The 144,179-nt window shown below is 43.2% G+C and overlaps 4 protein-coding genes across 6 annotated transcripts; 2 read left to right on the top strand and 2 right to left on the bottom strand.

The window, feature by feature from the left end:
- Positions 1-50,133: 50,133 nt before the first annotated feature.
- Positions 50,134-54,536, bottom strand: LOC311136920 (cytochrome P450 2F2-like). Its single transcript, XM_084171236.1, has 9 exons — positions 54,322-54,536; positions 53,335-53,497; positions 52,992-53,144; positions 52,680-52,840; positions 51,565-51,738; positions 51,287-51,425; positions 50,931-51,118; positions 50,491-50,632; positions 50,134-50,403 (listed from the first exon to the last, which is right to left on the bottom strand). The coding sequence occupies exons 1-9, from the start codon at positions 54,484-54,486 to the stop codon at positions 50,219-50,221; spliced, it is 1,470 nt and encodes a 489-aa protein (XP_084027362.1). The 5' UTR covers positions 54,487-54,536; the 3' UTR covers positions 50,134-50,218.
- A 1,053-nt stretch (positions 54,537-55,589) lies between these two features.
- On the top strand, positions 55,590-76,936 carry e2f4 (E2F transcription factor 4). Its single transcript, XM_084171238.1, has 10 exons — positions 55,590-56,047; positions 58,931-59,040; positions 59,241-59,402; positions 63,791-63,834; positions 63,955-64,019; positions 74,224-74,515; positions 74,624-74,794; positions 74,967-75,014; positions 75,253-75,297; positions 75,420-76,936. Exons 1-10 carry the CDS (start codon positions 55,892-55,894, stop codon positions 75,533-75,535), a joined length of 1,209 nt encoding a protein of 402 aa, XP_084027364.1. The 5' UTR covers positions 55,590-55,891; the 3' UTR covers positions 75,536-76,936.
- A 1,339-nt stretch (positions 76,937-78,275) lies between these two features.
- On the top strand, positions 78,276-119,494 carry LOC311136840 (engulfment and cell motility protein 3-like). Of its 2 annotated transcripts, none has more exons than XM_084171130.1 (21): positions 78,276-78,479; positions 82,687-82,790; positions 96,839-96,879; positions 97,022-97,094; positions 97,842-97,892; positions 98,063-98,232; positions 99,026-99,125; positions 101,111-101,262; positions 101,506-101,584; positions 101,924-101,974; positions 102,161-102,283; positions 102,483-102,605; positions 102,924-103,028; positions 103,305-103,413; positions 105,617-105,753; positions 117,151-117,314; positions 117,825-117,937; positions 118,142-118,243; positions 118,428-118,507; positions 118,639-118,719; positions 118,926-119,494. In XM_084171130.1, exons 2-21 carry the CDS (start codon positions 82,713-82,715, stop codon positions 119,136-119,138), a joined length of 2,145 nt encoding a protein of 714 aa, XP_084027256.1. In that variant the 5' UTR covers positions 78,276-78,479; positions 82,687-82,712; the 3' UTR covers positions 119,139-119,494. The 2 variants fall into 2 exon arrangements, with proteins under 2 accessions (XP_084027256.1, XP_084027255.1); XM_084171129.1 differs by having other exon boundaries at positions 82,679-82,790.
- Positions 119,495-121,336: 1,842 nt separating this feature from the next.
- LOC311137170 (uncharacterized protein) lies at positions 121,337-126,979 on the bottom strand. 2 transcript variants are annotated; one of them, XM_084171522.1, is made up of 9 exons: positions 126,474-126,947; positions 126,122-126,223; positions 125,717-126,031; positions 124,955-125,626; positions 124,590-124,808; positions 123,683-123,895; positions 122,918-123,135; positions 122,647-122,830; positions 121,337-122,493 (listed from the first exon to the last, which is right to left on the bottom strand). In XM_084171522.1, exons 1-8 carry the CDS (start codon positions 126,513-126,515, stop codon positions 122,662-122,664), a joined length of 1,950 nt encoding a protein of 649 aa, XP_084027648.1. In that variant the 5' UTR covers positions 126,516-126,947; the 3' UTR covers positions 121,337-122,493; positions 122,647-122,661. The 2 variants fall into 2 exon arrangements, with proteins under 2 accessions (XP_084027648.1, XP_084027647.1); XM_084171521.1 differs by having other exon boundaries at positions 121,337-122,830; positions 126,474-126,979.
- Between the last annotated feature and the right edge of the window lie 17,200 nt (positions 126,980-144,179).

Genomic DNA, 144,179 nt, shown 5'->3' with positions numbered 1-144,179 from the left:
CTACCTAAACTCCCATTTAAAAAAAACACACACACACTTTGTCTAGTTCATCCAGGTAGCTGTCAATGAAGTCCATTGGTTTACCAGGAACTCAGGTCTTCTTACGCTCAGTGACCATGTCAATGGCAATCTGTTTACTGGATTCTACATTTTTAAAGGCCTTCTGGAAGGGCAAGGGAAGATGTCGCAGCATGGGCAGTGCATCATAAAGCTGTGGAGATATTCAAAACACATAACCAATGATCTCCCACCCATATCTGCTTTCAAAATAAAGGGATAGTTAACCCAAATTACATATTGGCTTCCTTACCCTTTAAGAAGTCCATGTACAAGTTAAGACAGGAATCCATACTTTGGTTTTGTTTACCTGGCCACTGTCTCCAAATGCTCAGTTTGGATTGGATTTGTACCACAAATGCAAAAGAAAAATACTTTAGGAGACAATGGCCAGATAAACAAAAACCAAAGCATGGATTACTGTCTTACAGTCACGAGAATTCTATCTCTAATACTCAAACTTTGATTAATCCCCAGAGGGTGTAAGACTCTAGTTAAGAATGAATTAAACAAATTGTCCAGTCTGCAAGGGAGAGCGCTCTGGCGCCAAAAACACACACAGCCTTTTTATATGCGTCCACACAAAGGACTTTGCTCCGCCCACCTTTAGGCGGCCTGTAAATTTCCACAGTATAGAATATTTAAATAGGACAGTTTCTAAGTCTCCTTTCTCCTGGAATGTCTGTCTCAGCAGTTTCCAACCCCCTTCTCTGTTAGCGGGTTTATTACTACCTTATAACTCTAACACAGTTTACACAGTCATACAGTATCGGGGTGGAACAATTTTAGTCATTACCATAAACATACAAATTCATCTATCAATCCACCCTTTGACTAAATGTTTACACTCAGGATAAATGTATTTACAAGCATGCTCTGGCAATAACCCTTTTTTATCTGGAGTTATCCTGATCGTCATTAATACTATCGTTAGACATTGTACCCAATTTCTTCCTGCGCTCCTGTGTGTTTTCCTTAACCCCTGTCAGAACGCTGAGTGTGGATGTGGTGAAGGGAATCAAGCGCAGGCACAAAAGTGTTCGTCAACAGTCTTTAGTGGTGAAAACAACTCCAGACAGGAGAAATAGCCAACCCAACCGGGAGGCAAGAGCGACTAAACGCACAAAACAACAGTGCGTAAAACAAGAAACACCCGGCGCCCTCGTGTCCCGAGGGCGCCGGGTGTACGGTGGCGAGGTAGAGCTCCACTTGCAGCAGGAACCCTTGACACCCGGCAGCGGAGCCGTCGTACGCCCTCGGGAGCGAGAGCCGAATCCCACTGGTTTCCTGAAGTTGGACAGGAGGACTGACCGATGGGGATGGTCCGGTAGGTGGGGCCGTGGGTACCCCGCTGGTCTCCCATCGGTGGAGAGTGTTCATCACCCCCTCCAGGGCATGACAGACCTGGTTAATCCGGTCCTCTTGCCCACGAAGACGATCCTCCATGCTCGCTGTTGGCGCGGTTGCTCCTGCTGATTCCATGGGTGATGTGTGATTCTGTCAGAACGCTGAGTGTGGATGTGGTGAAGGGAATCAAGCGCAGGCACAAAAGTGTTCGTCAACAGTCTTTAGTGGTGAAAACAACTCCAGACAGGAGAAATAGCCAACCCAACCGGGAGGCAAGAGCGACTAAACGCACACAACAACAGTGCGTAAAACAAGAAAAGGCGCACGCAGTGCGGACTCTCAAAAACAACAGTATGAGAGAAAAAACCCATCAACATGAAACAGCTGACAAAAACAATCACACATAACACCTGACCCAAATTACGAAACTAAATAGGGAACACAATCAAACACTAACAAGGGACAGGTGTTACAAACAGACAAAACCAAACAAACATGAAACATCGAACGGTGGCAGCTAGTATTCCGGGGACGACGACCGCCGAAGCCTGCCCGAACAAGGAGGAGGAGCAGCCTCGGCCGAAACCGTGACAGTACCCCCCCCCCCCCCTGACGCGCGGCTCCAGCCGTGCGCCGACCCCGGCCTCGGGGACGACCAGGACGACGCGGAGCAGGGCGCGTAGGATGACCCCGATGGAACTCGGTCAGCAGGGACTGGTCTAATATGTCCCTCCTCGGCACCCAGCACCGCTCCTCCGGGCCGTACCCCTCCCACTCCACGAGATATTGAAGACCCCCCATCCGGCGTCTCGAATCAAGGATGGACCTCACAGTGTACGCCGGAGCCCCCTCGATGTCCAACGGGGGCGGAGGAGTCTCCTCTATCTCATACTCCTGGAGTGGACCAGCTACCACCGGCCTGAGGAGAGACACATGGAACGAGGGGTTAATATTCCTATAATCAATAGGCAGTTCTAACCTGTAACACACCTCGTTCAACCTCCTCAGGACTTTGAATGGCCCCACAAACCGCCGACCCAGCTTCCGGCAGGGCAGGCGGAGGGGCAGGTTTCTGGTCGAGAGCCAGACTCGATCTCCAGGTGCGTACACAGGCCCCTCACTGCGGTGGAGATCGGCGCTCGTTTTCTGTTGACGGATGGCCCGCTGCAGATGTACGTGGGCAGCGTTCCATGTCTCCTCCGAGCGCCGCACCCACTCATCCACCGCAGGGGCCTCGATCTGGCTCTCGTGCCAAGGTGCCAGAACCGGCTGGTACCCTAACACACACTGGAAAGGGGTTAGTTGGGTGGAGGAGTGGCGGAGAGAGTTCTGGGCCATCTCGGCCCAAGGAACGTATCTCGCCCACTCCTCCGGCCGGCCCTGGCAATAAGACCTCAGAAACCTACCCACATCCTGGTTAACACGTTCAACCTGCCCATTACTCTCCGGATGGTAACCCGAGGTAAGGCTTACCGAAACCCCCAACCGTTCCATAAACGCTCTCCACACTCTGGAGGTGAACTGGGGGCCTCGATCAGGCACTACACCCTCGGGTACCCCGTAATGCCGGAAGACATGGGTAAACAGAGCCTCAGCGGTCTGTAGGGCAGTGGGTAGACCCGGCATGGGAAGGAGACGACAGGCCTTCGAGAACCGATCCACAACGACCAGGATGGTAGTATTCCCCTGTGAGGGGGGAAGGTCGGTAACAAAATCCACCGAGAGGTGGGACCAGGGTCGTTGTGGAACGGGCAGGGGTTGTAGCTTACCCATGGGCAAATGTCTGGGCGCCTTACACTGGGCACACACCGAACAGGAGGAGACATAAATCCTCACATCCCTGGCTAACGTTGGCCACCAGTACTTAGTGCTAAGGCAGTGAACTGTCCGGCCGATACCTGGATGTCCAGAGGAGGGGGACGTATGAGCCCAATAAATGAGGCGATCGCGTACCTCGAGCGGAACGTACGTCCGACCCACTGGACACTGTGGAGGACTTGGGTCGGTGCGTAACGCCCGCTCGATCTCGGCATCAACCTCCCACACCACCGGTGCAACCAGACACGACTCTGGTAGTATGGGAGTGGGCTCAACGGACCTCTCCTCCGCGTCATACCGCCGAGACAGAGCATCTGCCTTCCCGTTCTGGGACCCAGGGATGTAAGTAATTTTAAACACAAACCGGGCTAGAAACATAGTCCAGCGGGCCTGGCGAGGATTCAGTCTCCTAGCTGCCCGGATGTATTCCAGGTTACGGTGGTCAGTTAGAATGAGGAAAGGGTGTTGAGCCCCCTCAAGCCAATGCCGCCACACCTTTAGGGCCTGTACCACGGCTAACAGCTCCCTGTCTCCTACGTCATAATTCCGCTCCGCCGGACTGAGCTTTTTAGAATAAAAGGCACAGGGACGGAGTTTAGGTGGTGTGCCAGACCGTTGAGAGAGAACGGCCCCTATACCGGCCTCTGACACGTCTACCTCTACCTGGAAAGGTAAAGAGGGATCCGGATGTGCCAACACCGGCACCGAGGTAAACAGGTCCTTCAGTTTCCCAAAAGCCCTGTCCGCCTCAGCTGACCACCGCAAGCGCACTGGACCCCCCTTCAACAGAGACGTTATGGGAGCTGCCACCTGTCCAAAACCCCGGATAAACCTCCGGTAATAATTTGCAAAACCCAAGAACTGTTGCACCTCCTTCACAGTGGTTGGGGTCTGCCAATTACGCACAGCTGACACCCGGTCCACCTCCATCTTCACCCCTGACGCAGACAACTGATAACCCAGAAAGGAGACCGACTTCTGAAAGAACAGACATTTCTCTGCTTTGACATATAGGTCATGCTCCAACAGTCTCCTCAATACTCGGCGCACCAGGGCTACATGCTCTGCTCGGGTAGGACTGTACACCAGAATATCCTCTATGTACACGACTACTCCCTGTCCCTGCATGTCCCTCCCTGCATGTCCCGGAAAATCTCATCGACGAAGGATTGGAAGACTGAGGGAGCATTCATTAACCCATATGGCATGACGAGATACTCGTAATGTCCGGAGGTCGTGCTAAACGCTGTCTTCCATTCATCGCCCTCTCTAATGCGCACTAAGTTATATGCGCTCCTGAGATCCAATTTTGTGAAGAACTGAGCACCGTGTAATGACTCCGTCATAGTCGCAATCAGAGGAAGTGGATAGCTGTACTTCACCGTAATCTGATTGAGACCGCGGTAATCAATACACGGGCGCAGACCTCCATCCTTTTTCTTCACAAAAAAGAAACTCGAGGAAGCGGGTGAAGTGGAGGACCGTATGTATCCCTGTCTCAGAGACTCAGTGATGTAAGTTTCCATTGCCTTCCTCTCCTCTTGAGACAAGGGATACACATGGCTCCGCGGGAGTGCTGCTCCTGACTGGAGATCTATCGCACAATCCCCCAGTCTATGAGGTGGCAGCTGCGCCGCCCTAGTTTTACTAAACACCAGTTTCAAATCCTCATACTCGGGGGGGAATATGCAGTGCTGGCATTAGATTCTGACTTTCCACCGAGGTCGCCCCTATGGAAACACCCAGACACCGCCCCTCACACTGGGCAGACCACCCTTTAAGAGCTTTCTCTCGCCACGAAATAGTAGGGTCATGGGTCATCAACCAGGGAAGCCCCAGCATCACCGGATACGCAGGAGAGTCAATCAGATAGAGCTGAATTGTTTCCTCATGACCCCCCTGCGCCATCATCTTAAGGGGTGCCGTGACCTCCCTAATCAACCCAGATCCTAACGGACGGCTATCTAGGGCATGAACAGGGAAAGGCTTATCAACGGGAAGGAGAGGAATCCCTAACTCTACACAGAACTGGCGATCTACAAAATTCCCAGCTGCGCCTGAATCTACTAGCGCCTTATGCTGGGAACGAGGTGCAACCTGTGGAAAACAAACAGGCAAGGTTAGGTGAACGACAGAAAGCTCTGGGTAAGTAGGGCGCCTACTCACCTGGGGGGACCCCCCAATGCGTGGCCTGCCTTCTCCTCCACCGGGGGACCCTCCCCAACACCTAGCCGCGGTGTGCCCTCCACGGCCACAGTTAGTGCAGGGAACGGCCCCCCTCGGGTTCCTATTCCTCCGTTCTCTAGCGCCAGCACCCCCGAGCTCCATAGGGCTCGGCTCGGAGGTGCTGGAGGGTGAAATGGGCGAACCCCACCCGGGACCACGGGTGGCGAGCAGGGTGTCCAGCCGAATGGCCATGTCGACAAGTTGGTCAAACGACAACGAGGTGTCCCTGCACGCCAACTCTCTCTGGACGTCCTCCCGGAGGCTGCAACGGAAGTGGTCTATGAGGGCCCGCTCATTCCACCCTGCATCTGCCGCTAGAGTCCGGAATTCCAGAGCAAAGTCCTGGGCGCTCCTCATCCCCTGTCGGAGGTAGAACAGACGCTCCCCCGCCGCCTTCCCTTCTGGTGGATGGTCAAACACGGCACGGAAGCGGCGGGAGAACTCCGCATAGGTAGTGGTAGCGGCGTCCATTCTCCTCCATTCGGCGTTGGCCCACTCCAACGCCTTGCCGGTGAGACAGGAGATGAGGGCGGAGACGCTCTCGTGTCCCGAGGGCGCCGGGTGTACGGTGGCGAGGTAGAGCTCCACTTGCAGCAGGAACCCTTGACACCCGGCAGCGGAGCCGTCGTACGCCCTCGGGAGCGAGAGCCGAATCCCACTGGTTTCCTGAAGTTGGACAGGAGGACTGACCGATGGGGATGGTCCGGTAGGTGGGGCCGTGGGTACCCCGCTGGTCTCCCATCGGTGGAGAGTGTTCATCACCCCCTCCAGGGCATGACAGACCTGGTTAATCCGGTCCTCTTGCCCACGAAGACGATCCTCCATGCTCGCTGTTGGCGCGGTTGCTCCTGCTGATTCCATGGGTGATGTGTGATTCTGTCAGAACGCTGAGTGTGGATGTGGTGAAGGGAATCAAGCGCAGGCACAAAAGTGTTCGTCAACAGTCTTTAGTGGTGAAAACAACTCCAGACAGGAGAAATAGCCAACCCAACCGGGAGGCAAGAGCGACTAAACGCACACAACAACAGTGCGTAAAACAAGAAAAGGCGCACGCAGTGCGGACTCTCAAAAACAACAGTATGAGAGAAAAAACCCATCAACATGAAACAGCTGACAAAAACAATCACACATAACACCTGACCCAAATTACGAAACTAAATAGGGAACACAATCAAACACTAACAAGGGACAGGTGTTACAAACAGACAAAACCAAACAAACATGAAACATCGAACGGTGGCAGCTAGTATTCCGGGGACGACGACCGCCGAAGCCTGCCCGAACAAGGAGGAGGAGCAGCCTCGGCCGAAACCGTGACAGTACCCCCCCCCCCCCCCTGACGCGCGGCTCCAGCCGTGCGCCGACCCCGGCCTCGGGGACGACCAGGACGACGCGGAGCAGGGCGCGTAGGATGACCCCGATGGAACTCGGTCAGCAGGGTCTAATATGTCCCTCCTCGGTGGAGCGGACTGCTCTGGCACTGGAATGGGCCGTACCGGGCTGGAGACACGCACCACTGGATTGGTGCGAGGAGCAGGCACGGGCCGTACCGGGCTGGCGACACGCACCACTGGTTTAGTGCGAGGAGCAGGCACGGGCCGTACCGGGCTGGGGACACGCACCACTGGTTTGGTGCGAGGAACAGGTACGGGGCACACCGGGCTGGTGACACGCACCAATGGTTTGGTGCGAGGAGCAAGTACGGGCCGTACAGGACTGGAGACACGCACCACTGGTTTGGTGCGAGGAGCAGGTACGGGCCGTACAGGACTGGAGACAGGCACCACTGGTTTGGTGCGAGGAGCAGGTACGGGGCATACCGGGCTGGCGAGGTGGGATCTTCTGTCACGTACTTTGTATAAATGGTCGGACCAAGGTGCAGCGTGGTATGCGTACATGTTTAATTTAATAAATAAACACTTGACAAAATAACAAAAGCAACTGAACGTGAAGTTCTAAAGGCTAACAGCAACAAGCCGAAACAGAAACAGAAACAAGATCCCACAATATAGGTAGGCAAAATGGCTGCCTAAGTATGATCCCCAATCAGAGACAACGATCGACAGCTGCCTCTGATTGGGAACCACAACCGGCCAACATAGAAATAGATACACTAGAATGTATCCAAATCCCACCCTGACCTAACCAAACAGAGAATACAGGTGATCTCTAAGGTCAGGGCGTGACACTTAGGTAATATTGGTAAATTATCCTTAGTAATACAATCAATCAATCCCTTATCTTGTAAAAACACTCATGTTTAGTTTAAACTCTGTTCAACCCCGGCTCTCCCGGGCTTGACCTGAAGACTGATGGTTGGACATGACAGGTCCATACTTAAATCTTTCAAACATACACACACACAGTGAAATTACCCAATTCAGTTATTTGCCTAGCAACAAAGAATTCTAACTCTATGTTCGTGATTAATCCAGTTTTATCTCATAGTCCACTAAAGAAAATCTACCTCATCAAAAGCTAAGACTGTTTGGGAAGTGAGCAACTTTTCTTTTACCTCTATGAATTGCTCCTCCGCCTCGGAGTTCCAAATGATGTTATCATGGCCTGCCATTGCCTTCCCATAGATAAGATCACTTTATTTACCAGTATGCAGTGCATAATGGGGTACCCAAGCTCTACAATAGTTTGTCGTATCGGGTGAATGCTGGCAATTATTGCTGTCAACAAAGAGTCCGCTTAGGCTGCACCATGATTAGAGGCTTTTATTAATATCACAAGGTTACAGCATAAGTTACAGACCCGCGGTGTCTGGAGGAGCACCGTCCCAAAATAATCTGAATGCTCCTGACTTGTCCTTTGTCTAACCCATACTTATAAACAATGTCAGTAAATGGGTTGCTCCCTTTTTCGTCCAATCACTGGTCTCCCCTGGGGCGTCACCCTCCAACTGCTACATTCAAACCAAGATAAACAGTTCTTCTTTGTCCCTCAAGACTAGTCATAATCTTCATACACGACATATCCCCCCTTCGAGACTTAACAGTCTCGAAAACAAACAGAATAGGATTATGACAAGTGACAATTTATCTTATTGAGTATCTTTAACATTAAATCAAAAACATTCTTCTCTAGAGTGTAAATACCTTTCTATGAAATATGAATAACTGTTTATGAAGTGTGAATACATTACTATGAAATATGAACAAATCTTTATGGAGTGTAAGAGCGAAAAACTGTCCGGCAACCTTCGTTCCAAATCCATCCATCAATCAAGACAGTAAAATTCTCTCACGGTCCCTCTGCCCCAGGCAACCACCTCGGTACTCCAGATAAACTCATAAACAATGTAAATGCATTTGAAACTATGATGCAATTAAATACACATGTAAGCCCCTGCAAACAAAATCCTATCCAAAAAATATCCACTCTAAGGCTGGTCAACCCATTGGACCCTATAGTGGACCTCTCCCTGCCTAGACTCCCTGTCCCTAAGCATTCACGAAATAAACAAAAACATCACAAGATCCTCACATGTATTCAATAACATCAAATATCATTCTACAAAAAGTAATACCTAAGAATATGACACAAATTATGTATTTACACATGCAAATATGTCTGTATTTCATTGCAGACACTGGAATGTAGTCCACTACACTTCATCTCCTCCGTAGTCTCCTCTTCTAATGCATTGTTGATGATGGAATCGGCCACACCCTCCTTGTTTCATCTCCTCCAGTCATATTGTCCTTTCATATTGTCCCTTCATATTGTCCTTGTTTGAGTATTTCAATCTCCACATGTCCCCCAAATGCTTCTGGAAGAAAAGGAAAGACCAAACAGTATCTTTTGCAAAACAACACTTTCAAATTGAACATCAATATCAACTAAGAATATAGAAATGATATATAAATGATGTATGAATCACATTAACCCACTTCCCCCCTTTGATTCATAAAATCATACTAAAATCACACTAATATTGAAAAAAAATTGAAAAATGATCAAAACATCAAAAATGATATTTATCCATTTAGTTCCACTTGTCCATCTTCATCCAGATCAGGAACAGTCAACACCGGCATCTGAGTGTTGTCTCCAGGCATCACTCTCCAACCTATCTCAATCTCATAGCTTTCTCAAAGGCAGTGGCGGCTCCTGAAAAAATTCTCAGGAGGGGCAATTTTTCTGATGATTTAGGTGACCTACACACATTTTAAAAAAGATATGTCCAGCAACAACATGAAGACAGGGGCAGCATATAAGTCAATACCAGAAGCATTTATTGACTGATCTGGGGAGATGGATTCCAGTTTCTGTGACAGATTATAAATAATCTCTGATGCCTTTGTTATATTAGCTTTTGGTTGAATGTACTGTCGTAGTAAATATATAATGTTATAGCTTGGTCTGACTAAAATCTTGTGCATGACCCATTTTGTGTTGGGCCTTTGTATTCAATACAATGAACAAGAGTCCTATCTTGTCAGCCTTGTCAGCAGGTGGCTAAGGATAACACCCACGCCATAGGTCTCTCAGTTCTTCCAACTCACGAGTTCTTGCCCTGAGGACACACACACACACACCCACACACACACACACACACACACACACACACACATCATCACTGATAAACACACACACACACACACACACACACACATCATCACTGATAACAAACACACACACACACACACACACACACACACTGATAACAAACACACACACACACACACAAATCCTCTTCTCTTAGGCTGAACATCTGAAGACAGAGAACCCGACTCAGAGCCAATGCAACAGTGACACTAGCCTGGAGGTGACATCGCCCAACTCATCAGGACCAATCAGAAGATCAGAACTACTAGATTCAACCTACTTCATTTTATTGTATAAAATGTCAGCACACAATGTTTAGGGGCTCTTCTGATAAACTCCCTACGAGTTTGACGAACGGGTCCGTGCACGCGATTCCAGATATCTTTACCTCTGAATAAACTGCCTTATATTATACAATTATCCACCTTGTCCAAAAGTCTCTACTTTTTCTCCGTTCTCCAGTAAACTTGTTTTATCAACAATAGTAAGGTTCAATGACACAGAAAGCAGTTCAATGTCGGGGTACAGAGTCGCTCTCTTACCAGGATCGCGGTCCGCTCTGACCAGGGTGAAGGTGGCCGGCTCCACCTCTCTGTCCGGGACTCTGTCATCCAGCCAAGTCTCCCAGCTGTATTGGGATTCCGCTGCCAGCAGCGTTTTCATTATTTAGTCCGTTCGTAGCGGGTATGTACACGATCAACAAGATCAGTCCAAAACCGAAGATCAGTCCAAAGCAGAATGTTTGCAGAATGTTTGTAAACTAAGTCTACAAATTAAAAACATAAAATAACGCCACACTGCAGGTCGCAACATAGACTCTGCTAGCCGCCATTGTCTTAGTTACGTTCAACGTTACGTCACGTATGACGAAAGCGCGTAAGTGCATGCACACAGACACCCATAGAGAATGTATTGAAAGCTTTGAAATGTGAAAAAAATAGATTTTACATGACAGGCTATGAGAGACTTCTGGGCGATTTTCAACCTGACTGAAATCGCCCAAAAAACGGGCGGGGCCATTTGAAGCACGACTTTAGCCTGATTTGACATTTAGTGGCTGGCAGATCAGACGTGAACACTGATAACTGCTGTTGCCGTGATATAATTGATTAGAAAAAAAATCCCTTCCTTTTCCCGTTTGGCAGTGCGTCGCCCATATCGCCCTATTGAACAAGCCGTCCCTGCTCAAAGGTCAGTAACAAATTACAAACCTCACACACAGTGCTATCAAAGCTGCAACTAAAATCTGAACCATCACTGCCCCTACTGGGCCTACCTGATCTTGCAACCAAGTCTTCGCTGACTTCCGCTCCTTCAGATCTACCAAATGCATCCCTTATATTCTTCAATGCATATATAACCCTAGTGATACTATCTGAACTATCTGGACTCAAAGTATAACTAACATTATCAATAGGATCTTCCCAAATGTTACACCATACCATGGAAAAAGTCCCCCCTTCTCCCTTAGATTGATTCATCCTTCAATGATAGACTTAAAGACTATAACATGTCTCTTTTCACCCTTTTAACCCTAGATTTATCTGTGTCCGGTGCTACCCCTCTTATAATGGTAGAAACCTCATATGGAAGCTTCAACGTTGACATGTAACAACATCCTGTCTATCCATAGGGTAAGAATATACAGTGAGGGCAAAAAGTATTTGATCCCCTGCTGATTTTGTACGTTTGCCCACTGACAAAGATATGATCAGTCTATAATTTTAATGGTAGGTTTATTTTAACAGTGAGAGACAGAATAACAACAAAAAAATCCTGAAAAACGCATGTCAAAAATGTTATAAATTGATTTGCATTTTAATGAGGGAAATAAGTATTTGACCCCTCTGCAAAACATGACTTAGTACTTGGTGGCAAAACCCTTGTTGGCAATCACAGAGGTCAGACGTTTCTTGTAGTTGGCCACCAGGTTTGCACACATCTCAGAAGGGATTTTGTCCCACTCCTCTTTGCAGATCTTCTCCAAGTCATTAAGGTTTTGAGGCTGACGTTTGGCAACTCAAACCTTCAGCTCCCTCCACAGATTTTCTATGGGATTAAGGTCTGGAGACTGGCTAGGCCACTCCAGGACCTTAATGTGCTTCTTCTTGAGCAACTCCTTGGTTGCATTCGCCGTGTGTTTTGGGTCATTGTCATGCTGGAATACCCATCCACGGCCCATTTTCAATGCCCTGGCTGAGGGAAGGAGGTTCTCACCCAATATTTGATTGGACATGGCCCCGTCCATCGTCCCTTTAATGCGGTGAAGTTGTCCTGTCCCCTTAGCAGAAAAACACCCCCAAAGCATAATGTTTCCACCTTCATGTTTGACGGTGGGGATGGTGGTCTTGGGGTCATTGGCAGCATTCCTCCTCTTCCAAACACGGCGAGTTGAGTTGATGCCAAAGAGCTCGATTTTGGTCTCATCTGACCGCAACACTTTCACCCAGTTCTCCTCTGAATCATTCAGATGTTCATTGGCAAACTTCAGACGGGCCTGTATATGTGCTTTCTTGAGCAGGGGGACCTTGCGGGCGCTGCAGGATTTCAGTCCTTCACGGCGTAATGTGTTACCAATTGTTTTCTTGGTGACTATGGTCCCAGCTGCCTTGAGATCATTGACAAGATCCTCCCGTGTAGTTCTGGGCTGATTCCTCACCGTTCTCATGATCATTGCAACTCCACGAGGTGAGATCTTGCATGGAGCCCCAGGCCGAGGGAGATTGACAGTTCTTTTGTGTTTCTTCCATTTGCGAATAATCGCACCAACTGTTGTCACCTTCTCACCAAGCTACTTGGTGATGGTCTTGTAGCCCATTCCAGCCGTGTGTAGGTCTACAATCTTGTCCCTGACATCCTTGGAGAGCTCTTTGGTCTTGGCCATGGTGGAGAATTTGGAATCTGATTGATTGATTGCTTCTGTGGACAGGTGTCTTTTATACAGGTAACAAGCTGAGATTAGGAGCACTCCCTTTAAGAGTGTGCTCCTAATGTCAGCTCGTTACCTGTATAAAAGACACCTGGGAGCCAGAAATCTTTCTGATTGAGAGGGGGTCAAATACTTATTTCCCTAATTAAAATGGAAATCAATTTATAACATTTTTTACATGCGTTTTTCAGGATTTTTTTGTTGTTATTCTGTCTCTCACTGTTCAAATAAACCTACTAGGGGTGTAACGATCCATCTACTACATCGATGTATCGATTTATATTCATATGATCCAACTACATCGATCTGTGCTCGGCGAGTTGGCGTTTTGGACAACATATATCGATCTAACATCGTTTTAAAATGTAATAAATCGATTGTATCGATACTAGGAAATAACCCATTGGATTTAAGCACGTCAGACTTTATATGCAGGGGTGCACATAACTGGTACGCAGATACGCAAGCGCGACAAAAATCAGGAATGCGTAATGCCACTTGTGTTACTACGCGCCTTTGCGTACTTGACCGATCTTCTCATCTAACCTTACACATGACATGTTGCTTGTCAACTACTGTCAGGGATGTCCAAAAAGCAACAGACATTAAGAAGCTTCTTTGGCGTTTCGCCACCTACAAAGAAACGCCAACTGGAGCCAGAGCCGAAGAAAATACTTTTTTCGGAAAAGTGGCTTGAAGCTAACGATGAGCGCACTGAAATGTGGTGCAAGATTTGCCGCTCAAATCCACATCTAGCAGACAAAACAGGTGCATTTTATAAAGGCTCAAAGAATTTCAACCATCCTTTATTTGACAAACATGAAAAGAGCAAGGAGCACACGAATGTGGCGCAAGCCATTGCTAAAAGCTAGCCGAGAATAAATGTCCAGTCGCCCACGTTCCAGATGGCGAACAGCGGCAAGCTCTGTTTAATATTTTTCTCTTTCCATAAAGCTAAACACGCACGTCCCATGTCTTCCTATTCTGAGGATGTTCATTTACTGAATGCTTTTTGATGGATCTGAGGACATCACAAAAACTGAGCAGGAAATAGTTTACATTGTGTCTGTGTCCAGCAACGGAGAGTTTACTTCGGACTTTATTGGACTGATTGAATTGGGTGCTGACCGAACCGCACAGGCCATAACAGACGGACTTGTGAGACTTTTGGTAAGTTTCATAATACCAGATGGTCTGCATGGAGTCATGAAACACTGTTAAAAATATCAAGACTATTGCCAGCCATTAAAATGCAACTGGTTACCAGGTATTTATTTCAGTCACACTGGTTGAATTTTTGGCTAAAAGGTTACTGAATCGATTTCAAGTCACTGAATCGTTTCGGATCGTATCGTTCAAAATGAACCAATATCGTCCTTGAATCGTATCGACAACCACGAATCGTGATACAAATCGAATCGTTGTTAAAACGAATCGTTACACCCCTAAAACCTACCATTAAAATTATAGACTGATCATTTCTTTGTCAGTGGGAAAACGTACAAAATCAGCAGGGGATCAAATACTTTTTTCCCTCACTGTATATTTCATCACCACAAACCCTCCAAATATCTCTAAAATTCCCCATAGTCACATTGTCAGGCAAAAGCTAATCTTTTAACCATCAAAGTCCTGCTTTTCTTACTAACTGTTACATAAAAAGTTACATTATATTTGTCATCTCTAATCTTATGTTCATGCTTATCCAAAGTCATCATATAACATCTAGGGGTGTAACGATTCGTTTTAACAACGATTCGATTTGTATCACGATTCGTGGTTGTCGATACGATTCAAGGACGATATTGGTTCATTTAGAACGATACGATCCGAAACGATTCAGTGACTTGAAATCGATTCAGTAACCTTTTAGCCAAAAATTCAACCAGTGTGACTGAAATAAATACCTGGTAACCAGTTGCATTTTAATGGCTGGCAATAGTCTTGATATTTTTAACAGTGTTTAATGCCTCCATGCAGACCATCTGGTATTATGAAACTTACCTAGTTCCACAAAGGAGATCCCATTTTCTTCACATAGCTTTATTCAGTGCAGCAGTTTTTTTTGCTCTAGCATCGCTCACACCATCAGCGGGGAGTTACGAGCCAAGTTGCAGTCTGCTGAATTTTGGGGGCTGCTTTTTGATGGATCTGATGTTTAGCTTTATGGAAAGAGAAAAATATTAAACAGAGCTTGCCGCTGTTCTTCATTCAGCTTGTCTCGCCATCTGGCAAGTGGGCGACTGGACATTTATTCTCGGCTATCTTTTAGCAATGTCTTGCGCCACATTCGTGTGCTCCTTGCTCTTTTCATGTTTGTCAAATAAAGGATGGTTGAAATTCTTTGAGCCTTTATAAAATGCACCTGTTTTGTCTGCTAGATGTGGATTTGAGCGGCAAATCTTGCACCACATTTCAGTGCGCTCATCGTTAGCTTCAAGCCACTGCACATCTTGGAGCCACTTTTCCGAAAAAAGTATTTTCTTCGGCTCTGGCTCCAGTTGGCGTTTCTTTGTAGGTGGCGAAACGCCAAAGAAGCTGCTTAATGTCTGTTGCTTTTTGGACATCCCTGACAGTAGTTGACAAGCAACATGTCATTTGTAAGGTTAGATGAGAAGATCGGTCAAGTACGCAAAGGCGCGTAGTAACACAAGTGGCATTACGCATTCCTGATTTTTGTCGCGCTTGCGTATCTGCGTACCAGTTATGTGCACCCCTGCATATAAAGTCTGACGTGCTTAAATCCAATGGGTTATTTCCTAGTATCGATACAATCGATTTATTACATTTTAAAACGATGTTAGATCGATATATGTTGTCCAAAAGGCCAACTCGCCGAGCACAGATCGATGTAGTTGGATCATATGAATATAAATCGATACATCGATGTAGTAGATGGATCGTTACACCCCTAATAACATCACAATCTGATATTCCCATAAACATACCCCTTACCTCATATGTTTTATTAGAACCAAACAACTTTTAGCCCTCACCTCCAATGTTCAGGGTTTGCTGTTACCTGAGTTTCCTTCCCATCTAACAAATGCACACAAGTTAATTCACTCAACCCAATACCACCTAACCCTAGGCTTAAACAAATGTTTTGACAACGACATTATTTTATCGGTTACTGATTGTTGCTGATACCACAGTCATGACAAAGCATAAAATTGACACATACTTGATAGAGGTCGAGCGACCGTCTCTAACATGTTTGTCTGGAATTCTCAACAGACATGGACCCTCAAGATTCCTCACTGATCTTACAGAATGAGCTGCTGGAACCTGCCCATCTATCTCTAATTTTCACAACAGAAGAATCAAACCACTCCATTTAGTTTCTCTCTTCCCTAACGAGCGGTACTGATCAGATACCTCTCCTTGTCTGTCATTAAAATCAAAGACCTCATCCTGTACCTCCATGATGAATCTATATTCTCTCTACTACTATCTGTTCTCCTATTTTAACCCTATTCGTACTATCATTGACAGCACTCTCCATCCGTAACATAAACCCCTGAGTCCTTCTTGCTACCCCCTTTAATTTCAGAAAAGTTGTTGTCGGTGTCATACTTCCTAATATTTGCTATTGCCATCATATCATTAATCCCTTTCCAAAGTTACCATTAAAGTAGTTGATTTAGTTGATGTATTAACCTTAATTATTTCTAGTGGGAAAGTTACCAATATCCTATGTGTATTATTCACTGTTGGAGTGACTACTGTAACATATTCTTCCTGAACTCCTTTGATGACTGTGGAAACTTCAACAGACTTCAAATCTTCCATTATAAGCGTCACTTTACGAATTACATAGCCCTTTAACCAATAATTCTTAACCGGAACAAATTTTAATGCTTGCACCAGATAAGCACACATATATTCTCCCTGATCTTTCCATGTAACATTACGCAAAATGAATGAACAGTCACTCATAACCCTCTTCCACTTCATATCGTTGTACAAACTATACCTCCTTTGACTAGGTGCAGCAGGTTCTACATCTGGTCCTGATAACAATACTTCTTCTCCATAATTATCTCTCCATGTGGGAGGAACGTCCCCATCCTAACCCTAATAAGTATTTTTCCCCCTAAAATTGGTGCTGGAGCTATTGGTTCCCTTATAATCAAATGCGATATATTTATGGCTTTAATAACTATCAATGTTGAAAGAGTTAAATTGCTTCTCACTGTTGTTATAATAGACTGAAGTGTTGATGTCATTGTTGTTACTTCTAGTTTCCCCAAAGCTTTGAACTCTTTACTTGTACTTCCATCTATCACCACTAGTGTCACTTTTTCCAACTCTCAGTCCTACTTCTAATCCCTGACTTTCAACCTTTTGATTATAAAAAATACACCTATAATTACCTTGATCTCCCTGCTGGGAACTGTAACTATAGATACTCAATCACCCTCAATCTTCTCTTATCATTCAGCAACGCATACTTTCTCAATGCATCTGCTCCTAACAGATCTAAACTCCTACCATATCTTCCCACTAAACTCTAAAATGTCCTTCACCACTGTTCTCTCTCTCTTACTACTAACTTTGAAACTTAGCTTACTGTCTTAGAGTTCCTTCAACCTAGTTCTCCTAACTTATTTTAATCTAATCTTTTCTCCTAACCTTTAAAAACGTTTTACCACTGATTTATTCACAAAATCCCTTCACCACCAATTTTTAGGATATGTGATTGGGAAAGTCCCCACCTGCTTCTGACTTCTTTACACACAGACTTGGCAAACGACTAAACACCTTTTAGCCTAGCCTGAAATCTCTTGGTGTAAGAATGTAACCCAGAATAACAGTCACCCCTTTTAACTTTATTTTCCAGACAGATTGTCTAATAGGCAGTCTAATAGATTATCATCCTTCCTATGATATTATCTTTTTAAGCCAATATGATTCCCAAAAACCCTACTTTTTTTTAACATCTTCTACCAGACAGCCGTTTAATGTACATCCTATTGTACAGTTCAATTTACACAATGCATCTCTTCCCAACACTGCAATAGGTATATGTCCTAATATTAGTAGGTCTATTTTAATTTCTCCTTGATTTTTATAGCAGAGCTCAATTGGTTCCTTAAGAGTAATTAGCTGTTTTACTACCTCAAATCCCTATCCTAATTAGTTAATTTTACATAGTGAGATGTTTAACCTCTTTAGGCTGAACACAGATAAGTTTTTCCACTATTCACTATCACTTCTCATAGTCCTGTTTTTACTTCAATTGTTAGATATTTTCTCTTCTTCTCTAATCGGTGCTATCAGCTGACACCTCCCTTTCGGATCTTCTAGGCACTCTAGAATCCTTAGGATTCACCTGGAGCACGGGTGATCTTCACTTGCTCCTTTATCTTCCTTAAAAATGTTCTCTGTTGTTTCCTCCTGGCCCATTGCACTCACAGGTAAAGTGACCAATCTGTCCATAATTATAACAGTCTTCTGAAAGTTGCTGGAAGTGTAGCTGAAATCTTCCTCCTCCTTCTAAGCCTTCTCGTCCTCTTCCTCTCCAATTCTGTGTCTGTCCAGAAACTGGCTGTGGATATGGAACACCTGGTACCCCCCTTGGTGGCTGGTACAATTGCATTTGATCTTGTTCAGTTGAAGCTGTAACAGTGATTGTTGATTTGGTTCACTCTGATTCTTCCTAACCAAAGCTTCTCTTCTCCACCAGTTGTATGATTGAGTTTTCTGAGAGTTTCTTGATCCTGTTCTTTCTTGCTGTTGACATATCAGGATTCTTCAAAAGCTTATATTCTAAGTTCTGTCCTCAAAATATCATCTTCCATCATCTTCTTCTATTTCTTCTGTGCCAGTCCTTGTAGGATAAACTCCTTTTGAATACACAGCACCTTTAGTCTCCTCTTTATCGCTGTCTTCATCTGAACTCGAATCTCTTGTATCCTTCTTCCTTCAACTTCCATCAGAGATCAAATCTCTAGTATCCTTCTTCTTTCCTCTCTTGCCAACTTCCTTCTGATCACAGAGTCATATCCACCCATGACCTCTTCTCAATCACTCTCATCTTCATCATCCTCGTCTTCTTTAACCTCACTCTTCTCTTCCAGACATCTCATTTTCTTCCTTCTGGAGTTTTGGATTCATCTTTATCGTCGTTTCTGCTTGTCCTCTATCTATTATTCGTTCATCTCCATCTCTGATGCAATAATCACCCTCCTGGATGATCACTGGAAGCTGAGGATAAACATCCCTAAGCTCTACTTCCCTTAGCCTTATCTCTATAGCTTTGTTTATCTTATCGCTGGAATCTTTTATCAGTTTTTGTTTGAGAATGAAGGGCAACTTTTGTTTCACTTGCCGGATAACCTCGCAATACTTTAGTTAAAGGATTACCATTTTGCACTATATCAACCGGTGTAATCACTTTCATAGCCTTGCTGTCCTTTCTCCCCATTGTAACTACTCTTTTATATTCCTTTATTATGAATTATCTTATTTTAGACTATATAGCCTATGGCTTCCCCCCTTTAATTATTAATATAACTAAACAACTCCAAAAAAAAAAAAAATCAAATCAACTAAAATATGAATATTAAAAATTTCAATTAAATGTTTTATTCAAAAACCATTTCTAATTAAAATAAAAATTCAATTAAAAAATCAATTAAAAATTATGAATAATTTAAAACCAATTTTTTATTTCTATATCCTAACTTACCCATTTATCAATTAGTGGCTATTTTACCACAATCCATCAGGAAAGTAAATGTAAGTTAGTCAACTTCAAAGCAATCCCAAAAACAAAGCCTTCTAACCTTACAACACTACAATTCCCATAAACTCCATTGTTTAATATGCACCCAAGTATCTTAATTCCAGAATACTGTCAGTACCTGATTTCCAACCGAACTGTAATCCAGCCCAGTGATGCACAGAGACTCCAAAATGCAAATGTTATTCAAATCAGTATTTGCCAAGCCTATGTGAAATTGTCATAACATCACATATCCTGTTAGGGGAAGATTTTGTGAACTAGCCTGATATCTGATCCTCTGTCGCGTCACATGATGTCACGTCAGCACTTCCTGTATCTCCTCTCTCTCTCCTCTCGCTTATCGTTCCTCTCATATGACAGAAGAACAAAGACACAGAATAACATTTTAGTAGTTAATGCAATTACTGAGTATTTCCAACCATTCAATATTCGTTCGTTCTACATTTGCTCTAAGAATTAACTCAGGAATAATTATCGATCGCTCAAAGACATTTTATTTAATTTTAATCGTCTTCTAATTCAATTTATTATAATCCGTCAATATATCTCTCTCATTTATCAATTCAATAGGTCACAAAACAAGTTTCATCTTTAACCAACCGCCGCTTTACAACTAGAAGACTCGTGTCCAAATATCTCTTTGTCTGTGTGTTTCTCTGTCTTCCTGCAGCCCCCAACAGAAATATGACCCATTAGCAAAAACGTGTTGTAGTTTAGTACCGTCACACGCATGCGCATTACATTCAGAAATACAATTTCACCGTGGACGGTCGATTTTCTACTCTCTCCCCAAACCTAAACAGTTAACAGTCCTGCTGTACCTCCGTTTTCCCCTCATAGTCAAACAACATTTAACAGCGCTCACAAAACATATAACCTGAATTACACCCACACAGACAAGTTTAAGAGGCTTATCCCATCGCAATGGCCCTCTAAGGATATCCGTTAGCATGTAGCACGCAACACAATTAGCATTTTAGCATTTAGCATTTAGCCTTAGCCTTTGCGTACAATGTAGCCTGAAACACAACCCAGCATTAGCATTAGCATTAGCATTTAGCCAACCTGTGGCTTGCACCACGCAACAGACATCCTGCACTGCCCTTTTTATTTTGACATAGTTTCCTACCGTTTTGTGCTACCGTGGATTAATGACCATTTCACCGAGAAATTAGACCCAATCAAACCCCCCGTCGGACGAAAGTCGAGCCATAATCACAATCAGATAAATCCCATCAAACCGAGTTTTCTTTAAAACCCACCGACTGCACATTCTATCGTGCCAGCGGATTTGTCGGCCCATCATTTTCTAAATGGCCCCCCCGGGGTCTTAAGCGGTACAGTGCCCTAATGAATGCGCATATCTGCCTTAATTGTACACCTGCCAATACTTAATCTGACTTATTCCTACCGTTTTGTGCTCTAAAATTCCAATTACCTGCCGTTTACCAATGGAATAACATTTTAGAATATCATTACAGACTCCTAGTCGACCGCAATAACGCCACATGAGGCACATTTCGGTCGTATGGTACACCCCTCCAGTGTACACACGCAGTATCAAAACTAACAACTTAGCTGTGAGGAACACTCACCCTTGTCTGGTCATGACTTCAGACCGAAGTTAGCTTGGCGGCTACGAATGAGCAAAAGAGAGATGCAGACCAGCCCCACGTTGGGCGCCATTTGTCATATCGGGTGAATGCTGGCAATTATTGCTGTCAACAAAGAGTCCACTTAGGCTGCACCATGATTAGAGGCTTTTATTAATATCACAAGGTTACAGCACAAGTTACAGACCCGCGGTGTCTGGAGGAGCACCGTCCCAAAATAATCTGAATGCTCCTGACTTGTCCTTTGTCTAACCCATACTTATAAACAATGTCAGTAAATGGGTTGCTCCCTTTTTCGTCCAATCACCGGTCTCCCCTGGGGCGTCACCCTCCAACTGCTACATTCAAACCAAGATAAACAGTTCTTCTTTGTCCCTCAAGACTAGTCATAATCTTCATACACGACAAGTTAATAATTCCCAAAAAGCTCATCATTTGTTTCTTGTTTAATGGTTTTGGCGCTTCAAGTATAGCAGTTTTCCTGGATGAGTTTAACGTTCGCCCCTCCTAAATCACCTCGCTCTGCCAGAGTTTAAGTTTTCTTTTGCTAACTTTGTCTCCCTGTTCTGCCATAAAGGTCAACAATTGGATTGTATCTTTCTTACATCTCTCTTGAGTGGGATTAGCCAATAGAATATAATCTACCTACATTAACATTTGGCTTCCTTCCTGAGGTTCAAACTTTCCCAAATTCCTGGTTATAGCCTGGTTCTCCCTCCCCGCTCACTACCATGTTATCCCGTACCACATATGCCTTCATACCCCTCTCAGTCGGTGTTTCAGCTACATTCAACTGAGTCATAGCATCTCTTCCTAGTAGATTAACTGGTCATAAACTTGATATCAGTACAGGTATGCATACTTCTCCTCCTGAATTTTCATGTTGTAAAGTCACAGGAGCTGATAACCGCTCTATAAATTGATGGCCTGAGGCAGAGCGTACTAGGAATTTTCCCCTCCTTTTCTGAACACATGAGTCACAACGTGATTCATGCTTTCAAAAACAAAACACCAACATTGTTTATTAAACCACAATAAAAATGAAATTAAAATGACAACATTTGATAATATCTCAACTTACTTCTATCCCGTAAAGTAATCCAAGATTAGTACAATTGACTAGCAACAGGTATCCCTCATTCAGGGAAAGCTCTCTCTCTCTTTTGTTATTTTATTGTTCGAATCATGTATATTATTACCAAATTATAAACTTCTTCACACTTTTCACAGTATTATAAATTACCCTCAACTCTGTAAAATAAACTATCTTAATGTCCTCCTCTCATGCCTTTAGAATGACCAGTGTGGATGATCAATTCACACTAGAAAGTCAAAACAGAGTTCAGAGGTCATTGAAATCCTTCAAAGAATTGCTCCATTCTATAGTATACTAAACATTACCATCATTCAAAACATTTCATAAATGTTACTTATCCCAAGTGTACATTAAGTCCTCATTACATTTATTCTCATAAGAAATCATGTATACCCAAAACTCAGTCAAAAAAGAAAAATACGTCATAGAATTCACTGTGTGTGCTCCTTTAAGACTTATCACCTTTGACCTGTTGAAAACCCCCTAAAATCAAAATAACAACCCTTTATAAACATCATACTAGGTGTGTTGTGTTTTATTTGAAAAACCCAATTGAAAACAACAAACAAAATAGCCAGGCCTTACGTAATGTGGTAGCTCCCTTTTACGACCTAATACTGCCTAACTTCACTAAACTGCTCCCCCTAGCCCTGGGCAACATTCCAATGAGATAAGCAAATCCCCTTTCTCCTGGAAGAGAAATTATGCATTTTGTTAACATTCAATTACAAAGATAGTAAGTACACACAAAACATGATACAGATATACACAGTCCTATCTCATCAATAATCGTTTGTTCCAATCTAATTCCTCATAACTACTCCATAAAAAGATTATATAAAATCTCTCAAAAGATGAAAACCACTCAAATTTCACTTAGTATATAATGAGTATGTTTAATTGATTACCCTTAAGATCATATCCTCTTTAAATCTCACAATGATTATTGAACCCCTAAATCTGCTCCATGTGATCCCATATCAAATGATCCATTATCATTTACTTGATCAACAACATAGGAAAATCTGTTTCCCCTTCTATTGTTCCTGTCACCCCTGTAAATGTCACATTTCAGTCATTAGCCAATACAATCACGTACTCCGCTTAAGTAAGACGTGATATTTTATCCCATGCATCTATTCAAAAATAGTTTGATACGTTGTCTCCTACTCTTCCCTTAACATAATGCTATAGTAGACTTCCATCAATCATGGAAAAAAACTCCCACTCAGAAGACACTAGATAATACCACGTTTCATTAAGTTCACTACACCTTCTAATATAAACCTATAACCCCTTTCTAGTATTTTAATCATCACAACCAGTTACATAGATGTTTTAAAATATAAACCTATTGTTTAATAACTTCATACTTACAAAAAATGTTTATTTCTTCATCAGCCTAATAGTAACAACTATCTCCTATTGTTCAACGTACCATAAACAGATTATCGTTTTTAGAATTAATGAACTGTCTGCATAACTCACTGTTGTTTAAACAAACTATATAATGTACTAATAATAATTACCAATTATCAAATAATGTTCCATATTCAACTATCTAGACATGTTCTTCATATCATCCCAATGCGTCCTACATTTGTCAATATAGCCCACTTATCACTACTTCCTTTCACCCTCTTACGAAATCGTGTCATTAGTAAATTGTCTCCACAAATCAATACTACCTAATAATATATTTTAATTCACCTAAATAGAAAGAATGATTTTAATACCAATCTTATTAAACAATCCAATTCAACATGTCTCATTACCCAATTAACTTAATTACTTTGTAAACCCTCTACAATATCTATTATTCTCTATCGCTAACTTTCCATATAACAGTACTTTAACGGATGACAAATTATTGTAAAGTTATAGTCAAAACTAACAAAACATCTATTCACCGATATGCAACTTTAATTACTATGTTATACTATTCGCTATGTGCTGGTAAGACAATTCCTTTCACGTAATATTATCAATTCCTCTAGTAATCTAGGTCAATAGCATCAATATTTGCTTTCTGTCCCTACCTGGGCTCAAACCAGGGACCTTCTACCCATATCGACAACATTTACCATCGAAACACCATTACCCGTCGCTCCACAAAATCCGCTATCCTTGCAAAGCAAGTTTAACAACTACTTCCATGTCGCATAGCAAGTTACGTCATCACTCTAAACGTCACTAGTTCGCACCACTAACTAGCTAGCCCTTTCACCCCAAACATCCAACCCCCTATGACTTCCTTTTCCACAGCAACCATTGATCCTCGTACACCTAACGTAACCCATAATATCCCTTACAGCGCTCTCACGTTTCAGCAAGCCCCAATGGTTAACACCCGCAGACAAAAAACATGGACATTCTTCAATTTTTTACTAGTAGACAAAATAAAACACACTCTCAAACAGCGTTCTGCATTTACCTCTATCATAGGGTTTAAAAACTAACGTAACAACATTAACCATCCTAAATTGCTGTAGTAACGTCATGTTTGGTTCAGTTTATCACCAATCCTCCATTATTAGAATACATCAGATCTAAGTAAATATCCTTTCTAAGTAGGCTAGAAGTAACACCAAACACTTGCTGTATTTTACCATCATATATTGAATTCATATCCATATTCAATTCGATAGTCCACATTACAACTCTTTTCTCAGTAGTCTTTAAACTATCAACTCATTCAGCAACACAAAAATAATTATTTTACTCCCCCCACTATTCTTGACAAAAATTCCCTTACTATATTACCTCTGCTCCGAAATGATAGATAGAAATAATGCTTAATCTATTTCTATCATATGATCTATGTACTGTCCCCCCCCCCCGTACATCTACGTGTTTGGGCGTGTAAGCCAGCACTTATATATTCTTCCACTTTTACCTAACCTCTAGTAATCAATTACCCACACATAACATTCATCATATTTTAGTATATTCATATCAACTAAATCATTTGTATTTCTAATTATTCTTTATTGCCACAAGTTAGTTGACCATAATCTAGTTCCAATCGGAACAACAACGTTACCACCTAGACTCTTCCCCTGAGTCATAAAATCCTCCCAGAATCCTATAGACTGGTCACTATTCCCTGAACTAACATCTCACACTATTCTATGACAAGCAGTGTTTTTACAAACCCCAAGATATCATTATATCAACTGCTTATTCTCAAAACTTCAGATTAACTCTTACCATATTCACACGACTTTCATATCACATTCATACAATGCTATTTCCCAACACACAATCAATATTCGCACAACCTACAGGAATATTTTATTCTATAATAGTGCCCAAATTTGGAATGTTAACCCTATCAACCTTTGACATTTTACTATGGTCAATTTGACCATAATCCTACATTACTTCTACATTTCCCAAATATAATGTCCCCCTGAAAGCTTGACCAAAATTCAATGTGTTGACGTCATATGATCACCCCTGTACACGTTACCTTTTTCTCCAACAAGATTTCTCATATTCAGGGAGTATTTTGTACAATTATTTTATGCCTATTAACAAATTACTAGGTCTTAATGTCTTATACATTTTATCGTATATTCTTTCCTTGAAATAATTAATTATTGCGATTTTTGATGGATCGTTAAGTCTCACACGTATACAACCTTATGATTATTAGTTAACACTACCGGAGTTTGTAAGGCTCCAGTTTCATGAAACGGATAGAGTTACAGCAAATCTACAGTTGTTTATGACTCTTGACTTGTTTAATGTATCTATCTCACATGATGATAATTATCTCCCTTCCTGTTTATATTGTAAAGACTGTATCTTGTACAATCTCAATATTAACTAGTTTATATTACCTTGAGTCAATTGCGGACCCACTTCCTTCCTCTCTTTTGATTTTCACCCTACCCCCCGTTTTATATTTATCCAGAATACTGGCACATGGTTTTCTCTAGATAAACGTCTAAAAACGATGTACCTGATGAATCCCTTTCGGATTATCGATGGATTACTACCCTCACTACAGCAGATTCAAACTGTTAATTTTTTTCTACTGCCGTTTTAAGATATCAATCCCCCCAAAAGCCATGAAAAAAAATCACTGACCTTATTCTTGCAGCTGGGACTCAATTTTGGTTAGATATCGTCACAGTTTCTGTTGTTTATCAGTTTCCTACCGGCCTGTAATGAACACTGAATGTCAGAGGCCAGGTCTTAGTCTATACGGATGCTATCATCCGCCCGTGCATGGTTTTCGGTGTCCCCGTAACGACAGAAAACGGATATTGATATCCGGCTCGAAGGACCAATTGTGACGAGAATTCTATCTCTAATACTCAAACTTTGAATAATCCCCAGAGGGTGTAAGACTCTAGTTAAGAATGAATTAAACAAATTGTCCAGTCTGCAAGGGATCAGCCATTTTTATTCAATGAGAGCGCTCTGGCGCCAAAAACACACACAGCCTTTTTATATGCGTCCACACAAAGGACTTTGCTCCGCCCACCTTTAGGCGGCCTGTAAATTTCCACAGTATAGAATATTTAAATAGGACAGTTTCTAAGTCTCCTTTCTCCTGGAATGTCTGTCTCAGCAGTTTCCAACCCCCTTCTCTGTTAGCGGGTTTATTACTACCTTAACACAGTTTACACAGTCATACAGTATCGGGGTGGAACAATTTTAGTCATTACCATAAACATACAAATTCATCTATCACTTACCTTGTCCATAGACTAATTACAGGGTAAGGAAACCATTATGTAATTTTGTAATTTGGGTGAAGTATCCCTTTAAGTCAAGGTCTGACTAACATTAAGTGATAAACCTATTAAAATGGTATAATACCAATGCCCAGGGTCCATTAGTGATCTTCGCATTCTCAGTGAAGATACGAATGAAGACTTAAGAAACTTGTCGTCATATTCATAGCGGGACCCAAATAGTACAAGATAAAGGATATTGAATGAAGATTTATGGAAGATAGTCTGAGTGTCCATGGTTTTCCCTGTACAAAATAAAAATATATAGTAGTAGTTATTATCTATTTATGATAAAATCAGTTAAATGACAAGTATGATACAAGTATGACAGCACTGTGTCTCACTTTTTATTGATCTCTCTAAGGCTTTTGATACAGTTGATCATGCTATACTAAGGCAGAGATTGTTGAGTGTAGGTCTTTCGGAGCATGCATTTGCATGGTTTGCTAACTATCTGTCTGATAGAACTCAGTGCACTCAATTTGATGGGCTTATGTCTGTTAAATTGTCTGTCCTGAATGGTGTGCCCCAGGGCTCTGTACTTGGTCCTCTCTTATTCACTATTTATATTAATGATTTAGACAAAAATGTCCAAAATGCACAACTTCATTTTTATGCTGATGATACTGTTATTTACTGTTGTGCCTCATCTCTTACAAAAGCTTTCCAGAACTTGCAAACTGCTTTTTATACTGTTCAACATACCTTGTGTCAATTGAAGCTTATCCTCAATACTGACAAAACTAAACTAATGGTGTTTTCTAATGCAAGAAATAGACCTCTGAACCTTTCACCTGTTACTACCTGTCAGGGCAAGGAGATTGAGGTTGTAACCTCATATAAATATCTTGGAATTCTAATTGATGACGGCCTCTCTTTTAAATTGCATATTCAACAACTTACAAAAAAATTGAAGCTGAAATTGGGATTTTATTTTAGGAATAAGGCCTGTTTTTCTTTTGAAGCCAGAAGGAGGCTAGTATCAGCTACATTTATGCCTTTACTAGACTATGGGGATATTTTATATATGAATGCTTCCGCTCAGTGTTTGAGATCAATTGACACTCTTTATCATGGTACTTTGAGATTTATTTTAAACTGTAAAACCCTTACGCACCACTGTACTTTGTATACCAGGGTTGGCTGGCCTTCTCTAGTCACTCGTAGGCTCAGTCACTGGTATACTTTTATTTACAAAGCCATTTTGGGTTTACTACCTTTTTATTTGGGCATTTTTATTGTTCAGAAATGTGGTGGGTACTCTCTTCGTTCACTGGACTTTATCCTGCTAACTGTTCCAAATGTCCGAACTGAATTTGGTAAAAGGTATTTTATGTACTCTGCGCCATCGTCTTGGAACACCTTACAAAATAATTTTAAACTGGAAGAACTTGTCCCGATTGGTGTTTTTAAATCTCTGATGAAGGATTTTGAGGCTGATTCCCTGACCTGTCAATGTTTTTAATTTGCTGTTTTTGATATTGTTATACTCCTGTGAATTCATGAATGGGTTTTACTAGATTACTTGTAGTTTTTCATGTTGTCTGTCTGTAATTTTTTGTAATGACTTGGTGCTGCCTATCTTGGCCAGGACGCTCTTGAAAAAGAGATTTTAAATCTCAATGAGCCCTTCCTGGTTAAATAAAGGTTAAATAAATAAATAAATAAAAATACGTTTCTTTACCACAAAGACAGATTAATGTCAATTTTAAATGTTATACTTTCATACCAACACTTTTCTCCAAGGGTGCAATGATGTATGATGTCTCCTCCAGAATCCTCTCCTCCATAGACTGTGTCGTATCGAGTAAATGCTGGCAATTATTGCTGATAAACAAAGGAGTCCGCTCATACTGAACCTTTGATCATAAGTTTATTCATATCACAAGATGTCAGCATAAGTGACGGATGTCATGACACCCGGAGAGCGACTTCCCAGATTGCAATGGTCGCTCTAACCTCTTCTTTGTTTTTCCCCAGTATATATATCTCCCCGAGATATGGGTGTCTCCCTCTACTGTCCAATCCCCTGTCTACAACACACAGACTTCTCTGTCCTATCCGGGGTGTCACATTAAAACCGGCTCTCTTTCTGCTAAACAAACATCCTTTCAGTTCCACATGAAAAACATTAACAAAGACATAATCCTAATACACTACATTTCCCCCCTTCGAGACGAACTAAAAGTCTCGAAAACAAACAGAATAGGATTATGACAAGTAACAATTTATCTTATTGAGTATCTTTAACATTAAACCAAAAAACATTATTCTCTAGAGTGTATATACCTTTCTATGAAATATGAATAACTGTTTATGAAGTGTGAATACATTACTATGAAATATGAACAAATCTTTATGGAGTGTGAGAGCGAAAAACTGTCTGGCAGCCATCTTTCCAGATATCCATCCATCAATCAAGACAGTAAAATTCTCTCACGGTCCCTCTGCCCCAGGCAACCACCTAGGTACTCCCGATGAACTCATAAATCCTTATTAATGCATTTGAAACTATGATGCAATTAAATACACATGTACGCCCCTGCAAACAAAATACTATCCAAAATGTCCACTCCAAGGCTGGTCAACCCATCGGACCCTATAGTGGACTTCTATCCCTGCCTAGACTCCCTGTCCCTAAGCATTCACGAAATAAACAAAAACATCTAAGATCCCCACATGTATCCAATAACATCAAATATCATTCTACAAAACTTAATACCTAAGAATATGACACAAATTATGTATTACACATGCAAATATGTCTATATTTCATTGCAGACACTGGAATGTAGTCCACTACACTTCATCTCCTCCATAGTCTCCTCTTCCAATGCATTGTTGATAATGGAATGGGAACCTTTCCACCCCTTCCTTGTTCCATCTCCTCCAGTTATTGTCCTTTCATATTGTCCCTTCATATTGTCCTTGTTTGAGTATTTCAATCTTTACATTTTCCCCCAAATGCTTCTGGAAGAAAAGAAAAGACCAAACAGTATCTTTTGCAAAACAACATTTTCAAATTAAAACATCAATATCAACTAAGAATATAAAAATTATATATAAATGATGTATGAATCAATATAAATGATAGAATAATGAAATAGGATAATGTGATTCATTCATACACTTCCCCCCTTTGATTCATAACATCATACTAAAATCACCCTAATATTGAATTAATATTGAATTAAAAAAAAAAAAAAGATCAAATATTCAAAAAGGATATTTATCATCAATACTCCATCCAGTCCCACTTGTCCCTCTTCATCCAGATCAGGAACAGTCAACAACGGCATCTGAGCGTTGTCTCCAGGCATCACTACTCCAACCTATCTCAATATCATAGCTTTCTCAAAGGTCAGTAACAAATTACAAACATCACACACAGTGCTATAAAAACTGCTATTAAATCGTAAACCATCACTGCTCCTACTGGGCCTAACTGATCTTGCAACCAAGACTTCGCTGACCATCCAGCTCCTTCAGATCTACCAAACGCATCCCTTATATATTTCAACGCATAGTGATACTATCTGAACTATCTGGAATCAAAGTATAGCTAATATTATCAATATGATCTGCCAAAAATGTTACACCATACCATGGAAAAAGTCCCCCCTTCTCTCTTAGCCTTATCCTCCAATGATAGGCGTCAAGACTATGAAATGTCGCCATGTCCCTTTTCACCCTACTTCCAAACCTAGATTCAGATTTATCTGTGTCCGGTGCTACCCCTCTTATAATGGTAGAAACTCATATGGAAGCTTCAACGTTGACATGTAACAACATCCTGTCCATCCATAGGGTAAGAATATATACGCTTTATCACCACAAACCCTCCAAATATCTCTAAAATTGCCAATAGTCACATTGTCAGGCAAAAGCTAATCTTTCACCATCAAAGTCTTGCTATTCTTACTACCTGGAACATAAAAAGTAACATTATATTTCTCATTACTACCCTTAAGGTCATGCATACCCAAAGTTATCATATAATCATCACAATCTGATATTCCCATAAACATACCCCTTACATCATATGTTTTATTAGAACAAAAACAACTTTTAGCCCTCACTGGTTTCACCTCCAATGCTTCAGGCTTCGCTGTTACCTGATTTTCCTTCCCATCTAACAAATTACCATAGGGTAATTAATTTAACCAAGAACACCTAAACCTAGGCTTAAACAAATGTTTTGACAACGACATTATTTTATCTGTTCTGGAATTCTCAACAGACATGGACCCTCAAGATTCCTCACTGATCTTACAGAATGAGCTAGCTGCTGGAACCAAAGATTCCTACCTGCCCATCCATCTTGAATTTTCACAACAGAAGAATCAAACCATATGCATTTAGTTTCTCTCTTCCCTAACGAGCGGTACTGATCAGATACCTCTCCTTGTCTGTCATTAAAATCAAAGACCTCATCCTGTACCTCCATGATAGTATCCTTCACTATTTCAGATGAATCTATATTCTTCTCTACCACTATCTGCTTTCCTATTTTAACCCTAATAACAGTCTTTTCTTCTAAAATTGCTGCTGGAGCTATTGGTTCCCTTATAATCAAATGCGATATATTTATGGCTTTAATAACTATCAATGTTGAAAGAGTTAAATTGCTTCTCACTGTTGTTTTAATATACTGAAGTGTTAATGTCATTGTTGTTACTTCATCTATTTTCCCTAAGACTTTTAACTCCTTACTTGTATTTCCCTCTATCACCACTAATGTCACTTTTTTAGCTCTCAGTCCTACCTCTAATCCCTGACTTTCAACCTTTTGATTATAAAAAAATACACCCACAATTACCTTGATCTTCCTGCTGGGAACTGTAAGTATAGATACTCAATCACCCTCAATCTTCTCTTATCATTCAGCAACGCATACTTTCTCAATGCATCTGCTCCTAACAGATCTAAACTCCTACCATATCTATCTTCCCACTAAACTCTAAAATGTCCTTCACCACTGTTCTCTCTCTCTTACTACTAACTTTGAAACTTAGCTTACTGTCTTAGAGTTCCTTCAACCCTAGTTCTCCTAACTTTTTTAATCTAATCTTTTCTCCTAACCTTTAAAAACCTTTTCCACTGATTTATTCACAAAATCCCTTTACCACCAAATTTTTAGAATATGTGATTGGGAAGTCCCCACCTGCTTCTGACTCCTTTACACACAGACTTGGCAAACGACTAAACATCTTTTAGCCTAGCCTGAAATCTCTTGGTGTAGGAATGTAACCCAGAATAACAGTCACCCCTTTTAACTTTATTTTTCAGACAGATTGTCTAATAGGCAGTCTAATAGATTATCATCCTTCCTATGATATTATCTTTTCAAGCAAATATGATTCCCAAAAACCCTATTCTTTTTAAAATCTTCTACCAGACAGCCGTCTAGTGTACATCTTATTGTACAGTTCAATTTACACCATGCATCTCTTCCCAACAATGCAATAGGTATATGTTCTAATATTAGTATGTCTATTTTAATTTCTCTTTGATTCTTTATAGAAGAGCTCAATTGGTTCCTTAAGAGTAATTAGCTGTTTTACTACCTCAAATCCCTATCCTAATTAGTTAATTTTACATAGTGAGATGTTTAACCTCTTTAGGCTCAACACAGATAAAAGCTTTTCCACTATTCACTATCACTTCTCATAGTCCTCTGTTTTTACTTCAATTGTTAGATATTTTCTCTTCTTCTCTAATCGATGCTATCAGCTGACACCCCCCTTCGTATCTTCTAGGCTCTAGAATCCTTAGGGTTCACCTGTCCTCCAGATGATCTTGACTGGCCCCTGTATCTTCCTCTGAAATTCCCTCTGATGTTTCCTCCTGACTTATTGCACTCACAGGTAAAGTAACCAACCTGTCCACAATTATAACACTCTTCTGAAAGTTGCTGGAAGTGTAGCTGGAATCTTCCTCCTCCTTCTAAGCCTTCTCGTCCTCTTCCTCTCCAATTCTGCGTCTGTCCAGAACCTGTCTGTGGATATGACACAACTGGTACCCCCATTGGTGGCTGGTACCATTGCGGTTGGAACTGGTCCTGTTGAAGCTGTGGCAGTGATTGTTGACATATCAGTATTCTTCAAAAGGTTATATTCTAAGTTCTGTCCTCGAAATATCAACTTCCATCATCTTCTTACTAGTGGCCTTTTTCCTTGGCCTCAATGTATTCTTCTCCTCCAATTCTTGGGATTCTTTTCTCAGCAGTTTTTCTTCTCTTCTGTATCTTCAGCTGTGTTACTTCTTCTAAACTATTTGCTTTATCCAGGCATGATACGCATTGGTCTATATCTCTATTTCTTCTTTGCTAGTCATTGTAGGATAAAATCCTCTTGAACATAAAGCACCTTTAATCTCCAAATCTTCATCGCTTTCATCAGAACTCGAATCTCTTGTATCCTTCTTCCTTCAACTTCCATCAGAGATCAAATCTCTAGTATCCTTCTTCTTTCCTCTCTTGCCAACTTCCTTCTGATCACAGAGTCATATCCACCCATGATCTCTTCTCAATCACTCTGATCTTCATCTTCATCATCTTCTTCAAGTTCCATCTTCCTTAACCTCACTCTTCTCTTCCAGACATCTCATTTTCTTCCTTCTGGAGTTTTGGATTCATCTTTATCGTCGTTTCTGCTTGTCCTCTCTCTATTATTAGTTCATCTTCATCTCTGATGCAATAATCACCCTGCTGGAGGATCACTGGAAGCTGAGGATAAACATCCCTAAGCTCTACTTCCTTCTCATAAGGTGGGGGTCTTTTTGCTGAATCCGTATGTGAGAAAGGTGTACTAACTTCTGCCATTAGTTTTTCTGTCGCCTTCTCTTCCTTTAGCCTTTTCTCTATAGCTTTGTTTATCTTATCGCTGGAATCTTTTATCAGTTTTTTGTTCGAGAATGAAGGGCAACTTTTGTTTCATTTGCCGGATAACCTCGCAATACCCTTAACTAAAGGATTACTATTTTGTACTATATCAACAGGTGTAATCACCTTCATAGCCTTGCTGTCCTTTCTCCCCATTGTAACTACTCTTTTATATTCCTTTATTGTGAATTATTTTATTTTAGACTATATAGCCTATGGCTTCCCCGCTTTAATTATTAATATAAACCAAACAACCATGAATATTAAAAAAATTCAATTAAAATTTTATTCAAAAAATATATTTAATTAAAAATTAAAAATCAATTAAAAAATCAATTAAAAATTATGAATAATTAAAACCAATTTTTTATTTCTATATCCTATTTTACCAATTTATCAATTAGTGGCTATCTTACCACAACCCATCCGGACAGTAAATACAAGTAGTCAACTACACTACCCATAAACCTTTTTGTTTGTCTCAGCCTCCCCGCAACACAGTGTAACAGAGGAGTTACCTATTTACCCACAATCACCCTTGTTGTAGTTTTAGTAAACAACGTGTTGTAGTCTAGTGCCGGAAACCAAACGTGTCATAATCTCGTGCCATAAACTCCCCCGTTTTGTAGTGTAGTGTCGTAAAATTAAACGTGTTGTAGTTTAGCAAAATCACACGCATGCGCGATACATTCAAAAATACTTTTTCCCCGTGGAAGGGAGATTCTTAGCTCTCTCCCCAACCCAAATAGACAGTTAACAGTCCTGCTGTACCTCCGTTTTCCCCTCATAGTCAAACAACATTTAACAGAGCTCACAATTGCATAGAACTCTGAATTCTACACACACAAACATAATTTAAGAGGCTTTATTCCATCGCAATGGCCCCCTTAGGTCACACGTTAGCATGTAGCACGCAACACAATTAGCATTAGCATTAGCCTTTATGTACAATGTGGCATGAAACACAACCAGCATTTAGCATTAGCATTAGCATTAGCCTTTAGCTAACCTGTGGCTTGCAACACGTAACAGGTACCCTGCACTGCCCTTTTCTTTGTCTTATTCTCTACCGTTTGTGATGCCGTGAGTTCAATGACCATCCACTGAGAGATTACCCCAAGCAGACACCCCGTCGGATGAAAGATGAGCAATAATCACAATCAGATAAATTCCATCAACCCGAGTTTTTTTTTTTAAACACACCTAATACACATCTAACGCGCAAGAGGATTTTCGGCCCATCCTGGATGGCCCACCCCGGGGTCTTACACGGTGCAGTGCCCTAATGTATACGTATATCTGCCTTGTACCGAGACAGAAGAGTCATTTTCCTGTGCGTTTTTGCTGCCAACTTTACTTTATTTTCCTTTTTTCCATCGCAACTTTTTTCCCTCATTCAACTTTTTCACTCCGGACGCTTTATCTGGACATGGTTCGTCAACATCTTCAACAGCCGAAGCTAAGTAGTAACATTAACATGATGTCTTCTAATTGCAGTCGCTGTACTCATAATATACAGGAGAACGATCGCCTTACGGCGAGAATAGCTGTGCTACAAGCCCAGCTTCAGACGCAATCGTTAGGCAAGGGTAATTTCAGTGTAGGAAAGGAAGAAACAGCGTCTGTGCCACCAGTAAGTACAGATAGTAACGTTAGTATAAATCCCCCCGCACAGTCCCCGCAGCCGGACAACTTTCTCATGGCTTCTGGAGGGAAATACTGTTGGAATGCTCAACCGGTGTCGCTCATTCAGCCGACAGAAACTTTCAACCGGTTTTCCCCATTATGTAGCGAGTCGGAGTCTGAGTCTGAGTCTTCTCTTGTCTCTACTCCTCCCGTTACGGGGTCTGAGACGCCGAAGGCTCCCACCATTAGCTCTGACAAATTGAAAACCCTAGTCATTGGCGACTCCATTACCCGCAGTATTAGACTTAAAACGAATCACCCAGCGATCATACACTGTTTACCAGGGGGCAGGGCTACCGACGTTAAGGCTAATCTAAAGATGGTGCTGGCTAAAGCTAAAACTGGCGAGTGTAGAGAGTATAGAGATATTGTTATCCACGTCGGCACCAACGATGTTAGGATGAAACAGTCAGAGGTCACCAAGTGCAACATAGCTTCAGCGTGTAAATCAGCTAGAAAGATGTGTCGGCATCGAGTAATTGTCTCTGGCCCCCTCCCAGTTAGGGGGAGTGACGAGCTCTACAGCAGAGTCTCAGCACTCAATCGCTGGTTGAAAACTGTTTTCTGCCCCTCCCAAAAGATAGAATTTGTAGATAATTGGCCCTCTTTCTGGGACTCACCCACAAACAGGACCAAGCCTGACCTGCTGAGGAGTGACGGACTCCATCCTAGCTGGAGGGGTGCTCTCATCTTATCTACCAACATAGATAGGGCTCTAACTCCTCTAGCCCCACAGTGAAATAGGGTGCAGGCCAGGCAGCAGGCTGTTAGCCAACCTGCCAGCTTAGTGGAGTCTGCCAATAGCACAGTCAGTGTAGTCAGCTCAGCCATACCCATTGAGACTGTGTCTGTGCCTCGACCTAGGTTGGGCAAAACTAAACATGGCGGTGTTCGCCTTAGCAATCTTATTAGGATAAAGACCTCCTCCATTCCTGCCATTATTGAAAGAGATCGTGATACCTCACATCTCAAAATAGGGTTACTTAATGTTAGATCCCTCACTTCAAAGGCAGTCATAGTCAATGAACTAATCACTGATCATAATCTTGATGTGATTGGCCTGACTGAAACATGGCTTAAGCCTGATGAATTTGCTGTGTTAAATGAGGCCTCACCTCCTGGTTACACTAGTGACCATATTCCCCGTGCATCCCGCAAAGGCGGAGGTGTTGCTAACATTTACGATAGCAAATTTCAATTTCCAAAAAAAAAAATGGCGTTTTCGTCTTTTGAGCTTCTAGTCATGAAATCTATGCAGCCTACTCAATCACTTTTTATAGCTACTGTTTACAGGCCTCCTGGGCCATATACAGCGTTCCTCTCTGAGTTTCCTGAATTCCTATCAGACCTTGTAGTCATAGCAGATCATATTCTAATTTTTGGTGATTTTAATATTCACATGGAGAAGTCCACAGACCCACTCCAAAAGTCTTTCGGAGCCATCATCGACTCAGTGGGTTTTGTCCAACATGTCTCTGGACCTACTCACTGCCACAGTCATACTCTGGACCTAGTTTTGTCCCATGGAATAAATGTTGTAGATCTTAATGTTTTTCCACAAAATCCTGGACTATCGGACCACCATTTTATTACGTTTGCAATCGCAACAAATAATCTGCTCAGACCCCAACCAAGGAGCATCAAAAGTCGTGCTATAAATTCTCAGACAACACAAAAATTCCTTGATGCCCTTCCAGACTCCTTCTGCCTACCCAAGGACGTCAGAGGACAAAAATCAGTTAACCACTTAACTGAGGAACTCAATTTAACCTTGCGCAATACCCTAGATGCAGTTGCACCCCTAAAAACGAAAAACATTTGTCATAAGAAACTAGCTCCCTGGTATACAGAAAATACCCGAGCTTTGAAGCAAGCTTCCAGGAAATTGGAACGGAAATGGCGCCACACCAAACTGGAAGTCTTCCGACTAGCTTGGAAAGACAGTACCGTGCAGTACCGAAGAGCCCTCACTGCTGCTCGATCATCCTACTTTTCCAACTTAATCGAGGAAAATAAGAACAATCCAAAATTTCTTTTTGATACTGTTGCAAAGCTAACTAAAAAGCAGCATTCCCCAAGAGAGGATGGCTTTCACTTCAGCAGTAATAAATTCATGAACTTCTTTGAGGAAAAGATCATGACCATTAGAAAGCAAATTACGGACTCCTCTTTGAATCTGCGTATTCCTCCAGGGCTTAGCTGTCCTGGATCTGCACAGCTCTGCGAGGGCCTGGGATCGGGAGAGACACTTAAGTGTTTTAGTACTATATCTCTTGACACAATGATGAAAATAATCATGGCCTCTAAACCTTCAAGCTGCATACTGGATCCTATTCCTACTAAACTGCTGAAGGAGCTGCTTCCTGTGCTTGGCCCTCCTATGTTGAACATAATAAACAGCTCTCTATCCACCGGATGTGTACCAAACTCACTAAAAGTGGCAGTGATAAAGCCTCTCTTGAAAAAGCCAAACCTTGACCCGGAAAATATAAAAAACTATCGGCCTATATCGAATCTTCCATTCCTCTCAAAAATTTTAGAAAAAGCTGTTGCGCAGCAACTCACTGCCTTTCTGAAGACAAACAATGTATACGAAATGCTTCAGTCTGGTTTTAGACCCCATCATAGCACTGAGACTGCACTTGTGAAGGTGGTAAATGACCTTTTAATGGCGTCAGACCGAGGCTCTGCATCTGTCCTCGTGCTACTAGACCTTAGTGCTGCCTTTGACACCATCGATCACCACATTCTTTTGGAGAGACTGGAAACCCAAATTGGTCTACACGGACAAGTTCTGGCCTGGTTTAGATCTTACCTGTCGGAAAGATATCAGTTTGTCTCTGTGAATGGTCTGTCCTCCGACAAATCAACTGTACATTTCGGTGTTCCTCAAGGTTCCGTTTTAGGACCACTATTGTTTTCACTATATATTTTACCTCTTGGGGATGTTATTCGAAAACATAATGTTAACTTTCACTGCTATGCGGATGACACACAGCTGTACATTTCAATGAAACATGGTGAAGCCCCAAAATTGCCCTCGCTAGAAGCCTGTGTTTCAGACATAAGGAAGTGGATGGCTGAAAACGTTCTACTTTTAAACTCGGACAAAACAGAGATGCTTGTTCTAGGTCCCAAGAAACAAAGAGATCTTCTGTTAAATCTGACAATTCATCTTGATGGTTGTAAAGTCGTCTCAAATAAAACTGTGAAGGACCTCGGCGTTACTCTTGACCCTGATCTCTCTTTTGACGAACATATCAAGACTGTTTCAAGGACAGCTTTTTTCCATCTACGTAACATTGCAAAAATCAGAAATTTTCTGTCCAAAAATGATGCAGAAAAATTAATCCATGCATTTGTTACTTCTAGGTTAGACTACTGCAATGCTCTACTTTCCGGCTACCCGGATAAAGCACTAAATAAACTTCAGTTAGTGCTAAATACGGCTGCTAGAATCCTGACTAGAACCAAGAAATTTGATCATATTACTCCAGTGCTAGCTTCCCTACACTGGCTTCCTGTTAAGGCAAGGGCTGATTTCAAGGTTTTACTGTTAACCTATAAAGCGTTACATGGGCTTGCTCCTACCTATCTTTCCGAGTTGGTCCTGCCGTACATACCAATACGTACGCTACGGTCACAAGACGCAGGCCTCCTAATTGTCCCTAGAATTTCTAAGCAAACAGCGGGAGGCAGGGCTTTCTCCTATAGATCTCCATTTTTATGGAACAGTCTGCCTACCCATGTGAGAGACGCAGACTCGGTCTCAACCTTTAAGTCTTTACTGAAGACTTATCTCTTCAGTAGGTCATATGATTGAGTGTAGTCTGGCCCAGGAGTGTGAAGGTGAACGGAAAGGCTCTGGAGCAACGAACAGCCCTTGCTGTCTCTGCCAGGCCGGTTCCCCTCTCTCCACTGGGGTTCTCTGCCTCTAACCCTGTTACAGGGGCTGAGTCACTGGCTTGCTGGTGCTCTTTCATGCCGTCCCTAGGAGGGGTGCGTCACTTGAGTGGGTTGAGTTACTGACGTGATCTTCCTGTCTGGGTTGGCGCCCCCCCTTGGTTTGTGCTGTGGTGGAGACCTCTGTGGGCTATACTCGGCCTTGTCTCAGGATTGTAAGTTGGTGGTTGAGGATATCCCTCTAGTGGTGCGGGGGCTGTGCTTTGGCAGAGTGGGTGGGGTTATATCCTTCCTGTTTGGCCCTGTCCGGGGGTTTCTTCGGATGGGGCCACAGTGTCTCCGGACCGCTCCTGTCTCAGCCTCCAGTATTTATGCTGCAGTAGTTTATGTGTCAGGGGGCTGGGGTTAGTTGGTTATACCTGGAGTACTTGTCCTGTCTTATCCAGTGTCCTGTGTGAATTTAAGTATGCTCTCTCTAATTCTCTCGTTCTCTCTTTCTCTCTGAGAACCTGAGCCCTAGGACCATACGTCAGGACTACCGGGCATGCTGACACCTTGCTGTCCCCAGTCCGCCTGGCCTTGCTGCTATTCCAGTTTCAACTGTTCTGCCTGCGGTTACGAAACCCCTACCTGTCCCAGACCTGCTGTTTTCAACTCTTAATGATCGGCTATGAAAAGCCAACTGAGAGACCTGAGCCCTAGGACCATACGTCGGGACTACCGGCCGTGGTGACTCCTTGCTGTCCCCAGTCCGCCTGGCCTTGCTGCTATTCCAGTTTCAACTGTTCTGCCTGCGGTTATGGAACCCCTACCTGTCCCAGACCTGCTGTTTTCAACTCTTAATGATCGGCTATGAAAAGCCAACTGAGATTTATTCCTGATTATTATTTGACCATGCTTGTCACTTATGAACATTTTTGAACATCTTGGCATGGTTCTGTTATAATCTCCACCCGGCACAGCCAGAAGAGGACTGGCCACCCCTCATAGCCTGGTTCCTCTCTAGGTTTCTTCCTAGGTTTTGGTCTTTCTAGGGAGTTTTTCCTAGCCACCGTGCTTCTACACCTGCATTACTAGCTGTTTGGGGTTTTAGGCTGGGTTTCTGTACAGCACTTCGAGATATTAGCTGATGTACGAAGGGCTATATAAAATAAAATTGATTGATTGATAAAATTGATTGTACATCTGCCTTGTATTATATCTGCCAATATCTGCCTTAATCCCTACCATCGATTGCTCTAAAATTCCAAGCCTACTCTCCCCCCTTTTGCACTGTCTACCAGTGCAACAATTTATAATGATTAGCCAGACCCCCAGTTCTCAGCAATAACGCCACACGAGGCACATTTCGGTCCTAATGGTACATTTCTCCAGTGCACAATCACATAGCATCCAAACTAACAAACTTCCAAAGCGGTGAGGAAAAACTCAATTTCTTTTTCCTTGTGTAGTGGTTGAGCATAAGGTTTTGGGGTCTTCTTGCAAAGTCCAAAGCCTTGGTAACCAGGGCCTCCTTCATAGCTTCAAGCCCATTGAGAATCACAGCTGGCCTTCCACCAATATAAAGACTGAAAACCTTCCCATAGCGCTCTGCCAACTAGTTGGGAAAGAGCACATGAGGACACATTTACAACACAGTAACACTGTGATTACAAGTGATACAAGATAACATCACCCTTTGATGAAGGAATGACAATGTTTGAAACAAATAATGTAACTGATAGTTACACTGACACTGCTGATTCTTTCATGAGTTGTTATGCTATTTGAGTTATAATAACTGCACCTTCTCCAGGTATTTCAAATGATTCCTCAAGCTCAGATGCAGCAGATTCCCAAATATCTGAATGGGTTTTGGACCAGGAGGAAAGTTTGTGGTTCGATTAATCTTCAGGATGAAAAAGAGGAAACAGATGCCTATCCACAGTAGAACAAACGAGCCCAACATGATCGGCTGTCCTGTTCCACGCTGCACACTGCTCTTTATACATGCGCAGGAGGTTCACACATGGGTGTACAAAGTTTACACTCACACTGGCCATTGTGTACTTAAGTCATTGCCATTGTGGGAGGTACACATGTGGGATCTTAATTTGATCACCCGGTTGCAGGAGAACTTTACTGCAATACAGGAAATGTAAAACTTGTAGTGTATTTGAGGTTTAAAATGGCTTCTGAAGTTTGTAATTTCCACTTTGAAATTTCAGACATGATTTTCCCTTGTGAAAAATGTACAAATCCCTACAAACATGTCTATTAATTATAATCCATATAATAATTCACATTTCCTGTTGCTGCAGGATTATTTTCCTGCTGTAGCAAACTGGCTTAAATTAAGATCCAACATCTGTAGGCCTATGCTTCTCAGTATGATCCACTTTTGTGAACAACAACAAGAAATCAAAAAGGCCACTGAATTGAAGTTGTGAAAACATACATTATTATCATCCTTGCTATTCTTCATCTATTGATTTCATACCCTTGACTTTCAGTGTGTATGACTGCCATGTACACTCTTACACGTAGAAAAAATGGGTTCTTTGCAGATGGATAGGGTTCTACCAATAACTATTTTTATCTGAAAAAACCTTTTTGGGGAGAAAAGGTTCTGTGATGATTCTTTGGAAGGCAAGAGGGATTCTTTGGAAGGCAATATTCTACATAGAACCCTTCTGAATCTAAATACCGGTAGTGTTTTTATTGTAATTGTTTTCACTTTCTTTTAAATAGGGCCTGAGCATTAGTGTTCACCTCACTGTTTAAACTTTAACATCAGGAGTTTGAGTAATCTGATAAGTTTAAAATGATAGGTCAGAGAATGTCTTAAACTGTACCTGGGAATATTTGTGCATGTATCTGGTATACCCTTAATCATTTTACATATACAGTACTGACATAGTTTATATCTTTGTCATGATTTCTGTCTTTACATTTAGTATTTTCTGTGATTTTATTGAGCAGAGAGTAAGAGAATAGAGTATGAGTGAATCAGCAGTGTATGGTATGGTACACTGCAAATTGGGCAGTTGTACCTAGTGATATTTTTTTCAGTGTAACATTTCTAGTGTTGATTCAGCAGTTAAATAAATGTAACACTCGGTGTTGTAAAAGAACCCCATGGGTATTAATAACCAGAGTTGTGTGTGATTGTGTCATTTTTCCTCTGTGTAACAAAGAGGGCTGGTGGATGGAGCTCTAGGAGGACGGGCTCATGGTACCAAACACATCAAACACATGGAAACAACGTGTTTGATTCCGTTCCATTGACTCCATTCCAACCATTACAATGAGCCCATCCTCCTATAGCTCCTCCCACCAGCCTCCTCTGCTGTGTAGAGTAAAACACTCAAAACCATGCCCATCATTATCATATTTCCCAGCATGCTCTATTGCAGGTTGATTTTCAGAATAGTTTTTTTCAATTTCTGTTTTTGCATGTACATTGATTAGTTGATTAATCTTATGCTACACAAAGATAAATAACATACATTTTCTAAACTAATCCAACCTGTTAGCAGTTGGATTTATTGCACCTGTTACTAAGATGGTTGTTCCAGATTATTTAGGTAGTCTCATTAACCAATCTTCCCTACCCTGACAGTCATTGAATGCAGGTTGCAAGTGATTAAAAGTTCAAATTGTTGGATATCCTCACTCTGGCTGGAATTTAAAAGGAATTACAGATCACTTTGCTAGCCATCCTAATGTGACTTTCAGTCCTTATATGGCCTGTAAACCAGGAGTTTTAGACCACTGTGTTAGGGTATAACTAGGCTCTCAAAGAAAGGCCTTATATTTTACATTTTACATTTTAGTCATTTAGCAGACGCTCTTATCCAGAGCGACTTACAGGAGCAATTAGGGTTAAGTGCCTTGCTCAAGGGCACATTAACGTCATTTAGCAGACGCTCTTAGCCAGAGCGACTCACAAATTGGTGCGTTCACCCTATAGCCAGTGGGATAACCACTTTACAATTGGGGGGGGTAGAAGGATTCCTTTATCCTATCCCAGGTATTCCTTAAAGAGGTGGGGTTTCAAATGTCTCCGGAAGGTGGTGAGTGACTCCGCTGTCCTGGCGTCGTGAGGGAGCTTGTTCCACCATTGGGGTGCCAGAGCAGCGAACAGTTTTGACTGGGCTGAGCGGGAACTATGCTTCCGCAGAGGAAGGGGAGCCAGCAGGCCAGAGGTGGATGAGCGCAATGCCCTCGTTTGGGTGTAGGGACTGATCAGAGCCTGAAGGTACAGAGGTGCCGTTCCCCTCACTGCTCCATAGGCAAGCACCATGGTCTTGTAGCGGATGCGAGCTTCAACTGGAAGCCAGTGGAGTGTGCGGAGGAGGGGGGTGACGTGAGAGAACTTGGGAAGGTTGAACACCAGACGGGCTGCGGCATTCTGGATGAGTTGTAGGGGTTTAATGGCACAGGCAGGGAGGCCAGCCAACAGTGAGTTGCAGTAGTCCAGACGGGAGATGACAAGTGCCTGGATTAGGACCTGTGCCGCTTCCTGTGTAAGGCAGGGTCGTACTCTCCGAATGTTGTAGAGCATGAACCTGCAGGAGCGGGTCACCGCCTTGATGTTGGCGGAGAACGACAGGGTGTTGTCCAGGGTCACGCCTAGGCTCTTCGCACTCTGGGAGGAGGACACAGCGGAGTTGTCAACCGTGATGGCGAGATCATGGAACGGGCAGTCCTTCCCCGGGAGGAAGAGCAGCTCCGTCTTGCCAGGGTTCAGCTTGAGGTGGTGATCCGTCATCCATACTGATATGTCTGCCAGACATGCAGAGATGCGATTCGCCACCTGGTTATCAGAAGGGGGAAAGGAGAAGATTAGTTGTGTATCGTCAGCGTAGCAATGATAGGAGAGACCATGTGAGGATATGACAGAGCCAAGTGACTTGGTGTATAGGGAGAAAAGGAGAGGGCCTAGAACTGAGCCTTGGGGGACACCAGTGGTGAGAGCACGTGGTGCGGAGACAGCTTCTCGCCACGCCACTTGGTAGGAGCGACCGGTCAGGTAGGACGCAATCCAGGAGTGAGCCGCGCCGGAGATGCCCAGCTCGGAGAGGGTGGAGAGGAGGATCTGATGGTTCACAGTATCAAAGGCAGCAGACAGGTCTAGAAGGACAAGAGCAGAGGAGAGAGAGTTAGCTTTAGCAGTGCGGAGAGTCTCCGTGACACAGAGAAGAGCAGTCTCAGTTGAATGACCAGTCCTGAAACCTGATTGGTTTGGATCAAGAAGGTCATTCTGAGAGAGATAGCAAGAGAGTTGGCTAAAGACGGCACGCTCAATAGTTTTGGAAAGAAAAGAAAGAAGGGATACTGGTCTGTAGTTGTTGACATCAGTGGGGTCGAGTGTTGGTTTTTTGAGAAGGGGAGCAACTCTCGCTCTCTTGAAGACGGAAGGGACATGGCCAGCGGTCAAGGATGAGTTGATCAGCGAGGTGAGGTAGGGGAGAAGGTCACCGGAGATGGTCTGGAGAAGGGAGGAGGGGATGGGGTCAAGCGGGCAGGTTGTTGGGCGGCCTGCAGTCACAAGTCGCAGGATTTTATCTGGAGAGAGAGGGGAGAAAGAAGTCAAAGCATAGGGTAGGGCAGTGTGAGCAGGACCAGCAGTGTCATTAGACTTAACAAACGAGGATCGGATGTCGTCAACCTTCTTTTCAAAGTGGTTGACGAAGTCATCCACAGAGAGAGAGGAGGGGGGGGGGTGGGGGGGGGGATTCAGGAGGGAGGAAAATGTGGCAAAGAGCTTCCTAGGGTTAGAGGCAGATGCTTGGAATTTAGATTGGTAGAAGGTGGCCTTAGCAGCAGAAACAGATGAAGAAAATGTAGAGAGGAGGGAGTGAAAAGATGCCAGGTCGGCAGGGAGTTTAGTTTTCTTCCATTTCCGCTCCGCTGCCCGGAGCTCTGTTCTGTGAGCTCGCAGTGAGTCATCAAGCCACGGAGCTGGAGGGGAGGACCGAGCCGGCCGGGAGGATAGGGGACACAGAGAGTCAAAGGATGCAGAAAGGGAGGAGAGGAGGGTTGAGGAGGCAGAATCAGGAGATTGGAGGGAGAAGGATTGAGCAGAGGGAAGAGATGATAGGATGGAAGAGGAGAGAGTAGTGGGAGAGAGAGAGCGAAGGTTGCGGCGGCGCATTACCATCTGTGTAGGGGCAGAGTGAGTAGTGTGGGAGGAGAGCGAGAGAGAAAAGGAAACAAAGTAGTGGTCGGAGACATGGAGGGGAGTTGCAGTGAGATTAGTAGAGGAGCAGCATCTAGTGAAGATGAGGTCAAGCGTATTACCTGCCTTGTGAGTAGGGGGGGACGGTGAGAGGGTGAGGTCAAAAGAGGAGAGGAGTGGAAAGAAGGAGGCAGAGAGAAATGAGTCAAATGTGGACATAGGGAGGTTGAAATCCCCCAAAACTGTGAGGGGTGAGCCATCCTCAGGAAAGGAACTTATCAAGGCGTCAAGCTCATTGATGAACTCTCCAAGGGAACCTGGAGGGCGATAGATGACAAGGATATTAAGCTTAAATGGGCTAGTGACTGTGACAGCATGGAATTCAAATGAGGAGATAGACAGATGGGTTAGGGGAAAAATTGAGAATGTCCACTTGGGAGAGATGAGGATTCCTGTACCACCACCTCTCTGACCAGATGCTCTCGGGGTATGCGAGAACACATGGTCAGACGAGGAGAGAGCAGTAGGAGTAGCAGTGTTTTCAGTGGTGATCCATGTTTTCCGTCAGCGCCAGGAAGTCGAGGGACTGGAGGTTGGCATAGGCTGGGATGAAGTCAGCTTTGTTGGCAGCAGAACGGCAGTTCCAGAGGCTGCCTGCGACCTGGAACTCCAGGTGAGGGGTGCGTGCAGGGACCACCAGGTTAGAGAGGCAGCAGCCGCGCGGTGTGGTGCGTTTGTGTAGCCTGTGCAGAGAGGAGAGAACAGGGATAGGCAGAGGCATAGTTGACAGGCTGTAGCAAATGGCTACAAAAATGCAGAGGAGATCGGAATGAAATGAGCTAAGCATCTGGGAGAGGAGAGAGCAGGGCCTCCCTCACCAAAAACTTCTACCTCAGAAACTAAAATTGTTTCACTGAACCACCCGAACAAAAACTCTCCCAACTTCCACCTTTAGAAATCAGAATTGTTGTGAACCACAGCGGTTCAATGTTTAAAGGAATAGACTCAACCCACTTTATTCAGCTAGCTAACTATGACACCATAGCTAACTAGCATGCTAGCATCCAATAACACACAGTTTAACACACAGTTTAGCACCAACACTTGGTCACAACAAACCACCAATAGTGTGTTAACTAGCTAACTAGCATGCTAGCATCCAGTAACACACAGTTTAGCACCAACACTTGGTCACAACAAACCACCAATAGTGTGATAACACACTAAACAGATCATTCGTGTCTGTGTCAAGTTCCTTTCATGACGCAGCAATGATTAAACGTTGGCTAGCTAGGACAAGTATATTGTATTTAGCTACTATAGTACAGTTAGCTGGACGTGTTGGGTAGCTAGCAATGGCCACTGTGTTGACTTTGTTTGAAGAACGGCTAGCTAGCTAGCTTCGTGCTACACCCGGCACACAATGGCTACTGTGTTGACTCTGACTGTTCGAAAAAACGGCTAGTTAGCTCGCTTCGTGCTACAGCCGGCGCGGCCGAAGACACTGCCAAGACACACCAATAGTATGATAACACACTAAACAGATCATATACAGTGAGGGAAAAAAGTATTTGATCCCCTGCTGATTTTGTACGTTTGCCCACTGACAAAGACATGATCAGTCTATAATTTTAATGGTAGGTTTATTTGAACAGTGAGAGACAGAATAACAACAACAAAATCCAGAAAACGCATGTCAGAAATGTTATAAATTGATTTGCAATTTAATGAGGGAAATAAGTATTTGACCCATCTGCAAAACATTACTTAGTACTTGGTGGCAAAACCCTTGTTGGCAATCACAGAGGTCAGATGTTTCTTGTAGTTGGCTACCAGGATTGCACACATCTCAGGAGGGATTTTGTCCCACTCCTCTTTGCAGATCTTCTCCAAGTCATTAAGGTTTCGAGCCTGACGTTTGGCATCTCAAACCTTCAGCTCTCTCCACAGATTTTCTATGAGATTAAGGTCTGGAGACTGGCTAGACCACTCCAGGACCTTAATGTGCTTCTTCTTGAGCCACTCCTTTGTTGCCTTGACCATGTGTTTTGGGTCATTGTCATGCTGAAATACCATTCCACGACCCATTTTCAATGCCCTGGCTGAGGGAAGGAGGTTCTCACCCAAGATTTTACGGTACATGGCGCCGTCCATCGTCCCTTTGATGCGGTGAAGTTGTCCTGTCCCCTTAGCAGAAAAACACCCCCAAAGCATAATGTTTCCACCTCCATGTTTGACGGTGGGGATGGTGTTCTTGGGGTCATAGGCAGCATTCCTTCTCCTCCAAACACGGCGAGTTGAGTTGATGCCATAGAGCTCGATTTTGGTCTCATCTGACCACAACACTTTCACCCAGTTCTCCTCTGAATCATTCAGATGTTCATTGGCAAACTTCAGACGGGCCTGTATATGTGCTTTCTTGAGCAGGGGGACCTTGCGGGCGCTTCAGGATTTCAGTCCTTCACGGCGTAGTGTGTTACCAATTGTTTTCTTGGTGACTGTGGTCCCAGCTGCCTTGAGATCATTGACAAGATCCTCCTGTGTAGTTCTGGGCTGATTCCTCACCGTTCTCATGATCATTGCAACTCCACGAGGTGAGATCTTGCATGGAGACCCAGGCCGAGGGAGATTGACAGTTCTTTTGTGTTTCTTCCATTTGCGAATAATCGCACCAACTGTTGTCACCTTCTCACCAAGCTGCTTGGCGATGGACTTTGTAGCCCATTCCAGCCTTGTGTAGGTCTACAATCTTGTCCCTGACATCCTTGGAGAGCTCTTTGGTCTTGGCCATGGTGGAGAGTTTGGAATCTGATTGATTGCTTCTGTGGACAGGTGTCTTTTATACAGGTAACAAGCTGAGATTAGGAGCACTCCCTTTAAGAGTGTGCTCCTAATCTCAGCTCGTTACCTGTATAAAAGACACCTGGGAGCCAGAAATCTTTCTGATTGAGAGGGGGTCAAATACTTATTTCCCTCATTAAAATGCAAATCAATTTATGACATTTTTGACATGCGTTTTTCTGGATTTTTTTGTTGTTATTCTGTCTCTCACTTTTCAAATAAACCTACCATTAAAATTATAGACTGATCATGTCTTTGTCAGTGGGCAAACGTACAAAATCAGCAGGGGATCAAATACTTTTTTCCCTCACTGTATGTAATGTATTGTCATAAAGAGTTTAATTATAAAGGCTAATCGATGATGAGCTGATTATTTGAATCAGCTGTCTAGTGTTCGGGCAAAAAACAAAACTTTCACCCCTGGGAGGCCCCAGGACTGAGTTTGGGAAATCCTGCTATGGAGATCAAACTGAAGAACCCTATATGGTTCTACTTAGCACCTTTATTTCTAAGAGTGTAGGTATTAATACAACCTCATGGTAACACGTTACTTCAAAACCAACAGGTGTTTGCGCTTCATAAGCATATGACCCCTTTATAATGTGGTCCTGGCCTTTGGAACAGCCTTCCGGAGGATCTGAGGACCTCAGAAACTGTAGACCTTTTTAGCCATACTGTCTATTTTATCTCATTCTATATATCTTATTTTCATTTATTTGAATGCATTAGTCTCATGTCCACTGTTATTGTTTTATTGCTTTATTATTTTGTATTTTATTAGGGATCCCTGCCAAGGCAGCAGCTACTCTTCCTGGGGTCCAAACATCTCATTTGTCTCATTTAGAAAATGTAGGACTATTGCATTTTCACACCTTTTATTTTATTCTTTAAGCACTTTGAAATGCATCTCCTGTAAGAAATGTGCTCTATAAATAGTTTCATTTGAGTTTTATCATCTCAAATTGATCCTAATTAAATAGCAGCCATTTTGATCCCTTTTTGAATTAAAGCCGTAACTTGGTCCTTGTCACGCAACCCCATTTACACATTTTCAACTGTATTCAGGTTTTAACACCTATCGTCACGCACAGAAGAACAATGTCTGGATATTGAAATCATGTCATGTTTTAACTTACTTTCAACATTGTAATTATGTCAATATTTACAGGTCTGATAAAAAAATATATCAGGCTAATTAGCAGCTATGTGTAACAGCAAGTTGTCCTATCATAAACTGACCATGAACTGTGTGAAAGGTGCTGTATAGATAAAGTACATTGCAGTACAATATCTCACATTACATTTTTTATTTAGAATTCATCAAGCCACAGATTCCCACAATAAGTTTTGAAAGTACTATCCAGTAAAACTGGTACTGAATGCCTATAACATCAGATATCCCTGTAGGGTTCACTAGTGAGTTTTCCCCATCAAGGGTGTGTGTAATGAGTCCTATATTACATATTCACATAAGCAAATTGTGACAAATTAAAAACAAAAATGTGTTAAGCACAAATACATATAGATAGTTGAATATTATATTATATTACAATATTACACCAATCCTATTTGATCTCTGTCTAGAATATCTTCCCCCTAACTAGTTCCCTCTCAGTCTTACACCCAGTCTGTAGGGTTTGGGGGACAGGGTTACACCAAACACAGGGGTGTAGTCAGGTTCCCCTGCATCCTCAGGCCAGACAAACTTGAAGCGTCGCAGCAGAGTTACCATGATCAGGAAGAGCTCCATGCGAGCGAGTCCTTCTCCAAGACACATTCTGGGCCCTGCAACAACAACAAACTGTATGAGCCCTTTATGTATTATGATGTCAACAACAGAAGTGATGCACTTTGAGTTGCTCTATCCCTCACCTGCAGAGAACGGCATAAAGGCCTCAGGCTTCTTAAACTCGCCCTGCTCGTTCAGGAAGTTTAAGGGGTTGAACTCATGGGGGTACTTCCACTGACCCTCTTCAGACAGCACAGAGGTAAGGTTTGGAATGATCAAAGTGCCCTGCAAGTAAGAAACAGACAGACAGACAGACAGACAGAGAGAGAGAGAGAGAGAGAGAGAGAGAGAGAGAGAGAGAGAGAGAGAGAGAGAGAGAGAGAGAGAGAGAGAGAGAGAGAGAGAGAGAGAGAGAGAGAGAGAGAGAGAGAGAGAGAGAGAGAGAGAGAGAGAGAGAGAGAGAGAGAGAGAGAGAGAGAGAGAGAATATGAGACATATCAAAGTGGAGAAGAAATAAGGAACATTATGTTAGAGATTTTGAAATGAGAAGACAAGACATTTTAGATGTATTGCTGCTTCTCACCTTTGGGATACTGTAGCCCATCACCTCAGTGTCTCTGGTGGTGCTATGAAACACACTGAGGGGGACAGTACTGGCGATGCGCTGACTCTCGTGGGTCACTGCCTGAGTGTAAGGCATCCTGTGTCTGTCCTCAAAAGATGCGTGTTCTTTCCCCTCCAGAACTGTGTCAATTTCCTGCTGACACCTCTCTGAGAAGACCAAAGGGAAGGGATGTTGGCAAAAAAGGGCTGAATTCAAAAGGGCTTATCAACATTGCCTGACACCTTTTTTCTTGAGGAATAATCTACAACTGCTACAACTGTAGTAGTAGAAAGATGCTTTTTCAATGTCAGCATTAGAAAATAAAGCAAACAGACCCTGAATCTCTGGGTGGGTCATGAGGTATAGAAAAGCAGTGAGCAGTGTGTTGGAGGTGGTGTCTGTTCCAGCAAAGTGCAAGTCCAGGATGTACATTATGAGTTGGTCCTCTGAAAAAGAAGATCCATCATCTCCTCTCTAGTGGGGAGAGTACAGCAGTGTCAGACTAAAACTGTGATGATTTTGAAGGCACTGTACTAACTAGTCATAATGATAGATGATGTGGTCTAACCCTCTCATCTAAACACTTAAACTCCCATAAACAAAATGAACACACTTTTTCTAGTTCATCCAGGTAGCAGTCAATGAAGTCCCTTGGCTCCCCAGGAATCCTGGTTTCCTTATGCTGAGTGACTAGTCCAAGAGACATCTGTTTGCAACAAATTGCATTTTGAAAGGCCTTCTGGAATGGCAAGGGAAGGTGTCGGAGCATGGGCACTGTGTCATAAAGCTGTGGAGAAAGACCAAGTAATGAGTCAGAACTACTATTGAACCAACCATTCGTTATGCTTCCATGAACTTGTCCAATGATTTTTTTGTCGAGATTTGGAAAGTTTGCATAACAAAAAATAGATGTGACAATTGCCTGCTAGGGTGTGTTTCCATTTAACTATCTTGTGTTGATGAAAACAGCTGGACGTAATGACGTCACACCAACAACAACAAAAACAAATATATACAGTGTCTAATAAAAATGTAGTGGTTGAAGTTTCCATTACCCATTTAGGCAAATTGCGCATTAATAAATTGCCAACAGCCTGTAAGTCCTCCCACCTTTCTATTTCATGTCTCAGTTAGCCCACGAAAGCCAGCATGGATAATAATTATCATGTGCCAACGTATCGCCATGGTCCGTGCCATGGTGAAACTTGCACTCCTGTAGATCTGAAATAATTGGATGGTGAATCTTGCCAGCTAACCAGAAAAGCAAGGCGAAGCAATTCAGGCATTCTTGAAAGTCAGGACAATTCTTGTCCTGCAAATAAACATTATTTGTATATTTGAAAAAAATGATTTTGCAAGACGTAGGCATTTAGAATTAAATGTGAAGTGGAGCTTTAGTTTTATTATAAAAACACCATTTCCATCATAATTTGTCGCAATATATAAAGTTAGACAAAATAAAAATCCACCTGTCGAATGGTAAAAATGTTGTGGATCTTTAGAAAATGTCTCATATCTGCCATTTCCATTACACGTCACAATGATTTTTTGTGCCACATTGCTTTTTTAGAATAAATCTGGGTCAATGGAAACCTGCCTAATGATCTACCATCCATATCTGCTTTCAAACCAAAAGGTGTGATTTACAGGAAGCAATGTAATTAACATTGTTCTATGCTGTTTTATGTAAGTATACAGTTACCAAAAAGCTGTAATTATGTATAATACCATAGCCCAGGGTCCATTGGCGATCTTTGCGTTCTCAGTGTAGAGCTTCACGAAGGTCTTAAGAAACTCATCGTTATAGTCATAACGTGACCCAAAGAGGACAAGGCAGATGATATTGGATGCAGCATTGTGGAAGAGAACCTGAGGGTTCATGGATTTTCCTGTGGAAAAATAACAATATTACTTTGATAAGAGATTTCTTTGTTCTCTTTAACGTTGAGCAAGAGGGTCATCTGTATAAGGACATCTGTTAAATGGCTATGTTACGTTCCTACAAAACAAAACACAATTTTCTATGTTCCACTTTCGTACCAACGCTTTTCGCCAAGGGTGCAATGATGTGTGATATCTCCCCCAGAATCCTCTCCTCCATGGACTGCTTCCCCAGACCAAAGTTTTTCAGGGTCATTAGGGCGAAGCGACGATGCTCTTTCCAGCTGGAGCCATAGTCCATAAGAATGACACCTGGGATAGTTTATTACAATTGGTCAGTATTTATTGACATATCAATCAAATGATAGTTACGTTCTTAAGTGGAAAAAACAGGAATATAAAGAAAAGGTTGTTTCAGAACAGAGCTCTTCACAGTAATAGATTGAAGTGTTTTCTTGTTGATATCAATAATGTCCTGTACTGTATATTTGGATACTATTACCTTTTCCTTCTGTGACGTGGTTGACCATAAGGTCTTGGGGTCTTCCTGCAAAATCTGCAGCCCTGGTAACCAGGGCCTCCTTCATAGCTTCAAGCCCATTGAGAATCACAGCTGGCCTTCCACCAATATAAAGACTGAAAACATTCCCATAGCGCTTTGCCAACTACGGAAATGAACATATTAAAGGATTGGCTCACTATTTTTAAACCAAATCTTTATTTTTGATGTAAATGGCATGTTATAGAAGGGTCCAGACACTTTTTTAGTAATTTCATTTGGTTTTGAGAAACTATCCCCACCTGCAATAGACCTTCGTCATTGCTCGTTCTGCAGTATGGGAGCTATGGGAAAACATGAACTGTGAATTGCGTAATTCCGAACTTTATCCACAACGTTATATTCCATTTGTGCGACTCAGCTGCTTCACTATACTGAGAGCTTTGTCGTTTCTAAAAGGACGTATTTGGGTGATTTTGGAGCCTTTGTTAATGTTTTCCATAGCCCCCATACTGCAGAACGAGCAATGAGTTAGTCTATTTTGGGTGTGGATAGTTTCTCAAAACCAAGTGAAATCGCAAAAAAAAAGTATCTGGACCCTTCTATAACATGCCATTTACATAACAAATGTAGATTTGGTTTTAAAAAATTGTGAACCAACACTTTAAGTATATTGAAGGTGCATAGTGTTGCAGTTGCATAGTGCACCTTTAAAGGCTATTTTCCTAATGGAATTGTTGAATTGAGTAAAACTGATCCAATCAGCAATGTATGGCCTTGAGATTACAGGCAACATAAACTGCATACACAGCCCCACTTATTACGCAATTATAGACCTATGTGCAAAGGTTACTTTGATAAAACTATTTGATAGATGTTATATTCATATTGCAAAAAGGAATTATGGATTTCATCTGAAACATCCAAGTAATGCTTATTGATTCTTCATGAGAGCTAAAATAGCATAATAGAGTTTTATACAAGGCTTACCTTCTCCAGGTCTTTCATAGGATTCCCCAAGCTCAGATGCAGCAGATTCCCAAATATTGGAATGGGTTGTGGACCAGGAGGAAAGTTTTGGGGTCTATTAAACTTCAGGAAGAAGAATAAGAGGAGACAGATACATATCCACAGCAGAACGAACGAGCCCAACATACTTGTTGTTCAGTTCCAACTACTGCAGTGACCGCACTTTGCTCTACTCTTCTCCAAAGCTATATAGACATGCGCGTACACGCATGCGCGTCGGCGTCCGAAGTATACACATACATTTGCACCAAAAACAAGTTTTGTTGTATAGACTTCTCTATTTCTCACACAGTCATTGACACTAACTAGGTTTCCATCCAATTGTCGAAAGATTTTCATGCAAATATTTTAAAATATGCAAATTTTCCCACCAGTGGTGTTTCCACCCAATGGATTTGTTGCAGATCAAAAATCAGTGCGTGATGACGTGGTGCACACAACATTTACTTTTTCGCTTAAATTTTCATGTACCGAATACAAATCTAAAGTTCAATCTGTTTCCATCGCATTTTCAACTCTACCGATAGTTGTCACAAAAACTGTTGTGTTGAATAGCAAATGTGCCTACTCTGGTCTTGGCACCTGCGCTCTAGCCAACAGTTTGCAGATAGAGTGCAGGTAGGCTAGTCTACATGATGAGATTATTATGGATAAAAGCGAGAATCTTTTTATTTGTCAAACGGCAGTCAAGCATCAATCATCATGTCACCAGAATAAGACCATCGATATTTATTGGAAAAGGAGCATCAAGATCACCTTACACTTTCACCACCCTGTGAAGTTTATCATAATTTATTAGACTAATAAACCACATGGTTTCCAGAGTCATAGTGGGAGGACCACACACCATATTATCGCGACTCCAAGTCTAAAAGAAATTGGAGATAATGTCTAGATACTTTTGACTATGGAGATCAAGTTTATAAATTGTCTGGCTGGGCTGATGAAACATTGGATTGCGCAGTGAGATGGAACAGAGTAAATAGGCATTTCAATTTGTGGAATAAACACCGGCTGGAATGCGGACCCCCACCCGTTGTATAATATATCAATATTTGCGCATAAAGGCATAGAACTATGGTCTAATTTATCAGCTGTGGTGAGGTAATATTAAATATTGCAAAATGTTTTAATAGAAACAGTTGACTTTCTTGTCAAGTACATCGATTACATTTTACAGTGTAGATTTTTCAAAGTAGCTAATCTTTTGCAGACGGCCCCTTGGCTTCAGTTTCACTAACCAATTAAACCAACCATCCCAGCATACTTCGCGTGTGCAACGGCTTCTGACTTTATGCACATTTAAATATTTTGTTGGCCTGTTCTGGATTAATAGGTCAAGAATCTGGACCGGACCATATTGGATTCTCCTACCATTACCGTGCAAAGTAGTTTATATAGTCAAACAAAGCACAGCGAGTGAAAGGGGCTACCTGCTGTAGCTAGCTGACGTTAGCATTGGCTAGCAGGTGAGTTCGGGACTAAACCGGGAGGCAGCTAGCTACGGATCTGAACAAGACTTCCTAATCAGATGGAACTGGAGTCGGGAAGAACCGAACTTGGAGCTATGGGAGATTCGCTTCAACCTCAAACCCCAAGTCGACACGAGAAGAGTCTAGGATTGCTTACAACCAAATTTGTAACTTTGCTACAAGAGGCCAAGGATGGAGTTCTAGACCTGAAAGCAGTAAGCATGCCTCACTCTTTGTTGTTGGCACGCGGATGTTAATTTACCTTGTGTGACTAGCAGCATTGCTAGCGGCCAGCTCATCAGTGATACATTGGGTCAAGTGTTTATTCTATTTATGTCTAACGAGGTCATTGAATAGTTCAAAGCTTGTTTTAGCTACCTAGCCCTTCCTCTAAACTTACGAAAAGTTGGACGTGTGTGTTGTGAACAACATTAGCGTGACCAACAATAGTGCAGGAAGCCTTCAAAATAAAAGTCGCTATTGAAACTGATGCAAACGGTTACTAATAGTGGAGTCATGCCACAATTGGACTAGATAATGCTAAACAAAGTTGGAATTTTGTACTGTGATGTAAATTCAACAAAAGACAAGGTAATTTGACAACAACACAAAAAATTCAGTTGTCACACTGGATGCATTAGACTTCAGACTTGCATTGGGGGCATACTTACAGTGCATTCGGAAAGTATTCAGACCCTTTGACTTCTTCCACATTTTGTTACGTTACAGCCTTATTCTAAAATGGATTAAAACAAATATTTCCCTCATCAATCTACACACAATACCCCATGACAAAGTAAAAACAGATTTGTAGACATTTTTGCTAATTTATATAAAAAATAAATAAATACATACCTTATTTACATAAGTATTCAGACCCTTTGCTATAATACTCGAAATTGAGGTCAGGTGCATCCTGTTTCCATTGATCATCCTTGAGATATTTCTATAACTTGATTGGAGTCCACCTGCGGTAAATTCAATTGATTGGACATGATTTGGAACGGCACACAAGAACCCGATTGTCTTGAGTTCCTCTGTGGAGATGGGAGAAACTTCCAGAAGGACAACCATCTCTGCAGCACTCCACCAATCAGGCCTTTATGGTAGAGTGGCCAGATGGACCCCACTCCTCAGTAAAAGGCACATGACAGCCTGCTTGGAGTTTGCCAAAAGGCACCTAAAGGACTCTCCGACCATGAGAAAAAAGATTCTCTGGTCTGATGAAACCAAGATTGAACTCTTTGGCCTGAATGCCTAGCGTCACTTCTGGAGGAAACCTGGCACCATCCCTACGGTGAAGCGTGGTGGCAGCATCATGATGAGGGGATGTTTTTCAGTGGCAGGGACTGAGAGACTTGTCAGGATCTAGGGAAAGCTGAACGGAGCTAAGTACAGAGAGATCCTTGATGAAAACCTGCTCCAGAGCGATCAGGACCTCAGACTGGAGCGAAGGTTCACCTTCCAACAGGACAACGATCCTAAGCACACAGCCAAGACAACGCAAGACTGGCTTCCGGACAACTCTCTCAATGTACTTGAGTGTCCCAGCCAGAGCTCGGACTTGAACCCGATCGAATATCTCAGCGACGCTCCCCATCCAACCAGGCAGAGCTTGAGAGGCTCTGCAGAGAATAATGGGAGAAACTCCCCAAATAGAGGTGTGCCAAGCTTGTAGTGTCATACCCAAGAAGACTCAAGGCTGTAATTGTTGCCCAAGGTGCTTCAACAAAGTACTGGGTAATGGGTCTGAATACTTATGTAAATGTGATATTTCAGTTATTTATTTTTAATACATTTGTAAAAATTTCTAAACCTGTTTTTGCTTTGTCATTATGGGGTATTGTGTGTAGATTGATGAGGGGGAAAAAAACAACTTAATCCAATTTAGAATAAGGCTGTAACGTAGCAAAATGTGGAAAAAGTCAAGGGGTCTGAATACTTTCCGAATGCACTGTATATTGCAATGTACAGCCTTACCTATGGCTCTTGGGTTCATGAAATTTGATATCAGCCTACTCAGTGACACCCACAGATTACAATTCTAAGGAGTTTACACAAATATTAGCGACTTTAACTGTGGGAAATCACCTCACAATTCAGTCTATTGTGCGTATTAGACATTCATATTGCAATGTACAGCCTTACCTATGGATCTTGGGTCCATTAAATGGTACGGGACTCTGAAACCACTGCAAAATCAGCAACATTAAGGTCACAAGTCAAGTTATGTGTATTGAACATTCATATTGAAATGTATAGCCTTACCTATGGATCTTGGGTCCATGAACCATAAGGTAGGCTGATACCCCATTTCATGGACCCAAGATCTATAGGTAAGGCTATACATTGCAATATGAATGGCCAAGACGCACAATAGTCTAAATAGTAAGGTGATTTCCCACAGTTAAAGTCCCGCAATAAGAGCTACGACATTCATATTTGTGTAAACTCTTTAGAATTTGTCGCTCGTGCTAATGTTGTTCACAACGCACATGTAAAGTTGGCTAGCCAGCTAACTTGTTCTATTCTGCCCCCTGCAGACTCACTGAAGCAAGCAAGGCTGCACATTGTTGTTATGAACTGGATTTGGTCAGCCAGCAACCTGTTACTTGTGTTCAGAAACCACAACCTGGTGTCAGACTCAGAGCAACACACACAGACTTTTATGTTGAATACAAATCAAACCGCAAGTCACCATTTAACATGGGTTCAATTATGCTGACAAAACCGTGCTCTTTATCTAGGGTAGGTCCCTGGATGTGTTGTTTAGTTTAGTTTAGACTGGGTGTGACAGACCACAACGGAATAGATGTCATCCCTAGCAGCAATGAGGATGAACCATCAGTTATCAGCACTAGCCATATGTTTATTGCTGTAAGTGCTTGTTGAACACAAGCATGAAACGACACTCCGCTATTTGTGACTTTGCCGCTATTTGTGACTTTGCATCTCATGAATAGTGAAGCTCCCTTGATGTTATATAATCTACTATGTATTAGTCCTTTTGTTTCTCACGGTGGAATTGGTCAATGGACCCCCAAATTGCTGTATACACTGATGTATGAATAACATTGACCACTCTTTCTCTCCCACAGGCAGCAGACACCTTAGCTGTACGACAGAAGCGCCGCATCTACGACATCACCAATGTGCTCGAAGGCATCGGATTGATCGAGAAGAAGTCCAAGAACAGTATTCAGTGGAAGTAAGTCAAGGACATGCAGAGGAACATGCATTACGAGCTCTGTTAGTAAATCTTGGGTGGCACCCCTTGCCATTCACAAACTATTAGCGTGTTTAAGCTGTCCTCAGATAATGAGCGTTCCTACCTATGCCTATCCCTTGACTGTTGTCTAGTCTATGTGTGTGTTATCTCTTTGTGATACCTGTGTTTCCTGTCCCCAGGGGTGTTGGGCCTGGCTGTAACACACGGGAGATAGCTGATAAGCTCATTGATCTAAAGGTAGAGCTGGATGATCTGGACAAGAGGGAGCACGAGTTGGATCAGCAGAGGGTCTGGGTCCAGCAGAGCATCAAGAACGTGACGGACGACTCACAGAATAGCCCATATCCTTCACTACAATCCCTCTATCTAGTTGTCACAAAGCTTAGCAGATGGGTTAAGGTGCACTGCACCCTAAAATGCTTTTGATCAGTGGTCACCAACCAGTCAATCCCCAAGGCATTCCTAGTCGATCACCAAACATTTCTGTAAAAAACGTTAAAGCCTTGCTTTTCAATTTTTTAAATTTGTTTTGCGCTGTTGGCGGTAGGTGCACTTGATTCAGCAGCCCTAGCACCGGGAAGGCAAAGTGTACCCATTTTGAACCATTTCATGTGTCTGAAGGTAGAGCTCCACCCAGAAAGCAAGTGAAGTGTACCTATAGGCCTACCGCTGGCCAATCAGATAGCTCAGATCACCATGTCTGTAGAGTTTCCTCGAGCCATAGACTGTAAAAAGAAGCCTCGAAAGGACAGCAAAGTTGATACTGTGAGATTTCAAAACTCTTAAAACCATGACTAGAGTTTTTTTTTTTTTTTTATGTGTAAATTCATGTTAAAGTTGTTATTCAGCAATGTCAACACTTTTTCAACACCTTTTTATAAGCCATAAAATTGACATTCTCCCTACTTCCACATGCTAAAACCAGCACTGCAGCTGCAATGAATGAGTATAGCAAAGTGTTCCGATAAGCTTGCGTTGTTATTATTAGCGGCTTGTGTCTTAAAAAAAAACAACATTTTTGTATTTATTTGGTGTAATTTGTACGCCCCCTTTTCTCCCCAATTTCGTGATATTACGATCTTGTCTCATCGCTGCAACTCCCCAGCGGGCTCGGGAGAGGCGAAGGTTGAGTCGTGCGTCCTCCGAAACATGACCCGCCAAACCGCGCTTCTTAACACCCGCTCGCTTAACCCGGAAGCCAGCCGCACCAATGTGTCGGAGGAAACACTGTTCAACTGACGACCGAAGTCAGCCTGCAGGTGCCCGGCCCGCCACAAGGAGTTGTTAGAGCGCGATGAGCCAAGTAAAGCCCCCCCCCCCCCCCGGTCACAGCCGGTTGTGAGACAGCCTGGGATTGAACCCCAGGCTGTAGTGATGCCACAACACTGCGATGCAGTGACTTAGACCGCTGCGCCACTCGGGAGGCCACGTGTCTGTTTTTTGATATCGAGGAATATTTCACTTTTTCTAGTCATGGGAGTAACAACATGAATTGGTGCTTGAGGCAGAAATAATGCAGTGCGACTTGAGTTTCAACATCAGCTGGAAGACTGTCCCCTTTTCACGGCAGAGGGACGGTGAGTCGGGTGAGAGGCAGCCTCACGGCTGCTCCCTCCCTCCCTCCCTTCAGACTGACCATCAGATGCAGGCCATCAGTCGAGTAAAAAAAAAAAAATACAATTATTATGCTCATTTAGCTGTGCCTCACAAGTAAATTGTTATCAGTGTGATCATATACCTACATTTTTTTCATATAATTTCAAAATTGTCTGATAAGAACAACATTGGCAGGGCAATTCAATCATAGCCAATATCCAGTATTGGTTCTATAGTTGGTTCTATAATGCACAACTACATCACTTTTTTAAATCAGGTGATGTTGCATAGGCTTACGTTTTTTAAGCGGTAATTTAAAAAAATCTGAGTGATAGATCTCGGCTTGCATTTTCACTCAAAGTGATCTTGACTCAGAAATGGTTGGTGACCACTGCTTTAGGTGGTAGTGATCAGATTTTTTGCTCAATGCTTAGCTCTTAAATTCATGTTGCAGTAGTAAATACTTTTTTTTTAAAATCTAACCTTTATTTCGACAGGGAGTCATGCTGAGATTGTCTCTTTCTCAGATAAGCCCTGCATACATGTCAATACACATAAAAAACGCATCAATATACACATCAATATTCACATCCATACACTAAAAGCAAAACACAATCATGGAGAACAAACACATTCTTCAGTAAAAAGGTCCTCAATCAGCCTTTTCAATTGTCCTAGAGGCACCAATTCATCTAATTTTAGAGAGCCTATTCCACAAGTAAGGTGCAAATAAACTAAAAGCAGATTTACCTAACTCAGTGGAGATCAAAGGGATCTCCAGAGTTAGCCATCCCATGTCTGGTATCTTGTACGTCTATAAGTTAACAATGAAGTAAGGTAAGGCGGAAGCAGGGTTTCCATTAGGAAAATGTGGCGCTGGACATTTGAGCGGCAACATTTTAATTTACCAGACATTGGGTGCATAAACTGATTAGGGCGTCCACCCACGGTGCTCAGAATGACAGAAATCACATTTAAATTATGGTAATTCATAACAGAACATGCAAGTCCAGGATACAACGATGTGCAGTCCTTGTTACCAAATTCTGATGTGCACTTTGAAGATGTTAGAATAACTGTCCACATTTACTTTTCCTCAGCCAACAAGAACGAACGAGTAACGAACTGCAAAATCACTAGCCTCTGTCAATCTATTATCCCCCATAGTAGAAAAGTTTAGCTATTCTATTGGTCAGCTTGTCGAGAAAGAAATAGGCTATTCCAAACAGATTCAGGGACAGTTGTGGGAAGATGGATCCCAAATTCATACAACCAGTAGGCCCTAGGCTACATACAAATAACAACTGTGGGAAGCGTTTCAGTCAACGTTCAAACTAGGAACACCATCAGAGAAAACACACGGGAGAGATTTTATAGCTGCTGTGTGAAGAAAAAGCTCAAACGAAATGAACATTTGGTACAACATCAGAGAATGCATAGAGGGGATACATTTTTGTAGCTGACTGTTGGAAAAGTTTATTGCAACTGATCAAAACGTTTAGCTTAAAATATTTGTATACATTATAAGCGCAACAATGCGTACAAAGCAGTAGGGCTAGGCGCAAATGTTCGCTCCATAATGAAATGAGTAGAAAACACCTTTGTCAAAAGTTCATGTGACATACGTTAGAAATTATGAAAGAGAGGAGATCTAATAGGCTACTTTGAAGCAAGGTAAGACATGCCTCATATGTATTAAAACGTTCAGGTTTCAAACAATTACAGTGCATTCGGAAAGTATTCAGACCCCTTCCCCTTTTCCACATTTTGTAACATTACAGCCTTATTTTAAAATCGATGTAAATATTTTTCCCCCTCATCAATCTACACACAATACCCCATAATGACAAAGCAAAAACAGGTTTTTAGACATTTTGCTCTTTTGTCCATATAATCTCATAATGTAGGCTAGAGCGCACGTGCCAATACCAGAGTGGACACACACTATATAATGCAAACATTTTTGGTGTGAGAACAATCAACAGTGTTGAAAATGCGATGGAAACCCATTTAACTTGTATTTTTTTATTCGGTACATGGACATTTTACCGCAAAAGGTATTTTTATGTGCACTAGGTCATCACACACAGCCTTTTTATCTGCAACAAGTTAATTTGATTGAAATACATCTCTGGTGGGAAAATGTGCATATTGTTTTTATGCTGATTTTAGAATATTCGCATGAAAATCTGTCGTCAACCCAGCTACTGATTCCGCAATCAGGAGCAGAAAGCGGCAGCAAGAAAGGCTCAAGCAAATCAGCCCCAGTGGATTTTTTTGCATCAATCTTAAGCAAGGCATCTAGCACATCACAAGTAGAAAGTTGTTGAAATAAAAAGATTCACTGGAAGTTGACTGATGTTCCAAAGAGCCAACTGGAGGCTGGGAGAGGGAAGCGCAGTCTACTGACTGACAATGGTCAATTTAACCACCATTTCTTTCAAATAAAAAGCCTGTTGAGAGAAAATGCTGATTTAAAAGCATCACTTGTTTCATTTTTCTCAGTAAAGATGCCAGTCTGACAACTTGCTTAGGCAGGGAAGGAGAAGAATTTCCACGCTTGAGTGCATTAACTGTTTTCCAAAATTGATGGATCACCAGCAGTCTGAGAGAACTTAGAAAGTAGCTTGATTTAGCTTTCCTTAATTGAGGAAGTACATTATTTCTCAATTGCCGAAAACGCTGCCATTCAGCTACCGAGTCAGTTTTTCTAGCCTTGGACCAGGCCTGATTTCTCATCATAATGAGGTCTGAAAGTACTATAGAGAACCAAGGATTTGGTCTATATTTAACTCCAAGGCATTTAAAGGGGGTGTGTTTGTCTGCCAGAGATATAAAAATAGATGAAGTTCTAGAGCTAATTCAGGGTCCGGCATGCATCTTATAAAGGGAAGCTTCGGCTGGGGATATTTTACATTTTGTTTATTTCGCTTCATAATTATACGAGGATCAATGTTTTTCTGTTTGGTATCTCTAATACATGCAGTAGGACAGTGATAACTGATGTCATTAGCAAAGACACCACTCAATAAGTACTTGTGGGGGCTATTTGTAAAAATGTGGTCAATCAGCGAGGAGTTTGCTGGGTTTCTTACATTAAATACAGAAGCTCTTTCCCTTAACACAAACACACTATGGCTTATGTAAAACACGAAGACCTCTGCAGTGCATTCAAAGGTAAATTTCTCTCATACATTTCTTATGTCTTTCTGTCAGTTTTTCCCCCTTTTTTTTTATTCTGCTACCTCCTTTGTTTATTTTCTTCCCACTCACCCCATCTCTGTTTGGTCTCCACAGGTGACACCCTCCTAGCAATCCGCGCTCCCACAGGCACACAGTTGGAGGTGCCCATACCGGAGTCTGTAAGTGTTTGCACTATAATAATACCCGTTTCAGACATGTGGTATATTACCGGGAAAAAAAAGTGCTATGTTTATATGACCCCCTTTCAAACAGCCCCTTATTTACTTATTTTTGCATTTTTGGAATTTTTTGCATTGTAATTTCAGAAAATGTCCATCTGCCGCTAATGTTATTTCCTGGTTGTAAAAATTCTACACTGTTCGCTCAATTTCAGTTTACACTGTGAAATATATTTTAAATAACAAAAAATATAGTTTTTACAGCCGTTTGAAGCTGGTTGAACAAAACTGAAAGTAAAAGGCTCAATGCTTGCTAGTAACAGATGACATTCATATACTGACTATCTCTGAAACTCACTTAGATAATACCTTTTGATATAGTGGTAGCAATACATGGTTATAACATCTACAGAAAAGACAGAAATGCCAACCGGGGTGGTGTTGCGGTCTATGTTCAGAGCCACATTCTGGTAAGGCTTAGAGGATCTCATGTCAAATACTGTTTGAAGTAATATGGCTACAGGTTCACCTGCCTCACCTAATGCCCATTCTTGTGGGGTGCTGCTATAGACCACCAAGTGCTGACATTCAGTGTCTGGATAATATATGTGATACAGTATCAACAGAGAGGTATATTTTCTGGGTGATCTAAATATTGACTGGCTTTCATCAAGCTGCCCACTAAAGAAAAAGCTTCAAACTATAGACAGTGCCTGCAACCTGGTTCAGGTTATCAGTCAACCTACCAGGGTATTTACAAACAGCACAGGAATGAAATCATCCACATGTATTGATCACATCTTTACTAATGTTGCAGAAATCTGCTTTAAAGCAATATCCAAATCCATCGGATGTAGTGATCACAATATGGTAGCGATATCTAGGAAAACCATAGTTCCAAAGGCTTGACCTAATATTATGTATAAGAGGTCCTACAACAGGTTTTGTAGCGATTCCTATGTTGATGATGTAAAGAATATTTGCTGGTCTTTGGTGTGTAATGAGGAGCAACCAGACGCTGCACTGGACACATTTTATGAAATGTCTTATTCCAGTTACTAATAAGCATGCACCCATTTAAGAAAATGACTGTAAAAACTGTTAAATCCTTGTGGATTGATGAGGAATTGAAAAATGTTATGGTTAAGAGGGATGAGGCAAAAGGAGTGGCAAATAAGGCTGACTGCATAACCGATTGTCAAACCTATTGCAAATTGAGAAATAATGTGACTAAACAGAACAAAAAGAGGAAACTATACTATAAAACAAAGATAAATTATATAAAGAATTATATTAAAAAGCTTTGGAGCACCTTAAATTAAAACTTGGTCAAAAAGGCAAACTCAGCTCCATCATTCATTGAATCAGATGGCTCATTCATCACAAAACCCACTGATATTGCCAACTACTTTAATGATTAAAAAAAATGTCATTGTCAAGGTTAGCAAACTTAGGCATGACATGCCATCAATAAACGCTGAACCTACACATCCTAGAATAACTGGCCAAATTATGAAAGACAAGCATTGTTATTTTGAATTCCGTAAAGTGAGTGTGGAAGAGGTGAAAAAATCATTGACGATCAACAATTACAAGCCACCTGGGTCTGACAACTTGGATGGGAAATTACTGAGGATGATAGCGGACGATATTGCCACTCCTATTTGCCATCTCTTCAATCTAAGTTTACAAACAAGTGTGTGCCCTCAGGCCTGGAGGGAAGCTAAAGTAATTCCGCTACCCAAGAATAGTAAAACACCCTTTTTCTGGCTCAAATAGCCAACCAATCAGCCTGTTACCAACCCTTAGTAAACTTTTGGAAAGAAATGTGTTTGACCAGATACAATGCTATTTTACTGTAAATAAATTAAGACTTTCAGCACGCTTATAGGGAAGGGCATTCAACATGCACGGCACTTACACAAGTGATTGATTGGCTGAGAGAAATTGATAAAAGATTGTGGGAGCTGTTTTGTTAGACTTCAGTGCGGCTTTTGACATTGTCGATCATAGTATGCTGCTGGAAAAACGTATGTTATGGCTTTACACCCCCTGCTATGTTGTGGATCGAGCTTTACCTGTCTAACAGAACACAGAGGGTGTTATTTAATTGGAGCTTCTCCAATATAATCCAGGTAGAATCAGGCATTCCCCAGGGCAGCTGTCTAGGCCCTTTACTTTTTTCAATCTTTACTAATGACCTGCCACTGGCTCTGAGTAAAGCCTGTGTGTCTATGTATGCAGATGACTCAACACTATACACATCAGCTACTACAGCAAGTGAAATCACTGCAACACTTAACAATGAGCTGTAGTCAGTTTCAGAATGGGTGGCAAGAAATAAGTTAGTCCTAAATATTTCAAAAACTAAAAGCATTGTATTTGGGACAAATCATTCACTAAACCCTAAACCTCAACTAAATCTTGTAATGAATAATGTGGAAATTGAACAAGTTGAGGATACTAAACTGCTTGGAGTAACCCTGGATTGTAAACTGTTATGGTCAAAACATATTGATGCAACAGTAGCTAAGATTGGGTGAGGTCTGGCCATAATAAAGCGCTGCTCTGCCTTCTGAACAACAATATCAACAAGGGAGGTCCTACAGGCCCTAGTTTTGCACCTGGACTACTGCCTAGTCGTGTGGTCAGGTCCCACAAAGAGGGACTTGGGAAAATTACAACTGGCCCAGAACAGGGCAGCACGGCTGGCCCTTAAATGTACACTTAGAGCTAACATTAATAAATGCATGTCAATCTCTCATGGCTCAAAGTGGAGGAGAGATTGACGTCATCACTACTTGTTTTTGTAAGAAGTATTGACATGTTGAATGTACCAAGCTGTCTGTTTAAACTACTAGCACACAGCTCGGACACCCATGCATACCCCACAAGACATGCCACCAGAGGTCTCTTCACAGTCCCCAAGCCCAGAACAGACTATGGGAGGCGCACAGTACTACATAGAGCCATGGCTACATGGAACTCTAGTCCACATCAAGTAACTCACGCAAGCAGTAAAATCAGATTTTTAAAAAACTGGTAAAAATACACCTTATGGAACAGGGAGGACTGTGAAGAGTAACACACACACACAGGTACAAACACACACATTCTAACACACATAACATACACACACGTACACCTGGATTGTGTGTTGTAGTAGAGTAGGGGCCGGAGGGCACGCACTTAATGTATTGTGAAATCTTTTGTAAAATGTATTATAATTTATATTACTGCCTTAATTTTTGGAAGAGGAATGGGGATCCATAATATATACAAATATCCAGCAACTTTGCACAGCTATTGAAGAGGAGTGGGACAACATTCAACAGGCCACAATCAACAGCCTGATCAACTCTATGCAAAGGAGATGTGTCGAGCTGCATGAGGCAAATGGTGGTCACACCAGATACTGACAGGTTTTCTGATCCACGCCCCTACCTTTTTTTAAAGGTATCTGTGACCAAAAGATGCATCTGCATTCTCAGTCATGAGAAATCCATAGATTAGGGCCTAATTTATTTATTTATTTCAATTGACGTACACATCACTGACAAACTGAAATGGTCCACGCAGACAGTGTGGTGAAGAAGGCGCAACAGAGCCTCTTCAACCTCAGGAGGCTGAAGAAATTTGGCTTGGCACCTAAAACCCTCACAAACTTTTACAGATGCACAATTGAGAGCATCCTGTTGGGCTGTATCACCGCCTGGTACGGCAACTTCACCGCCGCAACCGCAGGGCTCTCCAGAGGGTGGTGCGGTCTGCCGAACGCATTACCAGGGGCAAACTACCCGTCCTCCAAGACACCTACAGCACCCGATGTCACAAGATGGCCAAAAAGATCATCAAGGACATCAACCACCCGAGACACTGCCTGTTCACCCCGCTATCATCCAGAAGGCGAGGTCAGTACAGGTGCATCAAAGCTGGGACCGAGAGAATGAAAAACAGCTTCTATCTCAAGGCCATCAGACTGTTAAATAGCCATCACTAGCACATTAGAGGCTGCTGCTGCCTATTGAAATCACTGGCCACTTTAAGAAATTGAACACTAGTCACTTTAATAATGTTTACATATCTTGCACTACTCATCTCATATGTATATACTGTATTCTATAATATTCTACTGTATCTTAGTCCATGCCGCTCTGTCATTGCTTGCCTATATATGTATATATTCTCAAATTCCATTCCTTACTAGATTTGTGTGTATTGGGTATATGTTGTGAAATTATTAGATATTACTTGTTAGATATTACTGCACTGTCGGAGCTAGAAGCACAAGCATTTCGCTACACCCGCAATAACATCTGCTAAACACGTGTATGTGACAAATGAAAATTGATTTGATTTCCTTATTTGAACTGTAACTCAGTAAAATCTTTGAAATTCTTCAATTTTGGTTTTGTGTAGTTAGTTTATCCACTGACTAGTGCTCTATGATATGACCTAAAAATCTAGATTTTTCCAAAGTTATGGCCGATTCACGATATATATCTCAATTGTTTTTCTAAAATGTTTTCTCTAAATAAGCTTTGTTGTACAATTAAAGGCCAAATACACTGCATTTCAAACAGCAATAATCTAATGAATTCAGGGCTTATAAAATTATACCTAGGCTAAATATAAGCCTTCCACAACAATAAGACCCACTAATAATTTAATTATTTTATTAAAATAGTTTAACCTGTGTTAAACTTAGCATTTATTGCTTTTTTGCAAAAAATTACTGATAAGGCTTTCAAGTCTGTCTATGAAAATGTAACCCGAACCATGCATAATGCACATTCACTGATAATGACTAACTTCTTGTAGCAGGCATTATAGAAATGTAACACGGGTCTCATGAACACATTTTACAAAACATAGACTAGACCGCTAGTATAACAGTCTTTGTCTAAAATGCTGCTAGTGGTACCGCAATGCCGCATGCAACAGAGTATTTCATTTACCAGAATCAATGTTCATTGATACGCCTGTTTTAGTAGTGTCTGGTCTGCGTGCAATTTGAGGAGATGAGACATAAAAAATGTATCTTAAGAAAGGTTAACTTCTGCTCTATTACACTAAAATAATGTCTCAATGTGTTTCGGTGTGCATATGACCGATTCTGTTGGACCAAACCTCAAATGCAAATAGCGACTTGAAACCGGTTGTCAGAAGTTCTCTCTCATCTTTGTTGTTGTGAGTGGCAAGGGAGGGGCTTGGTTTGTGTGCAAATGGGAAGGTTCATACAGCACAGAAGGAGCAAAAGGGGACAGACCAAAAAGACATGAGAACAAGTGGACATAAACGCTCATAAAGACGAGAAAAATCAACAATTTACTTGACTCTTGCGATACAGGCATTTGGAATATCACGCTAAAACATACATTCAAATTAATTTGATATATCACCCAGCCCTACCACTGTCTACCGAATTTAGGAGAATAGCTAAATGACTGAAATCTAGCTAGCTCACTGGCCAGGCAGTAGCCACTACTAGCCATTTAATTGTGAATGACCTATTTTATTTATTTTTTATCAAGCAACAGACAGTTTGTGGAAATGTAAAGATAACAATTAGTGGACTTGTTTTATGAAAGATCGGACAGTGAAACGTAAATAGATTGGTAGCTAGCTGTTGAGGCTTTCATTTATTTCTCAAATAATTAAGCTGAAACTAGGTTTCCCAAGTCATTCAGTGCTTACTGTTCATGCCGGCGAGCAAGCTACAGATGGCTCTGCAGCACATCTGTGTGACGTCCACACCCAAGAAGTCTCAACCAATCACCCAATGTAACTTATGAATATTAATGACTTTCCCTCCGGCTATCCTACGAAAGAAAATGTTGCTATGGGTACACTCGCAATGGCTGCCAGACCAACCATTATGCCATCGTTGACTTGAATGAGGACACCCATTCTATTTATTTTATTTCGATGGTAGCACATGCAGTCAGGAGTGAAGGAGAGGAGAGAAAGTGTTAAAAAATATGATACAGTATGTATCTGAATGGTCCACCACCCAAATGACATCCAGTCAACATGGGCCAGCATCCCTGTCGAACGCTTTCGACACCTTGTAGTCCATGCCCCGATGAATTGAGGCTGTTCTGAGGGCAAAAGGGGGTGCAACTCAATATTAGGAAAGTGTTCCTAATGTTTTGTACACTGTGTGTATATCCTGTCTATCTATCTTATCTATCTATACTGAGTATAGATATAGCTACTAATTAGAAATGTGGAAGCACACAAATACATCTAGGAGCACAATTGAAGGCCAATTTGTAAATCGCTCTGGATAAGAGCGTCTGCTAAATGACTTAAATGTAAATGAAAGTACACTACATGACCAAATGTATGTGGACACCTGTTCATCAAACATCTCATTCCAAAATCATGGGTATTAATATGGAGTTGGTCCCCCCCTTTGCTGATATAACAGCCTAAACTCTTCTGTGAAGGCTTTCCGCTAGATGTTAGAACCTTGCTGCGAGGACTTTCTTCCATTCAGCCACGAGCATTAGTGAGGTCGCGTGATTAGTCCTGGCAAGCAGTCTGCATTCCAATTCCTCCCAAAGGTGTTCGATGGGGTTGAGGTCAGGGCTCTGTGCAGGCCAGCCAAGTTCTTCCACACCGATCTCAACAAACCATTTCTGTATGGACCTCGCTTTGTGCACGTGGACATTGTCATGTTGAAACAGGGAAGGGCCTTCCCCAAACTGTTGCCACAAAGGTGGAAGCACAGAATTGTCTAGAATGTGATTGTATGATGTAGCGTTAAGATTTCCCTTCACTGGAACTAAGGGGCCTAGCCTGAACCATGAAAAACAGCCCCAGACCATTATTCTTCCTCCACCAAACTTTACAGTTGGCACTATGCATTCGTGCAGGTAGCGTTTTCCTGGCATCCGACAAACCCAGATTCGTCCGTCGGAATGCCAGATGGTGAAGCGTGATTCTGCTCCAGAGTCCAATGGCGGCGAGCTTTACACCACTCCAGCCGACACTTGGCATTGCGCATGGTGATCTTAGGCTTGTGTGCGGCTGCTCGGCCATGGAAACCCATTTCATGAAGCTCCCGACGAACAGTTATTGTTCTGAAGTTGCTTCCAGAGGCAGTTTGGAACTCGATAGTGAGTTTTGCAACCGAGGACAGACTATTTTTACGCGCTTCATCACTCGGCGGTCCCATTCTGTGAGCTTGCGTGACCTACGACTTCACGGGTGAGTCGTTGTTGCTCCTAGATGTTTCCACTTCACAATAACAGCACTTACAGTTAACCGGGGCAGCTCTAGCAGGGCAGAAATTTGACGAACTGACTTGTTGGAAAGGTGGCATCCTATGACGGTGCCACATTAAAAGTCACTGAGCTCTAAAGTAAGGCCATTCTACTAGAGATTGCTTGGCTGTCTATGGAGATGTCATTGCTGTGTGCTCGATTTTATAGACCTGTCAGCAACGGTGTGGCTGAAACAGCTGAATCCACTAATTTGAAGTGGTGTCCACATACTTTTGTGTGTGTGTGTGTATACAGTGCCTTAGGAAAGTATACAGACCCCTTTACTTAAAAAAAAAAAAAATACGTTACAGCCTTATTCTAAAATTGATTAAATAAATACAAATCAGAAATACCTTATTTACATAAGGATTCAGACCCTTTGCTATGAGACTGGAAATTGAGCTCAGGTTTTTTTATTTTTAATACATTTGCAAAAATGTCTAATAACCTCTTTTCACGTTATCATTATAGGGTATTGTGTGTAGATTGATGAGAAAAAACATTTATTTAATCCATTTTAGAATAAGGCTATAACGTAACAAAATGTGGAAAAAGGGAATACTTTCCGAATGCCCTGCGTGTGGTATATATGTATGTGAGTGTTTTAACCAAATAGGTCCCACTGTAACGCCGGGTCGTTTTGGATTAACCCCTTAGAAGTTGTGTGTTTGAGTTGGGTTGTACCATTGGATTGGTCTATTTCTTTTGCATCTGTAGATACCAACCATTAGTCTGTGTCATTTAACGGGGGCTGAGCTAGAGCGGTGTTTGTGAGAAAACGGAGTCCAAATGGTTTGAGCTACAAACTATTAAAAGCTACATATGAAAAGCTGAGTTACTCATGAACGCGCACGTTTTGCTCTATGACGCTCACAAACCACACGAGTCATTAGAAGGTTCTTCTGCATAGATGTAGGAAATGTGTCTAATTTGTCTATAATACTGTAATAAGCTCACATAGTTGCTGTCACAAACTCAACTCCACACAGTTGTCACTGACTAGTTGGATATTCATTTCCCAGTGAGCAAATTTCTGTACTTACAGCATTCATATAAATTCATTTTTATCAGGATTTTGCTTTGGCAGACCTTATGTTTTTAATTGACATTTGTCAATTAAACTCATGAATGCAATAGTTTATGTCCAATTGTTGTGTGTTCTACTTGTAGCCCTTGTTGCCCTGAGAATAAAATGGTAAACAACTTCATTGTGAGGCTAAATATAAGGGCTGGACATGCAGATAAATGAAAGTCTGGGTAGGTTAAGGCGGTATCCAGATTTTCATAGTCATACCGTCATAGCACACAAGGGGTGTGCTGAAAAACACAAGAAAATCCCATTGGGCCTCTATTACCAGAATGCTAATTAAATTAGCACAAACTAATAGCAAAATCACATAGACGCTGTTAGCGAACGAGCAAAAACAAACAAACTAATTGCAAAGAGAGGCAAATCCAGCTCATAAAGTTATACAATCATAGCTAGTAGCTACCAAATGTTATTTTCGGTGAGTGTGGACATTTACAAGCGAAAGTGAACGAGAAAATTCTGCAAATGAAAAGTTGTGTAGCATGCTTTTCTGAAGGAAGAGCAGCATGTGTACAAGGAGCAGATGGGAGAAGAATGGAGGAGGGGGGAAAATGGCAGCTGTACAGAACTCACCCAGAGCGCTTTGCTGGCAGAAAGCCATTAAGATATCTGATGGCAAACATTTAGTAGTGAATTGCATATAAGTGTAACTTCATCACCTCATGTGCGGCGCACAACAAAGACTCGCCAATAGATATAGAACACTACGGAGTCAACAGTTTGCTTTCTCCCATTGTGCTATTTACAAACAAACACGTGACTGGCTCAACTGTTCTGGGGAACTACGGTAAGCTTAATCATTTAAAATAATGTGACGGGTGAAATGAAGGAAGCAATCTGCTTTATCTCCTAAGGTATTGCACAAGTTGACTGCAGGTAATAACTTAAAAAGTAACTACAAATATAAAAACAAAACATAAAATAAATTGTTTTGAAAAACCATCCTGTGGCTTTTCACAAATAGCCGGGTATGTGGTATACCGTCCAAGCCTAGTCTCGGGACTGATAGGGTTAATGATAGGTTTTTGGAGGGATCCATGCTTAATCAAGCACAATATTCTCTTAATATTTTAGTCATTAGGTGAGACAAAAATGTTCAGCTGCCCCTTTAAGGGACGGGCTGTTAACTGGGCGCTTGCTTGTCTGTGAAGGGAAAAAAATTCAGACTGCGAGGTCTCTTCCCTAGCAGCAGACAGTTGCAGCAAACTCAAACATTGGAAAAACAACCTAGTGTGTGAACAAAACGATGTAACTGGCCAAGAAACATAAGGACAAAGTCACACTTCAGTAGCCTTTCTTGTCAATTCAACCAACTTCTACATGTGGGCTTTGGATGGAAAGAAAACTGTTCCCAAATGCTCTGTGACCACCCACCAACATGGCTGGTGAAATAGACATACCCGCCAATGCCAAAATCTTACCAGAATTTTGCGGTATTAATTTTAGGCACTGTTTAGGTGGCTTTTCTTTTGCCATATTTTTTTTAACCCCCTACTCCTTTCAGATATACCAAAAGCAGTTGAAAAGAAGCAGGCATGATAAATTAGTGGGATTTTGGTCTGTTTATAAAAACGATTCTCCCCATTGTCTCACTGTCCTCAGACCATGGATCTCCAACTTGGATTTTGGCGAGCTACTGGTTGTGCAGGCTTCTGTTCCAGCCTAGCACTAATATACTTTTTAAAAGCAATCAACTAAATGCAGTCTGGACAACGATTATATAAATCAAGTTTCAGTACTGGGGTGAAACAAAGGCCTGCTACACACACAGCAGTGCTACAGAATCTGAGTTGGAGTTCCCTGTGCCACTACCATGTGTCTGACTCTGAGTGACTGTTGGCAGGTACTGAATGGACAGAGGAAGTATCAGATCCGTCTCAAGAGCTCAGCAGGACCCATTGAGGTTCTTCTAGTAAACAAGGACCCGTCCAGCCCGTCTCCAGTGGTACTGCCCGTCCCCCCACCAGAGGACATGCTCCAGAGCCTGCCAGTGCCTGCTTCTGCTGCTAACCCAAAACCAGCACCTGCTGCCCCCTCCCAGCCCAACCAGCCTCTGACCCCCTCCTCCAACCCCAGTTCTGCCACACTCTCACCTGCCTGCACAGCTACTACCAACCAGGCAGTCACCACCGCAGGTACGATTTGGTCTGAAAAAGGGCAGACTACTTACTGTATGGTGTCTTTATCTGAGCATTGGAATGGCAGCAAAATGTATTTCTCATATCATTGTCCTACTTTTACAGTGTCCAGCAAAAACACCAGCACACTGACTGTTTCCACACCCACTACAAACACAACTGCCCAACCGACACCCCTGTTGGACACCCAGCCTCTCCAGTCCTCTGCCTCATTGGATGTCTTCTCTTCCTCATCTTCAGCAGTCTTCGAACCAATCAAGACTGACCCCTCAGAACGTAAGTGTCACCTGCTGTTTCCCTAAGAGCATAATGCTTCTCTATCCTGCTACAAAATCATACAAGGGGGATACCACAGAACTACAAAATATACATCAGTTGGTTTATTTAGGGCGTGTGCACTCATGTTATTGAGTGAGTGACTATAATGTTTTCTGTCTTCTGTTTGTAGTGCTGGATTTCCCCAAAGAACTTTCTGATATGTTTGACCCAACTAAAGGTAAAGATCACCTATTGGAGTTATTTTGCTATGGCAAATGTTATCAATGTATAGGCAATTACTTGAGATTATAGATGTATGAAAAATGTATGCACTCACTAACTGTAAGTCGCTCTGGATAAGAGCGTCTGCTAAATGACTAAAATGTAATAGATACCAGAATAAGTGTTTTGCACCTTAATTCTAACCCCTCATCCTCATTCCCCATATCTCTCCCTCACACTGTCTCTCGGGGTAGAGATCATGAGTGCAGACCTGTTGGAGGAGTTGATTTCTTCTGAGGGTAAGTTGACATGCATACAGGTCTGCTGATTTGGATTTGTGGATCAGTAAAGATATACTGAACATATCACAAGTTAAGAGAGGAGTGTATTTTTTATCTCTTTGTACCTCTTTCTTTCCCAGTGTTCTCTCCACTCCTCCGTTTGTCTCCCCCTCCGGGTGACCATGACTACATCTATAACCTTGACGAAACCGAAGGCCTTTGTGACCTCTTTGATGTTCCTATCCTTAACCTTTGACCTCTGAGCTGAGTTCCCAATAGTGTTTAATGTAAGGAAATCTAAGAACAAACCATTTTTACCATTTTATATGGAAAAGACAAATGAGTGATTCTATTTTTGGATCCCTGTGTATTAGAAGATTGTTCTGTGTAAAAAGAAATGTTTTGATGTCAGTCTGACCTGACCCTCTTCTTTCTCTTACCGAAATCGTTCCCAAATCTTTCCACTAAACATTGGCAGGAAATGTTTCAGGGCGTAGTGGCTCTAGGTTAGATGAAAAGGGGGGGGGTAAAGAAATATTGTCCTCTCTGAACTGATGATCGCTCAGGTGAAATGCCTTATTTTCATACTGGTCTGTGATTTAACTATATTCCCTCCATCCATCTATGTTTTGAAGTAAGTTACAAACTGGCAAAAGCAGTCATCATCGCACTCTGATCCTCATCAACAGTGTCAACAGATTCAGAGACACCCAGGCAACTGCACACACTCGTACAGTACGCGTGAATGTGTACACACACACAGCTGATCAAATACGCACTGTTGTTCTGTGTATATAGAGAATATATATATTTTGTATTACCAGCATTTGTGGCGTTAAGTGTGTAATGAACTCCATGTGTAATACAGTGAACCAGGGTTCCAGACGAAGACATGATAAGAGAGAGTTTTAGGTGTAATGCACATTGAACTAACTGCAACATGTCTATCATTCACCTTGGTGCCTTTGCCTTGTTTTGTCATTGTTTTCTTTCTTACCCGTTTCACTCACATTGTCTGTGGCACTCCTTGGTTTGTCTTACAATTATGTATATAAATGTGATTTTATTTAGTCTGTATGTAAAAGGAAATGTTTGTTTCATGTATTTTTTTAACAGATAAAATCATTAGTTCCTATAAAGTATGGGTGCTGGTCTAGCGTCTTTGTATATATCACTCTGATCCGTGTTCAATAGTAAAGGTCCCGCCACATGCTTTCACCATGACTATGGAAATACAAATGTTGACTTTGTGTGAGAGAATATTTGTTTTTTATTTCATTCTGTTCATTTGTTTTCATTCCTTCCCAGAGTACATTGTTTCCTTTTGTATTATAGAATATCATTTATTTTGTATCTGTCAGATATATTACCGATTTGGGTGTATAAAATATATTCACAAAACGATAATCTGTATCAAACTGCTCTCACATCATTGCACTTTACAACACCCCAACCTGTTAGGATTGCACCATCTCTCGTTTGGGTGGTGTTGTCAGTTCACTGAAGCCATCAATGCCCAGGGAATTCAAGCAGAGTCTGCTTACATGTAACATTGGATGTGTTAAGAGGCTCAGAGGATCTACAGTGTCATTGCATTTGTAATGTTGGTTACATTATATATGAAAGGAATAACAAAATAAAACATTCTGTCCATTTCCTTTACTCTTATCTTATTGTTGTTGGCAGAGAAGGCCACATTGCAGGTAATGTTATAACTGAATATGGATAAGGAACCCTAAATAAAACTATGATGACTGCATGAATTGAATTGTGAAAAATTCCCCAAACATGCGCATTGGCTATTGCACAGCTTTATGTAGTAGGCTATCTATACTGAGCAAAAATAGAGAAGCACCTTGCAACAATTTCAACGATTTTATTGAGTTAAAGTTCATATAAGGAAATCAGTCAATTGAAATATATTCATTAGGCCCTAATCTAGGGATTGCACATGACTGGGCAGGGTCGCAGCCATGGGTGGGCCTGGGAGGCCCACCCACTGGGGAACCAGGCCCAGCCAATCAGAATTTATTTTTCCCCACAAAAGGGCTTTATTACAGACTGAGATACTCCTCAGTTTCATCAGCTGTCCAGGTGGCTGGTCTCAGACAATCCCGCAGGTGAAGAAGCCGGATATGAAGGTCCTGGACTGGCGTGGTTACACGTGGTCTGCGGTTGTGAGACCAGTTGGATGTACTGCCAAATTCTCTTAAACGATGTTGGAGGCAGCTTATGGTAGAGAAATGAACATTAAATTCTCTGGCAACAGCTCTGGTGGACGTTCCTGCAGTCAGCATGCCAATTGCACGCTCCCTCAAAACTTGAGACATCTGTGGCATTGTGTTGTGGGACAAAACTGCACATTTTAATGTCCCCAGCACAAGGTGCACCTTTGTAATGATCATGCTGTTTAATCAGCTTCTTGATATGCCACACCTGTCAGGTGGATGGATTATTTTGGCAAAGGAGAAATGCTCACTAACAGGGATGTAAACCAAATTTATGCGCAACATTTTAGTGAAATAAGCTTTTTGTGCATATGGAATATTTCTGGGCTCTTTCATTTCAACTCATGGAACATGGGACTAACACTTTACATGTTGCATTTATATTTTTTGTTCAGTATAAAACCCAAGATAATATAATCTGACAGACAACATTTATCAGAGAGCAGATGCATGTAATGTAGGGATTAGTAGCCTATATAATTGAAATCGCATGTACAGTATCTTTGAATCTGGACAAGAATCTCACATCATTCCAATAAAACATTAATTGCATTTTGGAAATATTCAATGTGGAGAAAATAATCGCACAATATTTTAGTATATTCTGATCCTGCCGGTACTCATTTTGAGCGCTCTATAGGCTTTTCACAGAATTTTCCTTTGAAAATGCACATCGGTTTACAGTAAACCCACTATGTTGGATAAATTGGGACGGGTCGATCTATGGTCAGTACACGCTGCTTCCTACAGGTGGGCGGGTGTGACTCGACTCAACCCGGAACTTTAAATGATCAATTACTTTTTGAAATTCTGTAAGAAATTTCTCCGCCTAGGGGAGCATTCTCCAAGATTGTTCAAATTCAAAATAGAATTATCTCGGATTATTGTCGTCCTTTCTAGGGAGAGATTGCAAATGCTTCCATTTACGAACTCGGGGCTTTCGCGAGGACACTGACTTCTCTTTTCAAAAAGGTAGGAACCAAATAAATGTGCAACTCAAATAGAGAAATTTTCTTTTGATTGTTCGCTAAACTTTGTTGAACGAGAAGGAACAAATCTGTTTCGTAAACCTGGTACGAATGGCTCCGGGGCCCCAGTACAGCATTACCCGTGTCTACAGCGAGCTAGAGTAAACGGGTTGAAAAGGGTTGACTAATCAGTATAGAGTGTCACCCTTACTTGTATGAGTGATCCTAGGAAATCGATTAATCTAAATTATGAATAGTTTAATTCATTGGTGGGAGTTTTGAAATCATTTTCAGTGTATGCCAGCATCAGCTGTGAAATAGTTACTGCAGAGAAAGGAGTTAACGTTCCATCTTTGTAAAAGTGTCGGGTAACAAGTAACACTCAATGATTCAACATACATATTTTAAACGAGTCACGCCAGGAAAGGACTGGCTCTTGAGCCATGGATCAATGTTCACTAGTGTGTCGACAACTGCCATTTGCCCAGCACCCAGAATGTGAAATCTCAGGCACTAATAACCCTTCTCAACTGGTGGTGCAGATGACAACAGACTTCAAAGTGTGTGTGTGGTGGCAGTTGTAGGTGGAGGTCTGTCAGGGTTGGAATTCCAAGCAGCTAAAGGCCCGCTCCTCCCCACCCCTAATGGGACAGGCAGAGGGTCAAGGGGCATGACACACATTCGAGTTAGTTCTGCAGGCTAACAGAAGGGATACACGAAGGTACACATTCATGCATAGTCCTATATGGTCATGGGCGCTATTATAATGTGGATCAATATAATAATCACTAACACTGTTACAGTGAACAGCAGTAATACACGACATGGCCAAAACTATATGGACACTTGCTCGTCGAACATCACCTTCCTAAATCATGGGCATTAATATGGAGTTGGTTCCCCCCTTTGCTGCTACAACAGCCTCCACTCTTCTGGGAAGGCTTTCCACTAGATGTTGGAATATTGCTGCGGGGACTTGCTTCCATTCAGCCACAAGAGCATTAGTGAGGTTGGGCACTGATGTTGGGTGATTAGGCCTGGCTCGCAGTCTGCGTTCTAATTCATCCCAAAGGTGTTCGATGGGGTTGAGGTCAGGGCTCTGTGCAGGCATGTCAAGTTCTTCCACACCAATCTTGACAAACCATTTCTGTGTGGACCTCGCTTTGTGCACGGGGGCATTGTCTTGCTGAAACAGGAAAGGGCCTTCCCCAAACTGTTGCTGCAAAGTTGGAAGCACAGATCGTCTAGAATGTCATTGTATGCTCTAGCATTAAGATTTCCCTTCACTGGAACTAAGGGGCCTAGCTCGAACCATGAAAAGCAGCCCCAGACCACTTGGTAGTGAGTGTTGCAACCGAGGACAGACAATTTTTACGTGCTTCAGCACTCGGCGGTCCCGTTCTGTGAGCTTGTGTGGCCTACCACTTCGCGGCTGAGCCGTTGTTGCTCCTAGACGTCTCCACTTCACAATAACAGCACTTACAGTTGACCGGGGCAGCTCTAGCAGGGCAGACATTTGACAAACTGACTTGTTGGGAAGGTGGCATCCTATGACGGTGCTACGTTGAAAGTCACTGAGCTCTTCAGTACGGGCCATTCTACTGCCAATGTTTGTCTATGGAGATTGCATGGCTGTGTGCTCGATTTTATTAACCTGAAGGCATGTCCACATACTTTTGGCCATTTAGTGTAACATTCACGTACAGGGCTTACAAATGCAGAGACACAAACCAGGTTTCCATCCAACCTTTTTAGGTGAGTAAAGTACATGTCGGATAAAACATTTAATGACAGGCCTGATGGAAACAGAACGTTTGTCGGTAAACTTTCCAAATGTCGACAAAACAAAATACGCTAGACAAGGTGGGATCTTTTTGTGTCTGTAAAAAAGTATTATGCGAGAAATTACGGTGGAAACACTTTTATGACAATTATTGATGTTCCCATTGTTGCAGCCTGGTCTCATAGACTAGACGTAACATAGTAAATGTAAATCCGGGACACTCAAAGGTTGCAAGTTCGAATCTCATCACGGACAACTTTAGCATTTTAGCTAATTATTCCCCTAACCCTAACCCTTTTATCTAACCCTTCCCCTAACCCTAACCTTAAGCCTTTAATTTAACTCATAAACTTAACCCTAACCCCTAGCCTAGCCAGCTAGCTAACGTTAGCCACCTAGCTAGAATTCGTAACATATCATACATTTTGCAATTTTGTAACATATTGTGCATTTGCAAATTCGTAACATATATAAAACAAATTGTTATTCGTCACATATCATACAAAATGGGTGATGAACATCCACAAATTAATACATACCATATGTAACATATCATGCTAAAAGGAGTGTCTCAAATTTACACACAGAATAATACAAAATGCTCTGAGAACAGGTTGGTCATGTAAACTAGGAATCAGGAGATTACATGTTGTGTGGTCTTCCCACTACTCGTTGGGAAAGAATGCAGTTTATTAGGCTACAAATAAAATAAGTTATGATGAACTTCACAGGGTGGTGAAAGTGCAAGATGAGCTTGATGCTCGTTTCTAATAAATATCGGGAGTCTTATTCTGGTGACATGATCATTGATGCTTGGCTCCCTTTTAACAAATCTCCATAATAATCTCATGTAGGCTATAGGCCTAACCACACTGTATCTAGCTGTTGGCTAGACTAGAACGCACGTGCCATTCCCATTTCCTAACTGGGAACGCGATCTATATAACGCAACATTATTTTGTGAGAAAACCATCAGTAGAGTTGAAAATGAGATGGAAACCCATTCAACTTGTATTCTTTATTCGGGAAATGGGAATTTTACCGCAAAGGGTATTTTTATGTGCACTACGTCATCACGCACAGCCTTTTATCCTCAACAAGTCAATTTGATGAAAACACATCTCTTGTGGGAAAATGCAGATTTTAGAATATCCGCATGAAAATCTGTCGCCAATTGGATGGAAACCTAGCTAGTGTCAGTCAATTATCTGTGACATTGATTGTCTGCCACATCTCACACAAATCAGTGTGCACAACCTAGCTACTGACTCATACAACACATTCGCTCTCTCTGTCTCTCTCTCCTCTCCCTCTTGTAGTAGTAGCAGCAGTTTATTGGTCGCGTACACATGTTGAGCAACTTTAGCAGGCGTTATAGCGGGTGCGAAATGTTTGTTACAGCCACATAGTCTCAAACCCAATGCATGCTGGGACAGGCAGGAGAGCGAGCCTGGGAAACCCAAACACCTCTCTCCCTGCCAGCCTGTCATGTAGCGTACACTACCAACACCACACCCTATCCTTGTATGGAAAGGCAACTAGGCTACTGTATAGTAATGTTTTTGGTTGGGAGAGCATTGTCTCTCACAAGGCTTCAAGAGTATTAGTATATGAAGTGAGTGAGAAAAGTTTCAGGTTAGTTTCCATTGAAGCCAAAACACGTAATTCATAATTGAGTGACTGTTAGTGACATATAACGAGGAAAACTGCTGATGCACAGACACGTTTTGAAATTGCACCCTGGGTATGCTACTGTTCTAACTCTCAACAGTAAGTTGAGACCCAAACTAAGTTCCTACAAAAAATGCAAAATAAGTAAATAAAATAATATTTGAAAAAAATACGAAGGTCTGGACCTCGGTGCCCTTTATATGTAGCTACGGTGAAGATCAGTTTGTCAGGTGAAAGAGAACGTGTCTCTGTTTTGACAGAAATGGAACTTAAACACCAGCACCATCTTTTTTTGTAGGTTATTTCTAGTGCCTGCAAATGGGAGACATACACACACACACACATATTTTCCTTTTCATCAAGTGAAGCATGTGCAAAATTGTTTAACAAACTTTAGTGTTTCCATATGCGCTAGAGAGAGCATGAAGAGAGCTTGACTGTCTCCTCTTCTCTGGGACTCCTCTGGATGTCTATGTGTGCCATCGGGGTTGTGTATGCATGTCTGTCTGTCTGGCCTTCAACTGTGTGTAGTCCTAAACACAGAAAGGGCCATGTTCTCTGTACAACCTAAAGAAAATATAGACATAGTACTCGTAAAAGAGGAAGATAGAAGTTCAGCGAATTCATTTAGAAAATGAAAGCTCTAATGACTCGAGGGCAAGGCTGATCTGGTCAGGTCAGAAACACTCTAATTTACTGTGTGAATTATTTGATAGTAATATTTAATCTCAGTTGACCTTATGTCTCAGAGTCTTAGGACGACACCCATACACACACTTCAAGATGCCGCAACAGAAAGATATTGTGAAGATTGCCATCCAGATGCCAGGGGCATACCCTCAGCTCATTCAACTGGACCAGGTAAGCATTAGCACACAGGAGAGGAGCCTGAGTCAGAGAGTTTAAAAAACCTACTGAACTATCAATGCCTGAGTGGAAAGTTACAACAGGAATCAGCACTGCAGCCTGTGGGTTGTATTAGAGCTGTGGTATATGTAGCAAGACTGAGCGTACAGTGGATATAAAAAGTCTACACACGCCTGTTAAAATGCCAGGTTTTTGTGATGTAAAAGAATGAGACAAAGATAAATAATGTCAGAACTTTTTCCATCTTTAATGTGACCTATAACGTGAACAATTCAATTGAAAAACAAATCTTTGAGGGGGAAAAATAAAAAATAAAAAACTCACAATAACCTGGTTGCATAAGTGTGCACACCCTTAAACTAATACTTTGTTGAAGCACCTTTTGATTTTATTACAGCACTCAGTCTTTTTGGGTAGGAGTCTATTAGCATGGCACATCTTGACGTGGCAATATTTGCCCACTCTTCTTTGCAAAAGCGCTCCAAATCTGTCAGATTGCGAGGACATCTCCTGTGCACAACCCTCTTCAGATCACCCCAGAGATGTTCAATTGGATTCAGGTCTGGGCTCTGGCTGGGCCATTCCAAAACATTAATCTTCTTCTGGTGAAGCCATGCTTTTATGGATTTGGATGTGTGCTTTGGGTCGTTGTCGTGCTGAAAGGTGAACTTCATCTTCAGCTTTCTAACGGACGCCTGAAGGTTTTGTGCCAAAATTGCCTGGTATTTGGAACTGTTCATAATTCCCTCCACCCTGACTAAGGCCCCGGTTCCAGCTGAAGAAAAATGCTTCACTGTGGGTATGGTGTTCTTTGAGTGATGTGCACTGTTGTTTTTGCGCCAAACATACCTTTGGGAATTATGGCCAAAAAGTTCAACCTTGGTTTCATCAGACCATAACACATTTTCCCACATGCTTTTGGGGGACTTGATGTTTGTTTTTGCAAACTTCAGCCGGGGTTGGATGTTTTTCTTTGTAAGAAAAGGCTTCTGTCTTGCCACCCTACCCCATAGCCCATTCATATGAAGAATACGGGAGATTGTTGTCACATGTAGCACACAGCCAGTACTTGCCAGAAATTCCTGCAGTTCCTTTAATGTTGCTGTAGGCCTCTTGGAAGCCTCCCTGACCAGTTTTCTTCTCGTCTTTTCATAAATGTTGGAGGGACGTCCAGTTCTTGGTAATGTCTCTGTTGTGCCATATTTTCTCCACTTGATGATGACTGTCTTCACTGTGTTCCATGATATATGTAATGCTTTGGAAATTCTTTTGTACCCTTCTCCTGACTGATATCTTTTATCAATGAGATCCCTCTGATGCTTTGGAAGCGCTCTGCGGACCATGCAACTAAGAAAATGCTCTGAGATGCAACTAAGAAAATGTCAGGAAAATCCTACTAGAACAGCTGAACTTTATTTATGATTAATCAGAGTCACTTTAAATGATGGCAGGTGTGTAATGACTTCTATTTAACACGAGTTTGAATGTGATTGGTTAATTCTGAACACAGCCACATCCCCAGTTATAAGAGGGTGTGCACACTAATGCAACCAGTTTATTGAAAGGTTTTTATTTTTCATTTTTCCCTCTCAAAGATTTCAGTTTGTTTTTCAATTGAATTGTTCACATTATAGGTCACATTAACAGTGGAAAAAGTTCTGACATGATTGATCTTTGTCTCATTCTTTTACATCACAAAAACCTGGCATTTTAACAGGGGTGTGTAGACTTTTTATATCCACTGTAGATGTGCGGGCACCAGTGTGTTCAGAGGTGTGAAGCAGCTGCTGCTATAGAAAAATGCCACACTTGTCAATAGAGAAGTTATTATAGTAAAGTAGGGTGTTAATGTGCTGGGTGTTTATGATGTCAAACTGTTAATAGACCAAGGCCTTAGTTGAGTAAAAGGTGTTAGCTAGATACGGGTGCCTGTGAAGTTGATGTCATGCAGGATGTTGTCAGAGTTCTGGTAAGTTCATTACACTCTCTGTAAAGAGAAAATTGATGTTTTGGCACAAAGTATTTACGAATGTAGAATGTTAATTTGAGCCAGTTTGCTACAGCAGGAAAATAATCCTGCAGCAACAGGAAATGTTAATTATTATGTGGATAATAATTCATGTACATTTTTGTATGAGTTGATACATTTTTCGTTAGAACAAATCAAGTCTGAAATTTTAGAAGTCTTTTTAAAACTTAAAATACACTACAAGTTTGCAATTCACAGCAATAAATAGTGCTGAGCGATTAGTGCTGTTTTCGATTATTATTTTTACATTAAATGCACTATGCATTATTCGTTTTTTTTATTAGGATCCCCATTAGCTGTTGCGAAAGCAGCAGTTACTCTTGCTGAGGTCCACACAAACATGAAACATGACCATAATACAGAACATTAATAGACAAGAACAGCTCAAGGACAGAACTACATGCATTTAAAAACGGCACACATAGCCTAAATACATACACACAAAATATCTAGGTAGAATAGGGGAGCGACGTAGTGCCGTGAGGTGTTGCTTTATCTATTTTTTAAGCCAGCTTTGCTGTTCATTTGAGCAATATGAGATGGAAGGGAGTTCCATGCAATAATGGCTCTATATAAATACTGTATGCTTTCTAGAATTTGTTCTGGATTTGGGGACTATGAAAAGACCCCTGGTGGCATGTCTGGTGGGGTAAAACGTGTATTTCTCAATATATAGACACATCCTATTGTATTTTAATAAAATCAACTATATGCACTGAGCTTGTCTGGTGCTTTAAGCGCACTGTTTAATGAAATAATTAAGACACACAAATAGCACCCATTGTCTTTCGCTCCTCCCTGCTGCAGCGACCACCACAGAGCATCAACAGTGTTTATCGTGCTGTCTGTGTTGCTGAAGTTGCAACATAATTACAGCCATTTCTGACTGAAAAGTTCTGTTACTGAAATCCCTAATTTGTTTAGGAAAAACATTCCCTATTCCCTCAACCCTTGCCTTCTTTACGTGACACATGTATGCATCGCATGCACATGACCAATCAGGCCTGACTTATAGAATATCATAATCACATCAATAAATTGGTTATAACAAACTCCGAACACCATAACACGTGACAGCAAAATGGATGCAGAGGACGTGACAAATCAACTCGAAACGGGGGAACGTTTACTGGTTGCTCAAGAGGTAAAGGGGAAGTCAGATGTGTGGAATAAATTTGACTAGTTGTGGAAAATACTGGAGATCAAGAAAAATAAGGTAAAGAGCAAATGCTGCGTGCATATTATGTGTGCAAAACAAGTGCTGTTAGATTACAAGAAAACATTTCTGACCATTTAAACAATGTAAACAACTCTAAAAACATTATAGGCATACCAGAGAGTCTGTTGTAAAGTTTTTGTTTTTTTGTAAAGCCTTTTTACAGCAAAGACTAAAAACGGTCACATTAATTCGTGATTTCCGAACGCTTTATTTATTGTTTACTCTAATTATTCAAGATTCGCTTTGTTCTTTTATTTAAAAACTAAAATGCTTGATTGCATTTCAAATCATGAATGCCCTGTATGGTGTGTGATGACATGAACGAATGAATGATTGATTGATACAGTAGCCTATATAAGTATTGAAATAGGCCTAAGTAAGTTATGGTAATAAGACTAAACAGGATGCGCTCTTAGGCCTACAGCTCGATGGTGGTTATACGAGACTGCTATACTAAGCCTACTAATGATAATAACATTACTTATTATTATAATGATGACCATCATAATAATAATAATAATAATAATAATAATAATAATAATAACGATAAGGAGATCAACAAAGGATGGTTATTATTATAAATATTATTTTTCTGACAATTTGCAACAGTGTAAACAACACTAAATCATTGTACGCTGATGATTCATGTTTTCTTTTAAATCCACAATGTGGATCCCCCCCACAGCCTCATAGAGGATCTAGATACATTTTCTAACCTCTCTGGATTACAACCAAATTATGATAAGTGTACTATATTACGTATTGGATCACTAAAAAATAAAACTTTTACATTACCGTGTAGTTTACCAATAAAATGGTCTGACGGTGATGTGGACATACTCGGTATACATATCCCGAAATAAAGAAATTATCTCACCACAATACATTTTAATGGAAAGTTAGCAAAAATAGATCAAATCTTGCTACCATGGAAATGAAAATACCTGCCTACTTGTGGAAAAATCACCCTGATTAATTCTTTAGTCATATCCCAGTTGACCTATTTGCTTATGGTCTTGCCTACACCTGTTTTTTAAATTATATGAGCAAAAAATATTCCATTTTATTTGGAACGGCAAGCCAGACAAAATTAAACGGGCCTATTTATAAAATGAATATGAATTCGGAGAGCAGAAATAATTAAAGCATTAGACCGCTCACTAAAGGCGTCAGTCATACAAAAGTTATACTTAAATCCGAACTGGTTCTCTAGCAGATTAGTAAGAATGTCTCACCCCATGTTCAAGAATGGCCTTTTTCCCTTTATTCAGATTTCAACCTCTCACATTTGGTGATTTGAAAAAGAAATCATCTCCCAAATATCGCTTTTTAAAACAAGCCATAGAAAGTTAGTTGCAATTTCAGTTTAATCCACCAGAAAAGACAGAACAAATAATACAACAAATATTGTGGTTAAACTCAAATATACTAATTGATATAAAAACATTATAATCTTTGTAAATGATATCATAAATAGGACTGGTGGAGTTATGTCACACATGCAGCTAACAAAAATATATGGAAATGTCTGCTCTACCCAAAATTACAACAAATTGCAAAAATGAAAGAGACAAGTGGAAGGGGGAAAAAGTAAGGAACTTGTCTGTCGGCCCTGCATTAAAGACCAAAATTGGTTAAAGAAAATTGTGATAAATGAAAAAGTATACGAGTTTCATTTAAGGACTGAAAAATGGACAGCTGTGCCATATAGATTGCAAAATAGTTGGGAAGAGATTTTCGATGTACCGATTCCATGGCACATGCTCTGCAGATGTTGCTGCGAAGCGACAGAATCATTTGTTCACATTGTAGGATTTTTTATGAATTTATTTGCAAATTATGGTGGAAAATAAGTATTTGGTCACCTACAAACAAGCAAGATTTCTGGCTCTCACAGACCTGTAACTTCTTCTTTAAGAGGCTCCTCTGTCCTCCACTCGTTACCTGTATTAATGGCACCTGTTTGAACTTGTTATCAGTATAAAAGACACCTGTCCACAACCTCAAACAGTCACACTCCAAACTCCACTATGGCCAAGACCAAAGAGCTGTCAAAGGACACCAGAAACAAAATTGTAGACCTGCACCAGGCTGGGAAGACTGAATCTGCAATAGGTAAGCAGCTTGGTTTGAAGAAATCAACTGTGGGAGCAATTATTAGGAAATGGAAGACATACAAGACCACTGATAATCTCCCTCGATCTGGGGCTCCACGCAAGATCTCACCCCGTGGGGTCAAAATGATCACAAGAACGGTGAGCAAAAATCCCAGAACCACACGGGGGGACCTAGTGAATGACCTGCAGAGAGCTGGGACCAAAGTAACAAAGCCTACCATCAGTAACACACTACGCCGCCAGGGACTCAAATCCTGCAGTGCCAGACGTGTCCCCCTGCTTAAGCCAGTACATGTCCAGGCCCGTCTGAAGTTTGCTAGAGTGCATTTGGATGATCCAGAAGAGGATTGGGAGAATGTCATCTGGTCAGATGAAACTAAAATATAACTTTTTGGTAAAAACTCAACTCGTCGTGTTTGGAGGACAAAGAATGCTGAGTTGCATCCAAAGAACACCATACCTACTGTGAAGCATGGGGGTGGAAACATCATGCTTTGGGGCTGTTTTTCTGCAAAGGGACCAGGACGACTGATCCGTGTAAAGGAAAGAATGAATGGGGCCATGTATCGTGAGATTTTGAGTGAAAACCTCCTTCCATCAGCAAGGGCATTGAAGATGAAACGTGGCTGGGTCTTTCAGCATGACAATGATCCCAAACACACCGCCCGGGCAACGAAGGAGTGGCTTCGTAAGAAGCATTTCAAGGTCCTGGAGTGGCCTAGCCAGTCTCCAGATCTCAACCCCATAGAAAATCTTTGGAGGGAGTTGAAAGTCCGTGTTGCCCAGCGACAGCCCCAAAACATCACTGCTCTAGAGGAGATCTGCATGGAGGAATGGGCCAAAATACCAGCAACAGTGTGTGAAAACCTTGTGAAGACTTACAGAAAACGTTTGACCTGTGTCATTGCCAACAAAGGGTATATAACAAAGTATTGAGAAACTTTTGTTATTGACCAAATACTTATTTTCCACCATAATTTGCAAATAAATTCAATAAAAATCCTACAATGTGATTTTCTGGATTACATTTCTCATTTTGTCTGTCATAGTTGACGTGTACCTATGATGAAAATTACAGGCCTCTCTCAACTTTTTAAGTGGGAGAACTTGCACAATTGGTGGCTGACTAAATACTTTTTTCCCCACTGTAGATGGGAGGGGTTGAGGGTAGCGGAAGGATAGGAGTAAAAAGAAACAAAAGATAACTATTGTAAAATAGATTGTGTCCGTAAAATATATATAAACTCAGCAAAAAAAGAAATGTCCTCTCATTGTCAACTGCATTTATTTTCAGCAAACTTAATGTGTAAATATTTGTATGAACATAACAAGACTCAACAACTGAGACATAAACTGAACAAGTTCCACAGACATGTGACTAACGTAAATTGAATAATGTGTCCCTGAACAAAGGGGGGATCAAAATCAAAAGTAACAGTCAGTATCTGGTGTGGCCACCAGCTGCATTAAGTACTGCAGCGCATCTCCTACTCATGGACTGCACCAGATTTGCCAGTTCTTGCTGTGAGATGTTACCCCACTCTTCCACCAAGACACCTGCAAGTTCCCGGACATTTCTGGGGGGATTGGCCCTAGCCCTCACCCTCCGATCCAACAGGTCCCAGACGTGCTCAATGGGATTGAGATCTGGGCTCTTCGCTGGCCATGGCAGAACACTGACATTCCTGTCTTGCAGGAAATCACGCACAGAACGAGCAGTATGGCTGGTGGCATTGGCATGCTGGAGGATCATGTCAGGATGAGCCTGCAGGAAGGGTGCTGATGTGGAAAATTATCACTATACTTATTAAAAATCAAAGTTCTTCCAGAGTTTTTGTAGAATCAAGATAGACTTTATTACACAGAGTAACGGAAGCCGAGATGGTCTGCAGAGCACCTCCTCTCTACCTCTCAGCTCTCCGTTTATATAGTCATATTCACATACATCTTAGCTTAAAGCACCTCCCTCTTAGGTTCCCCCACCATTATCTTCAGTTTCCCTCTCTCTACCGCTCTTCCCACTTCCTTAGTCTATGATAGCTGCTAAATTGGACTTTTAGTAGTACAATCAATCCAGCCCTTATCATGCAAAAACACTCATGTTCAGTTTAAACTCTGTTCAACACCTGCTCTCCCTGGCTTGACCTGAAGATTGATTGTTGGACATGACAGGTCCACACTTAATCTTTCAAACATACCCAAACCCACTCCTCTCTTCCCTCCCATCATGCTGTAATTACTCATGATTAATCTAGACTCTGTTCAATTCAGTCTGGTTTCAGTCTCTGACAAGGTAGGACAGCCATGGATTAGGTAAGAGCGAGCAATTCGACCCTAGGTCAGATCCCCACTTCACACACACGCCCAAGCCCAGTGAAAGGAACCATTCAAGTTCTTGCCTAGCAACAGAGAATCCTGACTATATGTTCGTAACGTCTGTGATTTAGCTTTGTTTATCCAATAGTATCTAAAAAATCATCATCAGTACCACATGAGGGAGGAGGATGTCTTCCCTGTAACGCACAGCGTTGAGATTGCCTGCAATGACAAGAAGCTCAGTCCAATGATGCTGTGAGACACCGCCCCAGACCATGACGGACCCTCCACCTCCAAATCGATCCCGCTCCAGAGTATAGGCCTCGATGTAACGCTCATTCCTTTGACGATAAACACGAATCCGACCATCACCCCTGGTGAGACAAAACCGCGACTCGTAAGTGAAAAGCACTTTTTGCCAGTCCTGTCTGGTCCAGCGACTGTGGGTTTGTGCCCATAGGCGACATTGTTGCCGGTGATGTCTGGTGAGGACCTGCCTTACAACAGGCTTACAAGCCCTCAGTCCAGCCTCTCTCAGCCTATTGTGGACAGTCAGAGCACTGATGGAGGGATTGTGCATTCCTGGTGTAACTCGGGCAGTTGTTGTTGTCATCCTGTACCTGTCCCGCAGGTGTGATGTTCGGATATACTGATCCAGTGCAGGTGTTGTTACACATGGTCTGCCACTGCGAGGACGATCAGCTGTCCGTACTGTCTCCCTGTAGCGCTGTCTTAGGCATCTCACAGTACGGACATTGCAATTTATTGCCCTGGCCACATCTGCAGTCCTCATGCCTCCTTGCAGCATGCCTAAGGCACGTTCATGCAGATGAGCAGGGACCCTGGGCATCTTTCTTTTGGTGTTTTTCAGAGTAAGTAGAAAGGCCTCTTTACTGTCCTAAGTTTTCATAACTGTGACCTTAATTGCCTACCGTCTGTAAGCTGTTAGTGTCTTAACAACCGTTCCACAGGTGCATGTTCATTAATTATGGTTCATTGAACAAGCATGCGAAACAGTGTTTAGACCCTTTACAATGAAGATCTGTGAAGTTATTTGGATTATTACGAATTATCTTTGAAAGACAGGGTCCTAAAAAAGGGACATTTCTTTTTTTGCTGAGTTTAGTATGTATAAGCTAGAAGTAGAAGCCTAAGTGTTGTTGTTTATTAGTTTACTCCAATTAGCGTTGTTATGAGACTCGAAATTGTGGTCAGGTGCATCCTTTTTCCACTTGATCATCCTTGAGATATTTCTACAACTTGATTGGAGTCCACCTGTGGTACATTAAATTGATTGGACATGATTTGGAAAGGCACACACCTGTCTATATAAGGTCCCACAGTTGACAGTGCATGTCAGAGCAAAAACCAAGCCATTAAGGGTTGAAGGAATTGTCCGTAGAGCTCCGAGACAGGATTGTGTTGAGGCACAGATCTGGGAAATGGTACCAAAAAATGTCTGCAGCATTGAAGGTTCCCAAGAACACAGTGGCCTCCATCATTCTTAAATGGAAGAAGTTTGGAACCACCAAGACTCTTCCTAGATCTGGCCGCCCGGCCAAACTGAGCAATCGGGGAAGAAGGGCCTTAGTCAGGGAGGTGACCAAGAACCCGATGGTAAGTCTGACAGAGCTCCAGAGTTCCTCTGTGGAGATGGGAAAACCTTCCAGAAGGACAACCGTCTGCAGGCCTTTATGGTAGTGGCCGGACAGAAGCCACTCTCAGTAAAAGGCACATGACAGCCCACTTGGAGTTTGCCAAAAGGCACTTAAAGGACTCTCAGACCATGAGAAACAAGATTATCTGGTCTGATGAACCCAAGATGGAACTCTTTGGCCTGAATGCCAAGCGTCACGTCTGGAGAAAACCTGGCACCATCCCTACGGTGAAGCATGGTGGTGGCAGCATCATGCTGTGGGGATGTTTTTCAGCTGCAGTGACTGGGAGACTAGTCAGGATCGAGGGAAAGACAAACGGAGCAAAGTACAGAGAGATCCTTGATCCAGAGGGCTCAGGACGTCAGAGTGGGGCGAAGGTTCACCTTCCAACAGGACAACAACCTTAAGCACACAGCCAAGACAACGCAGGAGTGGCTTCGGGACAAGTCTCTGAATGTCCTTGAGAGGCCCAGCCAGAGCCCGGACTAGAACCCTTTCGAACACCTCTGGAGAGACCTGAAAATAGCTGTGCAGTGACACTCCCCTCCAACCTGACCGAGCTTGAGAGGATCTGCAGAGAAGAATGGGAGAAACTCCCCAAATACAAGTGTGCCAAGCTTGTAGCGTCATACCCAAGAGGACTCGAGGCTGTAATCGTTGCCAAAGGTGCTTCAACAAAGTACTGAGTAAAGGGTCTGAATACTTGTATAGATATGATATTCCAGTTGTTTATATTTAATACATTTGCAAAAAAAACTGTTTTTGCTTAGTCATTATGGGCATTGATGAGGGGAAAAAAACAATTTAATCAATTTAAAATAAGGCTGTAACGTAACAATTTGTAGGAAAAGTCAAGGGTTCTGAATACTTTCCGAATGCACTGTATATACAGTGGGGAGAACAAGTATTTGATACACTGCCGATTTTGCAGGTTTTCCTACTTACAAAGCATGTAGAATTTTTATCATAGGTACACTTCAACTGTGAGAGATGGAATCTAAAACAAAAATCCAGAAAATCACATTGTATGATTTTTAAGTAATGAATTTGCATTTTATTGCATGACATAAGTATTTGATACATCAGAAAAGCAGAACTTAATATTTGGTACAGAAACCTTTGTTTGCAATTACAGAGATCATACGTTTCCTGTAGGTCTTGACCAGGTTTGCACACACTGTAGCAGGGATTTTGGCCCACTCCTCCATACAGACCTTCTCCAGATCCTTCAGGTTTCGGGGCTGTCGCTGGGCAATACGGACTTTCAGCTCCCTCCAAAGATTTTCTATTGGGTTCAGGTCTGGAGACTAGCTAGGCCACTCCAGGACCTTGAGATGCTTCTTACGGAGCCACTCCTTAGTTGCCCTGGCTGTGTGTTTCGGGTCATTGTCATGCTGGAAGACCCAGCCACGACCCATCTTCAATGCTCTTACTGAGGGAAGGAGGTTCTTGGCCAAGATCTCGCGATACATGGCCCCATCCATCCTCCCCTCAATACGGTGCAGTCGTCCTGTCCCCTTTGCAGAAAAGCATCCCCAAAGAATGATGTTTCCACCTCCATGCTTCACAGTTGGGATGGTGTTCTTGGGGTTGTACTCATCCTTCTTCTTCCTCCAAACATGGCGAGTGGAGTTTAGACCAAAAAGCTCTATTTTTGTCTCATCAGACCACATGACCTTCTCCCATTCCTCCTCTGGATCATTCAGATGATCATTGGCAAACTTCAGACGGGCCTGGACATGTGCTGGCTTGAGCAGGGGGACCTTGCGTGTGCTGCAGGATTTTAATCCATGACGGCATAGTGTGTTACTAATGGTTTTCTTTGAGACTGTGGTCCCAGCTCTTTTCAGGTGATTGACCAGGTCCTGCCATGTAGTTCTGGGCTGATCCCTCACCTTCCTCATGATCATTGATGCCCCACCAGGTGAGATCTTGCATGGAGCCCCAGACCGAGGGTGATTGACCGTCATCTTGACCTTCTTCCATTTTCTAATAATTGCGCCAACAGTTGTTACCTTCTCACCAAGCTGCTTGCCTATTGTCCTGTAGCCCATCCCAGCCTTGTGCAGGTCTACAATTGTATCCCTGATGTCCTTACACAGCTCTCTGGTCTTGGTCATTGTGGAGATGTTGGAGTCTGTTTGATTGAGTGTGTGGACAGGTGTCTTTTTATACAGGTAACGAGTTCAAACAGGTGCAGTTAATACAGGTAATGAGTGGAGAACAGGAGGGCTTCTTAAAGAAAAACGAACAGGTCTGTGAGAGCCGGAATTCTTACTGGTTGGTAGGTGATCAAATATTTATGTCATGCAATAAAATGCAAATTAATTACTTAAAAATCATTCAATGTGATTTTCTGGATTTTTATTTAAGATTCCGTCTCTCACAGTTGAAGTGTACCTATGATACAAATTACAGACCTCTACATGCTTTGTAAGTAGGAAAACCTGCAAAATCGGCAGTGTATCAAATACTTGTTCTCCCCACTGTATATAAACACCTACCCCATATGCATTGCTGTGTCTTCTATCGATGTTAACCCTTGTATTGCTACTGCTGTATCATCAAAGGAATGATCTAAGTGAGTCTCAGAAATGGCTAATATATTAATGTTATCTGATGTTAGCAAGTTATTGATTTCATTAACCTTATTTATAAGGCTACATATATTAATATTGGCTATTTTCAGTCCTTTCCTGGGTAGCTTCTCAGAGATAGACATAATATGTAAAAGAACAAAGAAAGGAAGAGAAAAAAAACTAAAACATTCAGCAGTCCATTAATCAGTTGATGTGTGTAAGTGTGTGTGTTTGCTGTTGGGTTGAAACTATGAACCCATAGATTTGGGTCTCTCATCCCTTCCAGGCATTTGGTAGGGATTGTGGACAATGTGCCTGTCATAGCGGATGTAAGCAATGTCCCCACACGCTCTGGTAGCTTTCATGGCCGGGAAAAGTTATTTTCTCTTCTGGCGCACAGCTTCAGGATAGTCCTTGTTGAGGAAGATGTACATTCCTCTCAAGTTCTTGGCTTTTTCCAGAACAGCTACCTTGTCCTTGAACCTCAGGAACTTGACCACTATCGGCTTGGGCCTGTCACCTGGGCCGGTGGAGGATTTTCCAATCCTGTGGGCGCACGCCACCTCAATCTTCCTGTGGTCCATCTTAAATTTCTTAGAGATCATTTCCTTCACTTTATCCTCAGACTCCGTCCAGGTCTCATGTGGAGATTTTACAATTCTGTCCACAATAATGTAGTTCCGCCTTGATTTTCCCTCGAGATAATCAGATTTCTCCGTCATTGTTATCATGGATTGAATGGTGTAACAACACTGAATAAAACAATTAATAAAAGTCCCATGATGGTAGTGACTGCCCATTACTGCTTATCACTTATTAACCATAATTTATTTACAATTCACATTGCTTTACTTTAATAAATATTTGTTTTATTTGATGACTTTATTTAATTCCAAGTCATCATCTTATCTCTATAGAGCTGCTGCCTATGCTGTCTGACAAAATCACTATTTTATTAGTTCTTCAAATTAAATAAGGCATACTTTTATGACTGCTTAGAGCGTGTATTTTCAGGCTCATGAAGCAACTGCTTTCTATCCCTCTGTCTCCGTGTCTTGTTCCGCACAGACAGGACAAGTTTAAGCGGGCACACAATGGATTATGGTCATTGTAGTTAATTACCACGTCTGCGCTAAACTATGTAAAATATTGGCCTGTTGGAAATTACAACTCCCTACTACATCTCACATTTCAGGGTTGATCTGATTTATCTCTACAGAAACTGCACATCGAGTTCGCAGAATATATATTTTTTTTTCTTTATGGAATTCAACTAATTGAACCAACGTCGGTCAATTAGATGTTTTAAAACAGAAAAATAACCGAAATTTCAGTTAATCAGCACTAGCAATAAAATATTTATCAAATTAAGATCGGCCTTTAGCTGCACGGTGAGCACCTTGGCGATGCAGACCAGGAACATATCCAGGATGCTTCTCGTCGAGTGGATCTGTAAGTGTCCCTCTACTGCCTCATTGATGTTAAAAACGTATCCATTTATCGTATCCATTCAAAACCTCCATTTAGCGTTCAAACATTGAGTTGTTTATGCGATCACTTACAGTATGTTTTATCCATTCAAATATATACTTAACACTTGATATTAAGATGTTTAGTACTTCAATAGTACCACAGAATGTTCTTGGAGTTAGAGTGATCCTTAAAACTTTGAGAGACGATGTAATGTCCAGGAGATTTGTGAACAGGCTGGTTCTGTACACATTTCATGGGAGAAAATCACTTACCGCAAGCCCCTCAAAATCCTATTGGACTACCCCTTACAGATCACAAATTACAGGGCAGCGATAGGTCTACCACAGTACACCAAAACGTTTGATTGGTTGACCACCATGTATACCACAAATTACAGGGCAATTGAAGTGTAGACATTGGAGTAGTTTGTCTCTTATTTATTCAATGCACTGAATTTCCATACTGCCTCAAATACATTAGCCAACAGCATAGAGGAAGTAAAAGCTTTGAGTTTATATAGGATCAACAGGCTTGGGTCATGGGACTGGTGTACTATAGTTCCACCATGGTTTACAAAATGAAAGCATGATATCTAAATCAGTTCCTACCTTCTGCTGCTCATTGACCACATCTATGCTTATCTCCTGACAGAAAAAGCCCCTTTCTGCCGTAATAAAGGAGGTTTGTGATGGGTAAGTGTGGGTGTGTTCATGTTATGTGAATGTTCATGTTTAAAAAGCGCTTTCGTTTTGGTCACAAGCTGCCCTTGTGGAGTTTAAGCAACTACTTTGTCCTCTTGCAGTAGTTACAGTGGCTATGATGACTGTGTTTAAGGTGGAATCTTCCAGGCCCTGATAACTACGCCCTCCAGTATGCTGACGGTGTTCAGACCTACATCACTGAATCTGTGAGTTGATTCTCTTTCTTTTCTGTGAGCATGGAAGCTGTGTGTGAACAAACAGCTCTCTGGCTGTCCAGTGTGTAGCTTCTATACTGTAACTTGATGGGAGAGGATGTCACTGTCATGCCAGTGATGTCTGAAATGTCACCAACGCCAGTGCCCTGGGTGGGGGTAGCTGTTGGAGCTAAACTAAGCTGGTGACCTTTAGAGAGGTCAAACACACACCTCGACCAGGGGGCATGCTGTGGCTGTGTTCATTGTTATTTCACTGGGTGTGTGATAAGCATGGGTAATAGGAGCTGGATGCTGGTTGGCACTATTAGGGGTATGAGTGTGTTTGTGTGTGTGTGTGTGTTTAGCCTGAAGACCAAAGCCCAATTCAAACGGAAAGCGTTTTTTACGCACGTGAACGAGCATGTACAGGCTGGAATTAGAACGTACAGGAGTGAATGAGAGAAAACTGATGTGCTGCGAGAAAGCAAGCAAATTAGAAAGCAAGTCTATTTTTGGGTGTATTTCCTGGGCTACTCATTTGAAACTAAACCAACTCCTCTCTCTCTTTCTCTCTCTCTCTCTCTCTCTCGTTCTTTCTCTCTCACTCTCTCTCTTTCTCTCTCACATTCTCTCTCACTTCATAATTATGTCCCTTAGTACAGTTTGAAAACAGTAATCAGTCTAAGCCGTTTCTAAGTCGGTCTTTATTGCCTGAATGACTGTTGTCATTGTGTCTTCTCTGTGGCCTTTGTGTTCTAGAACCGTCTGGACATAAAGAATGGCTGCATTCTCCGTCTGACCAAGGCACCGGTGAGTCTGCAAACAAGAGCCTAACAAACCAACCATGCTCTGTTCCATACATAATCCCCTGTGTGTGTGTGTGTCTGCATGCTATGTAGGCCTATTACAATTGTATTACATTATTGGTATATCTACTTCATCTATCCTTTGTCTGGGTTTTTATGTTTTGTGTGTTGTAGGGCTGTTGTGCCGAGGACCTCTACAAGGGCATCCAGAGCTCAGACTCAGACATGCGCTGTGATTCGCTGAAACAGCTGGCCTGCGTGTCTACTGATGTAACGTTTGCTCAGGAGTTTATCAGCCGTGATGGCCACTCTCTGCTGGTGAAGATCGTAGAGGAGGCTCAAGAGTCAGTTCCCTTCTCTGTGTGTCTGTCTGTCTCTCTCCTATATGTCAATGAGTCTTTGTCTCAGTTTGTCTTATTTTCCCAATAACATATTTTCGTGCATATTTTTCCTTCACTCTCTCAACAACTAACCTTATATAGTAGTGGGGGGGTGTGGGAAGTGCAGTGCATATATTTGCACTGGCTGCAGTGGAATGCTGTGCTTTGATAGATGCTGGTACAGAGATGTGAGGTGATTACATCACATGTGGGAACACATTCCTAGGTGAAGTATGGGCTGAGTCTGGCCTTTTCCTCACACTGTTAGCATAGTTACTATGGAGGAATTCAAGGAAGCTGTAGTTGGGTTCTTTAGTTGCATTATATGAGTCATAAAAGGACATCAAGTTGGTATGGAGAATTGGCTGTGAAGAATTTGCAGCTTTGTGTTGCATAGCTAGTGATGGGGTTAAGATTTTTATCAAAGTCCTCATGGGATGGGGTGATCCAAGTATATGAGCCTGATGTCATGCTTTTGAAGATGTACTATCATGCCTTGTTTAGAAAACACATCTTTCCATGAATCAATTATACCACTTGAATCCCAGTGGAGGCATGAAACACATTCATACCAAACATGGGAAAAGGTTTCAGCCTGGGATGGTTTAGTCTGGTTTAGTCTTCTACTCGGCACCTAGAACCCAATCAGCGTAAATGCTCAGTGGTGTCTGGTTTTCTATGTCAAGATTGTATTCGCTGATGTTATAATATTCTGTTCTGATATCAGAGTTGTGTGTGTTCTGTGTTTGTTTATAAGGGCCCCTCTGATCATGACCTACACACTGACAGGCTTCATGGAGCTGATGGATCATGGGATTGTATCATGGGAGAACCTCTCTGCTGTCTTCATCAAGAAGGTAGGTTCCTCAACTATTGGCTCCTATAGACTAAGTGGAGGACGATATATAAAGAAATGTCAGGAGTAAGGAATTAGACAATACATTTAGGGTCGGTTTCCAGGACATAGATTAAGCCTAGTCCTGGACTAAAAGGGGCTTTCAATGAAGATAATCTTCTGAGAGTGATTTTAAAGCCAGGACTAGGCTTAATTTGTGTCTGGAAACCAGACCCATAATGTTCATGGGTGTAATCTTCGACCTTGAAGAAATGTCTGTAGGAGCTCTGGTGACCACTAGTCATGCATAGTTTCAACCTCTTATATTCCCATTTTATTCCACTTTCATTCCCGCGCTACTCCTCCCTGTATCTACAGTTGAAGTCGGAAGTTTACATACACCTTAGCCAAATACATTTAAACTCAGTTTTTCACAATTCCTGACATTTAATCCTAGTAAAAATGCCCTGTCTTAGGTCAGTTAGGATCACCACTTTATTTTAAGAATGTGAAATGTCAGAATAATAGTAGAGAGAATGATTTATTTCAGCTTTTATTTCTTTCATCACATTCCCAGTGTGTCAGAAGTTTACATACACTCAATTAGTATTTGGTAGCAATGCCTTTAAATTGTTTCGTGTAGCCTTCCACAAGCTTCCCACAATAAGTTGGGTGAATTTTGGCCCATTCCTCCTGACAGAGCTGGTGTAACTGAGTCAGGTTTGTAGGCCTCCTTGCTCGCACATGCTTTTTCAGTTCTGCCCACACATTTTCTATAGGATTGAGGTCAGGGCTTTGTGATGGCCACTCCAATACCTTGACTTTGTTGTCCTTAAGCCATTTTGCCACAACTTTGGAAGTATGCTTGGGGTCATTGTCCATTTGGAAGACCCATTTGCGACCAAGCTTTAACTTACTGACTGATATCTTGAGATGTTGCTTCAATATATCCACATAATTTTCCTTCCTCATGATGCCATCTATTTTGTGAAGTGCACCAGTCCCTCCTTCAGCAAAGCACCCCCACAGCATGATGCTGCCACCCCCGTGCTTCACGGTTGGGATGGTGTTCTTCAGCTTGCAAGCAAGGAAGCAATCAAACAGTTCCATTTCTGTTTCATCAGACCAGAGGACATTTCTCCAAAGTACGATCTTTGTCCCCATGTGCAGTTGCAAACCGTAGTCTGGCTTTTTTATGGCGGTTTTGGAGTAGTGCTTTCTTCATTGCTGAGCGGCCTTTCAGGTTATGTCGATATAGGACTCGTTTTACTGTGGATATAGATAATTTTGTACCTGTTTCCTCCAGCATCTTCACAAGGTCCTTTGCTGTTGTTCTGGGATTGATTTGCACTTTTCGCACGAAAGTACGTTCATCTCTAGGAGACAGAACGCGTCTCCTTCCTGAGCGGTATGACGGCTGCGTGGTCCCATGGTGTTTATACTTGCGTACTATTGTTTGTACAGATGAACGTGGTACCTTCAGGCGTTTGGAAATTGCTCCCAAGGATGAACCAGACTTGTGGAGGTCTACAATTTCTTTTCTGAGGTCTTGGCTGATTTCTTTTGATTTTCCCATGATGTCAAGCAAAGAGGCACTGAGTTTGAAGGTAGGCCTTGAAATACATCCACAGGTACACCTCCAATTGAATCAAATGATGTCAATTAGCCTATCAGAAGCTTCTAAAGCCATGACATCATTTTCTGGAATTTTCCAAGCTGTTTAAAGGCACAGTCAACTTAGTGTATGTAAACTTCTGACCCACTGGAATTGTGATACAGTGAATTATAAGTGAAATAATCTGTCTGTAAACAATTGTTGGAAAAATTACTTGTGTCATGCACAAAGTAGATGTCCTAACCGACTTGCCAAAACTTCAGTTTGTTAACAAGAAATTTGTGGAGTGGTTGAAAAACGAGTTTTAATGACTCCAACCTAAGTGTATGTAAACTTCCGACTTCAACTGTATCTCACCCTGTATCCTGTGTCTGACTCCTTGTACCTGTCAGATTGCCAGCTTCGTCAATGCCATGGTGCTGGATGTGTCTATCCAGCAGGTGTCCCTGGCCATCCTGGAGAGCATGGTGCTGAGCAGCAGCAGCCTCTTCCAGCAGGTCAAGCAGGAAGTCACTTTAGAGAGACTGCTCTCACATCTACAGGTGTAAGTGGGTAGCAGGTGGGAACAAACAACCCGCAATACCTCCAATGAATGAGCGCGCTTATACTGTACATGCTTAAAAACATAGAGACCCCATCTCTAAATACTTTTACAGTTGAATGTAGCTCTGAAAAATGCAATGTTAAGCTTGCCCAGTGTCTGACGTCTACTGTTCATCTAAAAAACACATACACATACTACTCTCTCCCATCACTCATACGCCCACCCATACTCTCTTTATTCCAGGACAAACCAGCAGATTCAAACCAAAGCCATGGCCCTCCTCATGGCTCTGCTACAGACAGCTGGAGATGCAGACAGACAGGTACCAATGGGATCTCTTTCTTTCTCTCTCTCTCTCTCTCTCTCTTTCTTCTTTCCCTCGCCTGCCCTGGTTTCCAGAGGGAGGTGCAAGTCACTTTAATCAGTTTAACTGGCCTGAGTGAGTCTGTTCAAAACAAAAAGGTTTTGGACTGATTTATGTGACCATTATGTCACTGCCACTGGGGGCAAAGTCCTGATGTGTCCCTCACCCTGACCTGATTTGTGACCGCATAGCTTTTACTGCCTCCTTGTGGGGAAGTAGTGTCACTGCATTTCATTATTAATAAGTGATGGTACTAGTGGTAATTATCAGGTAATAACACACACTATTGCTTTTCAGGAGTTGTTTGTCTTCCTAGGGAAAAAGAATCTTCGACAGTACATCTATAAGGTAAAGCCATCTTGAATGTTCCAAGATTGAGGTACAATGATACCTGACTGTCATTGCTCCCAGTAGAATATCAAAATAGGGAAAATGCAATTGTTGTTGTAGCAGAAATTGTTTTTGTTTTTTAGTCTTCTTTCAGTCACTTTATCCATAGTAAATACTGCTCTGTCTTGAACCTGTGATCCACAGAACATCATCCATAGTTCTGCCTCCGTGGGGGATGAGATGGCCCACTACCTGTACGTCCTCCAGTCTGTCACTCTGAACCACCTGGAGCCTCGCATGAGAATGCCCCTGGACTCCTACAACCAGGTGAGTTAGATGATCCCCCTAACCACAGCAAACCACTGTCTCTTCCCACTACAGGCGAGAGGAGCTTTGTGAGAAGTGCTGAATAAGTATCCTTGAAATCCACTTAGAGTATATACTCTTTCTCATTACCTCTTTGTCTACATCTACTGTTATCGGTCCATCCCTCTCCTCCTCTCCTTCTTCCCCCTTCCTCCTCCAGGACCAGAGGGAGATTCTACACGGCCTGCGGCAGGCTGCCTTTGAGATGGAGAGTGAGAACAGCTTGAGTCATGAGCGACGACGCTCTCTCTGTGCCAAGGAGTTCCAGAAGCTGGGCTTCTCTGTGAGTCTACTCCATGAGATTCTACTTACCACCACCTCATTCAGTCCCCCTCACTGGGCCTCTGTGTCTCTTCACTCACCTCGTCTCTCACTTACTGTCAACAATCAGCTGTTACTTTCAACAGAGTCCTATTCTCATCTATACCAACCATTGCTGGTTGATATAATGGTCCCTCTATCAGATGTTGTGATTCCACTCTTATCACTTACTTACAGTTACTAAACTTGTCTGAGTCTTATTCTTATCTATACCATTCTTCATTGTCTCCCACCATACACAGAGTGTGTTTTATCACTGTTCTGTCCTCTCTCTCTCCAGAACAACAGTAACCCAGGTCAGGACCTGCTCCGGGCACCTCCTGGCCTGCTGGCCCTGGACACCATGGCCCACTTCGCCTCCCGCTACCCCGATGCCTACAGCAGGGTGAAAAGAGGGAGAGAAAAGGAAGAGAAAGGATGGGAACGGAGGGTGGGAGGGAGTTAAAGGGACAAACATGGGTCTTTGTTAGGGTGCAGGTTAAGTATGTGTGTCATCCTCAGACAATTTCTCTCTCTCTCTCTCTCTCTCTCTCTCTCTCTCTCTCTCTCTCTCTCTCTCTCTCTCTCTCTCTCTCTCTCTCTCTCTCTCTCTCTCTCTCTCTCTCTCTCTCTCTCTCTCTCTCTCTCTCTCTCTCTCTCTCTCTGTGTGTGTGTCTCTTAGTTTGTTCTGGAGAACAGCAGTAGGGAGGATAAGCACGAATGTCCATTCGCCCGCAGCAGCATCCAGCTGACTCTCATCCTGTGTGAGATCCTACGCATCGGAGAGCCCCGTAAGTCAGCCTGAGCTAGTTCATGTGGTCCTACATGTACAGTGCATTCAGAAAGTATTCAGACCCCTTCCCTTTTTCCACATTTTGTTACATTACAGCCTTATTTTAAAATGGATTAAATAACATTTTTCCCTCATCAATCTACACCCAATACCCCATAATGACAATGCAAAAACAGTTTTTCTTTTAATTTTAGCAAATGTATTAAAGATAAACAACAGAAATATCACATTTACATAAGTATTCAGACCTTTTACTCAGTACTTTGTTGAAGCACCTTTGGCAGCGACTACAGCCTCGTCTTCTTGGGTATGACGCTACAAGCTTGGCACACCTGTATTTGGGGAGTTTCTCCCATTCTTCTCTGCAGAACCAAAAACCAAGCCATGGGGTCGAAGGAATTGTCCGTAGAGCTCTGAGACAAGATTGTGTCGGCACAGATCTGGGGAAGGGTACCAAAAAATGTCTGCAGCATTGAAGGTCCCCAAGAATGCAGTGGCCTCCATCATTCTTAAATGGAAGAAGTTTGGAACCACCAAGACTCTTTCTAGAGCTGGCCGCCCGGCCAAACTGAGCAATCGGGGGAGAAGGGCCTTGGTCAGGGCTCCAGAGTTCCTCTGTGGAGATGAGAGAACCTTCCAGAAGGACAACCATCTCTGCAGCACAGTACCACCAATCAGGCCTTTATGGTAGAGTGGCCAGACGGAAGCCACTCCTCAGTAAAAGGCACATGACAGCCTGCTTGGAGTTTTCCAAAAGTTACCTAAAGGACTCTCAGACCATGAAAAACAAGATTCTCTGGTCTGATGAAACCAAGATTGAACTCTTTGGCCTGAATGCCAACCGTCACGTCTGGAAGAAACCTGGCACCATCCCTACGGTGAAGCATGGTGGTTGTAGCATCATGCTGTGGGGATGTTTTTCAGCAGCAGGGACTGGGAGGCTAGCCAGGATTGAGGGAAAGATGAACAGAGCAAAGTATAGAGAGTTCCTTGATGAAAACTTGCTCCAGAGCGCTCAGGTTCACCTTCCAACAGGACAACAACCCTAAGCACACAGCCAAGACAACGCAGGAGTGGCTTCAGGACAAGTCTCTGAATGTCCTTGAGTGGCCCAGCCAGAGCCTGGACTTGAATCCGATCGAACATCTCTGGAGAGACCTGAAAATAGCTGTGCAGCGACGCTCCCCATCCAACCTGACAGAGCTTGAGAGGATCTGCAGAGAAGAATGGGAGAAACTCCCCAAATACAGGTGTGCCATGCTTGTAGCGTCATACCCAAGAAGACTCAAGGCTGTAATCACTGCCAAAGGTGCTTCAACAAAGTACTGAGGAAAGGGTCTGAATACTTATGTAAATGTGATATTTCAGTTTTAAATTTTTCATAAATTTGCAAAAATCTCTAAAAACCTGTTTTTGCTTAGTCATTATGGGGTATTGTGTGTAGATTGATTAAATAAAAAACAACTTAATCCATTTTAGAATAAGGCTGTAACGTAACAAAATGTGGAAAAAGACAAGGGGTCTGAATACTTCCGAATGCGCTGTATATAAGCCAGGTCATGCTTTTTTTGTCCACTGATGTCATGCACGTTTTTCTAATGACTTTCAGCTGTTTGTGTCTATATGCTGGTGTGAGTTCACACAGTATGGATACAGCTGTACATGTGTGCTTTGTGTCTGTACTGGATACATACAGATGTAGGATCTATGTTAATTTGAGCCAGTTTGCTACAGCAAGAAAATAATCCTACAGCAACAGGAAATGTGAATTATTATGTGGATTATAATTCATGGACATTTTGTAGGTGTTGATACATTTTTCACAAGGGAAAATCAAGTCTGAAATTTCACAGTGGAAATTACAAACTTCAGAAGCCTTTTTAAACCTCCAATACACTACAAGTTTCAAATGTCCTGCATTGCAGGAAAGTTCTCCTGCAACAGGGTGATCAAATTAAGATAATACATCTGTTTGTATGTACTGTGTATGTGTACAGTGTGTGTGCATACTACTGTAGAAAAGTATACTATTGGTATGTAGGCATATTTGGGTCATTGTGTTCCTCTCTCTCTGCCCTAGCCTCAGAGACAGGTTCAGACTATCACAGGTCTCATAGTGCTCCTGTCTCCCTCTCCCCCCTAGAGACAGGCTCAGGTCTCATAGTGCTTCTCTCTCTCTCTCTCTCTCTCTCACTCACCAGCCTCAGAGACAGGTTCAGACTACCACCCCATCTTCTTCTCTCAGGACCAGCTGCTGGACGAGCTCTTCTGCATCTGCATCCAGCTGCTCAATAAGACCTGGAAGGAGATGAGAGCCACGCAGGAGGACTTTCACAAGGTAACACAACCCACACCTCAATGTCACTCTATATCTCACTCTTTCTCCATGTCTAAATCCCACCCCATGTCTCAGCATCACGTCTATCTCACTCTAACTCACCCTTTTCCCATACTGAACTCTAATGTATGAGTACAAGAAACAGTCTCTTACTATTTGAAACAAAGTAGTTGAAGGGTACAGGGAGCATATCTACAGGTAGCTAGCAGGTAGACTACCTGACTAAAAGTATGTGGACACCTGCTCGTCGGACATCTCATTCCAAAATCGTGGGCATTAATATGGAGTTGGTCCCCCTTTGCTGCTATAACAGCCTCCACTCTTCTGGGAAGGCTTTCCACTAGATATTGGAACATTGCTGCAGGGACTTGCTTCCATTCAGCCACAAGAGCATTAGTGAGGTCGGGCACTGATGTTGGGCAATTAGGCCTGGCTCGTAATCGGCGTTCCAATTCATCCCAAAGGTGTTCGATTGGGTTGAGGTCAGGGCTCTGTGCAGACCAGTCAAGTTCTTACACACCGATCTCGACAGACCATTTCTGTATGGACTTCGCTTTGTGCACAGTCATGCATTGTCATGCTGAAACAGGAAAGGGCCTTCCCCAAACTGTTTCCACAAAGTTGGAAGCACAGAATCGTCTAGAATGTCATTGTATGCTGTAGCGTTAAGATTTCCCTTCACTGGAACTAAGGGGCCTAGCCTGAACCATGAAAAGCAGCCCCAGACCATTATTACTCCTCCACCAAACTTTACAGTTGGCACTATGCATTTGTGCACGTAGCGTTCTCCTGGCGTCCGCCAAACCCAGATTTGTTCGTTGGACTGCCAGATGGTGAAACGTGATTCTTCATTCCTGAGAACGCATTTCCACTGCTCCAGAGTCCAATGGTGGTGAGCTTTACACCACTCCAGCCGACACTTGGCATTACGCATTGGTGATCTTAGGCTTGTGTTTGGCTGCTCAGCCATGGAAACCCATTTCATGAAGCTCCCAATGAACAGTTCTTGTGCTAATGTTGTTTCTAGAGGCAGTTTGGAACTCGCTAGTGAGTGTTGCAACCGAGGACAGACGATTTTTACTAGCTATGCGCTTCAGCACTCAGCAGTCCCTTTCTGTAAGCTTGTGTGGCCTACCACTTCGCGGCTGAGCCGTTGTTGCTCCTAGGCGTTTCCACGTCACAATAACAGCACCTACAGTTGACCGGGACAGCTTTAGCAGGGCACACATTTGACGAACTGACTTGTTGGAAAGGTGGCATCCTATGACGGTGCCACGTTGAAAGTCACTGAGCTCTTCAGTAAGGCCATTATACTGCCAATGTTTGTCTATGGAGATTGCAAGGCTGTGTGCTCAATTTTATACACCTTTCAGCAACGGGTGTGGCTGAAAAGCCGAATCCACTAATTTGAAGGGGTGTCCACTTAATTTTGTGTGTATATATAGTGTATGTTGTATATCATGTCCAAGCGTGTTGCAGTGATTCGTCTGATAGATGGTCTATTTGTTTACATTGCCAACCATGGAGCGGCAAAGTGGTAATCTAATTTAGAAAATCTGACATCAAAGCACTGCATGGCATCCAGAGTGGAATGGCATTTACCTGCTTGCACTACACTGAAAACAGTAACAAGCGCTCTGTGTCCTGTGAGCCACCATGGAAGCATAGTATCCAAGCACAGTATGCAGGATAATACCATCCAGCTGCATCTGCCACAGCCACACAGAGGATGAAACACAGAGTTTAATCTATAGAGGGCTGTGGGAGATAACCAGCTGGGGTATAATTAATCAGTTGTAATCGTTAGAACAGGACATTGATTAGTCATCCAGAATGGCCACCACAATGGAATATCGACTGGCTGCTAAATGTATAGATACCGTGCTAGGGAAATGTAGGCAAGACTGCTGGATGGACCCAATCCAGGCTATCTCCTTTCTAATGTTAACTACACTGGACTCCCTCAGACAGAACTATTTATGAATACCCAACAACAACACCAAAACCACACAACAGGCCCATGTTTTACAAAGTGCTCTCTAGTCATAAACCCTTAACCTTTTGACCTTTTGGGTTGGAGCAAGTGTCCAGCCAGCAGGCCCCTTCATTGTGTTGCGCCCTCTGCTGCCTCCCACAATCCCGTGGAGCAGGGACAATGGGGCATTAGAAGCACAAAGAGAATCCCACTCCATAGCAGAATCAGAGCGAGGGAGAAAGGCCCTTCACAATCAATTGGTTCCATCAGCAGTAATTACACAAGATAAAAACCTCTGGACGCTGACAATGGAGAGATGGACAGTGGTCAGCCATGTAAAAAAGAGAGAGAGAGGGCGGAAGGGGGGGTGCAAAGCAAAGGCATCTCCCTATGTGTATTTCTTATCTCCTCTTTTAGATTTGTTCATCCTTGAGTCAGTTAGGTCTGATGAGAAATGTTAAGGGGATGAATGCAGAGTACTGGTGCTGAGAGAACGTGTCATTTACTGCTTGAAGAGTGAGGGGTATCTGTCTCCACTATGCCTGTCTCACAGAAGATTCAACACCTTAGTCAGACTGTCAACAACCCATAATGAGATTCTACACTCTTAGAGAAAAATGTGCTCTCTAGAACCAAAATAGTTATTTGGCTGTCCCCATAGGATAACCCTTTGAATAACCCCTTTTGGTTCCAGGTAAACCCTTTTTTCTGAGAGTGTATATTTGGCGTTTACTACCTCATCCTCTACCTCTGTTGCAGTCTCTGTTTCTCTCTACTCATTCGATCACAAACCATGTCTCTCCCTCTCTTTCTCTCTCTCTCCCTCTTCCCTCCAATAAACCCCTAACTGTGCTGTCGATTTCAGCCGTTAATCACTCCTGGCAACACGCTGCTGCCAGCTGGGGGCCTCCAACTAGGGCTATGTGTGTGTATGTGTGAGACCCCCCTCACACACTTTCCCTCCAATAACAGTCATCCTCCACACACACACACACACACACACACACACATTGCTGGGTTGTGAGGGAACAGAGACAGCTGCTCCTCACTATGGCTGAGGTAACAGTCTCCTGTACTGGGGTTCTCCTCTTTCTATTGGTTAAACCAGAGGAGTGACGGCAGGGGAGAGAGGGGGCGGACGCGGGTGTGTGTGACTGTCAGGGTGTCTGTTTACAAAATAACCTATTCTCTGGACTGCTGATGCCATAAAGGTGATACTCTCTCATCCCCCTCTACTGTTTCTCTCCTCTCATAGCTCTCTTTCTTTCTCTCTCTTTCTTTCTCTCTCTCTTGACTGTGGAACTAACATTATTGGCCTCTGGCTTGTACTTGAAGGACACATGGAGGTGAGATACTCTATTTTTGTTCATTTGTCATTTGTATGTGGTCTTTACACAGTATGTGAATAATGTTGTTACACAGGATGACGCTTGGGGGCATTTAAGCGAGGTGTCACTGAAAGCTTTGTTTTGTTCAAGTATTTTTCAGAATATACAATTACTGTCTCAATTTTAGTTACAGTTTTAGTGCCATTCTCCTTGGATGTGTTGTAGTAAATATTTTTTTCTGCCTACGTGGATTAATACATGTATATTACATGGCTATTACGTATTAGTACGGTTTTGAAGGCTTCTTTAGAATTATTTGATTACTATAAAGTGCTGTGTAATGTAGTTGCTGTGTTGTAGTATATCAATGTCCAATTCTGTGTTTTAATATAGAATATTTGTTTAGCGGTCACTGGTTGTACAGTTTTTAGTAATATGTACAGTATGTTTAAAAACGTACCTGTTAATCCTCATTGATTGAAGAGGTGAATTATTCCTTCCTGCTGCATCAGGAGGGTTGGCAAGCCAGGTCCGCGGTCTGAAGTGCAACTTTTCCTGTGTGGTGGGTTATGCCAAGCTGGCCAAATCCCAGGAGGATATGAATGTTCCCTGGGGTTATTTCTGGTTTATGCAGGGTTCTGCACTATTAATTGAAGTGTGTGTATATCTGAATTGTCAATGTGATTTCCTGAATATGGTGATTGATAATTTCATTTGTGTATTTATGCCATTCATTTGTTATTGGTTGTAATGGTATGGTCCATGCAGAAGTATCCCAGGTACCATACTTAAGTCTTGGGCAGAGAGGGGACAGGTTGCTACATGGTTGCGGACAGGTATTATTGAGGCCTGGTGTTTATTGAGCTCAACCTTGATATATTTTCAGTTTACCAATTTTTACATTTGAGTCATTTAGCAGACACTCTTATCCAGAGCGACTTACAGTTAGTGAGTGCATACATAAAAAAATTAATAAAAATCATACTGGCCCCCCATGGGAATCGAACCCACAACCCTGGCATTGCAAACGCCATGCTCTACCAACTGAGCATGTTTATTTTGTTTGTACATAGGTGTACATAGTTTTGGTGCCTCTTCTCCACTAATAAAAGCCCACCCCTGGGCACTGCACTGGGTCCATTTGTCTGCCTCCTCACTGAAACCTCCACCGCTAGGGCAGTCTCTGTTACTCTGAGACGCGAACACACTCACACCCTTTAAACCCCCTCTGCTCCTTTGAGACTCCTCTTTCAAGTCACTGATATCTCTTCTTCTAGCCATGGTAGCCAAAATAATGGGCAACTGGACATTTTTATACATGACACTAAGCATGATGGGATGTTTGAATTGCTTTATTAACTCAGGAACCACACCTGTGTGGAAGCACCTGCTTTCAATATACTTTGTATCCCCCATTTACTCAAGTGTTTTCTTTATTTTGGCAGTTACCTGTATTTTGTTATGTTTTGCATTCTATTACCTCTAATTTCTTTTGAGGCTTGATTATTTTAGATTTAACATCAGCACAGAGGCATTGGGATGAATTGGTCCAAATATACTTTCTGCTGGTAAATACAACTGTGCCTGATGCGTGCTGCATGCACAGCAGATACTACTTACTCCATAGAGGGCTCCATTGCTAAACATTGTTTGCGCCATACTTCTTGTTCCATAGATACTGGGCTCTCCATGGATACTCTGTAATTCATGGTTATTGTGTGCTCAACAAATCTGTACATGCAGTATCATTTCATGAAAGTGCTGCTGTACTTTGGAGGGGGTATGGGGTTACCATGATGCACAAAAAAAATGACATTCCCATGGCGACGGCTGATTTGCTGTCAAGAGCAGTGTCATTGAGAGACATTCAGAGTATGGACACACTGAGACGGAGAGAGATAAAGGGAGAGAGACCGAAGGGAGGAAAGTGTGAGTGGGGGTTGATCGAATTGTGTTGGGTTTGGTGTGTTCTCATAGATTTCTGTGATGGATTTTGAAACTGTGGCCAAAGCTGGTAGAGAGAAACATAGATTTTCCTCTCTCACATGCACGCACGCACATGCACCCTTCCGCGTTTCCTCTCTCCTGTGTTTGTCATGTGGCCTTCGCCTCAGAGAGCTCTTGTTTTGGGGTGACCGAGGTCAAGCCTTGTCTGAGTGTGTAAGCGTCACTGTGCCCAGCAGTGCAAAGAGCGGGAACAGTCTGCTTTCTCTCAACTCAAACCCACATTCACACAATAGCTATCTACTGAAATATATGAAAACATATTGTGATGTCACGAGAGGCTGTGTCCTGGAGGGACGTTACATCCCCCTGAGGTGGCTGCAAACCCAGACAGCTATGGCTCCATCTGCTGGTATGGTCGGGAACTCCACCCCTCTATGGCCAATCTTCCCACGCAGCTGAAACAGATCAGGAGCTGATGAGCTGGAGGTTTTGAAGGGAAGAGACACACTGAGAGTGAGTGTGTGGGTTGTGAAGTAACACAGTCTCCAACCTGGGCTCTCTGGAGGACAAGAGTGCTGCACGTCCACTTCCATGAGGGATATAAGGATTTGGAGATACTTACCTTTGGGAAATACTCACCTTTGGATATATTCGCCTGTGGAACTACGGGAGAGACATTTGGAAGGACTTTTTGCTGGGTTGGCCACTAGCTGCAACGTGGACTACAGTAAGGCTGGGGAAAAGTTATCTGAGCGAGTGAGAATTATGATTTTGGATGTGGAAGAGACATCCCTGAACTGTTAACCCTTAAAGAGCCACAAGAGAACAGAATTTTGTTATATTTTCGTTAATTTCCCAAGACCTATAATAAAATCCTTGTTTTGTTTGAACCTTGTCTCCTTGCACTACTTGAGCAACCCCGCTGAAAGCTGTGTAGCCTCTCGTGACGTCACAGATGGTGGAGAATACGGGCAAGCTCAAGCGTTAATAGTGCATGTCAGAGGAGGATACCGAAGGTTTGATCACCCAGTTTTCCAAGTTGGCCGTAGGCTCCCCGCCGACTGAAATGGAGGACATATTGAAAGCCCTTGTTGCTGGCCAGCAAGCCCAGATGCAAGCAAACGTGGCTCTCTTGGAGGAGCAAAAGAAAGCCAACCTTCTGAAGGCAGAGGAATTGCAGTTGCAGAGACAGAGGGTTGTCCAAAATACCCGCCCAATAAAGGCAAGTGACTTTATATCTAAGATGGGAGCTACCGATGACATTGAGGCATACCTGCATGCATTTGAGGCCACGGCCACTAGGGAAGCCTGGCCCAAGCAACAGTGGGTTGGTCTGTTAGCCCCCTTCCTAACCGGGGAATCGCTGAATGCTGTCCGGGACCTGGGCCCTGACCAGGTTACTGACTATGATGCCCTGAAGTCTGAGATCCTCAGCAGATATGGACTCACAAAGTTTGGTATGGCCCAGCGCTTTCACAGCTGGACCTTCCAACCAGACCAACCTCCTCGGGCGCAGATGCATGAACTTGTCCGAATCGCAAGGAAATGGCTGGATCCGCAGAGGAATACAGCAGCGGCGGTGGTGGAGGCCGTTGTGGTGGATCGTTACCTACGCGCCCTGCCTTATGAGGCAAAACGGTTCATCAGTCAACAGGCCTTGACCACGGCTGATCTGACTGTGGAAGCTGTGGAAAAGTACCAGGCCACAGCGGAGATGCTGAATGCTTCCCGAAAAGACCCCAGGAGTGCGGCCCCACCACAAATGGGAAGAACCCGTCCAAAGGACCCCAAGGTCTCGAACCCAGCCACGTCAGGACTTATCCCGGCTCCAGGGGGAGCCAGAAACCAGGCGGGTCCAAGAAGAGTACACCAGGAGGGGGAAACTCGACAGTGTTACCGGTGTGGGGAGATGGGACATATCTCCTGGCAGTGTGGGAAACCAGCCGATGAACCTATGCCCACTGCGGAGTCCTCCAGCTCAGCACCCACACACCGTGTTGCCTCGCTCTTGGGAGTCGTAGATGGCGGCCCAGATCGACCCCCCACCTGCCCGGTAACTGTGAATCACCATGATGTGGAGGCCTTACTGGATTCTGGTAGCCGGGTCACCCTGGTGCGTAAGGATTTGGTGGGCCCAACGTGTCTGACCCCGGGGAAAGTCCTCCCAGTTTCCTGTGTCCATGGAGACACCAGAGAATACCCCATTACTGAACTTACAATGACCAGCACACGGGGAACCATACACACGACGGCGGGGGTGGTTGATTCCCTCCCCGTCCCTGTCCTAATTGGACGAGACTGCCCAGCCTTTTACCCACTCTGGAGAGAGTCTCAGGAGAGGATAACCCGAGTACCTCGGAAACGGAGAGGCAAGACTCATCCTGGGAAGGCTCCGGTGCAATCCTCCGAATTACTCACTCCCGCCCGGGCTCTGATAGGGATGGCAGGTGCCCAGACCGACACAGAGACTGGTCCGGATACGGGAGAAGAGAACGCAGCCCAGGAAAGTGCTCCGTTCTCCAGTGAAGAAGACGTCCCAGGCACCCAAGAGCTTCCCCCTCTCACAGGCCAGTATGGTACGGCTCAATTACAAGATCCTACTCTTGCAAATGCCTTAAGAAATGTGCAGGTATTAGAAGGTGTAGTGTTAGGTGATAAGACAAACCCTACTTACCCCCATTTCGCAGTAAACCGGGGGTTAGTATATCAGATAGTCAAGAAAAATGATGAAGTGCATGAACAGCTCCTCGTGCCACAGCCCTATCGGGCCACAGTACTCAACCTAGCACACACACACCCGCTAGGGGCCCACTTGGGGGTAGAGAAGACTAAGGAAAGAATCATGCAACGTTTCTTTTGGCCAGGAGTACACAAAGAGATAGAGAACTACTGCCGTAGTTGCCCTGAGTGTCAGCAGGTTGCGCCAAAGCCCACATATAGAAACCCGCTCATTCCCTTGCCCATTATCGAAACTCCTTTTGAGAGGATTGGATTAGACATAGTCGGGCCCTTACCGAAAAGTTCCAGGGGACATCAATACATTCTGGTCATTCTGGACTATGCATCCCGGTACCCGGAGGCAATTCCGCTGAGGAAGGCTACATCCAGACAAATCGCCAAGGAGCTGTTCCGTCTCTCAACTAGTCTGGGAATCCCAAAAGAGATATTGACGGACCAAGGGACTCCATTCATGTCCAGGGTGATGAAAGAACTCTGTGCTTTACTGAAAATCAAACAGCTGAGAACCTCGGTCTACCACCCCCAGACAGATGGTCTAGTCGAACGTTTTAACAAAACACTAAAATCCATGCTGCGGAAAGCAGTAGGGGAAGATGGGCGCAACTGGGATCAGCTGTTACCATACATATTATTTGCGGTGAGAGAGGTACCTCAGTCTTCTACTGGTTTTTCACCCTTTGAGCTCTTGCTTTCCTACAGACCCAGAGGACTGCTCGACATCGCCAAGGAGGCCTGGGAGGAGCAGCCATGCCAACAGCGGACACTGATCGACCATGTCGGGGCTATGAGGGAGAGAATGAAGGCCATCTATCCCATGATGCGGGAACACCTGGAGGCCAGTCAGCGGCAACAGCAAGCCGCCTACAACAGATCTGCTCAACCCAGGGAGTTTAAGCCGGGGGACAGAGTGCTGGTCCTGGTGCCAACCGTTGAGTGTAAATTCCTGGCAACCTGGCAAGGACCATATGAGGTCATTGAACGCGTGGGAGAAGTAAACTACAAGGTGAGGCAACCAGATAAAAGAAAAACTGAGCAGATTTATCATGTTAACCTTTTAAAGAAGTGGCACGCCAGAGAGGCGATGTTCAGCTGTCTACCCCCCACAGAGACCAAGGAACCGGCGCGAGAAGAGGTTCAGCTGGGTCCAAATCTGTCCCCACATCAACGACAGATGGCCCTGGAACTCGTGGAGCAGAACCAGGATGTCTTCTCCTCCCTTCCCGGTCACACAGAGGTGGTCCAACATGAGATCCGCACCATGCCTGGACGAACGGTAAACCAGCGCCCGTACCGCGTGCCAGAGGCTCGTAAAGTGGTTATACAGAAGGAGGTAAGGAAGATGCTGGAGTTGGGAGTAATCGAAGAGTCCCACAGTGCCTGGGCAAGTCCCATCGTACTAGTTCCCAAGCCAGACGGTTCAGTACGATTTTGTAATGACTATCGAAAGTTGAATGAAGTGTCTGAATTTGATGCATACCCAATGCCTCGTGTCGATGATTTAATAGACTCCTTGGGGCATGCTCGTTTCCTAACCACTCTTGATCTCACAAAAGGCTACTGGCAGGTACCCCTGACCCCGGCGTCCAAGGAGAAGACAGCCTTTGCCACCCCGGAGGGGCTCTACCAGTATACCCGACTTCCGTTTGGTCTCCACGGGGCACCTGCCACGTTCCAACGCCTGATGGATCGAGTCCTTGCGCCCCACAAGAGGTACGCAGCGGCTTACTTGGATGATGTTGTTATACAAAGTCCGGATTGGGCCAGCCACATACCCCGGGTACAAGCGGTGCTGGATTCGCTCAGGGAAGCAGGGCTCACGGCAAACCCGAAGAAGTGCAAGCTGGCCTTCAGTGAGACAAACTACCTGGGGTACACCATTGGGCGGGGGTTGGTCAAACCACAGGAAGCCAAACTGCGGGCCATACAGGACTGGCCGCAGCCCATCACCAAGAAGCAAGTAAGGTCATTTTTGGGCCTCGCTGGCTACTATAGACGCTTTATTGCAGATTTTGCTACCATAGCTGCACCGTTGACGGAGCTGACGACCAAACGCCACTCACGAATGGTGAAGTGGAACCCTGCGGCGGAGGCGGCTTTCCTCAACCTGAAGCGAGCACTCTGCTCCAGTCCGATCCTGGTGGCACCAGACTTCAAGAAGGAATTCATTGTCCAAGCGGATGCTTCGGAGGTGGGTCTGGGTGCTGTCCTCACCCAGGCACATGAAGGTGAAGAACATCCCATTCTCTACCTAAGCAGAAAGTTACTTCCCAGAGAGAAGAACTATTCAACGGTGGAGAAAGAATGTCTGGCTGTAGTCTGGGCCCTGGAGTCCCTTCGGTTCTATCTCCTGGGCCAACGTTTCATGGTGGTATCTGATCACGCCCCTCTGCAGTGGATGGCCAAGAACAAGGAATCAAACAGTAGAGTAACCAGATGGTTTTTGAGCTTGCAACCGTTTAACTTTTCTGTTGTCCACAGGGCTGGCAAGCACCACGGCAATGCGGACGCCCTCTCCCGGCGTGATGCCTTCTTCGCTGCCTTTACCCCGACGAGGACGTCGGTCCCGAGGAGGGGGATGTGTGATGTCACGAGAGGCTGTGTCCTGGAGGGACGTTACATCCCCCTGAGGTGGCTGCAAACCCAGACAGCTATGGCTCCATCTGCTGGTATGGTCGGGAACTCCACCCCTCTATGGCCAATCTTCCCACGCAGCTGAAACAGATCAGGAGCTGATGAGCTGGAGGTTTTGAAGGGAAGAGACACACTGAGAGTGAGTGTGTGGGTTGTGAAGTAACACAGTCTCCAACCTGGGCTCTCTGGAGGACAAGAGTGCTGCACGTCCACTTCCATGAGGGATATAAGGATTTGGAGATACTTACCTTTGGGAAATACTCACCTTTGGATATATTCGCCTGTGGAACTACGGGAGAGACATTTGGAAGGACTTTTTGCTGGGTTGGCCACTAGCTGCAACGTGGACTACAGTAAGGCTGGGGAAAAGTTATCTGAGCGAGTGAGAATTATGATTTTGGATGTGGAAGAGACATCCCTGAACTGTTAACCCTTAAAGAGCCACAAGAGAACAGAATTTTGTTATATTTTCGTTAATTTCCCAAGACCTATAATAAAATCCTTGTTTTGTTTGAACCTTGTCTCCTTGCACTACTTGAGCAACCCCGCTGAAAGCTGTGTAGCCTCTCGTGACGTCACAATATACAGTACATACACTAAGATATACTGTATACTTTAATATAACTCAATGGTTCCCAAACTTGTTTGCATTGTGACCCACCTAAGGGCTTTTGAATTGTCTTATAACCCACCAGAGAAACCATGTCTACAGTCATAACATAGCTGGTGTGTTTTCTCTTTAAATAATCAATGTTGACTGACTCTGTCCATCTGTAGGTAATGCAGGTTGTGCGTGAGCAGATCACCAGGACGCTGTCCAGTAAGCCCACGTCTCTGGAGCTGTTTAAGAATAAGGTGAATGCCCTGAACTACAGTGAGATCCTCAAACTACGCCAGACGGAGCGGTTGCACCAAGAAGAGACCCTCGCTCCGCCTGTATTGTAAGTCCTTAAATTGTTCAGCAGAATATTTTTCTTGCTCTCTCTATGACACACACAAACCCTCGTAAGCCGGTACTTCCTCCAATGGCCCGTAGAGGGCAGGGATCAGCCCCTTTAGTGTGTGTGTGTGTATATACTTCAGCGTGTACCATTTTGTCTCTGGTCCAGAGTATTTTTCACCCCTATGGAATCAGAATCAGTGCTGTTGCTATCCTCTGCGTCTGCCCTGTTTGTCACCAAACAGCTTGGAAATGTCATGTGACCCTCCCAGTCACAGGTCCACAGCCCATTCTACACACCCAATTACACATTCCCAGTCAACCAAGCAGCACTGACCTTACCTACTTGTCCTCATCCCATCTGGTCCATATCTATTCATATGTCCTTGCTTTTGCAATGCAAGTTACTGACTTAATACGTCAAATAAAGCTCATTGAATTGAATAATGTTGAGTGTGTTATGGTACTTGCAGTGGGTGTGACTCTATGTCTCTACCCCTGTCCCCTGAAGAGAGCTGAAGGAGCGACTGAAGCCAGACCTGTTGGAGCTGATTCGCCAGCAGAGACTGAACCGCCTGTGTCAGGGAACCCTCTTCCGCAAGATCAGCAGCCGACGCAGACAGGGTGAGACCACTCGCACCTCTGTGAGAGGGGTGGACAGGTTAAGAGCATGCACATTAGAAATTGAGAGATATAAGTAAAGGGGGAAGCTACCAGGACAGCCCTACACAATGAAAAATAGGGAGACTAATGAAGGATGGTAGATGAAGCCAGATAGCTGGCCTTTCTTACATCATGCTGATGATTTGTTATTATTGGTCATTTCAGATAAGTTGTGGCACTGTCGCTTGTCGCCCAATCACAAAGTCCTGCACTTTGGCGATGTGGAGGACACAGAAACACCCACCATCGAGAGTCTCCAGGAGAAGAGTGAGTTATTACTAACAGCAATATACTCTTCCACTGTAGCCTTGACACTGCCTTGACCATAGAGATTCTATTAAATGAGTGTTGTAATCCTTAATTCTATGGCCTCGACACTGAAATTACATTGGCTCTGTGTTTAAAGCTGAGGTATGCCGGTAAACCTGCTCTTCCTCGTTTTCTCTCGCAGTTCCTGTGGCAGATATCAAAGCACTGCTGACAGGGAAAGACTGCCCTCACATGAAGGAGTACAAGGGCAAACAGACCAAGGTTAGTGCACCACCATCACTTTCTCCACCGACAACGGCCCCTGAACACTCCCTCGGCCCTAGCCCTAACTTCCTCTTTCACGCTATGTACCTGGCCCTCCATAAACTACATTGTGCTGTGTCCTTCTGCAGGAAGTGTTGGACCTGGCATTCAGCATCACATATGACGTGGAGGAGTACAGCCTCAACTTTATTGCCTCATCCAGAACAGACGTGAGTAGTGATGTCACAGGAGCTAGTGTCTGTACTCGTTCACATAGATCATTCTGTCTCTCTCTCTCACTCGCTCTCTCTGTCTATATCTCTATCTCTCGTCCCTCTTAATCTCAATTCAACTTGGTGTGGAAAGTTAAAGCACATACACTACCAAAGTAAACATTATGGTCGAATAACAAAGATGATCTCTGTCTCGCTCTCAGTTCTGCCTGTGGACGGATGGATTGAGCGTGCTCCTGGGACGGGACATGAGCAGTGAGTGCATGAGGAGCGAGCTGGAGATCCTGCTCTCTATGGAGATCAAGCTCCGCCTCCTGGATCTGGAGAACGTGCCCATCCCAGACACTGCCCCGCCGGTGCCCAAACCCCCCAGCAACTTCAACTTCTGCTACGACTTCAGCCAGGCTGAGCAGTAGGCCTGGGGCCAGGGCATGGAAGGGCAGAGGAGTAGACCTCGGGCCTGTTCATGATGTAACGTTACAGAATGCTCAGATAGAAATGTATGAATTAGAACAGATATAATAGTCTGTCGTCTGTGGAATAGGCAATTGTGTCAGCTCTATTCATTCTATTTCTATTTGCAATGTTCAGAATGTTTCATGTCATTAATTGCACCCTAGTAACGACCAAGCCTGTAGACATCTACACAGCAGGAGGAGTGGACATGGAGGACTGTATGGACAAAGTTGATCTAATGCATAGGCAAAGGTTTAATCTTATATGAGCGGAATCAAGGCTGAAGACAATTCCTTGGGTTCTATTGGAGTGGTCACACAAGTGTATTGTAACTGTACAGTGAGAGTATGTTTTCTGTTGTTGGATACTTGAGGCTTTAGCTTTACTTCAGTTCATCTCCCGTCCTGACATCTGACTACACCTCTCCATGGCTCCTGTCCTCCACGCTCCTCTGTGGATTGTCTTTAGGCGGAGAGTTCGTTTCATTGTTGTCATATCTATGTTTGTTTTTCTACTTTTCTCGGGTGTGATTTCCATAAACTGAAAGCTTTGTGAGGCAGGATGCATGACAGCTCTTCTGAAGGTACTCAACCCAAGGACTGAGGCAGAACAGAGCCATATACATATATTTGTGTATATACTGTCTCTGAGACAGAATCCCTTGGATTTCTGACATTGTACTTAACTTGAACTACTCAAACAGAATCCCTACTCCCTGTTCTAAAGTGGTACTTTAATGAGTTGAAGAACAGATACTCAGCTCCAAGCCTATTCAAATCCCTATTTATAATATATTAAATCCTATTTTTAACTGTGTGCAGATAGTATTTTATTGAGTTTCATTGGCTCAAGAGGAGCACTTTTAAATAGAATACCTCAGAGAGCCTCCCATGAGCTGGTTTTGATGATGGTCATGATTGATTGATCTTCTGTATGTTTTATTTAAGGTTGCCATTAGGTTTGATGGCTATTGTTCAAATGGTTCAATCTTAGGCAATGGGGTTTTATTGAGCAAATAACTTGATCAATGGGTCAACCACCTGCTTTTATGGTACATTATACAGATAACGTAGCTAAAGTGTTATGTATCACTGACAAATGATTTCGCTACAAGCCTGGCAAAGTTTTTTGGAGCTGAGGACAAAGGCTCTTATAGGTACGTTATGAATTTCAGTCCATAACAAATGGATATTAGTTCAGGTAGCTTAGTGGTTAAGAGCGTTGTGCCGGTAACCGAAAGGTCGCTGGTTCTAATCCCCGAGCCGACTAGGTGAAAAATCTGTCGATGTGCCCTTGAGCAAGGCACTTAACCCTAATTGCTATTGTAAGTCGCTCTGGATAAGAGCGTCTGCTAAATTACTAAAATGTAATGTAACTTTATGGCCTCCCGAGTGGCGCAGTGGTCTGTGCCACTAGAGATCCTGGTTCGAATCCAGGCTCTGTCTCAGCCGGCCGCAACCGGGAGACCCATGGGGCGGCTCACAATTGGCCCAGCGTTGTCCAGGGTAGGGGAGGGAATGGCCGGCAGGGATGTAGCTCAGTTGGTAGAGTATGGCATTTGCAACGCCAGGGTTATGGGTTCGATTCCCACAGGGGGCCAGTATGAATATATATATTTTTTTTTATGTATGCACTCACTAACTGTAAGTCGCTCTGGATAAGAGTGTCTGCTAAATGACTAAAAAATTGTTTTAAAAATATTGATGTTATTGTAGGGTACTTGGGCTTTATTTTCATGACTATGAATGATCCTGGCAGATAAATCTGACCTAAATCAAATTTTACTGTAATATACTGTACAACAGTAAACAAGTCCTGTCAGTATGATGGACCTTCAACTTTTCATATTCAAAATCTTATCGGCCAATGAATAATAATAATAATGGATTTTTGTAGCCAGCTAACAATCATAAATTCAAATGTTGATTTTTCCTTAGCCAGTAATCTGGTTTTACCTGGAGTTTGGGGTGAATTTGCTGTTCATTGCATGTCCATTCATGTTAAACACCCAATCTCCGTGGTAACCCCTAATTTATGCTTTACTAAGATCAGTGTTGCATTAATAAATAAATATGATTTATACAGATTGTCCTTGTCTAGCTTGGTTTATGGTCTGGTAGAAAACTATAAGAAACAAATTACTCATGGACTCATAGAAGATTCCAAGCAACAGATAAGCATACATTTATTGAAACAATTAAATCTTAAAATGTGATACATATATAATTTTACGTTTTCAAATAAACATTTTAACAGTTTTGCTTCCTTCAGTGGCAGTGTTAACTTACGTTGAATACAAAATTACTTAAGTCAGCTAAACAAAACTTTTGATGATAAATAGATATCAATATTTCTCTACAGTGTGGCCATTTAAGACTGATCACAGAAGATCTGGCTCTGGGTTCTGAGATCAACTACAAGGTGCTTTTTAATCAGAGAACATCTTCTATGCCAGTTAAAGGTTCGTGCAGTATCTACCGATTTGGTTCCTCAGCTCCATAAACCAGACTAATTCTAATCAAACTAAAACCTTGAGATTAACAGTGTCCTTATTTCACACGGCTTACACCAGGAATGGGCAACTTTGATGGGGGTGGGGGCTCATCATGAGGGTCCACAGTGGCTCGTGGGTCTGCGTACCCACATCCATATTCCCCCCCCCAAGTAAATCATTTTAGCAGCCCCCCTCGTGACAGCAAAGATTTAAAAAATATATGTTTTACAGCTAATTTCCTGCAATTCTACACATTTTGCCATAGGGTGGAGGCAAATGTTTGCAGTTTTTAATATGATAACTGATGATCAATGGGTCCCACCCCGGTCGGTAATTCGACCATGCTTACTACAAGTTCAGATAGCTGGCCGCTAGACTAACTTACCAATAACAAAAAGAAAAATGCTGACATGGGATAATTGAGTGACTGCTGATGCACAACCAAATAATGGATGGAACGGTACAAATGGAATAGCATCAAACACCACTGACCATTCCATTACCACGAGCCGTCCTCCCCAATTAAGGTGCCACTAACCAATCTCCTGTGCTCAACAGTACGTTGAGGACCCGACACCCGATTTTTAAAGACTTAATTTGAGTCTAAGAAATTGGCCCTATGGGTCCTTACTGAGTAATACATTCACCCCATATTAGGTGTTTACAGGGGTTAAAACTAAGATAAATTACTGAATCTATTACAAATAAACTCTGGATAATAAGAGCAGGTACTGAATTGTGATTCAAGCAGAACTTTTCTGGATAAATGTTTTTTGGGGGACATTCAACCTATCAGACGGTTGTGACTAAATGGAGTACAGCTACGACCAGAAGTTACTTTTTGTAGCAGGTTAGGAGAACATTTTAGCTAACCCTAACCCTTTTCCTAACCTTAACCTCATTCTCCTAACCTAATCCATTAATTATCCTAACCTGCTACGACAAAGTCACTTCTAGTCGTAGCTGTATTCCACCTAGTCAGAACCCTATCAGAGTGTGAGGGTCAGGTCAGCTCCGCCCACAAAGCGGCAGTGGACATTCTCTAGGAAGGGCAGCTGTGATTGGAGGAGGTCCACCGTTGTTATGGAGATGTTTTTACACATGGAGATGTCCAGCGTCCGCAGTCTCTTACAGTGTTGGACGAGCATGGAGAGAGACCTGTTGGGAGTATGAGTTCACTGCTGTCAAACCCTGATACACAGATAACACAGTCTGTCTCTCTGGGGTTCTGTGTGCGTGTCTCACCTATCTGTGACTGTGTCGCAGCAGGACAGGTAGAGGTGCTGCAGCCTGGCGAGGTAGGGGGCGGCGCGGGCGATACCCTGGTCACTGATCTGGGGGCAGTGGCTGAGTGCCAGGCTGGTGAGGCTGCGGCAGTGGTAGGCCACCGACGCCAGGCTGTCATCACTGATCTCAGGCAGCATGGAGAGAGAGAGGCGCTGGAGGTCTGGATAACGCAGCACCTGCTCACAACAACAATTGCCCGGTTAACTAAGGTTCCCCATTCAATGGACACAGGACGTCAACCACTTACAGGGAAATTGTCAAATTGTTCAACTTCATATTCATCATATCTAGCACTACCCCATTATCAACATATGTGAAAATGGCACGTTTCTATGTCTTGTAGTAAAAAAAAGATAGAGGAAGATGGGTATTTCCAATGACATCATCAACCAATTAGTAGACAATTAGTAGGCAATGCCTACTCACAATTGGTTAAAAAAAAAAAAGAAATCACACGACGCACACCGATGATGTCATTGGAAACACTTATCTTCCTCTATCTTCTAAACTACAAAACATAGAAACACGGCATTTCCACATATGTTGATGTTGGGGTCGTGCTGGAGATTATGAATATTACGTTTTTTTAAACGTGTCCCTTAAATGGAGTGTTTCTTAACCTGACCAGGAAAAACCTAAAACCATGGCCAAGGGTTAATTCTGCCCAGTCAGGAAAAACTCCTTGCCCTAACCATAGCCTGTATATTCTCATGGTAGACCAACCTGTGTGATGCTACTGTCAGTGAGTTTGGAGCAGGCAGACAGGTCGAGCTCCTGGAGGCTCCTGAGGGCCAGAAGTGAGGCCCCCTCCTGTTCCTTGAACACCCCCAGGTCCTCGTCCGTCACCAGCCGGGGCTTCTCCTGCAAGGGCTTGCTGGGAGGCCGGAAGAAACCCATGTTCCCAAAAGTACAGGTGAAGCTGGGCCCCTTGTGCTCCTGCAAGGAGTCAGGGTGAGAGGTTGAAGGTCAGATAAAGGTCAGGGGTGTATGGCTGTAGTAAACTACAGTGGTGGTAACATGAATATAAGCGCAGACAAGACCAGCTAGTCTACTTATTTTACATTTTAGTCATTTAGCAGACGCTCTTATCCAGAGCGACTTACAGTTAGTGAGTGCATACATTTCTTTTTTTATACTGGCCCCCCGTGGGAATCGAACCCACAACCCTGGCGTTGCAAGCGCCATGCTCTACCAACTGAGCTACACGGGGCCCATCATCACCAGATCTAATCAGACTAGTATCAGCACAGAGTTACCTCACCAGGTTCTGTCTGTCTGAAGCCTACCACAACTTGGGAGCTCAAATCAAGAAACAAGAGTAGGCAAGGATTCACATTCACATCCTCTTCTACAAAGGTACTTCTCTAGCGTTCGTCACGCCAGAAACAGCACTTCTCTGGGAGGCCATTTCCTGTTTTGGAGAAGAATAAGGAGAGATTTCCTCTGAGTGGCTGACTGCTGAACACAGCGTTCTGCTCTGGCACAATCACAGGAACAGGCTAAAGGCCCTTGTCTATCACACACATTCATTCTCACATGCACGCTTGTAGCTTGCACACTCCCACAGGTCTGCTTTCTTATATCCTATTCCCAAGACTTCTACACTTCTCCCCACCCAGCCCTCTCTCACCATTTCCTTGCTGGGCTCACACTCCTTGGTGGGCTCCACCATGCCCAGCAGCCCCCAGTCTGTGATCTCCTTGCACCAGCCCAATCGCAGCACCACCAGCCCGGGCAGGTAGGTGGCGATAGCACGCACGCTCAGGTCTGTGAGGTAGACGCAGGAGGTGAGGTCCAGCTCCCGCAAACTGGAGCCCAGCAGCCGAGCCAGAGAGAACACAGCCAGGTCCTGAGAGAGATGGGAAACAAAGGAACATGAGAGATGATGTCCTGATAAACATTTCATTCTATAAAAGATAAATCCTAAAAGAGTCAGGTAAAACAGCTCAGGTAAAGTCATAGTAATGTGAGGGAGAGAGCAGCACACACACTGACCCTGATATAGGTGCAGCTCTTGAGGCTGAGGGTTTCCAGCCGTGCCCTGGGCTCCGGGGCAGAGAGCCCTTTCACTATCTCGGCCCCACTGACATGCAGGCACTCAGACAGATCCAGGGTCCTCAGCTCTGGCAGCGTCATCAGGTCAGCCAGTCCTTTATCCGTCACCCTCCAGTCCCGGGACAGAGAGAGGAGCCGGAGGCACTTCAGGCCCAGGGCCACAGCCAGTACAGCCCGGCTGGTGAGCTCTGTGCAGGCGCTGAGGTCCAGGGTCCGGAGGCCAGGCTGGTGCTTGCAGAGCACCTCCACAGAGTAGTCTGTCAGCTCCTTGCAGCCCCGCAGACGCAGCTCCTCCAGAGACAGGCCCCCTACCTGGGCCACGGAGCGCAGTGACTCTGGGGTGATGCTGGTTCTGCTCAGGTCCAGCCCCCGCACGGTGGAGGCCTGCTCCTGCAGCAGCCTGCGGAGGTTCCGTAGGGAGAGTAGGGCAGAGGAGTCAGGCCCCACGGGGCAGCCACGGTACGGGTCAAATTCAAAAGCGATGTGGCAGCCGGCCAGGGAGAGACGGCGAAGTCTGAGAGTGCAGCCTGTGAGACGGTTGAAGGTGAGGTCTGATAGATAGCGCAGGTCAGAGAGATCCAGCTCCTCAAGACCTGCTAAAGCTACCCGCACCTAGGAAAAGGACAAACTCATTTAAAAACTGGCATGTGTAAAAAATACTTTTTTTAAAAGAATCATCATCTCCAGCCTACATGGTCTGACCTGCTGGCGGTGTTCTTCTCTGGACAGAAAGGCTCCAGACATGAAGAGGCTGTCCAGGCCATGGAGGTCAAGTCTGCGCAGGGCGGTCAGGTGGGGCAGCAGGGCCAGGAGGGAAGACTCGGTCACGCTGCTCCCTGGCAGGGCCAGGCTCTCCAGCCGAGGGCCCAGATGGAGCCCTATCCCCTGCAGCACAGCCCGGGACATACTGGAGCCATCCAGGTGGCTTATAACCAGGCTGCAGCGGGAACGCCTACTCAGGCCCCGGATCAGATCCAGGGAGGAGATGGAGGCTGGGAACTTGAAGGTGAGATTCCTCTGGAAAATGGAGTCAGAGTTAGGATTAGGCTGTTAGTTAGATTTATGAAATTAGTGAGATTTAGGGGAAATTGTGGAATAGAGTAGTACCTGAAATTGGAGGTCTTGGCTCGCATCATACCAGCTCCAGCAGACCAGAGAGGCTTCCTTCCTGTCTGATGCTTTGAGGAAACTTAGGATGTAGGTGATGATCTAGACAGGAAGTTGATTGGACCACCAGGTCTTTTACAACAATTTTATCATAGTGCCATGCATAAGGAAATTGATCATATAAGGTGTGTCTCAATGCATTATAACTTGTTAGCTAGCTAGCTGGTAGTAGCATATTAAGTTGTTGATACAACCGTGTTAGTCAAGACACCCAAAGCATTGACAACCACATCCTCAGTGACACTAAATGTCATTTTATGAAGCAGGCTACTATCCTATTTGCTAGTCTTACCTCAAGAGGTAACTCAGGCGTTTCCATGGTTATGTCTCTCATCCCCAGTCAAATCCTTGGATTACAAGATGGAGTGTAGTCCTTCATTATATCGATCATGTCAATACCTGTCAAGCATTTTCAATTCCGATTTTAGCTGATGAGCTAGCTACAACATCAAGTGCTGTCAGCTAACTAACGTTAACGGCAGCTATCCAGCTAGCTAGTTCTCTCTGGCTCGTTTACATTACATTAGCTAGCTATCTTCAATCTTGCTAGTTTCATTAATTCACGTCCCAATCAGACCTGGTTCACCATGTTGAGTTATTTGATGCGTTTCAATTTTCTCACTTCAACAACAGTTATTTAATTTAGAGCACGAAGATGTCATCACGATCATCACCCTCTTATTATTTACTTTGCCAGCGCCACAGATGGTCCCTCAGCTGACTGCAGATCACAACAAACATTCTGACGTAACACTAAAACCGAGGGGCTTCGGCTTCTTCTTCGGCTTCTTCTTCTTCGGGTTTGGGTTGGGATTCTTCTTCTTCTTCTTCTGTGGGTTTTATGGCGGACTACAACCCAAAAAGCAGTATTGCCGCCACCAACTGGACGGGTTGAAACCAAAACAAGGTAAAAAGAAAATCCATACGTGATAGGGAAACTAACTTAATCTACCCAAATATAAATAGTACATTGAGAAAACAAATACAACTCCCACTTCTTCCTTCTTTCAATTCTCCATATCTCCCTTCTCAGGCTCTAGGGCCTGAGAGGGTAGTTCGGCTTGTGACTAATCCATATAACTCCTTCGCTGAGAAATCTTTCAGCCCCAGGAACCGCTCCGCCGCTTCCACAATGATTTATATCTTCCTGGACCTTCTCTCCACCTTGGCAGTGCCATTTATCACCATAGCTATAAAGGCCACAAAGTCCACCTTCTTAACCTTTAAAATGTCAAGATCCTGCAGTGAAGGCCTATCCACCACCATGGACTCTTCAGGTGCACCATTCAAACCCTCAACCCTTTTCACAGCTGCTGCATATGAAATGCTCTGGACAGTCCTGACTTTGGCCACCTCATTCTCTTTCACCCTTGTGGGGCATTCAAAAGATGTGGATTCATGGTTCCCACCACAATTGCAACATGTCACATTTTCATCACTTTATTAACACATAATATTATATTTTCCACAATTTGGATATCTCGGCTTCTCCCTTCTGCAAACACTTGAAACATGACCAAAAGCTTTACAATGATCTTGGTCTTGGGATAAATGCTTGGACTCTGTAGTTGATATACCCTAACTGCACTTGAGTAGGGAGAGACTCCAAATCAAAAAACAAAAGAACAGATACTCTTCACTTTTTCTTCATTCACCACACGATTCATCCGACGTGCATCAATCACTCCAGGAATATTTTTAATCTCTTCAACATCTACTTCCCACAAGACTCCAGGTATAACCCCCTTGAGGGGTGCCCTGTTCCTAAGAGACACACACAACACTTCAAACGTATCAAATCAGGTGAGACTCAACACACGTTTCTTCTGATCCTCAGAAGCACAAAAAATCAAAACCAGCCCGTCTCTCGTGATCCTCACAGCCTTCACTCTACCCAGCACTCTCTCCACCAGTTCGGATATCTCAAATGGATTCCTCAAGAATGGTAATTCGATCAGCTGCTCCTCATTTACAAACTGTACTCCTACAAGATACAAAGAGACGTTCTCATCACTGTAGTCTACTTTGCACCGTTTTCCTTTCTTTTGGACAATGTTCCAATTCTCCTTGATTCTACCGCCATTCGATTCAGAATCCACTTCATCATCTGCTTCCACCATCTTTTTCCCCTGGGTTTGGTTGGGTTGGCATCCAACTTTTAAGGTGCATACACTGCCATCTAGCTACTGTACTGGAGTGTGAGGCCAGTCACGGCCTACCTACATTACATTCTGTTCATTAGTCCTGCTCCTCTAAGAAAGTGAAATAAAGCCCTAGACACCGAGGGGCTTTCTGGAAAAGGTAGTTGTTAGCTAGCTGCTTTACTATTTTATTTTCTCTGCGTCATTTTCAGACTCACATCACTGTGCAGTTTTATTAAGCTGGTAATTGTATAAATCGAGCTAAAAGGATGTATACATTAAAACTGATTTGTTTGTGAGTTATGTTACTGTGGTGTGTCCATTTCCCACTGTAAACCGATATCAATTTCTCAAGCTTCATATCAGCAGTAATATCACTCAACCACACAAAGATGACGAAGTGAAAACATAATGATTTATTTTTAAAAGAATCCACAAAAACATCAAACACTTATCATGGGCCTCCTGTAGCTCAGTTGGTAGAGCATGGCACTTGCAACGCCAGGGTTGTGGGTTTGATTCCCACGGGGGGCCAGTATGAAAAATTTATGCACTCACTAACTGTAAATTGCTCTGGATAAGAGCGTCTGCTAAATGATTAAAATGTAAAATCATGGTGATTTCAACGCATTCAGATTTGCTGAGTGGTGCTTCACAAATGCTATTTTTCTCAGCATGTGTTGCATACCAGCTTTTGTCACCTACACCAGTGGTTCCCAATGAGCAATACTAAGACCTCTGGGGGTACTTGGCCTATCCACAGGGGGTACTTGAGAAGATTCATGAGACCATAGGCCTACTGGTAAAATGCACATGGGGCACTCCTGGCAGAGCAAAATTCAGTTGGTGGTACAGTAACCAAAAAGGTTTGGGATCCACTGACCTACACACACACATTTACATTTACGTCATTTAGCAGATGCTCTTATCCAGAGCGACTTACAGTTAGTGAGTGCATACATTTTTCATACTGGCCCCCGTGGGAATCGAACCCACAACCCTGCAAGCGCCATGCTCTACCAACTGAGCTACAGGAGGACCACATAAAGAATGTAGTCAACCAACATGATAACAATATTCACATTCAATCTACAGATTGTCTGGCAGTTTTGGTAGCTGGTTTTTTGACCCTATGCATTCTAAGGGGGAATATAGGATCTAGATAATTATGTAAAACCTTTGCATTGATTTCTGAAAAACTAACACACAAGGGTCTAAGTATTTCCCTGTAAAAACTAATGTAAAATACACACCATTTAGTTTTCCATTTACAATGTATTTACACGCCAATAACTTATGAAAACAGCATTTGATTAACAGTATGATAGAAATAATATCAAACTTGTAATGTACATGTATAGAGTGTGGACATGAGTCTTCTTCTGATCTGTCAAGATAGTAAAAAAAATGATAAACAGTTATTTTAAACATACCCGTCATGTCAAAAAACTGTTGTAACTATTGTCATAATTTGTTCAGCTAAATTCCAAATTACTTTGTTAGCTATAGCTGTCGGTGCTAAAGTAAATCTTTGATTGTCTGGCATTGTGAACTGACAGTATACCAGTCTTGATTAAATGATTAGCTGCACTGCTTAAAAGTAAATATTTGATTGTCTGGCATGGTGAACTGACAGTATACCAGTCTTGATTAAATCATTAGCTGCACTGCTACCTGTGCACATACAAAACAATATTTAGATTTACAAGCTGACATTTATTTAAATTTTCTAACATTTCAGTTGAAAAAAATATACATATTTGACCCATTCACCCCAGAAACACTAAACATTACCTCAAGGGCCATGACAAATAAGGCAAAAATAACATATTCCATTGAACAAAACTCTAAAACAACTGGTCATCTTTACAAAACGTAAACATTTCTTATAAACGTCAGCAAAATCTTTCCTCATATTCCAACATCTTTATAGTATTTCCCAATCACATTTCTCCCGGTGCTGAATAAATAAAACAGGAACAAACTTTACAAAAATTAAGGTTTAGAAGGAATTTGTTTCCGAAAGCAGACAGAACAGAAGACCTAGGCAGAAGACCCCCCCCCCCCCCCCCCCCACACACACACACACACACACTCCTCACACACACACAGCTATACCCTGTGTGACTGCTTTGTTATCCCCCTAACGAGATGATGTCTGTGTCAATTATTGCTGATCGGTACATTTACCCCTGGGATTGTAAACACAAAGACATCAGTTTAGCACCCGTTTGACATCCCTATGGAATTAGGTAGCCTAGGCCCTATACATAAGTATCAAGGGGATAAAATAGTCAGTGAGGTAAAAAAAAAAAGAGTCTATAGGTATAATGGAACAGGAACTGTGACTCTGACTCCTGAGACATAATTGGATGACGTAATTGGATGATCTTTAGGACCCATGGCTCTTCTCTCTGGTCTCCCTCTCTGCAACAGAGTACAGAGGGATAAACGACTGCATCCCTTTCTCCACATGAAGACAGCTCTTAAAGCTTTTGGAGACAACTCATGGCTTTCGCTTTTCTTTCCTCTTCCCACTCTCTCCTGCCTCTTCTTCCTCCACGTTGTCCTGCTCCTTGGACAGCGTCTCATCTCTGTGACAATGGGAGGCGGGGCAGAGCGACGTGGAGCTGTCTGAGGTTGGGGACATGGTGCCAGTCTTGTGCTCTGGGTCCAGACTGGAGACAGGAGAGACTGGGGACAGGGGAGTCAGGGAGGAGGACATTGAGGGCTGTGGGGAAACGGAGAGGTTAGTTCATTTAGAGCATACAAGTGTGTGTGGGTGGGTGCGTTGTGTGTGTATAGACAATGTGTGTGTTTTTGTACAGCAAATACCATACCTGTAGAGAAACGCTGGATTTGTTGGTGTTCTCCTTTATCTTGGCGAGGGTCCTTTTGAGGCCTGTTTTCTGATGAGCCATCTCCAGAGCAGCAACAAGTAGCTTGGGTGTCTCTGTCCGAGGAGGGATCACCTGGGCTGGCTCCTTCGGAGGCTCCGGCTTCTTGTCTTTTGTCAGCATCTTCCTGTAGACAGAAACATCAAACAATCATTAATTCTTATAGTGTACTACAGTACACTCTAACAAATGTGAACTTCAAGGCAGCCATAATATCAGTGGATTCCCATAAATAAATAAAGTCGGTTTTAGTCACTTTTTCCTCTCTCTCACCTGGCCTTCTTGCGGAGCAGCTTCTGAGACTCGGGGTAATGCACTAGAATCTCATTGAGGTCCTTCTTGTCCAGGATGAACATGTTGGCGAAGCCATGAGCCACCACGTTCGCTGTTCTCCTGTTTCCTCCACCCACTGCAAGCAAGCTTTCAACCCAAAGAGAAAACATTTAATTAGGAAAAAGTACATTCCCTGGATAAAATGTGTGTGCTTGCTTCAGTGACATAAATAGCACACGTCAGACTTGACATCAGGATGCTCACCTGATTTCCCCAAACACTGACCCCGACCTCAGCGTGACAAACACAGTCTTCCCGTCTGGCCCGCCCACCACCTGCACCTCCCCGGCCTTGATGATGTACATCTCCCGTCCAACCTCGCCCTGAAACACAGAGGGGCAGTCAGACAACTGGACAGACCTCCTGTTCTTTTCAGTTTGCCTTACACAAAGAAGAAGGAGCAGAGTGCATACAAACTGCACAGTAAATACATTCAAACAGAAATGCACGCGAACAAACACGCTAGAGAAGTGGCAAAGCTACTGCATCTAGCTTTAGCCTTTACCTTTTTGCAGACATAGTCCCCTAGGAGGTAAACAACAGACCTCAGACTCTTCAACATGTCAAAGATCATCTGTCTATCACAACCCTGAAAGGGAGAAGAAGCGCTGACTGAGAAATATAGAGAGATAGAGCTGTTTAAATCTTCTGTGGTCTGAGACAGCCTGAAGAGGCCATAAGACTTACGCACCTGGAAGAGAGAGACTTTACTGACGATGTCATAATTGACATCCACAGCGATGTCCAGCCTCATCTTGTCTGGGAGCTGGACCAGAAGCTCCTGTTCATCTGTATAGAGACAGACACTAACAGAGTCAACACAACACAAGACAAAGCAATGCAACACAACCCAATGAAAAGTAACATGTCCCTACCCAGCATGCCCTGGGACTGCCAGGTGTAGTTGTACCAGGTTTTGACCCGGTTCTGCACGTCTTTGGGAATATGGTAGGAGGCCATGTATTTGACAATGTTGTCCATGCATGCTCTGTAGTATGCCTGTCCTGAAGTGGCTGCACCAACCACATCTCTCATCTGCAAGAGACAGTCATTGCCCAATCAGGAGTCGACACCAATCACAACAGCCATTGACAACAGTATAATCAGCTTATAAGAGCACAAATGGTCCAAATAAGGATTCAGAGCTAGATAACAAGTAGTAGTATTATTAAACAGCAAATATCATAGCATCTAGATATTTCATCCATAAACACACTATCATATTTTACATAATGCACTCTCTCAAACACATCTATTAGTAATGTGGTAACCAACCTGTCCAATCATGATGGAAAAGGCAAACACTCCTACAAAGTAGTTGATGAGCTGAAAGATGATTTCAAAGAGCTTTGTGGGTTCCGGCAGTCCACCAATGGTGATCAGAGTCTTCACAGCAAAGTAGTAGCAGCGGATGTAACTGACAAACAGGATTATAGGGACAATTAAATGATGATAGTGTAAAGATATGAGGCTAACAAAGGTGAATCCACACACCTGTTGCCCTTTCCATCATAGACCCACTTCGTGGAGCCCAGACCTTCATACGCAGAGATCCAGTAGAACAGACAGGCATTACAGTGGAGGCAGTACAGCAGGTAGGTGGTGGTCCGGATCACTCTAATCAAACCAGACAGAAGGAAAGAGACTGGGTTATACATACTGAGCTGCCCCTCACTTCTCTCAGAAAGACCAGGCCCTGCATTCAGAAAGCGTCTCAGACTAATAGGAGTGCTTATCTAGGATCAGGTCCCCCTGTCCATATAATCATATTCATTGTGATCTGAGCATGGCGATACAGATAATGTACAAAGAATTGAACAACAGTTTACTGTGCTCACCTGTAAACATAGGCTTTGGTCAGGATGGCCTCAAGACGGTCGTTGAACTCGAAGAAAGACATTATCTGGAGAATTCAGAAAGATTACATATTTTCATTGCAGTGTGAATAATATGATTGTATGTGTCACAGTCTACCCAGGTGGACTACACAGGTGGCAGGTGAGCCTTACCTTTAGTAGCCGTGGGAAGCGGAGGAGTGGGTTGATTCCAGTTATAAAATAGAACAACTCCAGTGGCACAAGACTGATGACATCCATCTGTAACCCAGAGAAACACAGTCGACACAGATACAGTCAGAAAATAAACTGATACCTCATTACATGGCTTAAAAACAACCTCTTATTCAAAGCTATTCAGTAGTAAATACTGCAACATTTTCAGGTGAAAATCTACCTTGAACCGGAAGGTTTTCATGTAATTCTTTCGCATGTCTTTTTTGTCAAACTGCAATGTAAACAAAGAAAAACACATACGTCAATGATTTTGACGTGTATTCCTGTGTCTGGAAAATCCATTTGAGACATAAACCCTCGTCTGGCAACATGCTCTACTTAGAATATGTCAAAATAGTGCCATTTAACAACTGTAGTTATGTCGCCTAAGCTGGCTATATCACCACTATGTCTCCACCGCGGACAAACTGCAGGCGGGGCTGGAAGACCAGGATGTCCAGGATGTAGATGAGGTCACACAGGTAGTCAGCGAGCAGCCACTGGTAGATGTTACTAGGGGTCTGGTAGGGGAAGGCCCAGCGCATCGGGATCAGCCACACGTTCCAGTTCCACGCCAAGGTGACGATAAATAGCCACAGCACATAGACCAGATCTAGAGCGAGAGAGAACCAGTGTCAACCCCCAGCAAAGGCTGAAGTGCCCTAATGCATCATCCTTATACTTCAAAAGAAAGAGCAGGTATGACAGGAGCAACAATTTAGGTCACTGAAAGATCAACCCATTAACCACTTGGTGGATCCAAACTAACATTCTGATAAAAGCAAAAGGAAGTCTACACAGGAGATGGCAATAGAAAAAAAAGAGGATAGGAGGAGGGTTTACTATAAGAATAGGAGCAGGGAGGAGGAAAGCAGGAGGATGAGAGAGGAGGGTTAAAGGAGGAGGTAGTGTATGCTCGGCGGAGGGGGAGCTCACTGGTGAAAGGGTCGATGCTAGCGGGGAAGCGGTAGTGCAGCAGGGCTCTGATCCAGCGAGGAGGTGTCACCTTGCACCACAGTCTAGACTGGGGTTGCTGTTGCTGCTCCTCGTCCTCCCTCTCAGGGGAGGCTGGTTGTGCTTCCTCCTCCGGCTCCTCTGGAGGCGCAGGAGTTGGTGTTGGAGATCTCGCAGGGGCTGCAGGTGAGAGAACAGAGAAGAGAGTCACAGGTCAGAGGTCAACGTTGTATCTGTCTCATTATGGCATCTGTGAGAGCACGGGCAGCGGCATTGAGATAGATAAAACGCTGCGATCTCTATACATCTCTATGCGACAACGGGACAGAATGAGGAAGTGGTTAGAATCTTGTTTCTTAGGATTATCAGTAAAATTAACACATTTATAAAATATTGATTACCATGTACAGTGGGGAAAAAAAGTATTTAGTCAGCCACCAATTGTGCAAGTTCTCCCACTTAAAAAGATGAAAGAGGCCTGTAATTTTCATCATAGGTACACGTCAACTATGACAGACAAATTGAGGAAAGAAAATCCAGAAAATCACATTGTAGGATTTTTTATGAATTTATTTGCAAATTATGGTGGAAAATAAGTATTTGGTCACCTACAAACAAGCAAGATTTCTGGCTCTCACAGACCTGTAACTTCTTCTTTAAGAGGCTCCTCTGTCCTCCACTCGTTACCTGTATTAATGGCACCTGTTTGAACTTGTTATCAGTATAAAAGACACCTGTCCACAACCTCAAACAGTCACACTCCAAACTCCACTATGGCCAAGACCAAAGAGCTGTCAAAGGACACCAGAAACACAATTGTAGACCTGCACCAGGCTGGGAAGACTGAATCTGCAATAGGTAAGCAGCTTGGTTTGAAGAAATCAACTGTGGGAGCAATTATTAGAAAATGGAAGACATACAAGACCACTGATAATCTCCCTCGATCTGGGGCTCCACGCAAGATCTCACCCCGTGGGGTCAAAATGATCACTAGAACGGTGAGCAAAAATCCCAGAACCACACAGGGGGACCTAGTAAATGACCTGCAGAGAGCTGGGACCAAAGTAACAAAGCCTACCATCAGTAACACAATACGCCGCCAGGGACTCAAATCCTGCAGTGCCAGACGTGTCCCCCTGCTTAAGCCAGTACATGTCCAGGCCCGTCTGAAGTTTGCTAGAGTGCATTTGGATGATCCAGAAGAGGATTGGGAGAATGTCATATGGTCAGATGAAACCAAAATAGAACTTTTTGGTAAAAACTCAACTCGTTGTGTTTGGAGGACAAAGAATGCTGAGTTGCATCCAAAGAACACCATACCTACTGTGAAGCATGGGGGTGGAAACATCATGCTTTGGGGCTGTTTTTCTGCAAACGGACCAGGACGACTGATCCGTGTAAAGGAAAGAATGAATGGGGCCATGTATCGTGATATTTCGAGTGAAAACCTCCTTCCATCAGCAAGGGCATTGAAGATGAAACGTGGCTGGGTCTTTCAGCATGACAATGATCCCAAACACACCGCCTGCGCAACAAAGGAGTGGCTTTGTAAGAAGCATTTCAAGGTCCTGGAGTGGCCTAGCCAGTCTCCAGATCTCAACCCCATAGAAAATCTTTGGAGGGAGTTGAAAGTCCGTGTTGCCCAGCGACAGCCCCAAAACATCACTGCTCTAGAGGAGATCTGCATGGAGGAATGGGCTAAAATACCAGCAACAGTGTGTGAAAACCTTGTGAAGACTTACAGAAAACATTTGACCTGTGTCATTGCCAACAAAGGGTATATAACAAAGTATTGAGAAACTTTTGTTATTGACCAAATACTTACTTTCCACCATAATTTGCAAATAAATTCATTAAAAATCCTACAATGTGATATTCTGGAGAGAAAAAAATCTCATTTTGTCTGTCATAGTTGACGTGTACCTATGATGAAAATTACAGGCCTCTCTCATCTTTTTAAGTGGGAGAACTTGCACAATTGGTGGCTGACTAAATACTTTTTTTCCCCACTGTATAGCTTTGTAAGGCAATAAATGAGGTTTATTTCCCTGCTTTTGTGAGGAGCTGGTTAGTAGTTCCTGGAGACTTCCAGCAATTGCACTAAGCTAACAATTTGCTACCTTCAACTCTGCACGCAGAGACATAAAAATGGTATGGACTGTGTGTTAGCACTTGGAAATAAAAGCTACTGTAATAAAAGCTACTGTAAGACAGGTGTCTTTTATTAGCTTTTTCGAAATGTCCAATTGCTTTGGGTATATTACGGTCTCTTTTGACATTAGCTTCCTTATTGGTAGTATTGTCAAACAGGCTCATTGTTTGTAAGCCATGTGTGTTTGTAACTGTATCTGTCTACAGAGAGGGAAATAAGTATTTGACCCCTCTGCAAAACATGACTTAGTACTTGGTTGCAAAACCCTTGTTGGCAATCACAGAGGTCAGACGTTTCTTGTAGTTGGCCACCAGGTTTGCGCACATCTCAGGAGGGATTTTATCCCACTCCTCTTTGCAGATCTTCTCTAAGTCATTAAGGTTTCGAGGCTGACGTTTGGCAACTCAAACCTTCAGCTCCCTCCACGGATTTTCTATGGGATTAAGGTCTGGAGACTGGCTAGGCCACTCCAGGACCTTAATGTGCTTCTTCTTGAGCCACTCCTTTGTTGCCTTGGCCGTGTGTTTTGGTATACCCATCCATGACCCATTTTCAATGCCCTGGCTGAGGGAAGGAGGTTCTCACCCAAGATTTGACGGTACATGGCCCCGTCCATCGTCCCTTTGATGTGGTGAAGTTGTCCTGTCCCCTTAGCAGAAAAACACCCCCAAAGCATAATGTTTCCACCTCCATGTTTGACGGTGGGGATGGTGTTCTTGGGGTCATAGGCAGCATTCCTCCTCCTCCAAACACGGCGAGTTGAGTTGATGCCAAAGAGCTCCATTTTGGTCTCATCTGACCACAACACTTTCACCCAGTTCTCCTCTTAATCATTCGGATTTTCATTGGCAAACTTCAGACAGGCATATATATGTGCTTTCTTGAGCAGGGGGACCTTGCGGGCGCTGCAGGATTTCAGTCCTTCACGGCGTAGTGTGTTACCAATTGTTTTCTTGGTGACTATGGTCCCAGCTGCCTTGAGTTCATTGACAAGATCCTCCCGTGTAGTTCTGGGCTGATTCCTCACCGTTCTCATGATCATTGCAACTCCACGAGCTGAGATCTTGCATGGAGCCCCAGGCCGAGGGAGATTGACAGTTATTTTGTGTTTCTTCCATTTGCGAATAATCTTGTAGCCCATTCCAGCCTTGTGTTGGTCTACAATCTTGTCCCTGACATCCTTGGAGAGCTCTTTGGTCTTGGCCATGGTGGAGAGTTTGGAATCTGATTGATTGATTGCTTCTGGGACAGGTGTTTTTTATACAGGTAACAAGCTGAGATTAGGAGCACTCCCTTTAAGAGTGTGCTCCTAATCTCAGCTCGTTACCTGTATAAAAAGACACCTGGGAGCCAGATATCTTTCTGATTGAGATGGGGTCAAATACTTATTTCCCTCATTAAAATGCAAATCAATTTATAACATTTCTGACATGCGTTTTTCTGGACCAAAATCGAGCTCTTTGGCATCAACTCAACTCGCCGTGTTTGGAGGAGGAATGCTGCCTTTGACCCCAAGAACACCATCCCCACCGTCAAACATGGAGGTGGAAACATTATGCTTTGGGGGTGTTTTTCTGCTAAGGGGACAGGACAACTTCACCGCATCAAAGGGATGATGGACGGGGCCATGTACCGTCAAATCTTGGGTGAGAACCTCCTTCCCTCAGCCAGGGCATTGAAAATGGGTCGTGGATGTGTATTCCAGCATGACAATGACCCAAAACACATGGCCAAGGCAACAAAGGAGTGGCTCAAGAAGAGGCACATTAAGGTCCTGGAGTGGCCTAGCCAGTCTTCAGACCTTAATCCCATAGAAAATCTGTGGAGGGAGCTGAAGGTTTGAGTTGTCAAACGTCAGCCTCGAAACCTTAATGACTTGGAGAAGATCTGCAAAGAGGAGTGGGACAAAATCCCTCCTGAGATGTGTGCAAACCTGGTGGCCAACTACAAGAAATGTCTGACCTCTGTGATTGCCAACAAGGGTTATGCCACCAAGTACTAAGTCATGTTTTGTAGAGGGGTCAAATACTTATTTCCCTCATTAAAATGCAAATCAATTTAAATAACATTTCTGACATGCATTTTTCTGGATTTTTTTGTTATTCTGTCTCTCACTGTTCAAATAAACCTACCATTAAAATTATAGACTGATAATTTCTTTGTCAGTGGGCAAACGTACAAAATCAGCAGGGGATCAAATACTTTTTTCCCTCACTGTATGTGTTGCAAGTTTTGTGTATATTGAGCACATGACCAGAGTGTAACTGTGTTCCTCACAGGCAGTGGGACTGTCATCATCAGAGTGATCTGGGTCAATGAGTTTCTCTTTGGCCCTCTCTGTCCTCTCCTTAAACATCTTGACCAGTTTCTGTAGGCGCTCATTCACCATGTAGCTGGTCTGGCTAGCGGACGACGCAGGGCGCTCCTTTAGCCTTCAAACACAAAACATCCATAGGTTAATTAACGCACACACACACGCACGCACCTGCCCCAAAAACTTTCCCTGACACCACACATCACTATTCTTTTGAAGTAAATATTAACAACACAGTCCCACACGGACTCTCCTTATGTTGGTGTCAATAAAAGCACCAATAAAAATGGAAAATGTCTCCCACCCACACATTTTACCTCTGCACTTCTAGTGTCAGAATTTCAGTCAATATAACCTCTCTCAAGACATTCACTGATGCTATGAGAAAGGTCATTCTGACCACATTGTCGACACCCACTGGCCAACACATTTTGTGCAGGAGTCATATGTAGCTAGCTAACAGTGGTGATGTGTAGGTATCAGTATTCACCCATCGTCTCCACTGAGGATGCTGGACTGGCTAGGCCACGCCCTCACTGCGGTCTCAGTCTCCTCTTCATCATCCTCACTCTGAGAGTGCAGGTTCTTTCTGTGGAGGGGAGACAGGGAATAACACTGAGGCACAGAAGGAAACTACGCACAGAACTGATCCAGAGACAGATGGAGAGGAAAGACCAAGGCTGCTATCATTTGGACCCTGCTCTGTTATTAGATTGCTCCCTGCAGTCTTGGCCTTGCCATGGGCATTACAGTCTACACAGGAAGGGAAGTATAGGAAATACAGTATGTGGAACATGGTTGAACATGGTGACATTGTTGGTTTCATGTACACTGAATGAGGCCCTGAACTATCTTGAGCATCAGCTCTTTTGAGTATACAGTACACAATAAAACAACTATACAGAGAGCCACACAGGTTAGGATTGGGTGAAGGAGTGGCAATGCAGTCAGGGTGAATTTTTGATGATGGGACAAACGGTGACTTGATGGATGGATCCTTGACGTGACAATGATTATATATCTTACATCTTGGTCCAGATATTCCTGGGTTTCTTCTCACTAGGTCAGCCCATGGTTCCATCAACAGGGACAGAGGAGTGTGAGTGAGTGAGTGAGGACTACAAACACAGGTGAATATGCTATTGAGAGACAGACAGTAGAAGGGGAGGTAAAGGAATACTAGACACCATGTGGATGGGGCTATCCACAAACAAAACAGAGAGCACTGCACATTTGAAATACAGTCTAAGACAGGGATCATCAATTAGATTCAGCCGCGGACCAATTTTTCTATTGAGCGGATGGTCGGGGGGGCCGGAACGTAGACTGCAAATTGACCACAAGAAGTCCAAACAGATTTTAAAATCACTTGGAGCTGATTTCCTGGTGTTTTTACAGTCTATTATGTCCAATAATAATAATAATACACATTTTAAAAATAAATCGCTCAGAAAACTTGGGGGGCCAAATAAAACCACCTGCCCGCGGTGGTCTAAGATCTACTATTGTGTATCCATTCTCTGTTCTTACTCTTTATCAGAAACTTTGCTGTTTTGGCCAAAGCAATATAGGAGAGAAAAATAAAACAGACATTTAGAAGATATAATTATAGATTGGGAAATAAGTCACTTCAACGGTAGTAGAACTAGTACAGTATTATGCATTACTTAGACAGCAGTGATGTGTTTAGCTGCTTTACATTTATATAATTCCCTTATTCCAAGTGGAAGCAAATTAATTTGGGAGTGTGGGCTCACCTCTGGCGGCTGGCTTTGGATACTCTGGGTACGGTCAGGGTCTTGAGGTTGGGGTCCTGGGGGATGAGGATTTGGGGAATGTGTCGATGGTGCCCCCCTCCGCCTGAATCCACATCCTCCACATTGACAGCAGGGTGCACACTGAGCCTGGAGCTCGCTGGGGAAGCAACAAGAACTTGATCAACTATTCTCCAGGGATGTTATTGGGAAGTGGAACACAGCTAGTAATGAGGCTTTGAACTGTGGTACTCTATACACATTCTAGGCGCGAAACAGGACACTACAAGTGTCATATACTCTGACTCTTCCTCTGTTGTCCAAGTGCCACTTGAAGGCTTGCCTATCACAATACACACAGCTGAAACTAATCTAAAAGAACAAAAACAAAACAAAACATACAGGGAACAAACAGAGTAGACCATTTAAAGCAAGAGCTTCCTGGAACCACAGGATACAAAACAACAACAACAACAACGAACACAGAGCTAGTGACAACAACGGACTCCAACACAACATAGCCCAGCAGATCTAAGCACAGCACCGCACAGCGCTGAACAGGGCAGCATGCCAGAGCAGGACGTCTGTGGGCTGCCACTGAATCACCTGAGGGCCGAGCGGATGTGGGGTCGTCCTCGATGTGGAAGGCAGGGTTGGAAAGCCCTGACAGTTGCCTGGACAGGCTGATGGGGGGCAAGTGGGGGTAGGAGGGCACGTTGGGCATCTCCAGGGTACTATTGGGGGAGGACGGGGAGGGGGTGCGGGTCGGGGAGTGGTGGTGGAGGGGGACCTGGCGGACCAGGCGGTCCAACTCCAGGTCACGATTCTGCTGCTGCTGCTTAGGCATCCTGAGGCATAAGGCTGTTCAGGCGGTTCTGCACATTGGTGTAGGATTGTCCCGCTCGCTGAGGTAAGTTGTATATCTGGCTGGGGATATTGGCCAGGGTTTGGGGTAAGCTCGATAACTGCTGGGGTAGGTTGGTGGGTAGACCGGGTAACTGCTGATGTATTTGAACTTGGAGCTGCTGGGGCAGTTGGGACATCATTTGGGGCAGTTGAGATATCTGTAGTGGCAGTTGGGAGACACGCTGGGACATTTGGGTGAATGGCCGAGTGTACTGGGAGAGCTCTTGGGCAAGTTCTGGGGGGAGAGAGGGCACTAGCTGGGTGACCTGGGAGGTGAACTGGGAGAGATTGGTGGGGAGTTGGGGCATGGGGGGAAGTTTAGGAGGGGTGATGTTGTGCTCTTTCAGCAGGTTGTTGAAGCTGTCGAGGCACTCAGGCGCATGGGGAACATGCATGAGACAGCTCTTTACTGCATCGCAGCTGGCAGGGACTGGGAGGAGAACACAACACCGTCAGTCAGTCAGGCAGCACTAGACAACACTCATCCTAATTAGGGCCGGCCCTGGGAATCACCGACATAAGCGGTCACTTAGGGCCCGGCCGCTAGGGGGCCACCGACCCCCTCCTAAAAAATATATAGATAAACAGTCAGATCCATAATTATTGGCACCTTTGATAAAGATCAGCAAAAAAGACTGTATAAAATAAATAATTCAAAAACTGAGCTATATTGTATGCTAAATTAAATTATTTTATACTAATACAATTGCTCAGAGAAAGAGATGTTTAACAAGTCAGATTTTTTTTTTCTCAAAAAGATAGCGGTCAAAATGATTGACACCCCTGTTTTCAATACCTTTCAATACCTCACCTTGCGAGGATAACGGCATCAAGCCTTTTTCTAAAATGTTTTATGGGATTGGAGAACACATTGGAAGGGATCTTAGACCATTCCTCCTTACACAATATTTCCAGATCCTTGATATCATTCATCTGTGCTTATGGACTGCCCTCTTCAATTCAAACCACAGGTTTTCAATAGGGTTAAAGTCTGAGATGGCCATTGCAAAATGTTGATTTTTGTGGCCAATTAACAATTTCTTTGTCGATTTTGATGTGCTTGGGTTATTGTCTTCTGGAAGATCCACTTGCGGTCAAGTTTCAGCCTCCTGGCGGAGGCAACCAGATTTTTGTCTAAAATGTCCCGGTACTGGGTAAAGTTCATGATGCCGTTGACCTTAACAAGGGCCCTAGGACCAGTGGAAGCAAAATAGCCCCATAACATCAAAGATCCACCACCATATGTTACAGTACGTATGGGGTTATTTTCTGCATTTGCATCTTTCTTTCGACACAAAACCTAGCACTGATGAGCTCTATTTTCATGTCATCTGACCATGGTGGAGTTGTGGCAGGACAATAACCTCTCCCTCAACGTCAACTAAACAAAGGAGCTGATCGTGGACTTCAGGAAACAGCAGAGGGAGCACCCCCCTATCCACATCGCCCAGACCGCAGTGGAGAAGGTGGAAAGCTTCAAGTTCCTCGGCGTACACAACACTGACAATCTGAAATGGTCCACCCACACAGACAGTGTGGTGAAGAAGGCGCAACAGCCCCTAAGACACTCACAAACTTTTACAGATGCACAATTGAGAGCATCCTTTCGGCCTGTATCACACCCTGGTAAGGCAACTGCACCGCCCGCAACCGCAGAGCTCTCCAGAGGGTGGTGCGGTCTGCCCAACGCATCACCGGGGGCACACTGCCTGACCTACAGCACCCAATGTCACAGGAAGCCACCCGAGCCACGGCCTGTTCACCCCGCTATCATCCAGTAGGCGAGGTCAGTACAGATGCATCAAAGCTGGGACCGAGACTGAAAAACAGCTTCTCTCTCAAGGCCGTCAGACTGTTAAATAGCCATCACTAGCCCGCTACCACCTGGTTACTCAACCCTGCACCTTAGAGGCTGCTGCCCTATATACATAGACAAGGAATCACTGGCCACTTTAATCATGGAACACTAGTCCCTTTAATAATGTTTACATACGGCTTTACTCATCTCATATGTATATACTGCATTCTATTCTACTGTATTTTAGTCAATGCCACTCCAACATTGCTCGTCCTAATATTTATATATTTCTTAATTCCATTATTTTACTTTTAGATTTTTGTATTGTTGTGAATTGTAGATACTACTGCACTGTTGGAGCTAGGAACACAAGCATTTCGCTAAACCCGCAATAACATCTGCTAAATGTGTATGTGACCAATACAACTTGATTTGATAATAGAGCTCTTTGACACACACGCCAATGGTGAGTTTTGCGTCGAAATAAATATACATATCAGTACATACACAAAATATCTAGGTCTGATACATAGTACAGTGCAAATTACAATACAATATATATAAATGGCTGTGTCTCTTCACAGTCCCCTTTGTGCAGTAAGGTGTTCTTTTATCTGGTTTTTAATCTGGTTTTATTGCTAGCTTGAGTTTCCTGGGGTGGCAGAGAGTTCCATGTAGTCATGTGTCTATTTAATATT

The sequence above is a fragment of the Coregonus lavaretus genome (assembly GCF_964263955.1).
Source record: "Coregonus lavaretus genome assembly, chromosome: 11".
Taxonomy (NCBI): Eukaryota; Metazoa; Chordata; class Actinopteri; order Salmoniformes; family Salmonidae; genus Coregonus; species Coregonus lavaretus.
Note: the sequence above shows the minus strand (reverse complement) of the source record. Positions and strands in the feature narration are given on the sequence as shown.

Coding starts and splice junctions, on each gene's coding strand:
- LOC311137170 (XM_084171521.1), bottom strand. CDS start 126,515: ATGAGAGACATAACCATGGAAACGCCTGAGTTACCTCTTGAG. Junction 123,896..124,589: donor GTGAGCCCAGCAAGGAAATG/GTGAGAGAGGGC, acceptor GACTCCTTGCAG/GAGCACAAGGGGCCCAGCTT. Junction 122,831..122,917: donor TGCGACACAGTCACAGATAG/GTGAGACACGCA, acceptor TACTCCCAACAG/GTCTCTCTCCATGCTCGTCC.
- LOC311136920 (XM_084171236.1), bottom strand. CDS start 54,486: ATGTTGGGCTCGTTCGTTCTGCTGTGGATATGTATCTGTCTCCTCTTA. Junction 53,145..53,334: donor CCACGTCACAGAAGGAAAAG/GTAATAGTATCC, acceptor AAACTATCCCAG/GTGTCATTCTTATGGACTAT. Junction 50,404..50,490: donor CTTTATGCCGTTCTCTGCAG/GTGAGGGATAGA, acceptor TTGTTGTTGCAG/GGCCCAGAATGTGTCTTGGA.
- LOC311136840 (XM_084171130.1), top strand. CDS start 82,713: ATGCCGCAACAGAAAGATATTGTGAAGATTGCCATCCAGATGCCAGGG. Junction 103,414..105,616: donor CCTACGCATCGGAGAGCCCC/GTAAGTCAGCCT, acceptor CTCACTCACCAG/CCTCAGAGACAGGTTCAGAC. Junction 118,720..118,925: donor TTGCCTCATCCAGAACAGAC/GTGAGTAGTGAT, acceptor TCTCGCTCTCAG/TTCTGCCTGTGGACGGATGG.
- e2f4 (XM_084171238.1), top strand. CDS start 55,892: ATGGAACTGGAGTCGGGAAGAACCGAACTTGGAGCTATGGGAGATTCG. Junction 59,041..59,240: donor AAGAACAGTATTCAGTGGAA/GTAAGTCAAGGA, acceptor TCCTGTCCCCAG/GGGTGTTGGGCCTGGCTGTA. Junction 64,020..74,223: donor AGGTGCCCATACCGGAGTCT/GTAAGTGTTTGC, acceptor GACTGTTGGCAG/GTACTGAATGGACAGAGGAA.